This window comes from Bufo bufo, chromosome 4, assembly GCF_905171765.1.
Source record: "Bufo bufo chromosome 4, aBufBuf1.1, whole genome shotgun sequence".
NCBI lineage: Eukaryota > Metazoa > Chordata > Amphibia > Anura > Bufonidae > Bufo > Bufo bufo.
This window is the reverse complement of record NC_053392.1, coordinates 567,309,111-567,453,289: the sequence shown is the minus strand read 5'-3', so window position 1 is coordinate 567,453,289 and position 144,179 is coordinate 567,309,111. Positions and strand designations below refer to the sequence as shown.

The following is a 144,179-nucleotide window of genomic DNA, read 5'->3' as shown; positions in this document are numbered from 1 at the left end:
CTTGTAAAGCTGTGATCTAAAGGACTGTGTTACCATCTGTATGTACAAAGTTGGACTATTAAGTAAAGCAACGTTTGGTTCACTATACCACCTGTGTACCTCAATTATTCCAACTATAAATCGGTGTGCCACCGTTACAGGCACTGGCGTCACGAATCCAACAGGGACCTTGCCCCAGGCACTCAAAATACCTGTAACATCCAGGGCACCTCATCCACCATCAGGCCTGGTCCCTACATACAGAGTGTGCCCCAGAGGAACTGTGTCTACCTCTCCTTCACTGCCGCATGCCTGCCCAGGGTTCTCCAATACAGTGAGCAACCCTCGATTGCCTTTAACCGTGACCTCGCTTCGCTATACCCTGCAGGTCTGGCGTGCTGCACAATGGCCTCAGGATACAATATTTTCAACATACAATGGTCTTTTCTGACCCATCTTAAGTTGAAACCAGACTCAACATACAATGTCTCAGACTCAGACCCAACGAAACTTGTCCATTTCTCTAGTAAAATAGCTGGATTAGTAGCTAGTTATCTGCTATTCCAGACTGTTATATGTAAAGACTTGTTTTATCTGTCTTAGTTATCTGCTTATTTTTCTTAAATCTTCATTTTATCTTATCTTGGATGACATTTTGGGGCTGTGGAACCGATTACTCAACTTACAATGGTTTCAACATACAATAGTCGTCCTGGAACCAATTAATATTGTAACTTGAGGGACCACTGTACATTGCACACTAAGGTTACAAGGGGCTGCATAAAGCATCACATTGTCATCTGGAACTGCTTACTATACCAAAGATCATACACAGTGGATCACAAGGGACTTGGCACTGCACCACCAGCTTAAAGGGATTATCCCACGAAAAGTATTACTAGGCAATGAATAGAGCATTTCAAATGTATTCTTTTAATATACATGCAATAAAATATTATTTTTATGTACATTTAAAATTTCATCTCTAGTAACTCCCCTTGATATTTCTCCTTCTGGTCCACCTTCTCCTGCATGCCCAGTAGCTTCTCTGTTCTCTTCATTTTCGCAGTGCCAGCATAGTGATACCAATCTCCACTCATCTAGAGCTTAACTGACCAGCTCCTTTCAGTGAACCTCCTCCCCTGCTGCTGAAATCTCACACAGCTCGGTACAAGCTACACAGAACCGAGTTTGTCAGAGAATGAGATCGCTAGTTTTTATTGTGAAATCTGGTGACAACTCCACTTCAATGAGTCTCTGTCAGGTACTTCTGGGAGCAGTTTATCTGCAATGGGAATAAAGGTCAGGCATGTCCAATGTCAACTTGCTTGATGTTCCTTTACCCCCATAATCTATCACTAAAAGGCGCTATACACATTACATAGTTGGCAGTTTACTTAGAAGTTTTTTCGATTTTGATTTATAGTTTTTAATAGATTTGTATAACTATAGAACTGGATGAATATAAATCTGCTATCAATTTTCACGTACAAATACGAAATACCAGCATAGCAAAACAAGACGTAACCTAGCCTATATATTATTTTTATTAGATCTTTGTATAAGGCCTCCTGCACACGAACACCATGCTGCGGGCCGCAATGCACGAACACCCACCGTGGGGCAGCCGCAGCGACCCATTCACTTTAATGGGTCCGCGATCCGGGCGTTCCGCAAAAAAATAGGACATGTTCTATCTTTTACCGGAACGGTACGGGACGAAATCCCACGGAAGCACTCTGTAGTGCTTCCGTAGGGTTGCATTCCGTACTTCCATTCCGCACCTCTGGATTTGCGGACCCATTCAAGTGGAAACGGTGCCCGTGTATTGCGGATCCACAAATGCAGTCCGCAATACGGCAACGTTCGTGTGCAGGAGGCCTAGCTCTTGCTCTCTAGTTTCTGATCTATCTTTAGAACATTCATGTCCTAACCATAGAGGAACAGATAGTAAATCTCAAATAACCTTCACGCTTCATGTTCGGAGAAATATAGAAATGGGAGTGTTGTGAGTGGTAACTCCAAATATCTTTCTGGAAATATGTTCATCTTAATGGTAGTACTGATGGAAAACAGCAGAACGGATGACCATTAAAAGCAGTACGAGTGCAATTTGTGGTATAGGTCTAATGTAATATTGGTTTGATAGTGTCATACAGTATGTACCAACTTCTAATAACTATTACCGCCCTTAGAATTTTTCTGAGCACAACTGGGAAGGGTTAATGGTTAAAAAACATGCATATACAGTACAATGTCTGACAAGGCCCTTCAAGACATTTACTATCTCTTTGACAACACCATCTATTAAACTGGCTGTCCATGCCCATTACCTCACTTTTCCCGGCGGGTACGGGTGCCAAAACCCTCACCTGCTCTCTCCAGTGGTCTGGGGCTGCCAGTGTCTTGCTGGTCCTTCCTGGCAGTCCTGGCCACCAGGGCAGTGCTGCACAGTCCATTCAACACAGGTTGAGGCCTGCCTTTCGCCTGCTCTGCCTCTTACTCCCAGTAGGGTGCATGCTATCTACAGCTATTAAAGGGCCAGTGGGCACCTTAATCTTTTGCAGCCTATGGCTGGCCATGTTAAGGTATTTAAGGAACCTTGGAAAACAACGAAAAATGTCCAGCACTGAGATGAATAAAAGTCTTCAATCTTTATTCCATAAATAAAAAAAAATACATTTCTTCACAAGGACAGAGGAAACATCCCAACGCGTTTCAATCTATTCAATCTTAATCATGGTATGGGTCAAATGCAGGTATGGTACTCTTATATACCTTGGATAAAATGGTTCCACCAACAAGGTTGGAGTTGCCACTATCCCACAGGTGATTGTAATATCAGCCATTCCCTGCCTTTGAAACGCGTTGGGTGTTACCTCTGTCCATGTGAAGAAATGTATTTTTTTAGATTTTTGGAATAAAGATTGAAGACTTTTATTCATCTTAGTGCTGAACATTTTTCGTTGTTTTCCTGGATTGATTACGGACTGGACCGGGTCCTTGCACGGGAGGTAACATGGGGAGTCCTTGACTTCTATTTAAGGAACCTTCTCTTGTGGAGGAGTGCCTAAGTAATAGGTTCTAATTAGCTAGATTCCTGCAAAGGGCCTGTCCATGTACAAAGTACCAAACTCTGCCTGTTTCTATATTTGACCTTTCACTGGCTGACCTGACCTCTGCCTGTTCTTAGTTCAGACCCTGTGCTGCTCTCCCTGATCTTTGGACTGTTTACTGGATTTTTTGTACACAGCCTGGCCTGACATTGGCTTGTTTTCTGACTACACTTTTGCCTGATTGCAAGTGTCTCTTGACCCCTTGAATCCTGTGGGTCAGTCCCCACCAAACAGAGACTATTCCTAAAGGTTGCAGCCTAGTGGTTCCCCTGCAAAACCTGGGTCACTGTATAAGGTTAAAGGGCGAAGACCATGGTTCTGTCAGGATAACGCCCTTTGAAGCAGACCCAAGTCAAATCTGTTTAGTTGTACAGCATAACCACATCTTCTCCCGTGACACCACTTATTTTCTATGAAAAGTTGACATCTTTGAGAGGACCGCCGATCTAAAATCACATTTTCATTGCCTTATTGGGAATTTTTACTCAAAGGGCATTTGCCTTGTCCAAATTTGTTAGTTTTGTGCTATTCATCTTTACTGAAATAAAAGACAAAGTTAAAAGCTGGTCTTAGTGGTTAAGGTTTGGATTGCAATGGTTAGGCTAAATCCCCATTAGATCATGAATGGAGATCTATTGACCACGTCCACCAAAATTTCATAATGTGAAATGGAACAATTGGGCCCCACTATTTGGAGAACTCTGAAAATGAGGAGACATGTCACCAGATATGGTCATCAATAAAACATCTTAGTGGAAAGATAAAGTCGTGTACCTGGCAATCTCATATAGGGCTATTACATGCATTTTTTCAGCAAGTGCTAAAATGAAGTTTTCCTATTCAATACATTCAAGAATTCTAAGGGTTACATAGCATCATAAATCAATATAATGCTATGCAATTCTATCAGTGCTACGTAGGTCAGGATAAGAGCTCTCGCAGACACACAATGTGAGTTAAACGCATTGAACTCACTCGTGTGAAACTGTCACCGCCAGCTCTCTGAGAAGCTCTGGCAGACGTTCTTCTGTACCTCTTGCATGATGTTCTTTGTTTTGGTTTCACTTTGTCATCTCTTTTCCTTCTCCCAGCTGTCATCTATTTACACTGATTGCCTCCCTTTATATTCCCTCCCATACTGCCTCACTTTGCGGTTTATACTACTACCTGGATTGTGTTCACTGCTACATGCTGCAACTGCTGGTTCCTCAGATAAGTCTTTTCCTTTATTTGTGTTTCCGTGCTGGCTTGATTCTAGGTGACCGTGACTCCCTCCGTATTAAGTGCAGGGAGCCGGTGGTCGTGTCCCCTCACTATTATAGGGTTTTCAGGTGTCACACAGTCTAGGTACGAGGGCATGCAATTATCTATCATAAAGATCTTTGCATGGGCAGAGCAGTCAGGGAGAGCTCTAGGGGTTTTATAGGGCTCACCCATATGTTCCTTAGTTTGGGATAAAGTCAGTCGGATGTTTATTTATAACTTCCAGTTTTCTGCAACACCATCCGTGACAGAAACAAGCCTTAAAGCTCAGCCAAATTGTCCATTGGATTCTCTTACCAAGGCCCCTCTACCCGATTACTTAGTTTGGAGGGGTAGCCAGCTCTTGGAAGAGTCCTGATTATTCCAAACTACTTCCATTTAAGAATGATGGAGGCCTCAGGTCATCTTCTCCAGATCTGTGCCTCCAAACAATCCTGTCTCTGAGCTCTACAGGCAGTTCTTTCCTTCCCATGACTTGGTTTTTGTTCAGATTGTTTTCTTATTATGGTATACGGAGTGTAGATTCATGGGGGAAAACTTGATTTTTTTATTTTATTTTAGCACAAGGGTGCAGCATAACAAAATGTGAAAAAAAGTGAAAGGGTCTAAAGACTTTCCACAGCAAAGTCCATACCTCCTTACAAAGGTTACGGGTAAAAACCAAGGATGCCTTAAACGTTGCATCCCAGTCAATCCAGTGCAACACTAATGGCAGTCTAAGAATCCCACCCAAATTCTCCTATCCAATAAGTCATCCTATCAAAGCAATTTCCCTACTGATGCCTCCATCATGTCTCTTCTGTAACCATAAGTGCATTCATGCAAATATTGGTGCCAATAGCCAATGCCCGGTAGGAGGTGCATGCATTGCACCATAGTAATAACCCATAATCTCAGGAAAGTGAAGTTTTTTCCTGCATTTTGTTCAGTACTGTTCATTAAAGATACACAGTGTTCCAAAAACAGCATATGTTTAATACAAAAATACCTGGAATATACCGCTTTCATGACAATTTTATTATTCTACTCCTGGGGATGAAAATTGCAGTAGGAACAAAATGTCAGTCCAGGCTAAACTTCAGTCCCTATTACTGTAATTATTTGACTAATGAGGTCAGGAAAACACAAGTCTGGGGTTCCTGTCACAGCGGCTCAGATCTTGGCACTGAATGCAGCTTTCTATCATACTAATTGAGTGATGTTTTACTTATGTATCATAACGGCACCTGACAACCATTTGCAAAAAAAAAAAAAACTTGCTTGTTTAGAGGAATAAACATGCCAAATCGCACAGATGCAGAGCATTTCCTTCAGCATCTGTACAGTCTATGGCTACATTCATACGGCAGTAAAAAAAAGATTGCAATGAAAAACGGACGAATTTTCAGTTTTTTATGGCCATTTTGCATCTGTTTTTAATGGCTGTAATAAATGGCCTTTAACCCCTTCCTGAGCGCCATATGGCTATTTACATCGGCGGTCAGAAATCAAAGATGGCGTCCGCTCCTGAGTGGACCAGGCACCATAGCCGCAGGGTGCCTGCTGTTTCATACAGCAGGCACCCACAGCTAATGTCCGCGACCGGCGGTAATGCAAGTGGATGAGGTGAGTATTATTATTACACGGGTGCACTCCTTCCTAAACGGATGTTAAAAATGGGCCTATTGATTTCAAAGGGGTCCGTCTGGCCATGAAAATGAACACAAATAGGACATGTCCTATTTTTTGACGGCTGCTATTCACTGGCTGTTAAAAAAAAGGCCATATGAATAACCCCATGGACTGCAAAGAGTGTGAAAATGTTGGTAATATGGATGTAAATGGCGGATTGCTAATATGGACACGAACTTCAAATACTATATCATGGCTATATTCATACATAGTTTTCTGGGCGGAGTTCTTTTCCAACTTTTGCGCCTGTTTTTGATTTTTTTTAAAGGAGGGTTGGGTGTAAAAATTCCAGTTCCAGATGTGTAAATTAATTTTGAAATTATGGCCACACATGCGTATTTTTATGAGCTGTGTTTTTTCTATTGTGCTCCATTTTTTTAGCTTTTAAAAAAAATAATAATTCTAAAACACGGATCAAATAAATGAGTGAAGAAGCCCTATAGTGTCTGTGCACATAACTATGACTTATGCGTGGGCAGGGTTATAGTTAGGGTGGGGCCTTACTAGGCATTTTCCCTAGGTGCTGGGTGCCAGTGTGGGAACTAACAAGGCAGTTATTTCAATCCTGGGGCGGATTCACATAGCTAAATATTTACCGTAGTGAAGGAAATGCTAACGTCGACTCTGGCATGATCCCTAAAACGGCACTGGTATCCAGGGAAAGGAGGAGTGGCTTAAAGGGGTATTCCCAGATTGCATCCATTTTAAATCTGCTTTATCCGTCAGACCTATGACGGGAGACATACTTACCCGATTTGCACCGCTAGACTCCAATGCCTTCACTGTGCTTTGGTCCCTACATGTAAACTTCCAGCTAACGACTAGCCGCAGCAATCACGTGACCCCAACTGGCATATCATATCACTGCGATCATGTGCTGCTTGAGGGAAGTGTCACCGCTCCAGCCAGTCATTGGTTGCGGCAGTGGACGTGCACCATGCTAGAAGTTCACATGTGGAGACAGAAGTGCAGTGGAGACACCCAGGGAAGCCTGGGGGATCAGGTAAGTATGCCTCCCTTGATAGGTTTGGCAGGGAAGAGGGGCATTTAAAAAATAATCCTGGAATACCTCCTTAAGATGGCACATTTTACAGCAAAATTGAGACACGAAATTGTGTTGCAAAATAAGCCAACCGATAGGTGGTCTAAAAGTTACACTAGACAGCGCCAGCCACTTTGATAAGCTTGGTACATCTTTAGACCAGTAAATCTGCCTGATGTTTCCAAAGGATCGACTTGTATTGGTATGGTCAACTGACTGAAGCACATTAATCCAGTGTGCACAGGGGTGGACTGGCCATATACCCTACAGGGAAATTCCCTGGTGGGCCGATGCCCAGGGGACCCCCCAAGCCCTCCTTACGGCCGCTGGCTGGGTGCATAACGATCTGATGCCCCCAGCATTAATTAATCCTCAGAGCATCTGATACTTATGCACCTGGCCAACGGCCCCAGGGGCCCTCCTGAATTCAACTGTCACCCACTTCAGAATGGTGATAGGGCAGTATTTTATACTCCACTGTGGTATTTGGTTCTGCTGGTGCGGTATTTTGTGCCGCAGTAAAGTATTGCTGACCCCTCCCACTTCTGTTGTCCCTGCCTACTTCTGGCTTGTGTTGGCCCCTCCTACTTATGTTGCCTTCTGTCAATTTGTACTTACAACATGGGGCCACTTTTAAGTTTTTTTTTCCAGTCCACTCCCAGTCTGCTCCTGAGTGCTGCATGTGAGTGTGTGTTTGTAGGACATATTTTACTATATGCATACATTCTCCAGCCCCGCACAGAGCAGTCCATGCAAATATCTGTAGTCTAAACTTTCGTTCACATTGCATATTTAATACTGTAAAAAGTGTGTCAGTGTATAATCATATTTTTATAGAACTATGAGGGACTATTTTTGTAGAAACATAATTGTTAGACCACTTTCTCACGGTCAGTATTTGTAAGCCAAAACCAGGAGTGGCACCTACAGAGAAAAAGTATAATGGAAGGATTTGGCTCACAAATACTGATGCTACTGATATTTTGATGCCGTTTTTGATGCATTTTTTGAATCATGAATGGATTCAGAAGAAATGAGAATTATACAGTGATGATTTTAAATGTTGTATGAAACGTGTTCATCTCATGAACAAGCGTTTTCTAATTTCAGGGGTCATCCGCAGCACCTAGACATGGGGCAGTTATCAGGAACAGGCGTTCCTGGTAATTGTCCCGATACTTAGTCCATGTATAAGGGCCCTTTGTGTAATAGCTATGAGATAATTAGAAGAAAATACCCCCATATGGAACTTTAGTATAGTCATTTCTTCAACACAGTGTACACAGATTAAATTATGTATGTGCAGTACTCCAGAATAAGGTACATGCAAAGTGTTTTTTTGTTGCATAATGTTATTTAAAGAGGACCTTTCACTAGTTTAAAAACTAAAAACTAACTATATCAGTGGGCAGAGCGGCGCCCAGGGGTCCCCCTGCACTTACTACTGCCCTGTACAACAGAGGGAGCTGCATACACCGGAGCCTATACCGGGCCAAAGGAGCGGCGCCCAGACATACTAGTAAGTGCAGGGAAACCCCTGGGCGCCGCTCTGCCCACCTATCTAGTTAGTTTTTAGTTTTTAAACTAGTGAAAGGTCCTCTTTAATATGTAAATGCCTTGTAATGTACAAGCATATTTCTCTATGGAACAGTCGAGGTTAATAATCCTGACTCTGCCGTTGTAGGAACTGAGGTGTTGGACTTAGGTCTGCCCCTAGCTCAGTAAGGTATTTGTTGTTTAAGACTGATGGAGACTTTACTGCAGTGAGATGGATATTGCTAAGACGCCCTTCAAACTTGGACACTGTCTGCCCTACCATATCTCAATCCTGTACCCCTCAGCTGGTAATTACAGCCACCACTGCAAGAAAAATATTGACAGCACTAGATTTTGGAAAGATAGAGGAAGGAGTACTACAATCTCCCCCCTGGCCTATATCCATACTTTGCTGTCTGGGAAGATTTACACTCAGAATTGTTTGGAACTGTGTCCTGATACAGTTGGATGTACTACAAATCCCATTAGGTACCGTAGTAAAGAGAGACGTTTATCTTCTACAACTGGTCTGGTTACTGACTCCAGCACCATTCGCTGGCTTCTGCACCTACATCTCCTTCCTTGCACCTGCACGAAATCCACAACATTAAGGGCACCCAAAATGCCATCAGGCAGAAGCCCCAACATCAGGGTGTGCCCCAAGTAAAGAAAAGGTGCGCCCTCCTATCTCTGCCTGCCCTAGGGAGCATCAGTGTGAGGATTGCCACTGTGAATGATTATTGCAGCCAGAGCCATTACCACTCCTATCCTCCGCTCCCAATCCTCCCGGGCCATGGCATATAAAAGCTGGTGTAATGCTGATAAATATGCGTCAGTATGTGAACAGTATGTAAACGATTTAAAGGGTTTAACCAGATTAGAAAAAATATGGTTGCTTTTTCCAAGAACAGTGCCACACCTCTCTACAGGTAGTGTCTGATATTGCAGTTAGACTCCATTCTCTTCAATAGAGGTGAGCTATAATGCCAGACAGAAGCCATCTTTTTCTAATAGTCTATGTCAGAGCCAGTGGCGTAACTAGAGTTATATGGGCCCCAGGGCAAATTTTGAATTGGGGACACCCCCCCCCCCCCCCCCCCACTATAGGTTTGAATGTGTTGTAATTTTTTACCCCCTCTGTTTATATTTCATTTTTTGACCAGTATATTTCATGATTTTGCCCCCGGGGGCAGAGGGATGCACAGGGGATGGGGATGCATGGGATGCACAGGGGCTGGGGGTGCAGGCAAGTTGCGGGGTTGAGCCCCCTTCCCCTGCTGGGCCCAGTCGCGGTCGCACCCTTTGCAACCGCGAGCGTTACGCCCCTAGTCAGAGCTATAGCTAGGCTTTCCTTCATCTACAGAAAATGTTCAGTTCACTACCATATCACCAAATCTAAATTCCCTGGCCAAGGCCAAGTGGCTTAATGGCATCCCAAAACCCTTCGGCATCTGCGGCCCTGGTCTATTTTTTTTTCTATTCTACCCCTGTTTTTCTCAAGAAAAAATGTCATAACTACTGAATAACTTGAGGAACACAACCAGTCATAAGACTACTTTTTTTCATGCATGGGTTTAGCACAAATAATGTGTATTGATGGTGACCCCCTGAATGCAGTGAGGGCATTTAACCCCATTCTAGAGGGAGTTACAAAACCAGCTTGTTACATGGATCACTATGAGGTTTATAATTAAAGAGACAACTCATCGTAGAGTCTAATGGCGTTTTGTCTCAGCTGGTGTCAAGCGGATTATATTACCCAGCTAAATGATATATGCAGGTAATTTTAAACTTGACCTGATAGCGACTTGCAGATAGGCCTATTTGTCACTGTGGGATCATCTATTTGTTGCAGGAGCACTGTCATTCATGTCACTGCATTGGCACCATGCTGTAGAACATCTACTAATACACATCATGCATCCAATATCACTACAAGAAATCCTGTGCCATTAGGGTCCATTCACACATCCGTAAGTGTTTTGCAAATGCGGACCGCACATCGCCGGTACTATATTAGAAAATGCATAATCTTGTCCGCAATTGCGGACAAGAATAGGACATGTTCTTTTTTTTGCAGAAATGGAAACACGGATGAGGATGCGGAAGTGCATCGTTGATGCGGACCCATTTTGCGAACGTGTGAATGGACCCTTAATGAAAACCTTCCCTTCCCATCATAATTCTACCAGATACACAGCTTGTCCAGTCATATGCAAAAAAATCTTCATCACTGTTGAACGAAAAGCCCTGTAACTTTTTACAGTGTGTCCGTAAAAAGAATCGTTGTTCATTTTTTACAATCCCTTTTTATTTGAAGGGTCCCCTGAGAATAAGCTGCTCACATATTGTCCTGCTATGTCCTATTATCTCTGTATACACGCTAATGCAGGGAAGGCCGTCATTCACTGATAAGACGGCCCCCTGTACAACTGAGCTCAGAAAGAGCAGAGATACAAATGAATACATTACAAGTTTCTCTGACTCATTTGCCATAAAACTATATATCAATCTGCTCAGCTCCTCCTGCTCTATAACATGCTGTCTGCAGATTGCATTGCATTTTCATGGTGACAGGTTCCCTTTAAGCACATGGCCAGCTTAAGCCATAAGCAACCATTGAAGAAACAGGGAATGTTGGGAATCTAGGACTTGTGAGCAGAGCAGATTTCTCTTCTGAGGAACCCATGCAGGTCGGGATGGCTCATAGAGATCAGCGTCGCCGACAAGGGGCTTGTTTCTATTGTGGCGAGTCAGACCATTGGATAAACCAATGCTCCAAGAAACCTTTTTCCGGTAAATCTACCAAGACGGGAGAGCTTAAGAGCCAGGTATTTCCTAATGTGGTCAATAAAAAGTTATTAGTACCTATTACTGTCTCCTTGGGTATTAACAAATGTTCTGGTAATGCGTTCATTGACTCAGTATCACGACCGGCATGCCGATCACATATGTGGCGCAAAGAGAGGGAAAAGGGAAGGCCCTGCCCAAGGGAGAGGGAAAGATGGTGACCCCTAACTCACCTTGAGGCTGGCACCTGACTGCCCTGACGTCCCTAGACGGGTTTTTCACCCGTACGCCGATCACGTGCCTAAACCCTGGCTTTCCTTAAGATGAGCCCTAAGTAGTGAATAGGGCGGTGGGAACACTAGTCCGCACCACTAACACTAAAGGAAAACACCAGGGAGAGGACAGACAATACTGACGAAACATATAATCCCAGGTGGGCGACAACAGCGGACCACAAAAGACCAACAGGGATCCGGAGGGTAATGCTCTGGTACGACAACCAGGAATAACAGCTACACAGCTCCAGTGGGTCAGTATAGAAGTCCAGGCAGGAAGCTCTATATCTGGCAACCAGAGAAGTGGGAGAGGGGAATATAAGGAGGTTGGGAGTGCCGGACAAGAAACAGCTGAGGAGAAGAAGCTACGGATCCCTGAGTGAGACAAAAAAGATTGCAAGGCAAACACAGAAAGCTACCATTAAGTAACAGCGAGATCTTTAGACATAGAGCGCGCAGCCACCCGCTGCGACTTCCTGACCCCGGGTATAACGGAGTCAGATGTGGCTCTTGACACCCTCGTGACACTCAGGTTCTGCTGCCAACTTTATTGATTTGAGGTTTGCATTAAAGTTGGGTATTCTGATTTTGACACTACCCACTCCCATCCACATCATGGCTATCGATTTCACCCCCCTGGTGGGTGGTACTGTGAAGTATTCTACCCCTGAGATATCCTTGACTGTAGGGGTGTGTCACTCTGAAATGTGTTCTCTGTTGGTTCTAGAAAACTTACCAGTAGAGGTGGTACTGGGAATGCCTTGGCTCCAGTTACATAACCCCATTATTGACTGGGCCAAGGGGGAATTTGTGAAATGGGGGGTTGAATGTGACTCGTGCTTGTCTGTAGTGCAAGTGGGGGTCCCAGCAGAATCCAATACATTGCCTTTACTCTTAAAGGAATATATGGATGTGTTCTCCTCCTCGAACACCGAGTTGCTACCGCCTCATAGACCTTATGATTGCGCCATTGAATTGGTAGAGGGGGCCAGATATCCCAAGGGACGTATCTATAATCTTTCCAGACCTGAACGCAAGGCCATGGAAGATTATATTGAAGAGAGTCTCAGTAAGAGACACATTAGGCCTTCTGTGTCTCCTATGGAGGCAGGATTTTTCTTTGTCAAAAAGAAAGATGGAGGCCTCACACCTTGCATCGACTACCAGGAGTTGAATAAGATTACGATCAAGAATCAATACTCCCTTCCATTGATTCTTGATTTGTTTAATCAGATAATGGGGGCTTCCTGGTTTTCTAAAATTGATCTGAAGGGGGCATATAACTTGATTCGAATAAAGGAGGGAGACAAGTGGAAGACAGCTTTCAATACACCAGCTGGACACTTTGAATACCTTGTAATGCATTTTGGACCCAGCAATGCGCCAGCTGTGTTTCAAAACTTTATGAATTATATTTTTAGAGAATTCTTGGGTAAATTTGTAATTGTGATGTTTTGATTTTTTCCCCTGATTTTGAGAGTCATGTGTCTCATGTGAAACAAGTGTTGGAGGTCAATTGGCATCCAAATGGGAGAAATGTGTTTTTGGGGTACAAGAGATTCTGTATCTTGGGTATGTCCTCACTCCTCATGCTTTTAAAATGGATCCCAGCAAGGTATTGGCAATTTTGGACTGGGTAAGGCCATCATCCTTAAAGGCTTTACAACGTTTTTAGGATTTGCTAATTATTACCGTAGATTAATAAAGAATTTTTCAGTAATTGCTAGGCACTTGACCGACCTCACCAAAAAAGGGGCGGACCTGGAGAACTGGTCTGTTGAGGCTACTGAAGCTTTTGAGACACTTAAGAAGGCTTTCAGCTGCGCCCCAGTTTTGATTCAGCCGGATCAAGAAAGACCTTTCATTGTGGAGGTGGATGTCTCTGAGGACCGAGTGGGGGCGGTCCTCTCTCAAGGTCCCGCTAGTCGTAAAGTTCTCCAACCGAGAGAAATTATGATGTGAGAAAATGTGAATTGCTGGCCATTAAATGGGCATTTGAGGAGTGGAGAGATTTTCTTGAGGGAGCTAAGCATTGTGTTACCGTTGTTAGCAGACTCAAGAAACATCAGATTTTTGTGATCAGTAAGAGGTTGAATCCCCGTCAAGCCAGATGGGTATTGTTTTTCACACACTTTAATTTCTCCATCACTTTCAGGCCAGGAAGTAAGAATGTGAAGGCAGATGCCCTATCCCGGAGTTTCTGTGCGTTTCAGCCTACGGACGCACCGCCTGAAACCATATTACCAGCTAGTGTCTTTTTAGCAGCCGTGTCTCAAGACCTTATGGCCCTTATTGAGGCAGAACAACATCTGGCCCCGGCACTCACACCAACAGATAAGTTGTTTGTTTCTGAACAATTCCGTCTCCGGCTGTTGGGTGAGTGTCATGACTCTGTTTTGTGTGGACATCCTGGTATCAAGTGTACTAAAGAGTTGGTATCCAGGTCCTATTGGTGGCCCACCCTGTTTAGTCCTATGTGTTGGCCTGCGAGGTGTGTGCCAATGTCACGACTGTGACTGATCCAGACAGGTCTGGGAGGAGAAGGTCGCAGCGACTTGCTACTCGCGATAGCTTGTGAGTTTGCTCCGTGGTTCAGGGTATGTCATCTGGGTTTTGCCTTGTGAACCTTTTTGTCCTGACTGGGAGTTTTTAGGCATCCTTCTCAGGTGAGTCCTGTCTGCCACTCCCAGCTTCTATATTAGTTTCACTTTCACTTGCAGTCATTGCCAGATATAGTCCTTACTTCCAGTTCTATTCTGACCTTTGAAGGAGATCGTTTGATGGTGTTGCTGTGGAGCTCTTGTCCGGCGTGGACTGTTGTGATTGGGATCGCCTTCTCTGCTCGTGACTGGATAAGTCTATCTCTGATATAGTTTGTTTGTTGCTGTCTTCCCCTGCTGTTCTCCTAGACATGAGTGATGGTGACTAGTGCTCCCATCGGCCTTTCCCCACTCTAGGCCTTTTTTAGGGTGACTGAGGGTTTAGGCATCCTGCTCGCCGCACGGGTTCACACCCCGTCTAGGGTATCAGGGCAGACAGGTGCCAGCTTAGGGTTAGTCAGGGGTGGCCATACTATTCCCATCCGTAGATAAGGGTCCCCCTTCCCCTCCGTCTGGTGCGACACGACTGCTGCTGGGGTAGCGGTCGTGACAGTATATCTGGCCTTTTAAAAAAAAAAAGTGACATTTCCTTTTTTTTTTTTTTTTGCTTGCTGTTTTGCTTTGTATTTTTCTGTTCCACTATGGATCCGGTTATGGTTTTGGCGAAACAATTACAGGGATTATCCCTTGAAGTGGCAGGATTAAAAGCAACAGTGCTGCAGCAGCAGCAGCCATCCTTGGGTTCCACCGTTGCTACGGGAAACCAAGGTACTCCTGAGCCAAAAGTGGCTTTACCTGATAGGTTCTCAGGAGGGAGAGACCAATTTGTAACCTTCAGAGAAGCTTGCAAATTGTTGTTCAGGTTACGCCCTAGATCCTCCGGCGGTGAGGAACAACGGGTGGGTATTGTAATTTCTCTCCTGCAAGGAGATCCGCAGGCTTGGGCTTTCTCCCTACCATCAGACTCTCTTGCCTTACGATCAGTGGAGGAGTTTTTTGAAGCCCTGGGTCTCGTATATGATGACCCGGACAGGGTCTCACTGGCTGAGTCTAAGCTACGTAGACTTCGGCAAGAGAACCGGTCTGCTGAACTATATTGTTCCGAATTCCGTAGGTGGGCTACTGATACGTTATGGAACGACTCGGCCCTTAGGAGTCAGTTCTGCCAGGGGTTGTCTGAAAAATTAAAAGACGCGCTGGCGGTATACGAGGTCGCTGGGTCTCTGGAGGCTGCTATGTCTCTGTCCATAAGAATCGACAGACGACTCAGGGAGAGACTATTAAATTTTACGGAGGCCTCTATAGGGCAGGGATCGGTTTGTTATGATCCAGTCGAACCAATGCAAATAGGGGGCGCCACTAGACGGGTGAAGCCTCCTAAGTTCGGCTGTAGGTCAGAGGTTTGTTTTCGTTGTGGGGGGAGGGGTCATTTTGTAAAGGTTTGTCCCTCAGAACCCAAGAGACCACAAACAAAGGAGCCGCCGGAAAACTAGAGTCCCCAGATTGTGCGGAGGATAACAGTCTGGGCGTATTCGTTTCCTCCATACGCATGTCTCAGTTTTTGTTGTCCGCTACCGTTGAGGCGGGCAATAAGACTGAGATCTTTTCCGTCTTTTTGGACAGTGGGGCGGGGGTCAACTTGGTGGATTCACGGTTTGCTCAGGCTCTGGGTTTTACTCCAGAACCGATACGCAGAACTATTCCTGTTTTTGCCATCGACTCCTCCCCTCTTACTCAGAAAGAGTTAACTCAGATCATTCATAATATCCATCTGCAGGTAGGGGACCTCCATAAAGAGCATATCTCGTGTTATGTCCTGGACGGTCTTCCGGCTCCTATGGTATTGGGGCTTCCCTGGCTGGTGACTCACAATCCAGTGGTGGAGTGGCAGGCCGGGGAGATTGTGGAGTGGAGTGAACATTGTAAGGACAACTGCTTGAGTAGTAGGTGCTCTACACTCTCTGTAACATCTTTACCTGCCTTTCTGTCAGATTTTATGGATGTGTTCTCTGAGAAGGGTTGTCAGGGGTTACCACCTCATCGTCCATATGATTGCCCGATTAATCTACTACCTGGGGCCAAACTACCTAAAACCCGGTTATACAATCTTTCCGGCCCGGAGAGGAAGGCTATGAAAGATTATATTTCGGAGAGTTTGGCTAAGGGACACATCAGACCCTCTTCTTCACCTGTGGCTGCAGGGTTCTTTTTCGTTAAAAAGAAAGATGGGGGCCTACGTCCTTGCCTGGATTTCCGGGAATTAAACCGGATAACTATCCGAGATCCCTATCCTCTTCCTCTCATTCCCGACCTCTTTAATCAGGTTGCTGGTGCTAAATGGTTCTCCAAAATGGATCTCAGAGGAGCCTATAACCTGGTTCGCATCAAAGAGGGGGATGAGTGGAAGACGGCTTTTAATACTCCGGAAGGGCATTATGAAAATCTGGTCATGCCATTTGGTCTTACTAATGCGCCTGCGGTATTCCAACATTTTGTCAACGATATTTTTAGTCACCTTATCGGGAGATTTGTTGTGATATATCTTGATGACATCCTGGTCTATTCCCCGGATCTGGATACACATAAGATCCATGTGAGACAAGTGCTGCAGATATTAAGGGCCAACAAATTGTTTGCTAAGTTAGAAAAATGTGTGTTCGCCGTAAAAGAACTGCCATTTCTGGGGTATGTGTTGTCAGATTCAGGTTTCCGCATGGATCCAGAGAAAGTCCGGGCGATTATAGACTGGGATCTGCCTGAGAACCTGAAGGCATTGCAACGCTTCCTGGGGTTTGCCAATTTTTATAGAAAGTTTATAAAAAACTATTCCTTGGTGGTCAAACCACTGACGGACATGACCCGAAAGGGATCCGATTTTTCCAAATGGTCACATGCAGCCAAAACTGCCTTTGCATCTCTGAAGGAGAGATTCACCTCGGCCCCTATTCTCGTACAGCCAGATGTCTCGCTTCCTTTTATTGTAGAGGTTGACGCATCAGAGGTGGGGGTGGGAACGGTACTATCTCAGGGCCCGTCCCCTGGTGAATGGCGTCCGTGTGCTTTCTTTTCGAAGAAATTGTCTACCACATAAAGGAACTATGATATTGGCAACAGGGAACTTTTGGCTATAAAGTTGGCTTTTGAGGAGTGGCGTCATTTTTTGGAGGGGGCGGTTCATCCCGTCACGGTGATTACTGATCACAAAAACTTATTATATCTGGAGTCTGCTAAACGTCTCACCCCTAGACAGGCTCGGTGGTCGTTATTTTTTACTAGGTTTAATTTTGTAATAACCTATCGCCCGGGGGCAAAAAATACTAAGGCGGATGCATTGTCTCAAAGTTTTCCTGGAGGGGGTGATGTTGAGGTACCAGAGCCCATTTTGCAAAAGGGGGTGGTGGTCTCTGCATTACACTCAGGTTTAGAGGGGAGGGTGTTGGAAGCTCAGGGGGACACCCCGGCCTCCTGCCCCTCGGGTAAACTGTTTGTGCCAGAAAATTTACGACTGGAGATACTAAAAGAACACCATAACTCCACACTGGCAGGACACCCAGGTAGTAGGGCAACCTCTGAGTTAGTGTCTCGTCGGTTCTGGTGGCCTAAATGGCGCCAGGAGGTGTTGAATTTTGTGTCTGCATGTGCTACCTGTGCTCGTTCTAAGGTAGATCATACTCGTCCGGCAGGGCGTCTTTTACCTCTGGCCATCCCCAACAGGCCTTGGACGCACCTGTCAATGGATTTCATTACGGATCTACCAGTATCAGCGGGGAAGACTGTTATTCTTGTAGTTGTTGACAGATTCAGTAAAATGGTGCACTTTATTGCTCTTGCCGCATTGCCTAATGCTAACACACTGGCTCAGGTTTTTATTGACCACATCGTGAAGCTTCACGGGGTCCCTTCCGATATTGTTTCGGATCGTGGTACCTTAATTCGTTTCTAAATTTTGGAAAGCTTTTTGTTCTCTTTTAGGGGTTCATCTGTCGTTTTCTTCATCTTTCCATCCACAGTCCAACGGTCAGACTGAACGTACCAATCAAAACCTAGAGACATATTTGAGATGCTTTGTTTCCGAAAATCAGGAGGAATGGTCATCTTATTTACCGTTAGCCGAGTTTGCCATTAATAATCGTCGTCAAGAATCCACCGATAAGTCACCATTTTTTGGTGCGTATGGTTTCCATCCTCAGTTTTGTACGTTTAGTGAGGGGGGGCCGTCTGGGATTCCCGAGGAGGAACGATTTGCGTCTTCACTTTCTTCAGTGTGGCAGAGTGTGCAAGAAAGTTTGAAGAGAATTGGTGGTAGATACAAACGTGCGGCTGATAGGAAGCGCTCTGAAGGTCCGGACCTTGGGGTTAATGACTTGGTGTGGTTGTCTACCAGAAATATCAAGTTGAAGGTTCCCTCGTGGAAATTAGGTCCGAGATTTATTGGTCCTTATAGGGTAATTAAGATCATTAACCCGGTAGCTTTTCGTCTGGAGCTACCTCAGACTCTAAGGATCCATAATGTCTTCCACAGATCTCTAAAGAATTTTGGGTATAGTAGCTCACCCCTCCTGATATCATGAGCCGGTGCTCACACTAAGGTGTGGTTCACCCCAACCACAATATAGTATAGAGAGGATAAATATATATAGTGGGCACTCAATATCTGCAGCTGCATTCAGGGTACAACACGTTTATTATATAATATTAAATAAAATTCAATAAAACATTCAAAAACACATAGTAACACATAAGAATCAATGGCAGTTAATATGGCAATCTGATAAAAATTGTTAATTCATTAGAACCATCCTAAAAATTCCTAAAAGCCTTTCACACTAATTATGTGATTAAATCAAGTCCCAATATTTCAAGCACTTGTTGGTGCTATATCCGTGCTGTTTATAAGTTAAAATAGTCTCAAGTATAGATGATCAGGGTGGTAATGAGGGGTTAGTTTTATACAGTGTATAATTTGTACTCACTGTCTATAGTCCGCTCTTTTTCTATCACTGACTGCAGAGGCGTCCCACTACAGGTCAGCGCACTCACCCATCTTCTTCTGTCCGGCAGCGTGTGTGGATCTGCGGTTTGTCCTAGTCACAGATACCGCGTCTGTTTGGTAAGGTAGTTCCGGTTTCTTCTCAGCGTCCCACGTGTTGAAGATGTCTCACGTGATCGGAGCTTAGGGAAATTCCACGTGATCTGTGTTCTGTTCCGGAGGCGGTACCAACCCCCGTGTTGAAATATGTTAGCACAGATGTTTCCTGGAATTTTTCGCAATAATGCCGGTAATTAAGATGCTGTACAGTGTCTTCTTGGTATGGGGATCTCATCCGCTATCGCTATGAGATTAGCTTCATCAGTAGCTAATTTCTGAGATCCATCTTACTTCCTTATATAGTCATATAGGTTACACCCTTTGGTTTAATTGGAGTTCTTTATAAAATCTGGTTCGGATCTTGTAGGATTTTGGAGTCAGTTACATTCTTCATATCAGGATATATTCATGTAGTGTATTACTTATAGTATATTCATACGATTCTTTTTCTTTCTTTAATATTCTATATATCTATAGGGCTATAAATTTCATAAAACCCTAGATTTCATAAAACCATAGTCTCCATCCACAATCTGTTATCAAGATAGTGGGTATTCTCTACTCCATATGTTTTTACTATCTAGTGTTATCAATATTTTTCTACCACAATTCATAAAATTACTAATAGTTAATAATTAATACATAATAAATACAACAAATTTTTTTAAAAATTTTATAAAAATTTTAAAAAAATTTCCTAAAAATTTCATAAAATTTCATCATGTAACTTCATTTTTCTGCTATATATTTTCAGCTGTATGTTTTCTGAGGGAGTAAAGGTGAGGGGCCCCTCATCAAGAGGAAATCGGATGTCCACGATATATTAAGGACACCGATATCCCATCAACGAGGGGCACCACACCCATTTATAGGAATCCAAATATCTCGAAGTCCGCATTTAGACCTTCAGGTTGCAAGGTATTAAAATCATATATACGCCTTGCTTCCTGTCGCGACATATTCGAGATATGGTCCCCTCCTCTCCAATGTATATCAATTTTTTCAAATGCCATAAATTTTAACAAGGTAGGATCTTGATTATGAAAAATTTTAAAATGTTTAGACAGTGAGTGTTTCTCATATCCTGACCTGATTTTCGTCATATGTTCTCCTATTCTGGTTTTCAATAATCTTTTTGTGCGTCCTATATATTGTTTCCTACACGGACATTCATTTAAATACAGGACGTTAGATGTATTGCAGGATAAAAATGTATCGATTTCATATGAAAATGTACTTGTATTTGAGGAGGCTTTACTTGTTTTTTTGGGAAATTTCGTATTCTTACAATTATTGCACTTATTGCATCTATAGAATCCCTTTAGACCAAATATATTCTGTTTCGTGTTCTTCCTATTTTTTATTGTTGGTGCTACCTTTAAAGATAGATTTGGGGCCTTCGTGTATATCATTCGTGGACCACTAGTTAGATATGGTCCTATTAGTTTATCTTTCACAATATGGTGCCAATGATTTTTTATGATGGTCTCAATTTTCTTATATTGTGCGCTATAGGGTAGAATGATCCTCACTAGATCATCTGTTTTCTTATCCATTTCTTTATCTATCCCTAGGCTTTCTTTTTCTTCAAAGAATATTCCTCTGTTCATATTATATACTTCTTTCAGGGATTTATCCACCTGTTTGATGGGATACTTCTTTATAAGAAATTGTTCCTTCATATCTGCCGCCTCCCTAATGTAATCCTCGTTCTTTGTGCAATTTCGCCTCAACCTTCTAAATTGCCCCTTAGGAATATTTAGCAGCCACCTTGGTAGGTGGCAGCTGGTGTATAGAATATAGCTGTTTCTAGCCACCTCTTTCTGGTATGTGTGGCATATTAACCTTTCATTTTCCACTTTAATAGTCAAGTCTAAAAACTCTATCTGTTTCTTGCTCATACTTAGCTTGAATCTTATATTATTTTCATTCATATTTATTTCATTAAAGAACATTAATAGTTCTTCTTCTGTTCCCTGCCATATAAAAATCACATCATCTATAAATCTTCGCCAGAGCACCAGGTTCTCCCCCATCTTTGGCGTTATGTATTGATCCTCCCAATGCGCCATGAACAAATTAGCGTAACTGGGGGCGAACCTGGTGCCCATGGCGGTTCCCCTTATCTGGAGATAAAACTCAGAATCATATGAGAAGTAGTTATGGGTAAGGATATGTTCAACTCCTTCCATTATAAAACTTACTTGTTCTGATGCATATTCCCCATATACTGTTAGTTGTTGCATTAACGCTTCTAATCCTTGGTCATGTCTTATTATTGTGTACAAAGAGGTGACATCAAGAGTACCAAGGATCCACTTGGGGTTATATTTTAAATTCTCAATGGTTTGTACAATCTGAGTGGTATCTCTAATATATGAGGGTATTTTTCTGACTGCTGGCTGTAGTAATCTATCTAGGTATTGGGACAGGTTAGAGGTATAAGATCCTATACCAGAAATAATGGGTCTTCCTGGGGGATTAAGTGGGTCTTTATGTATTTTTGGTATCGTATAAAAGACAGGCATTCGTTGCGGGGTTCCCATAATGAACTTAGATTCCTGTTCATTGAGAAATCCCCTTCTGTAGCCCTGCTCTACATATGATCCCAAACTTTCACTATATTCCTTTATTGGGTCCTTTTTCAATTTCTTATACGTTTCATTATCTCCCAATTGTTCCTTACATTCACTGTCATATTTACATGTATCTAAAATAACTATGGCTCCTCCCTTATCCGCAGGGCGTATGGTTATATTGTCATTCTGTTGTAACAACTTGATTGCCTGAATTTCATGCGGTTTTAAGTTGTTAAATCTCCTATGGTCTCCTTTGATTTTTCTTATGTCCATTTCTACATTTTTCTTAAAAGTAATTAAATCATGTCCCATTTCGTGCCTTGGGTACATTTTACTTTTTAGTTTTAAATCCGTGTGTATATACAATTCCTGTTTTTCTTCTCTTGGTAATATGGGATTTCTTAGGAAATATTTTTTTAGGCAGAGTTTCCGTACAAATTTTTCAATACCAATATAGGTGTCAAATTTACTTAATTGTGTTGTGGGTGCAAATTTTAAACCCTTATTTAACAGTGTATATTGTGCTGGTGATAAAACAATTGAACTTAAATTAATTACTGAGTTCTCTTCCTCAGTTAGTGTCTCCTGGGGTTCCCCCTTTCTCTTCTTTCCCTTCCCTCTTCGTGTTGTCTTTTTTCGGTGTTCTGGTTGTGATAGTGTTTGTGCTGGTTCCCTATATATATTTCCTTGTTGAAGTGAGGCGTGTATTGATTCTTCCCTTGGTGTGTTCTCTGAGAGTGATATTCCTGATTCGGCTTCTGTATCTCGTCCCTGTGTCTCAAGTTGTAATTGTGTCCCATAACTGGTGTTGTGTAGTGATGGTCTTGTGGTGATTGTCGGGAGGATCTCGTCCGTATCCTGTGGTGTGGGGGTGTACGATCTAAAAAATGGGGGTTACTTAGTGCCTCATATCTATTTGTGGTTTGGATATTGTATTGTACTGATCTTTCTTCATTTTGCTCTATATCTTTCTCTTTTTCCCTTTGATTTGTAGTTTTGTTAGTCTGTATTCTATCCTCTTTTACATATTGTCTATCCACTGGTTTATCACTCTTCAACAGATTTTGTATTTTTCTGCTCTTTTTTGAAATAATTTCTTGTTCAACTGTCCCTAATTGTTTGCATATTCTTTCATGCCAATTTTTAAAATGCTCATTTTTAGGGAATTTATCCAGGGTTTCTCTTAATGCTTCAATTTTCCCTGATACTTCCTCCAATATTGATGTCCTTCTTTTTATTACAACCAGTTGTACAAGAACTACCGATTGTGATTTCAGTAGGTCATCCCATTCTTTGTCAAAAGTTTCACTATATAGATCCTGCGCGGGGGTCCTAGATAACCTGAGTCCTCTTGGTATAATCCCATGTTCAAGGTGGCGATTCAAAGATTTGATTTCCCACCTTTGTTTAAGTTGTTTTATTAGTAGGAACTCAAGTTCTCTAAAGACCTCCGTCATAGGTCTATCAGTCGTTTCTTCTATTGTATTAGCGTCATCAAATAGGTAATTGTCTAATCTTGATTTTTGACCCTCTATGAAGCTCCAGATATCCATGCTTATCTGGGGGGGGAGCACAGCTATTGGGTGAAAAGAGTTACAAAAGAATTTTGGGTTAGGGTTTTATACGATACCAAAAATACATAAAGACCCACTTAATCCCCCAGGAAGACCCATTATTTCTGGTATAGGATCTTATACCTCTAACCTGTCCCAATACCTAGATAGATTACTACAGCCAGCAGTCAGAAAAATACCCTCATATATTAGAGATACCACTCAGATTGTACAAACCATTGAGAATTTAAAATATAACCCCAAGTGGATCCTTGGTACTCTTGATGTCACCTCTTTGTACACAATAATAAGACATGACCAAGGATTAGAAGCGTTAATGCAACAACTAACAGTATATGGGGAATATGCATCAGAACAAGTAAGTTTTATAATGGAAGGAGTTGAACATATCCTTACCCATAACTACTTCTCATATGATTCTGAGTTTTATCTCCAGATAAGGGGAACCGCCATGGGCACCAGGTTCGCCCCCAGTTACGCTAATTTGTTCATGGCGCATTGGGAGGATCAATACATAACGCCAAAGATGGGGGAGAACCTGGTGCTCTGGCGAAGATTTATAGATGATGTGATTTTTATATGGCAGGGAACAGAAGAAGAACTATTAATGTTCTTTAATGAAATAAATATGAATGAAAATAATATAAGATTCAAGCTAAGTATGAGCAAGAAACAGATAGAGTTTTTAGACTTGACTATTAAAGTGGAAAATGAAAGGTTAATATGCCACACATACCAGAAAGAGGTGGCTAGAAACAGCTATATTCTATACACCAGCTGCCACCTACCAAGGTGGCTGCTAAATATTCCTAAGGGGCAATTTAGAAGGTTGAGGCGAAATTGCACAAAGAACGAGGATTACATTAGGGAGGCGGCAGATATGAAGGAACAATTTCTTATAAAGAAGTATCCCATCAAACAGGTGGATAAATCCCTGAAAGAAGTATATAATATGAACAGAGGAATATTCTTTGAAGAAAAAGAAAGCCTAGGGATAGATAAAGAAATGGATAAGAAAACAGATGATCTAGTGAGGATCATTCTACCCTATAGCGCACAATATAAGAAAATTGAGACCATCATAAAAAATCATTGGCACCATATTGTGAAAGATAAACTAATAGGACCATATCTAACTAGTGGTCCACGAATGATATACACGAAGGCCCCAAATCTATCTTTAAAGGTAGCACCAACAATAAAAAATAGGAAGAACACGAAACAGAATATATTTGGTCTAAAGGGATTCTATAGATGCAATAAGTGCAATAATTGTAAGAATACGAAATTTCCCAAAAAAACAAGTAAAGCCTCCTCAAATACAAGTACATTTTCATATGAAATCGATACATTTTTATCCTGCAATACATCTAACGTCCTGTATTTAATTGAATGTCCGTGTAGGAAACAATATATAGGACGCACAAAAAGATTATTGAAAACCAGAATAGGAGAACATATGACGAAAATCAGGTCAGGATATGAGAAACACTCACTGTCTAAACATTTTAAAATTTTTCATAATCAAGATCCTACCTTGTTAAAATTTATGGCATTTGAAAAAATTGATATACATTGGAGAGGAGGGGACCATATCTCGAATATGTCGCGACAGGAAGCAAGGCGTATATATGATTTTAATACCTTGCAACCTGAAGGTCTAAATGCGGACTTCGAGATATTTGGATTCCTATAAATGGGTGTGGTGCCCCTCGTTGATGGGATATCGGTGTCCTTAATATATCGTGGACATCCGATTTCCTCTTGATGAGGGGCCCCTCACCTTTACTCCCTCAGAAAACATACAGCTGAAAATATATAGCAGAAAAATGAAGTTACATGATGAAATTTTATTAAATTTTTAGGAAATTTATTTATTTTTTTTAAATTTTTATAAAAAATTTTAAAAAATTTGTTGTATTTATTATGTATTAATTATTAACTATTAGTAATTTTATGAATTGTGGTAGAAAAATATTGATAACACTAGATAGTAAAAACATATGGAGTAGAGAATACCCACTATCTTGATAACAGATTGTGGATGGAGACTATGGTTTTATGAAATCTAGGGTTTTATGAAATTTATAGCCCTATAGATATATAGAATATTAAAGAAAGAAAAAGAATCGTATGAATATACTATAAGTAATACACTACATGAATATATCCTGATATGAAGAATGTAACTGACTCCAAAATCCTACAAGATCCGAACCAGATTTTATAAAGAACTCCAATTAAACCAAAGGGTGTAACCTATATGACTATATAAGGAAGTAAGATGGATCTCAGAAATTAGCTACTGATGAAGGGGTAGGTGACCCCGAAACGCGTATAGCGATAGCGGATGAGATCCCCATACCAAGAAGACACTGTACAGCATCTTAATTACCGGCATTATTGCGAAAAATTCCAGGAAACATCTGTGCTAACATATTTCAACACGGGGGTTGGTACCGCCTCCGGAACAGAACACAGATCACGTGGAATTTCCCTAAGCTCCGATCACGTGAGACATCTTCAACACGTGGGACGCTGAGAAGAAACCGGAACTACCTTACCAAACAGACGCGGTATCTGTGACTAGGACAAACCGCAGATCCACACACGCTGCCGGACAGAAGAAGATGGGTGAGTGCGCTGACCTGTAGTGGGACGCCTCTGCAGTCAGTGATAGAAAAAGAGCGGACTATAGACAGTGAGTACAAATTATACACTGTATAAAACTAACCCCTCATTACCACCCTGATCATCTATACTTGAGACTATTTTAACTTATAAACAGCACGGATATAGCACCAACAAGTGCTTGAAATATTGGGACTTGATTTAATCACATAATTAGTGTGAAAGGCTTTTAGGAATTTTTAGGATGGTTCTAATGAATTAACAATTTTTATCAGATTGCCATATTAACTGCCATTGATTCTTATGTGTTACTATGTGTTTTTGAATGTTTTATTGAATTTTATTTAATATTATATAATAAACGTGTTGTACCCTGAATGCAGCTGCAGATATTGAGTGCCCACTATATATATTTATACTGTCACGACTGTGACTAATCCAGACAGGTCTGGGAGGAGAAGGTCGCAGCGACTTGCTACTCGCGATAGCTTGTGAGTTTGCTCCGTGGTTCAGGGTATGTCATCTGGGTTTTGCCTTGTGAACCTTTTTGTCCTGACTGGGAGTTTGTAGGCATCCTTCTCAGGTGAGTCCTGTCTGCCACTCCCAGCTTCTATATTAGTTTCACTTTCACTTGCAGTCATTGGCAAGATATAGTCCTTACTTCCAGTTCTATTCTGACCTTTGAAGGAGATCGTTTGATGGTGTTGCTGTGGAGCTCTTGTCCGGCGTGGACTGTTGTGATTGGGATCGCCTTCTCTGCTCGTGACTGGATAAGTCTATCTCTGATATAGTTTGTTTGTTGCTGTCTTCCCCTGCTGTTCTCCTAGACATGAGTGATGGTGACTAGTGCTCCCATCGGCCTTTCCCCACTCTAGGCCTTTTTTAGGGTGACTGAGGGTTTAGGCATCCTGCTCGCCGCACGGGTTCACACCCCGTCTAGGGTATCAGGGCAGACAGGTGCCAGCTTAGGGTTAGTCAGGGGTGGCCATACTATTCCCATCCGTAGATAAGGGTCCCCCTTCCCCTCCGTCTGGTGCGACACGACTGCTGCTGGGGTAGCGGTCGTGACAGCCAAGTCCAAAACCCCTAGAACTCGTCCTGCTGGTGAACTGCGACCCCTACCCATTCCCAGTAGACCCTGGTCCCATATTTCTATGGACTTCATCACAGATCTGCCACCTGCTGAGGGTAAGACTGTGGTTTTAGTAGTGGTCAACAGATTCAGTAAGATGGTACATTTTGTTCCCCTTGCTAAACTTCCGAATGCTAAGACTTTGGCCTCTGTTTTTGTGGAACAAATTGTACGTTTGCACGGTGTACCCACGAACATTGTGTCTGATAGGGGTGTCCAGTTTGTGTCGAGATTTTGGAGAGCCTTCTGTCAGAGGTGCCAAATCTCATTGTTCTTCTCGTCTACCTATCATCCTGAGAGTAACGGGCAGACAGAGCGACTTATTCAGTCTGTGGAACAATTTCTCAGGTCGTATGTCTCTGGTGATCAACAGTTGTGGGTTAAATACCTTCCTTTGGCAGAATTTGCGATTAATAACCATGCTAATTCCTCCGCTGGTGTCTCCCCATTTTTTTTTAACCACGGTTTCCATCCTCGTTTTCATTCTGGGTCATCTGTCTCCTCGTCTAACCCTGAGGTGGATAAGGTCTCATCTGAACTGTGCACCGTTTGGGCCCGGGTTCAGTCGAACCTAGAGAAGGCTCAAAATAAAAAATCTAAGCTAATAAGAGACATTCTAGGGGGATGGATTTTCAGGTTGGGGATCAGGTGTAGCTATCCACTAAGAATGTGCCTCTTAAGGTGGCCTCCAAAAAGTTTGCACCCCGGTTTATAGGTCCATACGAGATTATGGAGGTAATCAATCCAGTGTCGTTTAGATTAAGGTTACCTGATTCGTTCCACATCCATGATGTCTTCCATAAATATTTGCTGAAAAAACATGTTACTCCTGTTGTTCCTTCACAGCCCTCTCCGCCGCCAGTACTGGTTAATAATTCTGAGGAATTTATGGAGCAGGGTCCGCAACTCTTTACAGTATCTGGTACACTGGAAAGGCTATGGACCGAAGGAAAGGTCCTGGGTTCCAGCTAAGGATGTTCATGCCACCAGACTTGTTAAAAAATGTAATTTGGAACATCTTGAGAAGCTGTCGCCTGGGGCCTTGGGTCCGGTGGTCCCGCGTGAAGGGGAAGGGTACTGTCACGGTGCGCTCTGTGCGTGGTTCCAAGAGGCGGGGATGGCCGAGGCCCGCTCACGTCATCAGCGTGCCCGGCGTCTCCCGTCCCTGTGATAACCACTCTGGGGCTGAGCGCCGAGCTGATCACTCGGCGCTTGGCTGTATTGGAACTCAGGAGTCCTGAGTTCCAATACAGCCGAGCGCTGAATGATTATTGAGGTCCTTCCTGCATGATACTCTCCTGGTTTGCTTGTTCCTGCTTGGCTTCCGATTTCCTGTGCGTCTCATCCTCTGGTCTTGGCGTGCTCTCCTGGTTTTGACTTCGGCTTGTCCTGACGATTCTCTGCTTGCTCCTCCAGTACTTGTTGTTTGGCTTCCCTGCACTATCCTAGCTAAGGTTTTGTCGATCGGTTGTCCCTTGTCGCTAGGACTTGCGAGGCAAATAGGCAGGGACAGGGGTGAGGGTGGAGTCCAGTGGTCACTACCCCACCCCCTGTGTGTGTGACACTACTTTAGGCTGGCAACACACCTTCCTTTAGGAGAGGAAATTGCATCAGTTTAGTGTAGCTGTGAGTGGAGCAGCAGAGAACAACAGCTCCAGGGTATTCAGTCCTGAGGATTGAAAAGCAGTAAAGTCACAGCATATGCGCTAGCCCTTGAGGGAAAGAGTTACGGAGTTCTACAGGTTGAGTGGCCATAGAGGAGAAAAGGCAGAGAACCTGTCAGTCAATGAAGGTAACACATAATGGCCAGTTCTGGACTTCACTGCATGTTGGTGGGAGTAATCAGCTTCAAGTCCCCATCATACAAAATGAACTGGTCATCTGTTCATAGACTCTATTCTGCTGAGCATACCGCAGAGGTACCAGTATAATGAGAGTGAAAGAGAGTCAAGTTGCATCCTTTGGTTGATTTGGAAAGATTGTGCAGACTATATAGAGAGAGACTTAAAGGAAGCTTCTGTTGAGCCCACTGCCCTCCATACACTGGGAAACTGCACATGATGACTGTGAAGATTGCACTTAATGTATTCAGTGCCTGTGTGAACCATCCACTGATTGGCTGCAGTACAGTCCATCTGTTTCACTACAACCTGTCTAATTATTGTCTCCCACTACCCATTGAAGGGACCCCTGCCTTGCACCCCAAAACTCACTAACACCAGGGGCATCTCCACTACCACCAGACAGAGAGCCCCAGAACCAGAGTCTACCCTGAGGGAAAGAATGGTTGCACCCCTCCCATCACTGAACAGCCCACTGAGTAACATAGTACATAGTACATAAGGCCGAAAAAAGACATTTGTCCATCCAGTTCGGCCTGTTATCCTGCAAGTTGATCCAGAGGAAGGCCAAAAACCCTGTGAGGTAGAAGCCAATTTTCTCCACTTTAGGGGAATAAAAAATTCCTTCCCGACTCCAATCATGCAATCAGAATAACTCCCTGGATCAACGACCCCTCTCTAGTAGCTATAGCCTGTAATATTATTAAGCTCCAGAAATACATCCAGGCCCCTCTTGAATTCCTTTATTGTACTCACCTTCACCACCTCCTCAGGCAGAGAGTTCCATAGTCTCACTGTTCTTACCGTAAAGAATCCTCTTCTATGTTTGTGTACAAACCTTCTTTCCTCCAGACGCAGAGGATGTCCCCTCGTCACAGTCACAGTCCTGGGGATAAATAGCTGATGGGATAGATCTCTGTACTGACCCCTGATATATTTATACATATTAATTAGATCTCCCCTCAGTCGTCTTTTTTCTAAAGTGAATAACCCTAATTTTGATAATCTTTCAGGGTACTGTAGTTGCCCCATTCCAGTTATTACTTTAGTTGCCCTCCTCTGAACCCTCTCCAGCTCTGCTATGTCTGCCTTGCTTACAGGAGCCCAGAACTGTACACAGTACTCCATGTGTGGTCTGACTAGCGATTTGTAAAGTGGTAGGACTATGTTCCTATCACGGGAATCTATGCCCCTTCTGATGCAACCCATTATCTTGTTGGCCTTGGCAGCAGCTGCCTGACACTGGTTTTTGCTGCTTAGTTTGCTGTTTATTAAAATTCCTAGATCCTTTTCCATGTCAGTGTTACCGAGTGTTTTACCATTTAGTATGTACGGGTGAGTGTCAGAACAAGAAACACCACTGTAAGCATGACTACTCCCATCCTCTCCACTGTCCTTGAGGCCCATTGCACACCAGAGAATGATCAGGAACTAGCAGTTTATTTGAAATCATTACCCCATGTATTGGTCAACGTAAATGGACCCTTACTCAGCTTAAGGCTCACACAAGTGTAATAAAGGCATATTGCTATGCCCAAAAATTCCCGGCCTATCTGCAGGTCGATCCCAGCTTACATCATAGATTCCAACGATGCTGTTAGTTTGGGGCATCATATATGGCTACAAAACATGTGCTTGCATAATGCCCATGGGAAACTAGCCCTAGAGATACTCTGCAGATCATAATAGGGAATTGCTTTAAATGGTTTATTTCATCTTGACGACCACTTTCCATGTGCCTTATTAAGGATGTTACAAAAGGGGATCCCCTACTTGAGCCCCTCTGTATAATCCAGAACAGAGAACTAAAGACAGGCAGACTCATTCATAGATGGCCACTCATTTGAATGGCTCCATGTAATACTTCATTGGCCCTGCCATCGCTGTACAGATATTGATCAAGCTGCGAGAGATGCAGCTTAGGGCCCTTTCACACTTGCATTCTTTTCTTCCGGCATAGAGTTCCGTCGTCGGGGCTCTATGCCGGAAGAATCCTGATCAGTTTTATCCTAATGCATTCTGAATGGAGAGAAATCCGTTCAGGATGCATCAGGATGTCTTCAGTTCCGGACCGGAACGTTTTTTGGCCGGAGAAAATACCGCAGCATGCTGCGCTTTTTGCTCCGGCCAAAAATCCTGAACACTTGCCGCAAGGCCGGATCTGGAATTAATGCCCATTGAAAGGCATTAATCCGGATCCGGCCTTAAGCTAAACGTTGTTTCGGCGCATTGCCGGATCCGACTTTTAGCTTTTTCTGAATGGTTACCATGGCTGCCAGGACGCTAAAGTCCTGGTTGCCATGGTAAAGTGTAGTGGGGAGCGGGGGAGCAGTATACTTACCGTCCGTGCGGCTCCCGGGCGCTCCAGAGTGACGTCAGGGCGCCCCACGCGCATGGATGACGTGATCACATGGACACGTCATCCATGCGCATGGGGCGCTCTGACGTCATTCTGGAGCGCCCTGGGAGCCGCACGGACTGTAAGTATACTGCTCCCCCGGTCCCCACTACTACTATGGCAGCCAGGACTTTAATAGCGTCCTGGGTGCCATAGTAACACTGAACGCATTTTGAAGACGGATCCGTCTTCAAATGCTTTCAGTTCACTTGCGTTTTTCCGGATCCGGCGGGCACCTCCGGCAAATGGAGTGCACGCCGGATCCGGACAACGCAAGTGTGAAAGAGCCCTTAGTATTATGCTGAATTACACTGCCCGTCCAAAAAAAAAAGTTGCCACCAAAAATATTTAGTTGTACCGCCTTTAGCTTTGATTGCGGCACGCATTCGCTGTGGCATTGTTTCGATAAGCTTCTGCAATGTCACAAGATTTATTTCCATCCAGTGTTGCATACATTTTTCACCAAGATCTTGCAATGATGAAGGTAGAGTCTGACTGCTGCACAAAGCCTTCTCCAGCACATCCCAAAGATTGTCAATGAGATTAAGCTCTGAACATTGTGGTGGCCAATCCATGTGTGTAAATGATGTCTCATGCTCCCTGAACCACTCTTTCACAATTTGAGCCTGATGAATCCTGGCATTGTCATCTTGGAATATGCCCGTGCCATCAGGGAAGAAAAAATCCATTGATGGAATAACCTGGTCATTCAGTATGTTCAGGTAGTCAGCTGACCTCATTCTTGGAGCACATACTGTTGCTGAACCTAGACCTGACCAACTGCAGCAACCCCAGATCATAGCACTGCCCCCACAGGCTTGTTTGTACAGGAGGCACTAGGCATGATGGGTGCATCACTTCATCTGCCTCTCTTCTTACCCTGATGCGCCCATCACTCTGGGACAGTGTAAATCTGGACTCATCAGACCACATGACCATCTTGGAGCCTTTTTTTCTGGTTTGCCTCACTGATTAGTGGTTTTCTTATGGCTACACAGCTGTCCAGTCCCAAGCTCTTGAGTTCCCTTCGCATTGTGCATGTGGAAATGCTCTTACTTTCACTATTAAACATAGCCCTGATTTTTACTGTTGTTTTTCTTCGATTTGATTTCACCAAATGTTTAAGTGATCACCGATCATGATCATTCAGGATTTTTTTCCCACCACATTTATTCCTCGAATACCATGGGTCCCCACTATTCTTCCATTTTTTTTTTTTTAAATCAGATCATTTTTATTGTAAAAATGTACATCAATAAAACATATTGTATCCCTTAGTTTGATATACAAAGTTAATTCCACTGGTCAATATGATACAACAGGTATCCAAATAAATTATAATACTACCGCAACATACCCTTCCCACCCCTCCATCCCCCCAACTCCCACTTCAGCACTTTATGGACTTATCCGATTTTATTCAGTGCTAAACCTCCAGCGGCACCACAATTTTTCGTATTTTTGCGGACATCCCCTCTTCTTGAACACCATTTTCTCATAAACTAACATTGTGTTTACTTTCCTTCTAAATTCCTCAATGACTGGAGGGCATGACTGAATCCAATGTAGGGCGATCAACTTCCTTGCCACAAATGATAGTCTGCCAGCTACAATCCTATCTGTCCCAATATCTGACACATAACCCAGAACACATACTTTTGGTTCCCGAGATATCTGCAGTGAAAAGATATTTTGAATCATTGCCAACACATCCGACCAGAAGCCATCTAATTGCGAACATTGCCACAGCATATGCAATAAATCAGCTGGTTCTGCTTGGCATCGTGGACACTTTGCGTCCGTTCTGATGCCAATAAGGTGTAAAAAGACCAGAGTTTTGTAGATTCTGTGTACAATGAAAAGTTGAGACAACTTCCCACCTTCGCTTAATGATACTGTCGGTATGGCTTCTAATATAGCTTCCCACTGCTCCTGGGATATTTCCCCTATGTCTTTCTCCCAGCCCTTCATTCTGGACAGAGGGAACGCTTCCAGATATTTATCTAGTAACATTTGATATATCATTGAAATAATCCCCTTTTTATCTCCTCTCTCCACTATTAAACGTCAGGACGCGTCTTTATGTATCTTGGTATTGTCATTTTTACACATCTCATTAAATGCGTGCCTTATTTGTAAAAACTGGTAAAAGCTTTTCTTTGGTATACCATACTCCTCCTGTAGTTTAATAAATGTTTTGAGTACCCCTTTCTCCATTATATCTCCAATTTTGGTCACCCTATACTGCCATTGTTTGATAAATCCTCTGAGATGCAAGAATTCAGGTACATTGCGATTGTTCCATAAAGGTGTAAGTTCCGTGATTCCGACTGCACCCCCTCAACTGCTTGACCTTCTCCCAAACCTTCCTCATCAGACATACCAAATGTGAGCGATTGTCTACAAAGGGTGTTCCTGATCCCTCCAATATCCACAATAACTCCTTACGCCCCAATGCATGCTTCAGTATTTGACCTGTCATGTCCGTCATGTGACTATCTATCCATCCCCTAAAGTGTTGACATTGTGCCGCCAGGTAGTATAACCATGGATTGGGTAATGCCAGACCCCCTGCTGCCTTTGGATATTGTAAAGTCTCTAATTTGATTCTGGATTGGCCTTTCTTCCAGGTCTCTAATTCTTCCAGTTTTTAATAATGCATTGGACAGTTCTTAACCCAATTTTAGTAGTTTCTGCAATCTCCTTAGATGTTTTCTCTGCTTGATGCATGCCAATGATTTGACCCATCTCAAACAAACCAACATCTTTTCCACGACCACGAGATGTGTATTTCGACATGGTTGTTTAAGAAATCAGAAGCAACTCATTGCACCAGTTGGGGCTAAATAACTTATTGCCAGCTGAAAGATAATTGCCCATGCAGTAATTATCCAATAGGAGGCTCATAACTATTTGCTTAGTTAAATCCAGGTGGCGACTTTTTTTTTTGGACAGGCAGTGTACAAATGCAGTTGTGGATGACAGTGCATTAAAATGGAAGATCAGTACAAAACAGATAAAGCAAAGCTTTTGAAAAATCATTACATTTTTGGTAGAGGCTATGTAGATATATATAATGGTGTCCAAATGTGGGGTATATCCTGATTTCCCTTGGGTGCTGTCTGCAGATGATTTTTCTCTCTTTCCTCTAGTGTGAATTGAGAAGGTCTGATCCTTTTTCTTCCCCGAATAATGAGACTTGAAAATTTGTGATCACAGACGATCTCCAAGCTGACAGAGCTTGAGCTATTTTGCAAAGAATGGGCAAAAATTTCAACCTCTAGACATATAAAGCTGTTAGAGACATACCCCAAAAGACTTGCAGCAGGGAAAGGTGGTTCTACAAAGTATTGACTCGGGGGGGGGGCTGAATACAAATGCACACCACACTATCCAGATTTTTATTTATAAAATTTTTTGAAAACTGTGTCATTTTCTTTTCACTTCAAACATACTCGCTACTTTGTGTTGGTCTATCACATAAAATCCCCCCAAAAAGTTGGGTGTAATGTGAAAAAATTTGAAAAAGTTTAAGGGGTATGAATAGTTTTTCAAGGCACTGTATATTATAAAGGCCATGTCATCCATTCTTTGTCATCCTGGGCTGTCAATTCACACAAGGTCCACTTTAGGTAAGCTTAAGGTCACAGTCCTGCTCCCGCGGCTCAGTGTTGCCGGTGTTGAGACTCCACACCTGGCTTTTTCATTTCAGTTGCTGGCCACTCATTATTCTTTATTTTCCTGTTCAGCATACTATGTATTACAGCCGTGGTTGTTTTTCCTCACTGACCTTTCCTTACCCTATATAATTTTACATCTTCTTTTCACATTTGGTCTATGGGCCGATTATTGTATCTAGTATTTTCCCATGACCATTACTCATTTGTACTATGTACTTTGTGACCTGTGTGTTCTCCCAGGGTGGCGCCTGTTCTCTCCTCTTCCCTGCTCCCACCACCTTGTTCATGGCATCACCTGTATGTATTTTTAACTATGTTTTGATATAATAAAATACTTATTTATTTATTAATTATTTATTTATTAATTTATTCTTTTTGGTACCTTGAGCTTCTTTTCTCCTTCTTTGATCATTCTTTGTCATATAGCATTTTGTCACTATAGATAGAATTGCGTTGTGGTTCATTATGGTTTGCAAGGATTGGGTGACAGAGCCAGAGGACAGGGAAGCTGTACTTGTAGTATATTTATTATTTTTCATGTTTTCTATGTGCCAATGCTAAAAAATTGTATTTGGCCTACGAAATAGACATCATATCTGAACGGGAAAATAACTGGCTGTTCACACAAGGCCTCTTTTTAGCGAGGAGGAGAGGATCACTGAAGAGTGGAGAAGGTAAGTGCACTGTTGTGCACCATATTAGCACTGTATGGCGCTATTTTCTGTACATGCTTGTGAGGTTGGCTGTTCTCACCTCATTCATAGTGAATATTTATGCATTTCCAGATATATATTGAGAATAATTATAAATTTTCTCTCTGCGCTGTCTCTAACATACAGCCTGCTAGCGTGTTGGCAGCGCTGAAGTGTTTCCATTCAGTCAGTGAGATTAACCCTTCTGAGCTAAAAGGAACGGTGACATAACATATATTCACAGAATATCCACCCAGAACATTAGATGCAGTTTTTTGAGCCAAAGCCAGAATTTGATCCAGCAGGAAGGAGAAGCAGAAGTCCTTCCTCATTCCTTTTGTATTTATTTCTGTCTTTGGCAAAAAAAAAAAAAATGCTTAAAAAACTACCACTACAACTGCGGCATTTTTACAAAAAATGCTGTGTGTGAAACTCGGGCAGATTGTCGTATGACTGGACCCAGGTTCAGGAGTTGTGTCCTTGACATTGAATTGCATGTTTTGGCAGTATTAAAGAGGCTGCATTCACACAACTGTGTGATGGCTGTGTTTTGCAGACCACAAACTGCAGATCCGCCGTGTGCACTGCATTGCAGTGCGGACCTATTGATTTCAATGGGTCCACAATCCACATGTTTTTGACAAAGGTAGGACATGCCCTATCTTTTGCGGCGCTGCCGCATATACTAAGGAGCACCTGGGAAGTATGTGTTTTGAAAAATAAAAACAATGAAGTAACTTTTTTTTTTTTGCTTATAAATATCTTAAAAAAGGCTAAAAAAAAACTATATATAATTTGTATAATCACAGCCATAAAAACCTGTAGAATAAAATATCATTTTTTATCCTTTATGATGAACATTGTAAAGAAAATATAAAATATAAAAATGGCAAAACTTTTGTTTAGTGTCCATTCCACCTCCCAAAACAAAAAGTGATTACAAAAGACATTACGTACCCCAAAATAGCCTAAATGAAAACTACAACTCATCCCAAAATGAAACAAGGTGAACATGGTGCATGCCACAAAAACAAAATCCAAAAACAAAAAACTAAATCCAAAAAACAATGCGGACTTGCTGCCAAAAATCAGGTTGACAAACACGGCTAACACCTGCTCCCCTGTGCAGAAACCAAGATCCATATAGACAAGGTTTGACAAGTGGGGTGAGGAGGAACTTGAGTAGCCTTCCCAGTACCCTAACATCAACCCTATCCAACGCTCTTGGAATTAGGTAGATTGCTGATTGTGAGCCAGACCTTCTTATCCAATGTCAAGGCTTGACCACACAAATGCTCTTTTGGCTAAATGTTCCCACAAGTACACTCCAACATTTTATGGACAGGCTTCCCAGAAGAGTAGGGTTTTTAGCTCCAAAATGGGGCATAACTCCATATTTATACCCATAGTTTTAGTATGGGATGTCCGACAAGCTCATTTCCTTGCCGATAATTTCCAGCTTTTTGCATGCAGCAATCACCTCTGCTGGTAGAGTGATCGCTCATCCTCATCCTCATACACATTCACTGTTTCTGGGCAGCAGATCACTGTTTACACATCACAATCTGCTGCCCAGAAACAATGATGTAGGTGACTGCCCCAACCATGTTTTGCTTGTTCATGAGGTAATTGTAGCACCTTTACACAGGACAATTATCCTAGGAAGCCTCCTTCCCGATAATTACCCATGTATGCCTTCATACTGAGGTTCTTGGTATTAGGATTGGATTATTCATATGCATTTAGTTTCTTACAGATTAAATGCAATTAATTGGAAGGAACCATAAAAAATAACAGTAATAAAGTGAGAAATAAGGTACATACTAAAGTAAACTTTGTATGAAAGTCCTACACTGGGTTCAACCCCAGATTCTTGGTAAAGATGATTGATGATTGCGGTTTTCAGGTTAGGTTTGGGTCTAGGGTCAAGATACCAGCAAATTAGATATACCTTAAACCAAATGCTGAGAATTTTGAACTTTAGAGATTAATTTGGGTTCTAGATTGGATTTCAGGTGGACAATACATGGTTTATGATTTCCTTGTTTGGTGTTGGGTCTTCAGGTTTAGGTATGGGGTGAGGACAGGATCTACCATCATGGTTGGCTAACCAAGCAATGTAAAGGAATGTTAGGATTTAAAGATGTAATGGCACTTACCCATTCCCACTTGCCTTGAACACTGGAGACTTGAAAGGTGTTGCAACAGCTATTGTAGAAGGGAACGATGACCTCCAATATAGCGACATTTGCATGCTCACCTCATAGCATCTGCGGTGATGGCTTCCAGTAGATTTTACTTTTTACCAACATACTAACATTTTCATTTTAGCTGCTGAAATTTAAAAATATCCAATGTCTAGTCTACAGCTAATGCAAGATAATCCTGTGGGAGATATCATTCCACCTCATTTCCCCTAGATATTATCTTCCAGCCCATGGTTTAACTATTTCCATGACTAGCAGACAATGAACATTTGCTTTATATTTGAATAAGAAGCTAAAGTTAAAATACAAGTCCAAGTTTAATATTTCCTATGAAGTGATAACACCTTATTATACAGATGATATAGTTACAAGAGCACTAATATACACTCATTTAGAATATATAACAAAAGACACCAAGATCTAAGTATACCATCCCGTGGAAGCCCCTGGTAATAATACAGTTTTGTCCTATCTTCCAATTATACAGAGATAAGCTGCGCTACATGGTCCTATATGGGCCGGGCCTACAGTGGCACTATCCGGGTACAAACAATCTATTACGGATAAATCTGAGCTCTGATTGGTTGCTGTGGGCCACAAATACAGTCTTACTATTAGAGAGCTGTGATAAATGAGGCCCTATGCCAGGCACTATATGGGGGAACACTCTGGATGGCATGGTCATACACACCTCTGTTGCTGCAGAAGAAGAAGAAGAAGCATTTTTGCTGTCACGGGAATGGGAGCAAGCCATTGTGACTGACTCTGCAGAGCATTGTGGTTGACATTGGTGGCATTTTTTGGCTGCCTGAAAAAGCTGATTGATGGGGGTGCCGTTTTTTAGATCCTCAGCAATGTATACTGAGGATAGGTCCTTAATATCTGTAGCCTGGTCAACCCCTTTAAGAATATTACCCCATGGAGTTCCCCGACCTTTACAGAACCCTACCTCCATGAAACCTACAGAATTGCAGATATAATTGCACATTTGGGCCAATATGTACCCAGTAAACATTTCCTAATCTTACCTTTTGGGTAATTAATTACTTAACATAGGATTAAAAAGAATATTGACAAAATAAATTAATTGTGAAGGCTGAATCGCTGCCCTGCCATATATCACAAATCTCAAAAACAAATGAACCCATTGACAAAGATAACTGTAATGAAGCATCTCCAAACATTACACTGTGGCCCATATAGAGAATGGAGATGTTAGGTGTGAAAATGACCCCCTCTTTATCATTGCAGGAGAAGTTTGGAAGAAAAAAAAGAATTAAATAATAGTGCTATTTTAAGACTTCAGCAAATCCGTAAGCAGCAAGGTTAGTATAGATCAATTTCCTCTCGCTGCTTGTGCGCATAATTTCATTTCCGTTACTGTCCTACTGTGTATAAAGTAATTAAAATAAAAATACATCAAGTATCTCATCGCCAAAGCTGCTCTCCCTCAAGATGGAGGTTGCTCTGGTAACCCGGTAAAACAAGTCCTTCTACAGCGACATGTTATTTTAAAGGTGCAGTGTCGTAAATCCCCCTGTGACGTTTCAGTTCTGCATTACCTCCATATAAGCCATGTTTATTGGTCGATGGTGGCATACAGAAGAGAGAGGGCCACATAACCACCTTTTTATGATGCTGGTTTTTCCACCCAGGACAAAGGTGCTTGTTGTTTTTTCCCTCTTCAGGCGATTTCCATGCGATAATTCCCCAACCTGTTGTAGTTAACGCGTAGATAGAATTCAAGGTTTTCACCATGGAGTATCAAAGAGGTTTTGGCCAACTAGTGCGGGCTCTCCTCCCGCCATAGTATAGTATGCATGACTTTGGTCCCCTAGTTCTTTGTAAAGGTTGAAGGTGACATGGCTGTAACATTTCCAGATGATCAATGTGGCAACACGGTTTAAAGAGGTTGTCCAGCGTAGAAACTGACAACCCTAATTGTCATAACCTGTGGCCAACAAAAAAGATTTCACCTGTTTGCTGTGCAGAAGTTACCCTGTTCTCAGCTGCTTCCAGTCCCCACTGGGCCAGAAGTGGCTTGGTCCTGTGACTATGGTGGCCAATCACTGGTCTCAATGGTCACATATGCTAAAATGTTGTGGCCAATAATTGGCCACAGTGGTCACCAAACCACTTCCAGAACAGCAAGATTGGAAACAAGTGAGTGTTTTTTTTTTTTTTTTAATGAGGCACAGTTTACAACGATTGGAGTTTTCGGCTCCTAGGCTGAGAACCCCTATAATTGAAAATGAATTCACATAAAAAATGTGACAATTGCAATGGGAATTTTCAAATAACATTTGTTAAATGCTATGACCGTAGCAGGGCTGGTCAGTAAAGTTTCAGTCCACTCCGGTAAGCCTGGCTGACTTTCCAGGTAGCTATAAGGACTAAGGACTGGTGGTCATGCTAACGATAGGAGAGAGCTGTGTCTCCTCACACCGCCATACACATGTACGTGTTTATGTCAATGGGGAAAGATGAATAAGGTGCGGTCAGACCCCTCTGTCAGCGGTTTATCTCCCATGATCACAACATACCTGAGGGAAGCTTCTACACATATTACATTTTCATCCTGTTCTCTGGAAGGAAGGCGCCATACATGTGGGCAGACCTACCGGGGATGCAAGTATAGCAGGTTCGATGGATCCGATCAGCTAAAGGGGTTTATTTCCACTCAGATAAAATAGGCACTTCGTAATGAATATGGCTGATGGAAGGGGCTGTGGAAAATTGAATATGGCCCTATATTATTCTAATCTATAAAGCTTCATGGTTACCCCTGCTATGTGCATTATCCCTTCTCTGAAGCCTTGCTGTTTGCATTAACTCTACCGTGACATAACTGTGCACATTATTCCACTATTGTGATAGCACTATGTACCTTCACCCTCTATCGTAACATTATTTTGAGCATTATCCGTGTACTGTGACATCACTGTGTGCATTTTTTTTTCTCATTCTGTGAAATCACTTTGATAATAATACCTTTGTATTAGGGGACTTCAATAATCATAAGCTGTTTATATTTTGAAGGTGGTGAACTTATGCTAAAATGGTGCCTTTACACTTCTGCAGGTTACATTACAGAAATTTGGGCAACTGAAAATCTGTTGCAAATGAGTAAAATGACCATGTTTTTATCAGCATTTCAGAAAAGTAAAATTCACACGAACGTGTGAAGCCCGTGCTGTGGACTGCAAATTGTGGTCCGCAATGCACGGGCACCATCCGTGGGGCAGGAGCATGGGGATCGCAGACCCATTCACTTGAATGGGTCCGTGATTATTTTGTTCCGCAAAAAGATAGAGCAAGTTCTCTCTTTTTGCGGTGCGGAAGCACGGAGCAGAACCCCAGAAAGCACTCCGTAGTGTTCCGTTCCGCATCTCCGGATTTGTGGACCCTTTGAAATGAATGGGTCCACATCCGTTTTGCGGAATGACCACGGAACGGTGCCCGTGTATTGCGGATCCGCAAATGCGGTCCGCAATACAGCAACGGGCATCACACTCTGCATCTCCACTCTGGATCCATTCATTCAGTTTTTTTTTGTCATGTGCATGAGGCCTTAATAAAATTGTCTTTGTCCTCATGCAAAAATCACAACTTGGCAGAAGAGCTGATGCCATGCGATGACTCAACATTCACATATCTACTGCATGGTGCTGGCTGACATCTGAGATGACCGGTGTTCACGTGACGTAGTCAAGGTTCTGATTGCTAGCTGTGTATCACTATTACTTATAGGCCAGGGATCAGCAACCTTTGGCACTCCAGCTGTTGTGAAACTACAATTCCCAGCATGCTCCGTTCATTTCTATGAGAGTTCTTAGAAGAGCAGAGCAAGTATGCATGCTGGGAGTTGTAGTTTCACAACAGCTGGTGTGCCGGGGTTTTCCTACCCCTTATAGGCAATTAATAGGACATACGGACAGGGATTGTCCTGATGGGATATCCATATCTATAAAATGGATGTGTAGATGCAGCTGAGGGAGCAGCACGTCAACATTTAGACTGACCAAGTACATTAGGATCTGGGACAGTTGGAATTACTCGTCATATGCAGCTGTCAGCTTCACCCTGGTATATACATAGTGCCTTAACATTTTAGAGGCAGAACCCATTTAGCAGAAGGAAGCAAATCTTTAATTATGTTCTATGATTCACAATTTAAAAGTCAAATGAATTACGGAAGAAAAGGCCATGCATGCGACCCATTTTGGCAACTGTGGGTGGCTGATTCGGTAACTGTCTCGTTGGATCATACGTTCCTGGACCGGGAGTTTTCTAAAATAAGAAGAAAAAGAAAATTTGAGTTAAGTGATCCGAACAGCAGCACAAAACGCTTGAGAAAGCACAGAGATCTGGAGAACATGTGGCTCTATCCAGGCTAAATTAAGGGGCTAGAGATGAGTTTCATTAGTTCCCATGATAGAATACATTGTGTCCTGTCTGGCTTTTAACGTTTTGCTCCAGGCTGTGCGGCAATGGTCTTTGCCTTATGTGCCCTTAATTCAGAAACACCTAAGAAGCTCTACTATTATGTTATATCATTCACATTCCAGCTCTGTGGTGAGGGTTGTGCTACAGGAATACTGTATACTTTTTTTTATTTTTCAAGTGCGTCTATGTCTAATGTGTCCATCTCATAGCCAATATGTCATATACTTATTTATTACATGTTTATGGACAAAATTATTGTTATACCTACACAGTACAACTACAGGAGCTTTTCTGACATCCCTTTCTAAATCCATAGATATTAATATGGAGTTGCCCTCCACCCTTCATGCTCCTACAAGACTTTGGAGTGTGCCTCTGGGAATTTTTGCCCATTAATCCAGAAGACCATTTTTGAGGTCAGGCAGTGATGTTAGAGAAGAATAACTAGCTCACAGTCTTTGTTTCAGGTCATCCCCAAGGTGTTGGATGGGGTTAAGGTCAGGTCATGTTCTTCCACACAGAAGTCACTCAACCATGTCTTTATGAAGGTGTGTCTCAGACTATCTCAGACTTCCTGTAGGCACTACAGGTAAACTGGCGTCACAGATCAAATCTCTAAGGCTAGTTTCACACCTTAGGTGTGAATTCAGGAAGGCTGTTCCTGTAGACAATGCTGGAAATCAGCTGGACACAAACCACAGCGTGCAGCTGGGTATAATGACCTCTGACCCCATGCTGGGTATAATGACCTCTGACCCCATGCTGGGTATAATTACCAGATGTTGATTCAGTTACATATTTACTCCCAGAGTTGGAAGAACGAGTGAAACGTTTTCAAGAAATCTACAGTAAGTCCAGTTGCCTTGATTTATTCTTTACAGACACAGCGTGCAGTAGTTTGTGCCCGGCCAATTCTCTGCATTGTTTGCCAGAATGTGGCCGGATCTCCGCCGAACCCCATATATTTAATTGGGCAGGCAGTCATTCCGTTTGTATCCTGCAGTGCCAGATCCAGAGAATTCCAGCAGACTGTTCTCTGCCGGAACAGCCTGCCAGAATTAACATCACAGGTGTGAAACTGCCCTAGCCTAACTGAGCAGAGCTGAAAAGCAGCCAACGAGTAATAGCAGATACGAATGACAATAGCTATACTGATTTATATATTATAATCTGTCATGCTGACAGACCCCTTTAATTTAGGGCATCTATTAGGAGTGGACTGGGAACTTAAAGTGGCCCTGGGGAAAAAAAATGTCAGGGGCAGCATAGCAAATGAGGGGCCAGCATAGTACGGCACAAAATACTGCCCCAGTAGAGCAAAAGACCTCAGCGCAGCACAAAATACCTTATGCCCTGTGCGTACAATGATAACAGCAAATATTACAATTAAAAGTGGATGGGCACATGTTCTGTATGGATGGAGTTTATAGATTCAGAATCATTTCCTCTGGTGGGTCCAACAACAGAGATACGTGAGATAAAGTAATCTCATCCATAAAACTACAGTCTACCTCTGCATAACCTGAAACCATTGATAACAGAAAACAAAAGATTGTATCCAATCGCACAGTAAAGCCTGTATTACACCAGGAGATTGTCGGGCCAATAATCGCTAATCGTTAGTGATGATCTGCCAGTGTAATACTGCCGCCGATTACCCGATAAATGAGCAAACGATCGATCATCGGGCAATCCAAATCTTTTGAGAAGTTTAAAAATGATTGTTTGCCGGCAGCAGATTGTTGTGTCTAATCATAACTACACAGCATGGGGATGAGCAATGGTATAATGATCGCTCCTCCCCATGCTGTGGAGGAGATCGCTGCATGTAATAGCATCTGTCTCCTCCGCTAGCGAGCAGGCGATTGCCGGGAAGGAACGCTTCCTTTCCAACAATCGACTGGCAAAATTAGGCTGTCTAATACAGGGGCCTTAGGGCTCATGCACACGAACGCGCTGTGTTTTGCGGATCCGCAAAACGCGGATGCTGGCTGTATGTGTTCCGCAATTTGCGGAACTGAGAGGGCGGCCCATGATAGAAATGCCTATTCTTGTCCACAAAGTGGACAAGGATAGGACATGTTCTATTTTTTTTGCAGGGCCACGGAACAGAGCAACAGATGCAGACAGAACATTGAAGTGAATGGGTCCGCATCCGAGCCTCAAAAAATGCGGCTCTGATGCGGACCCAAACAATGGCCGTGCGCATGAACCCTTAGATGTAGAGGAGATAGACTTTAAGTACTGTGCTCATCCATATCTCAGTTTAGTTCATATAGAAAAAGCTAGCAATTCGCCATTTACAAAAAAATCTGTACATCCCCATGTACTACTGTTAACATTTTCCTGACACTTCTCCCGTGCCGAAAGTGACACATGGAGCAGTGGAACCACAGCTTGCCTTTAAGTAACTAATGATACACAGGAGAGTGAATCACCGAAGAAAGACAACTATATTTGGCTCTGTCTCTCGTTCTCCCTCAATGTACTACTATGCAATAACAACTAATACTGAGGGCAATGAATCCGCATGCTGGAAATAAATTCCCTTTGAGAAATCCAGCTTCTGCGCTGACACCGGTGGAGATGATCAGAGCTAAAATAAAAATAGCAACTTTCCTCTTCTCTTGATAATGTGATAAAGCAAGTGTGGCTACGAATGGCAGTCTGTTACGTGTTCTCTTTATATCTAATGGAACGTACAATAACGGAGTAGTTATAGCAATTTTATCTGTCCCAGCACGTCACAAAATATTAATTTGGATGTCTATAAAAAGTATTCATGTCCATTGGACTTTTATCTCTTTGCGTTATAAGTTTCTAACTATTATACAGTAAGCTGATGACAGGGTATTGAGCTGCTGGGACCATCAGTGATCAGCTGTAAGTTATGCTAGAACTGGTCGGCGAGTGTTCCGTTCTCGTGCTGTGCCACCACAGGGGGAATATAGCATTACACATTACCCACTGAACTAGCAAGTTCTAATGTTGACTGGGTGCCTGACTGACCTCCCCTTTCTGGTCTCTCTTAACATGCAGAAGATGACCACACAGACAATTACTGGCCCCAGCAGTGACCCAATATGGAACAGGAATTGGAGACCAGCAATGGAACAGTAGGTTATGGGGGAATGGGAAGGTGAGAATCCCTTGATTAATAGTATTAGGTTGATCTGAGCTGGATTTAAAAATTTGTCAGCAGCCAGACAACTCATTTAAGTCAGTAGTTTGCATATACCGTGGTGTTTGAAAGTTTGTGTATTTCTGCATAAATTTGACCTAAAGATTTTCACACAAGACCTAAAAGTAGATAAAGATAATCAAATACAATAAATGAGTCAAAATATTTGGCTTGGTCATTTATTTATTTATTGAGGAAAATGATCCAGTATCACATGTCTGTAAGTGGTAAAAGTATGTGAACCTTTAGGATTAGCAGATAATTTGAAGGTGAAACTAGAGCCAGGTGTTTTTAGTCAACGGCATGGGTGATCTGTTTTATTAAAAGAACAAAGATTGATCTTCAAAACACGTTTGTGGAAGTGTGTCTTGTCACAAACAAAGGTGCTTTCTGAGGACCTCAGAAGAAGAGTTGATGATGCTCATCGGACTGGAAAAGACTACAAAACTATCTCTAAAGAGTTTGGACGAATCCACAGCCAGAAAGATTGTATATAAATAGAGGAAATTCAAGACCATTATTACCTTCCTCAGGAGTGGTCGACCTATAGTCAGCAAGGTCACAAAGAAGCCAAAGATATTGTAATAGTATTAACACAATTGCACACCTGGTATGTGGAATCGTCAAGGTCTGGAAAGCAAGGTAGGAGTCCAGTGACAAGTCATAGTAAAATAGTCCAAGTTCTGTACACACGTGAATGGTAATAATTGTAGCATGAGACAGAAGCATAATCAGGTAATAGTCCAAGTTCGGTACACAGATGAATGGCAATAGTTGTAGTGTGAGGCAGAGGCATAGTCAAGTAATAGTCTAAGTCCTGTACACAAATAAGCACTACGTTTGTAAGAGCAGTAGCAGGACTAGAGGATGGAAGCACACTATTCTGGCAAGGAGGAAGTGGCAAGGGCTTAAATAGGAAGTCCTAGAGTGGAGTTAATTAGGCAATAAAGGCAAGACTATCAAGGGGCAGAAAACTTTCCATCAGATTCAGGAAAGGTGCGGTCTAGAATTTCCAGTAGCTCAAGTACGAAGAACTACTGCCTGGGATGCAGGAGTTTCGGGGTTCAAATCTTGACACGTATTCTCTAAGCAACTACAGGCCTTTCTCACATTAGCTAATGTGCATATGTCCACCGTCAGGAGGACACTGAACAACATGGCCGGGTTGCAAGGAGAACTACTCTGCAGAAAAAACATTGCTGCCTGTCTGCAGTTTGATAAAGATCACCTGGACAAAACAGGAGCCCATTGGAACAATGTTTGTGGACAGACAAGACCAAAATAAAACTTTTTGGTTTAAATGAGAAACCTTATTTTTGGAGAAGGAAAACACTGCTTTCCAGCATAAAATCTTCACCCCATCAGTTAAACACAGTGGTGGTAGTATCATAGTTTGGGACTGTTTTGCTGTATCTGGACCAGGATGGCTTGCCATCATTGATATGTCAATGAATTCGGAATTATACCAGAAAATTGTAAAGTTTAAATGTCAGGACATCTGTCCATAAGCTGAATCTTAAGAGAACATGGGTAGTGCAGAAAAGCAACGACTCTAAGTACACAAGTCGTTCTACCAGGAGCGTAGCTATAGGGGAAGCAGCAGCTTTGGGGCCCGACCTCAGAAGGGGGCCCCCCCCAGGAGGAGGTCTAAAATATTTTATGGTCAGGGCCCCCTCAACAGTATTATACAATGACATTATATACAGTGATAGTAAATAGAGTGACATAAAATATATTTTATACATGTAGAAAACAGATGGAGTGGCGGCCTGACCTGAGAGAGCGATCTTAACTACTCACAGGAGTGGGGGTTGCACGGAAGTAGGGGGTGCAAAGGAAGAGGGGACGTTCAAAAGTTTAGTGTGAGGCCTAGTCATTTCTAGTTACGCCACTGCGTTCTACCAAGGAATGGTTAACGAAGAATAAAGTTTTGGAATGGCCAAGTCAATGTCCTAACCTTAATCCAACAGAAATGTTACGGAATGACCTGAAGTGAGCAGTTCATGTTAGGAAACCTACCAACATAACAGAGTTAAAGCTGTTTTAGGCTACTTTCACACTTGCGTTCGGTGCGGATCCGTCTGGTATCTGCACAGGCGGATCCGCACCTATAATGCAATGCAAACGCTTGCATCCGTTCAGAACGGATCCGTCTGCATAACAGCTTTTTCAGATCTGAGTTTTCACATCGTGAAAACTCAGATCCGACAGTATATTCTAACACAGAGGCGTTCCCATGGTGATGGGGATGCTTCAAGTTAGAATATACTAAGAACTGTGTACATAACGGCCCCCTGCTGCCTGGCAGCACCCGATCTCTTACAGGGGGCTGTGATCCGCACAATTAACCCCTCAGGTGCCGCACCTGAGGAGTTAATTGTGCGTACCATAGCCCCCTGTAAGAGATCAGGTGCTGCCAAGCAGCAGAGGCCAGACCCCCCTCCCCAGTATTAAATTCATTGGTGGCCAGTGCAGCCCCCCCTCCCTCCCCAGTATTAAATTCATTGGTGGCCAGTGCGGCCCCCCTCCCTCCCAAGTATTAAATTCATTGGTGGCCAGTGCGGCTACCCCTCCCTCCCTCCCTAGTATTAAATTCTATGGTGGCCAGTGCGGCCCCCCCCTCCCTCCCTCCCCAGTATTAAATTCATTGGTGGCCAGTGCGGCCCCCCCTCTCCCCCCTAATTAAAATCACCCCCCCCCCCCCCCGCTGGGTCTCCGATCGGTTACCATGGCAGCCAGGACGCTACTGCAATCCTGGCTGCCATGGTTACTTAGCAATTTTAGAAGCATTATACTTACCTGTGCTGTCTGTGGCCGGCTGGTCGCTCCTCTTACTGGCAAGTGAAAGGTCTGTGCGGCGCATTGCTTATAGCACAGACCTGTCACTTACCAGTAGGAGGAGCGCCCGGCCGGCCACAGACAGCGCAGGTAAGTATAATGCTTCTATTTATTGCTAAGTAACCATGGCAGCCAGGACTGCAGTAGCGTCCTGGCTACCATGGTAACCGATCGGAGCCCCAGCGATTAAACTGGGACTCCGATCGGAACTCTCCGCTGCCACCAATGAGGGGAAGGGGGGGGGGATTTTAATTAGGGGGGAGAGGGGAGGCCGCACTGGCCACCAATGAATTTAAAACAGGGGAGGGAGGGGGGGCCGCACTGGCCACCAATGAATTTAATACAGGGGAGTGGGGGCCGCACTGGCCACCAATGAATTTAATACTGGGGAGGGAGGGGGGCCGCACTGGCCACCAATGAATTTAATACTGGGGAGGGAGGGAGGGGGGGGGCCGCACTGGCCACCAATGAATTTAATACTGGGGAGGGAGGGGGGCCGCACTGGCCACCAATGAATTTAATACTGGGGAGGGAGGGGGGGGGCCGCACTGGCCACCAATGAATTTAAAACTGGGGAGGGAGGGGGGTCTGGCCCCTGCTGCTTGGCAGCACCTGATCTCTTACAGGGGGCTATGGTACGCACAATTAACCCCTCAGGTGCAGCACCTGAGGAGTTAATTGTGCGAATCACAGCCCCCTGTAAGAGATCGGGTGCTGCCAGGCAGCAGGGGGCCGTTATGTACACAGTTCTTAGTATATTCTAACTTGAAGTGTCCCCATCACTATGGGAACGCCTCTGTGTTAGAATATACTGTCGGTTCTGAGTTTTCACGATCTAACTCAAATCCGATGGTATATTCTAACATAGAGGCGTTCCCATGGTGATGGGGATGCTTCAAGTTAAAATATACCATCGGATTGGTATACTCCGGTCCGATGGTATATTAATAGGGACTCCTGACTTTACATTGAAAGTCAATGGGGGATGGATCCGTTTGCAATTGCACCATATTGTGTCAACGTCAAACGGATCCGTCCACATTGACTTGCATTGTAAGTCAGGATGGATCCGTTTGGCTCCACACGGCCAGGCGGACACCAAAACGCTGCAAGCTGCGTTTTGGTGTCCGCCTCCAGAGCGGAATGGAGGCGAAACGGAGCCAAACTGATGCATTCTGAACGGATCCTTATCCATTCAGAATGCATTGGGGATGAACTGATCAGTTCGGGGCCGCTTGTGAGAGCCCTCAAACGGATCTCACAAGCGGAACCCCAAACGCAAGTGTGAAAGCCTTAACAAGCTAAAATTGCCTAATTGATCAATTATGTAAATAATTTAGTTGCAGTTATTGCTGCACAGGTTGGTCACACCAGATACTGAAAGCAAAGGTTCACATACTTTTGCCACTCATAGACATGACCATTGACCAAGTTTAATATTTTTGACTCATTTATTTGATTTGGTTATCTTTATCTACTTTTAGGACTTGAGTGAAAATCGGATGTAGTTTTAGCTTACATTTATGTAGAAATATAGAAAATTCTGAAGGGTTCACAAATGATCAAGTATCACTATATGAGAAAGGGTCCCACAGCAAAAATTATTTGGTGATAGGTTTTGCCACTTAATGACAAAACCTGTTAGCTAGTCATGAAGTGTTAGCTAGTTAGCTGTTAGCTAGTCATGAAGTTCTGCACAGGTATTTGTCACCAAAGGGCACTCCTTCAGGTTGTCCCATGCTGCAGTGTTAGACTTATAGAGTGACAACCTCCTAAATCTTCTGTCCATAGCAAATACAGTAAGACACAACCTTGTTTTATTCCAAGGAGTTCATGTACCTATACATAGCAAATGGAGATGTTTAAATAGGCAATCATGTGATGCAACCAATATGCCAACATTACACTGGGTTGTCTGAAGCAAGGTGGCTTCTGGTTGGTTTATTGGTGATGGTAGCCCTTGTCTTCATTTTGTCCATTAGATAAAAAAATAATTTTATTGTTATGATATTTGGGAAACATATATGTGTTCTGATTTTTTATTAGGGTCTATCATTGTTATTGGGTGTTCTTTTTAAGCAAGCTGCATTTATTTGTACCCTGTTCAAAAGCATAAACCTTTCTGTTTGCCCAGAAAACATGATAGTGATGTCGTTCTATTGTCAGGTTGTTCGTACATATTGCTGCTGGGTTGTTGCTAAGTTTTCAGACAGCTGAGGGATTAACATGTTGGCCTCTGCATTGCCTGAAAACCTATCTGCTAATGAGGAGGAAGGTATAACTGCTGGGCCAGACCGGCTCATTCCAGCCAGCTTGTAAGCAGAAAAATGACTTCCTTCACGGTAATGATCTGTGCAGAACATGTACTCAGACCACCATTCGAACCACTCTAGGCTATGTCTCTGTCGAGCAGGCTATTAGCTGTCTTTGTCTCAATGGACATTATCTCCAAAGGCTTTATGTTTGTTTTGTTGCTGAAGAAAACTCGATCTGCAAGTCACGTGAGTTCAACTGGTTATTTTTGCCATTGTTTTCTGCAGCAAGTAGAAGATGACTTAGTCAATGACTAAGACCTAAGGCTGACTAAGGCACAGGGTTATTACTCAGTACATTGCCCATTCAAATTTACTGAGGATTAAGACGTGGTATCTTGTCACCCACACAATGTGTTACTACATGCTATCCAAATATGTTCAGTTCATGCTTAGCAAAAGGACCTGCTCACTCCTCAGCCAACGGTAATTACACTGCATATTATCAAAGCCATGGTGATACAATGGCATATAATGTGTCCAGTGTTTTATGACCCAACAAGATAGCAACCAGTCCCGCTAACTGCAGAAAAATAATACTCTGTTTGCTCCCCTGGTAGCAATAAATAAGTACTAAGCAGGTCCTTTCCGTATCTAAGTCTTGCACAGCCATTATGACATCAGTGTGGTCTATCAGGTAAAGGTCAACTCCTTCCCCCTGACTCTAGACTCCTCTGCAATGCTTGTATGTGTTTTCAATGAGTAGAGATGAAAAAGCTGCTGTCAAATATATCTGGTGGTCTATCCCTTAGGAAATTAAAAGGATCAGGAGTTGAAACATCATCAGTCAGGGGAGAGTCAGGAGCTCTCCATGCAGTGTGCCAGCCTACAAGGGGAGGTGCGAGGAGTGGAGAGGATGGGAGTGGTGGCTGAGGCAATGAAAGTGGTTGTAGGCCTCACAGTAGCTAATCCCAGCTCCAGCGCTCTCCTGAGCTGGACGGGCACTGAATGGAGGGATGCACCCTTTGTTCCCCTCAGGTCACACCCTAGGCTTGTGGCTCTTGACTGGTGGTGGCCTTGATAGTGGATGGTTGGCAGAGTGCAAGGCAAGAGGAAAGGTGAAAACAGTCTCTTTACTGAGGATGATGGGTGTCACAGTGCAATTATAGGCAGAAGGCACAATACTCCAGTATTTCACAAAGCAATACTTTTACAGAAGGATCTGTATTAGGGATAAGCAGTATGTTGTTCCCCTCTAAGTCTCTCTCTAGAAATACCATACAATATTTTCAAATGACCAAAGGAGTGAAAATCCTTTCTCTGTATTTCTGCAGTTCCCAGCAGCGGGGTACAGTCCTAGAACAGATGGCAAGTCCATCTCAGAAGTGTGGCAGATGCTGAAACCAGTTAATCGTCACTACATGCAGTAAAGTCCAAAACTGTAAGATTGTGTTACATTTGCTGTCTTGTCCAAACAATACATTTTTGGTACTCAACCATCTGCAAAAATTCAATGCTTCTTTCTTCAGAGGTTTATCCTTAGCAGAGCTGCTTTTGTGACAGCTTTCACAGGAATAGTGTTTTCCTGGAGCAGGATTCTGTTTTGGCCCACTTTGCATGAGCACACATCAAACAGGTCTTCACTGTACCTAAATTGCTCAGAGGAACTCTCTACTACTCTAGACAGGGGAAAATGGGACAAGCCTATTACCCGTCAACTGTTACCAATACTGCCAGAATAACTTTTTCCTCCCTGGATTGCAGGATACACAGATCACAGTTAGCATAACAGTAGACATTTTAAAGTAATGAACCAAAGTATTATGGCATTAACCCTTTAGCAGTGATCTACAGCATTATAGCATTAACCTGTTAGCAGTGATCCAGTGGGTCACTGCACCCATATACTTTAGACTGTTAGCCAGACCAGCCTACAATGCCAGGTTTTGCTGACAACAGCCTATAGTGTATGAGGGCCTTTATAAAAAGGGTTTTCTCCAAATGAGGGTTTTATAACATGATAGTAGGGCTTGTCTTTGCTGAAAGTCCTAATTTTGGTCATGGCTGTCAATGTAGAGATGGCCTATTAATATTGTATTTTATTTGGTTGTGTATAACATGTAGATTTTGGCTATTTTCCATTCTCCTGCTGGTTTCTAGTACCTTTTTCTCCCAATTTATTTGCGGGGTGAGTTGGCTCTTCCTGCAACCCAAAAAGTCTCCTCCTTTCCACTCTATTCACCTCTCACCTTCCTGCTATTTCACTGAAATACTGAATGTGAAGCTGCATCTCCCTCCTCCCCCTTCCATCTTCTGTTGTACACTACACAGATTTGTTTGTGACAGGGAAGCTTTCTGAACATTTACAGAGAGACTATAAACAGGGGAAGATAGTGGTGATGATACTTTCCCAAAAATAAGATTACAAACAAATATAACTGCATATACTAATATCTTATGCATAAAATATTATCGGTATACTATCCTACGGTTTTATGAACAACAGTATGACGACAATTACTAATTTAGTGACCATAAAGTAATAACCTTTCAATTATCATTCAAAAGAGTGTTTCTTCAGGGAGGAACAAAAAATACCAAACTTCAAAAAAGCTAAATTTAGCCAACTAAGAGAGGCCATAGGCCTAACTAACTGGGACAAAGTCCTCAAAAATAAAAATACAGCCACAAAATTAGATATTTTTAAAAGCATCCTAAAATCTAATTGTAAGAGGTACATACCTTATGGGAATAAAAGGTTAAGGAACAAGAACAAACCAATGTGGATACATAGAACTGTAAAGAAGGCAATAAATAACAAAAAGAAAGCATTTAAATCATTTAAACAGGAGGGTGGTGAGGAAGCACTGAAAAACTATAAGGAAAAAATATGTAAAAAACAAATCAAAGTGGCCAAACTAGAGACCGAGAGATTAATTGCCAAAGACAGTAAAACTAACCCAAAATGTTCTTCCATTATATAAATGGTAAAGAGTATAAATCTGAAAGTGTCGTCCCTTTACAGAGTAATGAGGAGGGAGTTGCAGAGAGCGATGAGCAGAAAGCAAAGCGATTAATTATTTTTTTTCTCCACTGTATTCACTGAAGAAATTAAACTGTCAGATGAAATGCAGAATGTAAAAGTTAATTCCCCATTAAAAGTGCCCTGTCTGACCCAGGAAGAAGTACAACAGCGACTTAAAAAAATGTAAATAGACAAATCGCCAGGACCGGATGGCATTGGGTCACTGTCACTAGTGGAGTACCTCAGGGGTCAGTATTGGGCCCTATTCTCTTCAATATATTTATTAATGATCTTGTAGAAGTCTTGCACAGCAAAATATACATTTTTGCAGATGACACTAAACTGTGTAAAGTAATTTACACTGATGAGGACAGTATACTACTACAGAGGGATCTGGATAGATTGGAGGCTTGGGCAGAGAAGAGGCAGATGAGGTTTAACACTGACAAATGTAAAGTTATGCACATGGGAAGGAATAATGCAAGTCACCCGTACATACTAAATGGTAAACACTGGGTAACACTGACATGGAAAAGGACCTAGGAATTTTAGTGAACAGCAAACTAAGCAGTAAAAACCAGTGTCAGGCAGCTGCTGCCAAGGCCAATAAGATAATGGGTTGCATCAAAAGGGGCATAGATGCCCGTGATGAGAACATAGTCCTACCACTCTACAAATCATTAGTCAGACCACACATGGAGTACTGTGTACAGTTCTGGGCTCCTGTGAACAATGCAGAAATAGCCGAGCTGGAGAGGGTCCAGGGGAGGGCAACTAAAGTAATAACTGGAATGGGGCAACTACAGTACCCTGAAAGGGTTATTCACTTTAGAAAAAATACGACTGAGGGGAGATCTAATTACTATGTATAAGTATATCAGGGGTCAGAACAGAGATCTCTCCCATCATCTATTTATCCCCAGGACTGTGACTGTGACGAGGGGACATCCTCTGCGTCTGGTGGAAAGAAGGTTTGTACACAAACATAGAAGAGGATTCTTTACGGTAAGAGCAGTGAGACTATGGAACTCTCTGCCTGAGGAGGTGGTGATGGTGAGTACAATAAAGGAATTCAAGAGGGGCCTGGATGTATTTCTGGAGTGTAATAATATTACAGGATATAGTTACTAGAGAGGGGTCGTTGATCCAGGGGGTTATTCTGATGCCTGATTGGAGTCGGGAAGGAAAGTGGGGAAAATTGGCTTCTACCTCATAGTTGTTGTTTTTTTACTTCCTCTGGATCAACTTGCAGGATAACAGGCCGAACTGGACAAATTTATTTTTTAGGCCTTATATACTATGTTACTATGTTACAGCCTCAGCTCTGCTGCATCAGTATATATTACCGTGCCAGTCTTCTATTGCCAAGATCCTTCTTAATGCAATAGAAGCCCAGAGCAACCTTTCCACAGTTCTCCTTACTAGACATCCGTGCCAATAAAGACAAGCTATGATTAAAACCAAGAATCAAATTATAGATGTTTCCATTCTCCACTTTTAACGACACCTTACATGCCGCGTTATAATTAATGTTTTCACTTTGTGGTGCCGCAATAATGTAAAATGAGCCATATGCTAACTTTCATTGATTTTACAAACCAAACAACTCTATAGAAAATATGATACAATAAGCAAACGCCAGCGACAGGTTAATTAACTAGTCATTAACTCACCAAACAATAATTAACTCACAAATTACCGCTGAATGCGTTGCCTAGAGGTAATGTTTATAACTGTGGGTAATCATTTGATGTTGCACCTTTGTTTAGCCTCTATTGAATGCACTGCAGAGGGAGGAGAGGAGTAGTAGTGTGCTTACATTACTAATATTGGATAAATAAATGTATTTATACCTGAAAAGTTACAGCCCTTGTCCAAATTGCAGCTGCGCCTCTCCCTTGCTCTTTTATGACTCACGGGGTGTTGGCACGGGGTTTGTGTTTGCAGGTTGAATACTAGTATAAAATTTTAGTTATTTTTAGTCTTATCTGGATTAAATTGAGGCAGAAGCAGAGCCCAAAGGGACCTGACAGTCTTCATGAACACAGCAGAAAGCCTTTACAAGGGGACTCGGTGGCCACCATACAGCGCTCCTCAGGGGTGTATACAAACGTCTCTATACACACGTCACAATTTTTATTCTGTCAGATTTTTACATAAACTAACAGAAAAACAATATGTTAAAACAAGGCAAAAAGTAGTCTATATGACTAATTGTAAATACTTAGTAGAGAGATATGGGCACCATATTACAGCGCATGACAGCCCAGAGGTGGTACAGAGGCATAACTACCCTGGGCGAAATTACCATGGTAGCAGGTATAGCAACTGCTATGGGGCCCGACAACTAAGGGGGTCCATTCCACTCAGACATAAGGTGTAGTCAGTGGTAAAATGTATAAAAGTTGCCATGGAAATTTTAATATGACCCCATTCTGAGTTTTAAAGGGGTCGGCCCATCTCATACATTGGAGGCATATCGCTCGGATATGCCACCAATCAGTGGCATACATAGAGAAGTAAGGGCCCCATAGCAAGGATCAAACCAGGCTCCCCACACAGGACAGAAGGGTTTCTGCCTAAACCCTTTTCAATGACCCTTGGGCCATTTTTACACTGCCTTATTTGCTAAAAGTTTTTCCTTTAGAGCAGGCATGCTCAACCTGCGGCCCTCCAGCTTTTGTAAAACTACAACTCCCAAAATGCCCTGCTGTAGGATGATAGCTGTAGGCTGTTTGAGCATGCTGGGAGTTGTAGTTTTGCAACAGCTGGAGGGCCGCAGGTTGAGCATGCCTGCTTTAGAAGAGGGTAGTAGAGTCCTGACCAAGTTTTCACCCCCAGTAGAAGAGGGGATGATCCCAACTAAGACTGTGCCCCCTCTTGCCCTGGGCTCCATAGCAGTTACATGGTCTGCCGCTATGGTAGTTATGCCCCCTGCCACCAATGTCTGGTAGGTACGGGCCCCACCTCGCGGAACAGCACCTATATCTAGAACGGAGCCTGCAAAGTGAAGGAAAGTGGAACGTGCACGCACTGCCGCCCTCCGTTCATTTTTTATGGGAGCAGCACTCTCAGCTATTTTCGGAAGCTCAATAGAAGTGAATGCGAAGAGCAACACGCAAGCACGGTCACCGATCCATTCACTTCTATGGGGCTCACGGAAATAGAAAAGCAGTACTATTTATCTGATTGTTGGGGGATCGACACACCACATCAGCTGTTTGGGTGTACTCCTTGACGCCAGAAGTTGGCACTGGAACTACACAGTACTCTTTACTACAGCATTATTCCCATTGAAATCAATGGGATCAGCGTTGTAGTGACGAGCTGTGTTTACTATGCAGTTGACTGAGCTTTGTATTTCCGTTGCCGGAGCTACACCATAGTTACCAACTGTCCTAAATTTGGCGGGACTGTCTCTGATTTTCCTCATCAACATGGGTGGAGCTAATGTAAACCCCACCCATAAGCTGGCGTCCCTGAGCGGTGACTGTGCGTTCCCAGGGGCACCTAAAACGTTGGCAAGTATACTGCACCCAAACAGAGGGAATGTGAGGCGGATAGGCCATCACTTAGTAAAAGCTGGACAAGCCCTTTAAGAGTTCTTTGCTGGGTTTGTTTCTCTAACAATTATTAGTATTTTTGCTAAATAATTGATGACAAATAAGAAATATTATTACCCCCAAAAATAATAACATTAGAATGAAGTGGGAGTAAAAATAACGCATGTATAGAAACAGGCAAAAACATAACTGTGCAAGAGAATATGAGGCTGTGCGTAGCCCAGAGAAGGCCAGAAGCATTTATGAGAGTACATACATTTTTATGAGGGCATACAACTTGTTTGCTTGTCGGCAGTCAGAGGAAATGTGTAATTTGCAGCTGCTCTAATGGCTTAGCACCTGATAATAAAACAGCTGCCATTCTCCACTGCCACTAAATGGAGCGCAGCATAAAGGCCACTCCATGTAAACTAGTCCTGAAATGTTGGCGTCCTACCAACTGCACTTCCTCGCATCCAAGCGACTGCCAATCACTTCGCTATATAAGTTACCCAGTGTGATTTTAACAACGCACTGACTTCAGTGTTTCAGCCGTCCCAGAATACTTTACATAAGTAAAACCGGACATTTTACTACAACTGATAACAATGGCCATGAAGTGGCTGATGTAAAGACTATACTTCCCAGAAAGTGAGTCATCAGAACAGGCTCTGTGCAGACAATGAACAAGCAGGGAATGTTGGAAGACTTCAGGTTTTTTTTGTTTGTTTTTTAGATGCCTTCAGCACTCTTCCTTCCCCCAACGGACCAGTAAAGCTATACTTACTTGCTTACCGATCCTCCATTCGGGCCCCATGGCCCTCACTTGTAATACAATGTCCCCAAGCGGCATGTCACTGCTAGGTCACATGCCGCTTGGGGAAATGTCACCTCTGAGGCTAGTCATTGGCTGCAGAGGCGCATGTGACCACATCCATGCAGGAAGTTTACAGGTGGTACCACAAGTTTGGTGAAGTCAGCCGGAGAGCCACGAAGGTTGAACTGGGCGTCGAGGGGCACATAAGTTTAGCTGTCTTCACAGGTCTCACTAGGTTGGGGGATAACTAATAAACAATTCCCAGACAACCCCTTCAAGGGCTCATTCACACGGCCGTTGTTCGGCCGTGCCCGTATTGCGGCCCGCAATATGCGGGCACCGGCTATGTGCACCCTGCATCACAGATGCGGACCCATTCACTTAAATGGGTCCACAGTCCGGAAGGTCCGTGCGGAACGGAGGCACGGAGCCCCACAGAAGCACTATGAGGTTTCTGTCCGTGCCTCCGCACCGCAAAAAATAGAACATGTTCTATTTTTTTGCGGTGTGGACAGATCACGGACCCATTCAAGTTGAATGGGTCTGGATACGTCGCAGCAGCCACACAGATGGTGCCCGTGCATTGGAGACCGTGTGAATGAGCCCTAACCCTGCAGTATTGCTAATGCCCCTCTGCTTATACCTTATCTATATGTAGAAAAGTAATGCAATATAATTTTTCTTTTACATATTTTTAAACTTACACTGTATGAGGAGCTGAATCTGGGCACACTGGATTTAAAGCTTGATGAAATACTAGGAGAGGAGGCGCTTTTCAGATTATAGTCGCCAGGTCCTGGACCTTCTTTCTAGAAAATAAAGAAAATCCTTTGACTCTTATTGTTATGTAGCTATGACAATTAAACATTTGTAGTAACTGGTAGTAATGACCAAGTATTCTGTATAATATTATTATAATTATTTATCTTGTTCCCTTGGAGCCGGTAACCAGTTCTGGTGGAAGACTGTTCTACAGCATTACAGCTCTTGCACACAAACAGATTTTCTTTCCGTGTCCATTCTGTAACAGAAGTTACTCAAAAAAATAGAACATGTCCTATTATTAACCGCATTACGGACAAGGATAGTACTGTTCTATTAGAGGGCAGCTGTTCCGTTCCGCAAAATATGGAATGCACACGGACGTCATCCGTATTTTTTCGGATATGTTTTTTGCGGACCGCAAAATACATACGGTTGTGTGCATGAGTGTGTTTACACTGTGGATTTTGATGCTGTCAAAATCCACCGCCTATACCACTTCTGAAACTGCCACACTTTCTGCCACGGCAGTTCACTTTGGATGCAACAGATCACCTCACGCCTTAGCCCATTGAATAGAGCTAAACAGCAAGCAGACACCCTCTGCAGCTTCAAGCAACGTCTATTCTCTAGCAGTTACAATGCCCCCTGGAGTGCTCACTAGTACTTACAATGCCCCGATTATGCCCCAGTAGGTAAAGTGCCCACTGTAGTGTCCCTAATAGGTATAACTTTCCCTGCAATTACATAGGCCACTCTAGTACCTCCAGTAGTTGTAATGCCCCCTGTTGTGCCCTTAGTAGTTATAATGCCCCCTATAGTGTCCCCAGTATTTATAATGTTCCCCAGTAATGCCCCTAGTAGGTATTATGTCCCTTTGTAGTGCACCCAGTAGATGTAATGCCCCCAGTGGTGCCACAGTAGTTATAATGCTTCCTATAGTGCCCTCCATAGGTATTATGCACCCTAGAGTACCCTTAGTATGAATTATGCCCACAGGTATTATACCCCTTTTAGTGTCCCAAGTAGGTATTATGCCCTGTATAGTTCCATCAGCAGGTATACCCCCTGTATTGCCTCAGTGGGTATAATGCCCCCTATAGTGCCCCTAGTAAATATTATGCCCCTATAATGTAGCCAGTAGTTACAATAACCCCTCTGTAGGGCCCCATGTAGGTATAATGCCTCCTATAGTGTCCCCAGTAGTTAGAATGGCCCCCTGTAGAGTCTCTAGTAGTAATAATCCCTCAGTAGTGCCCCCTGTAGGTATTATATCCTCTAGAGTACCCCCAGTAAGTATAATGCTCGAAGATATTATGCCCTTTATAGTGCCCAATATAACAAAACAATAACAAACACAGGTGCACTCTGCAGAATCACTAAATCCTCAAACTGATTTTAAAATTGAGAGATTAGTCAACATGTCCTACGGTGTAGAACATGTCTAAGCCCGGACACCACGACAAGGTTTCTCAAGTAGCCCGGGACCCTACACTCTCCTACCTGAGCCGTATGGGCGATACCAGGAGCCAGTGGGCAAATTACAGGAGCATAAGGCCGACTCACAAACAACTCACCAGTTACCTCCAGCATGTGGCCATGCTTGCAATGGGAGGAGGGAGGAGTCTGTGAGTCCCACTCAAGACTTGCTGATATGTCCCAGGCCTCACAGGTGCACCTAAATGTGGCCTGTAGATGGAAAACAGGCACATTTAAATAGGAGTTTATACACCTCCAGAAATCTATACACTGCGTGCAGAATTATTAGGCAAATGAGTATTTTGACCACCTCATCCTCTTTATGCATGTTGTCTTACTCCAAGCTGTATAGGCTCAAAAGCCTACTACCAATTAAGCATATTAGGTGATGTGCATCTCTGTAATGAGAAGGGGTGTGGTCTAATGACATCAACACCCTATATTAGGTGTGCATAATTATTAGGCAACTTCCTTTCCTTTGGCAAAATGGGTCAAAAGAAGGACTTGACAGGCTCAGAAAAGTCAAAAATAGTGAGATATCTTGCAGAGGGATGCAGCACTCTTAAAATTGCAAAGCTTCTGAAGCGTGATCATCGAACAATCAAGCGTTTCATTCAAAATAGTCAACAGGGTCGCAAGAAGCGTGTGGAAAAACCAAGGCGCAAAATAACTGCCCATGAACTGAGAAAAGTCAAGCGTGCAGCTGCCAAGATGCCACTTGCCACCAGTTTGGCCATATTTCAGAGCTGCAACATCACTGAAGTGCCCAAAAGCACAAGGTGTGCAATACTCAGAGACATGGCCAAGGTAAGAAAGGCTGAAAGACGACCACCACTGAACAAGACACACAAGCTGAAACGTCAAGACTGGGCCAAGAAATATCTCAAGACTGATTTTTCTAAGGTTTTATGGACTGATGAAATGAGAGTGAGTCTTGATGGGCCAGATGGATGGGCCCGTGGATGGATTGGTAAAGGGCAGAGAGCTCCAGTCCGACTCAGACGCCAGCAAGGTGGAGGTGGAGTACTGGTTTGGGCTGGTATCATCAAAGATGAGCTTGTGGGGCCTTTTCGGGTTGAGGATGGAGTCTAGCTCAACTCCCAGTCCTACTGCCAGTTTCTGGAAGACACCTTCTTCAAGCAGTGGTACAGGAAGAAGTCTGCATCCTTCAAGAAAAACATGATTTTCATGCAGGACAATGCTCCATCACACGCGTCCAAGTACTCCACAGCGTGGCTGGCAAGAAAGGGTATAAAAGAAGAAAATCTAATGACATGGCCTCCTTGTTCACCTGATCTGAACCCCATTGAGAACCTGTGGTCCATCATCAAATGTGAGATTTACAAGGAGGGAAAACAGTACACCTCTCTGAACAGTGTCTGGGAGGCTGTGGTTGCTGCTGCACGCAATGTTGATGGTGAACAGATCAAAACACTGACAGAATCCATGGATGGCAGGCTTTTGAGTGTCCTTGCAAAGAAAGGTGGCTATATTAGTCACTGATTTGTTTTTGTTTTGTTTTTGAATGTCAGAAATGTATATTTGTGAATGTTGAGATGTTATATTGGTTTCACTGGTAAAAATAAATAATTGAAATGGGTATATATTTGTTTTTTGTTAAGTTGCCTAATAATTATGCACAGTAATAGTCACCTGCACACACAGATATCCCCCTAAAATAGCTAAAACTAAAAACTAACTAAAAACTACTTCCAAAAATATTCAGCTTTGATATTAATGAGTTTTTTGGGTTCATTGAGAACATGGTTGTTGTTCAATAATAAAATTAATCCTCAAAAATACAACTTGCCTAATAATTCTGCACTCCCTGTATATACAAACTAAGAAGATAGGTTGGCATTAGCAGGAGGTGCTTCAAACCCACATGCAGTTGTGCATATATACAGGGGAGCAAATCCTGCACTTGTGGCCCGTTGCTAATGGCAATCACCAGCAAAATGCATACAATGGAGGATGCCCGCGGCGAACCACAAGTACCACAATAGACATCCTTGTGTAGGATGTCTATTGTGGTACTTGTGGTTCGCCGCGGGCATCCTCCATTGTATGCATTTTGCTGGGGATTGTACTGGGGCACCCTATTTATAGTGCCCCTAGTACTTTTACTGCCCCAGTACTTTAACCATACCTTCCAACCAGGCTCGGACTGGCCCACAGGGGTACAGGCAGGGGCGTAACTATAGGGGAAGCAGGGGAAGCGGCTGCTTTGGGGCCCTCACCCCGAAAGGGCCCATCCATGAGGAGGAGGACTAAAAGATTTTGTCAAGGCCCCCTCAACAGTATTACACAATGACATTATATATAGTGACAGTATAGACAGTGTAGGAAACAGATGGAACAGCTGCCGGCCCTGGTCTGAGAGAGCGATCTTTACTAGACACAGGAATGGGGGCGGAATGAAAGGAAGGGGTTGCGAAAACATTACTGGGGGAGGGGGGCCCCATTCAAAAATATGCTGTGGGGCCCAGTTATTTCTAGCTATGCCACTGGGTACAGGTGAATCCTTTGGTGGGCCCCTGAGCAAGGTGGGCCCCTAGTCTCCCACCCCCTGCACAAGTGGCACATAATACAGTAGACTTCCTGCACTACATACAGATATCCAATGTACAGCTCCTCCTCCAGCCTGTGTTCATATAAAAAACTTGATTATTAAAGAAACTCCCCAGTTTATTATTATAGACACAATCAGAGCTGAGATGACTTCTAGGTATAGAAGAAAGCTGCCCGTGTCCTCCTCTTCTCCCCAGGACCTACCTTCTCAAAGTTGCTGCAGGGGTTTTAGAGGTGGGCCTAGTGTGAAATAATTTGCCACGCCACACATGTTGTCCCTCTTTGTGCTTTTCAAAAGTTGGTAAGTATACTTTTACTGCTGTCCAGTACTATCTGCCTCCAAAGTGATTATAAAAAAAAAAAAATCTCACCTGATTCCTCGCTCTCCGCTGCCGTCCGCAATGCCGGTCACAGACCTTTTTCCGCTAGCAGCCTAAGTTGCCAAGTCATTGGCTCAGACAGTCGTGATGAAGTCAATGCATGGCCAGCATCTTGGCACACGGGCATGTGATGACGTCATAGAGACACGGTGCAGGCACCGTGGAGGATTTGAACTAGTGACGACCTTGTGGAATAACCCTTCAGTGCCCTGAAATGCATGCACCCTTCCACTGTTCTGCAGCCATATTTTGTTGAGAGTAGCATACAGCGATTTTTTGTTTCTTTTTTTTTTTTCCATTATTTTTTTTGGTTGTGGATACATCTGCTATTTTCTTACTGCCAAGTTGACAGTGAGATACACATTGTACCAAATGTAATTGCTGGTAAAGAGCAACTAATTACAGAGTGACATTCAACACTTCACATCAGTGAGCTTTTTAGTAAGGAATATTTAGGAATGTTCCACACAAATTATCATTATTTTAAGCACAGAATCTCCTCTGGAAAAACCTCTATGAATATATCAGGGAGTCACTTATATCAGTAAGGACATTGGGCCTCATTTACTAATGTCAGTGCACCTAGACCTTGTCAACTGTGCAAAAAGTTTGCAACATTTTTTGGATGTAACTAGTCTTCTGTGTATAGGTCTCCAAAGGGGTGTGTCTTACTGTAAAGGCGTGACTTAGTAGGAATGGGTGTGGCCTAATATGTAAAAAAAAATCCGCCAAAATTAAGCCACAATTCTTCTGCATAATTCGAATATATTTTACTAAAAACAAACATTATATGCTTCCGTTCCTATTTCATCTGCTGCAAGCCTGATCACTGACAGCTCCACTCCACTCTATCTTCCCAGCATGTCCCTGGTTAACATTTGGAAGATAGTGAGAGGAGCAGGACTACAGCGATCAGTGCTGACAGTAAGTATACAGGAACACAGTGCCTAATGTCAGTGCTGATCGCTGCAACTCCACTCCTCTCCGGAGACATGCTGGGAAGATAGAGGGGAGCACTGCTGCCACCGATCAGCATTGGCATCAGATGAAATATGAAGCGAGGCGTGCAATTAGACTTTTAGTCTTTTTGTAAAATATGTTAGACATGTTGGGAGATAAAGATGGGGACGGAAGGCAGAAGCTGGGGCAGGGAGAGGAGAGGCAGGCTGAAAGGCCTGCCTCTGCATCTTACAGGTAGCGTTCAAAGTGCTATAGAATACTTTGTTTTCTAAAAAGTTCACATAATTCCCTAACAAAGTGTAGTTAAGAAAAACACTTTATATCACTGCCTCTAAACATGAATTAATGCAATGATCCAATTTACACTGCCTGGCTCTGTCAATCAAAGTAGAGAGAGCACAGCAGTTGCAGGGAGAGCGGAGCCTCTAGGAGTAAGGGCAAAGCTCCTGTTGCTCCTAGAGGCTCATTTGCATCTATTAAGACATCATTTTTCTCAGCAATGCGGACACATATGGACATGGGACCAACACAGATGTCTTCAGCTGCCAAGTGCACATGTAACAGGTCAGCCAGCGTCATAGGATAAGATTTCCTCTAACTCACATTACTCTAATTGGGTATTTGAAAACTAGTCTAGAATGGTTCCACACAGCTTTTTTTGTGGCATTTTTCTGTTTAGTGGAATTTTTTTTTCACAGCATTTTTGCACCACTGCTTTTTGCCACTATTTTGCAGTAAGCTGAAGGTCTATAAAAAAAATATGAAACACACAAGTGCTTTTTTGGTATTAGCGTTTTTCTTCATTAGGTGGTGTCTTTTGTCTTTTCTTTCTGTCAAAAACATAGCAGCTACAGTTCTAGGCTTTTTTTCCAGGCATTTTTACATCATCCTTTCTATAGGGGAAAAATGGATTTTTGTGCTACTGTCGTGTCGCAGTGCAACACCATAGACTAGCATTACAAAATATGTCGCGCTACACATGTTGCAGTGTAGTTGTACCCTATATGTCGCGCAACACATGTCGCCGTGTAGCCCTAGCCTTAGGCCCCTCTCACACGGGCGAGAATTGTTAGAAGGGAAAATAATAGCATTCTTAATACAGAATGCTTAGTAAAATGTGCATTGAGGGGTTAAAAAAATATATAATTAACTCACCTTATCCACTTGATCGCGCAACCGGAATCATCTTCTTTCTTCTTCTTTCAGGACCTGCAAAAGGACCGTGGTGAGCGCGGTGACATCAGCGCAGGTCCTTCTGAATGATAGAAAATCCTTCTATCTTCATTCAGCAGGACCTGCGCCGACGTCACCACGCTCACCATGTGGTGAGCGCGATTACATCATCAAAGGTCCTTTTGTAGGTCCTGAAAGAAGAAGAAAGAAGACGATGCCGGCTGCGCGAACAAGAGGATGAGGTGAGTTATGTTTTTATTATGTTTTAACCCTCAATTGACATTATGCTTAGCATTCTGTATTAAAGAATGCTATTATTTTCCATTATAACCATGTTATAATGGAAAATAATAAAATCTACAGGATACCAAACCCGAATTTCAGTGAAGAAGTCCAGGTTCAGGTCTGGGTACCACATAAAAAAAATTTCTCACGTGCGTGCAAAATGCATTGACTGCAATTGCGTGCGTACTCGCGCGGGTTTCCCGCAATGCACCCTGAACGCATCCGGCCCTCACCCGCGACGCCCGTGTGAAGGAGGCCTTAGGCTGCTTTCACACGGGTGTTGCGGGAAAGGTGCGGGTGCGTCGCGATTTTTCAGCGCGAGTGCAAAACATTGTAATGCGTTTTGCACGCGCGTGAGAAAAATCGGCATGTTTGGTACCCAAACCCGAACTTCTTCACAGAAGTTCGGGTTTGGGTTAGGTGTTCTGTAGATTGTATTATTTTCCCTTATAACATGGTTATAAGGGAAAATAATAGCATTCTTAATACAGAATGCATAGTACAATAGGGCTGGAGGGCTTAACTTTTTTTTAAAAATAATTTAACTCACCTTAATCCACTTGTTCGCACAGCCCGGCTTCTCTTCTGTCTTCTTTCTTCAGGACCTGGGTAAAGGACCTGTGGTGACATCACTGCGTTCATCACATGATTCATCACCATGGTGATGGATCATGTGAGGGACCATGTTATGAGCACAGTGACGTCACCACAGGTCCTTTTCCTCACAGATGAAGGCAGAAGAGAAGCCGGGCTGCGCGAACAAGTGGATTAAGGTGAGTTAAATAATTATTTATTTATTTTTTAACCCCTCCAGCCCTATTGTACTATGCATTCTGTATTAAGAATGCCATTATTTTCCCTTATAACCATGTTATAAGGGAAAATAATAATGATCGGGTCCCCATCCCGATCGTCTCCTAGCAACCATGCGTGAAAATCGCACCGCATCCGTACTTGCTTGTGGATGCTTGCGATTTTCACGCAGCCCCATTCACTTCTATGGTGTCACGGCGGACGGGATCTCAGATACACAGATAAACCAACAAACCAGTTTCTAGGGGAGAAGCAGGGGAAGGGTCACCTCCTAGCAAATCCCTGACTTATCTCCCTACACTGCTAAGCCCACATTCAGACCTTGATGGTAGGAATAATGTGTCCTCGTGCCTGGGCTAAAATACCCTAGAATCCCTGAGATGGTAAAAAGGGGAATAGGAGCAGCCTGCTCCCTCAGAACCGGGAGGGGACAGATGACACACAAACAACCTAGACAGCAAACAACAAAAACAGAAACCACACTTATCTTATCTGAGCTGGAACAGACAATCCTTCCTTCCTTGCTTCCAAGGCCAGACTGATTTCTATAACCCGCACAGAACACTGGGATTGAGTGAGATTTAAACCAATGACCCCACCCAGTGCACCTGAAGGGAGGTGGATCCAGCACGACTCCAACACAAAACAAAAAACTAAACACGTGCTGCTTTTCTGGCGACCTCCGCACATAGTCAGAGCAGGGCATGACATATGGGGCCTGCGTTGCGCGAAAAACGCACAAAATAGAACATGCTGCGATTTTCACGCAACGCACAAGTGATGCGTGAAAATCACCGCTCATGTGAACAGCCCCATAGAAATTAATGGGTCCGGATTCAGTGCGGGTGCAATGCGTTCACCTCACGCATTGCACCCGTGCAGAAATCTCGCCCGTGTGAAAGAGGCCTTAGGCCTCTTTCACACGAGCGTATCCGGATAAGGTCCAGATGCGTTGCGGCAAACCCGCGCGAGTAGGTACGCAATTGCAGTCAGTTTTCACTGCGATTGCGTTCCGTTGTTCAGTTTTTATCGCGCGGGTGCAATGTGTTTTGCACGCGCGTGATAAAAAACTGAATGTGGTACCCAGACCCGAACTTTTCACTGAAGTTCAGGTTTGGGTTCAAGGTTGTGTAGATTGTATTATTTCTCCTTATAACATGGTTATAAGGGAAAATAATAGCATTCTGAATACAGAATGCATAGTACAATAGGGCTGGAGGGGTTAAAAAAAAATTTGAAATAATTTAAATCACCTTTATCCACTTCTTCTTTGAGGAATAGGACCTTTGATGACGTCACTGCGCTCATCACATGGTCCAGCACATGATCTTTTACCATGGTGATGTATCATGTGACGGACCATGTGAGGAGCATAGTGACGTCATCAAAGGTCCTATTCCTCAAAGAAGAAGACAGAAGAGATGCCAGCTGCGCGAACAAGTGGATTAAGGTGAGTTAAAAAAAAAATTAACCCCTCCAGCCCTATTGTACTATGCATCCTGTATTCAGAATGCTATTATTTTCCATTATAACCATGTTATAAGGGAAAATAATAAAGATCGGGTCCCCATCCCGATTGTCTCCTAGCAACCGTGCGTGAAAATCGCACCGCATCCCCACTTGCTTGCGGATGCTTGTGATTTTCACGTAGCCCCATTCACTTCTATGCTGCGATTTTCACGCAACGCAAAAGTGATGCGTGAAAATCACCGCTCATGTGCACAGCCCCATAGAAATGGATGGGTCCGGATTCAGTGTGGGTGCAATGCGTTCACCTCACGCATTGCACCCGCGTGGAAATCTCGCCCATGTGAAAGAGGCCTTAGGCTACTTTCACACTGCCAACAGGAACTCCAACAGGCTGTTCTGGCAGAGAACAGCCTGTTGGAGCTCTCTGGATCCGGCATTACCGGACGGTACTGGAATGCCCGCCAGTCTCATTGACTATAATGGGGTCCAGAGGCGATCCGGCTCCAGGATTCGGCTGGACAAATACCGCTGCACCCAGACACCCGGCCGCAGGTGTGAAAGAAGCCCAAGATTAGTAAATCTGGGCCACTGAGTGCAAAAAATGCCAGAAAAACTGTCCCAAAAAACTTGGTAAAAACCGCAATGTGACAAAAAAAAACTGGTAAACACCATAGCCAAACTGTGTGGGGACCCTTAGGTTGCTTTTACACATAGGGGGACATTTATCAAATGTGTTATGTCTTTTTTGGCAGACATTTGTTTAAAGCTTCTTTTTGTGCGAAATCTTGTGGCATTTGGTATCCTGCGCCATTTTCAAAAGTGATGTGGAATTAAGATCATGCTTGTTGTATAGAACAGTTTAATATCTACTATATCTAGCGCAACAATTTTAAATGTAGCACTGCCACGCCAGCCTCCCCCCTGGTGTAATTACATATGCCTAGCGCACAGAACATTAACCATGCGTTACTATTCCGATGCGTTGAATCATAAATTTGGCACACAAACAGTCTTAAAACTGTCCCCGGATAGACTGAAAATGATAAATAATAAAGTTGAGGTTTAAGAAAAAAAAAAATATATATATATATATATTAAAAAAAACAGCTTGCTAAAGGCCTATAGGAAATATGATACTCAGGACGCACAGGCGCTTTTTTGCTACTGGCGTTTCTTGGTTCATTTTATAAAAATCTGTAACACATCTGTAGGTCTGTAATACCTCTCTGTAAACTAATGAACTGTCAGCTCATAATAGTTTGACCTGTTTATACTAGCCGCCTTAATAAGTGCAAAGTCCTCCCCGTGTACATAGTACCCAGCTTGTAACCATACTCCCTGTGCCAGATAATGCCGAGATTCTGGGTTGTCGCTGAGCAACAATTCAGGACGGAACTAATTCCATTATGTGTCGGAGCATCTGAGAAAACAGAGCTGGCGATCAGTCAGTGTATAGCTATAACATATGGCAATATATCGATTTATTACAATTTATTAAAAATGAAAATGTATATATATGACAAGTTCAGCGGAGCTGAATATGTCATTTGTATTTAGTCATTCAAATTCCTGCCCACTCTAGGCTTAAGCCTGTTCCACATATGCGGTAATGAGATCCTGCAGGCGGATCCCTCTGCATTCCAGCATTGCCGGAAGCAACCGCATCACCGCCCGTCCCCATTCAATATGATGGGGACTGGCCATAACCTGCCAAATATGCTGAGAAGCGGCCAAATACCGCTGCGCGCAGCTGTATTTGTCTGGCCCATTCTCAGCATGTTTGCCAGGTTGCAGCCGGATCACTGCCGGTCCCCATTATAGTGAATTGGCTGATCGGTAACTTCCGGAAGTGCCGAATCCAGACATCTCTGTCAGGCTGCTCCCCTGCTGGAACAGCCTGCCAGAGATGTAAGACGCTAGTGTGCAACTACCCTATTTAGATGTCCAGTGTGTGATCTTATCGCTGATTGACAGCCTTCCCTCAATAAGTGTGCACAGAGAGAGCTGTCAATCAGTGGTAGGACCGCCCACATGACTCCTAAGCCTAGAGTGAACAGAAATTTAAATGAACGAATTACACGTTTTACTTAATCTTTGCCCATAAAACTATATATCAGTCTGCTCTGCTCCTCCTGCTCTAACATGCTGCCCTAGATTGGACTACATGTTCAGTGTGACAGTATTCATGCCCACATTGCGCCCTTTTTACAGTAGTTATGCCCAAATTACAGTAGTGCCCCTTTCACAGTAGTTATGCCTATATTGTGCCCGTTTCACAGTGGTTATAGCCCCTTTACAGCAGTAAGCCATTACAGGAGTTATGCCCACATTGTGCCCCCTCACAGTAGTTATGCCCACATGGTGTCTCCTCAAAGTAGTTATGTCCACATTGTGCCCTCATACAGTACTTATGCCCCCTTAGTCCCTTTAGTGCTCCCACACAAAAGTTATGCTCACATTGTGCCTCCTCATAGTAGTTATGCCTATGTTGTGCCGCTTTCGCAGCAGTTATGCCCCACATGGTGCCCCCCCACAGTAGTTATGCATACATTGTGCACCCTCATAGTAGTTATGCCCATGTTGTGCCCCTTTCATAGTTGTTATGCCCATATGGTGTCTCCTCACAGTAGTTATGTCCACATTGTGCACCCACACAGTACTTATGCCACCTTAGTCCCTTTAGTGCCCCCACACAGAAGTTATGCCCACATTGTGCCCCCTCACAGTAGTTATACCCATGTTGTGCATCCTTCACAGTAGTTATGCACACATTGTGCTTCTTCATAATAGTTTTGCCCCCCTTCAGTAGTGCTCCTTTCAGCAATAAATGCATAATTGTCGGTTTAATGCTGCATCATGTAATGTGTTATAGGAAAGAGGACCCAGGAGGGATGCTCATTAGGGTGTCCTTTTAGCTCTTTCCTTTCCAGGCTCAAAGGCTGCCCAAGATTAGAAACAAGTGATCGTGTTTTCTCCCTAGAAACAGAATGACTCTTGTCCATAGACTGGTTTCTGGGGGAAAACTGCATGTTTTTCTGGATATGTTGAACTTTTATTTTGTCTGTACGCAAATGTTGACGCGAATGTTGACGGTTGTATAATGATTTTCTTATCTCTTCTATCTGCTCTTTACTCCCCGCAAACTGTAAGCTCTTTGGACGAGGATCTCTCTACCAATTAATTTGGCTTATCCTAAATTTACATTTGACTTGTTATTATAGGTTATGCCAAAAATCCACTTTACCTCTTTCGTTCACCAAACCATGCAGTAGAGAAGGCCTGCTAATCCTGAGTATGCTTCAGCCCCCTTTAGGTATCACTTATCATTCCATATTTGCTATAAAATGAATTTCAAAAAGCAAGTCTACATCTGAATGAGAAACCAAACTAAAGGAACACTGCAGGTGACACCCATACAGTGGTATGCCCAGTCCAGGACCCTGGGGGTGTCAGATAATCTCTGTAGGTCGTTATTATTACAGAGTACCAGTACTTTTTTTTAAATTGATACATCATAGTATATCCATTAATTATATGGTGGTATTATTGATTATATATAAGGTGCTATTAGTCAGTAAATGTATGAAGGTATTATTTATTAGCTATATGGTGGTATTATTCACTATCTGTATGGTGGTATTATTTATTAGCTATATGGTGGTATAATTTGTTAATTGTATGGTGATATTCACTATCTGTAGGGTGGTATTATTCATTATCTGTATGGTGATATTATTGAGTAGCTGTATGGTGGTATTATTCAGTAGCGAGCGGTATGTTGGTATTATTCATTAGCTGTATGGTAATAGTATTTATTAGGATACTTTCACACTGGCGTTTATGGGTCCGCCTGTGAGATCCGTTTCAGGGTTCTCACAAGCGGTCCAAAACAAATCAGTTCAGCCCCAATGCATTCTGAATGGATAAGGATCCGCTCAGAACGCATCAGTTTGGCTGCGTTTGGTCTCCGTTGCATTTTTTAGACGGTCACTAAGACGCAGCTTGCAGCGTTTTGGTGACCGTCTTACTATGCGGAGCCTAACGGATCCGTCCTGACTTACAATGTAAGTCAATGGGGACGGATCCGTATTTAACTGACACAATATGGTGCAATTGAAAACGGATCCGTCCCCCATTGACTTTTAATGTAAGTCAAGACGGATCAGTTTTGACTTAGACTTTTTTTTTAATGAATAATGCAAACGGATCCGTTATTAACGGATACAAGCGTTTGCATTATTGGTGCGGATCCGTCTGTGCAGATATAAGACGGATCGGCACAAAACACGAGTGTGAAAGTAGCCTTAGTTGTATGGTGCTATTATTCATTAGCTATATAGAGATATTATTCAGTAGCGAGCGGTATGTTGGTATTATTCATTAGCTGTATGGTGGTAGTGTTTATTAGCTGTATGGTGATAGTATTTATTAGTTGTATGGTGCTATTATTCATTAGCTATATGGAGATATTATTCAGTAGCTGTATGGTGGTATTATTCTTTAGCATGGTACACAACATCTCTAATTACCTGAGACAGGATTAAATATTTGTCTCATTTTTCTGTGACCCCTGGAATGATTCTCCAGACTATCTACATACTAACAATGTGGATGTGGAATGTAGAGAGGAGGTTCCTACCAAGTAATATAAGTGATAAAACCAACCTTGACTGGATCCTTGCCCTACAGGGGCACCTTAGCAACCACATAGGCTGCCCCTATGCTACACACATGCTTGCCCATTGTTAGTCTACATATGAGCCTTGCCTAACGCCTAACTTTACTGCACTTTACAATGTTCCTAATTAAAGCGTAACATTAGATTTACTGTATATTCCCATATTGCTTTCCTATTTTCTGTATTTCATGTAAATAGATTCTAGGAATATCTACAAGGTATAAAACCAAAAGTTACTGTAAATTTGCAATCCAGGTCTTTTGGGAAAGGTCTGTCTCGGCATCCCATTACAGCATGTAGTAGATTTACAACAGGGGATCGCACTAAGTAGGGCTTAGCTAAATAATAGGTTGTATGACTCATCTTACTGCATTATGTGGACTTTTGTCTCTTAACATGACTGCTGCTGGGAATTTATGGAATTAATACAATGTACTGCTTAAGCACAACAGCCTTTAGGCTAAGTTCTATGGCTTATTACAAAGTCAAAGGTCGCTATGATCAATACCGTAGTTAAGTCTCACGTGATGCTTATGTGAAACCTTTACAATTAGATTACAGACGGCTTTACCACTCTCACTATCAATTATGCGGATATCCACTTTAGTCAATTAATATGCTTGTCATATACTTTTATATTGGATAATATAAAACTTAACGCTGAATTTATTTATATTTCCCATTGAAATTATAATAATAATAATAATAATAATATTAATAATCTTTATTTATATAGAGCCACTATATTCTGCAGCCCTTTACAATTCAGAGGGTTCACGTACAAAACAAAAGACATCACAAAGTTACTGACTAATATACAACTGAAACATTAGGAGTGAGGGCCCTGCTTGCAAGAGCTTACAATCTATGAGGAAGTGGGGGTGACACAAAAGTTGGTGATTGTTATATTAAGTAATCCAGCCACCTCTGTACTCAGAGTGGTGAAGCCGATCTGCGAGTGCTAGTGCTTTTGGTGTGGGTGGGTGGGGGGGTTACTGTATAAGAGTGTCACGGATGGTGTTGCAGAAAGCTGGAACTTATAAATAAACATCCGACTGGTTTGATCCCAAACTAAGGAGCATATGGGTGAGCCCTATAAAACCCCTAGAGCTCTCCCTGACTACTATGCCCATGCAAAGATCTTTATGGTAGACGATTGCATGCCCTCGTACCTTATACTATGTGACACCTGAAAACCCTATAATAGTGAGGGGACACGACCACCGGCTCCCTGCACTTAATACGGACGGAGTCAGGGTCACCTACAATCAAGACAGCAAGAAACACAAATAAAGGAAACAGACTTATCTGAGGAATCAGGAGAAGCAGCCCCCAGCAGTGAACACAATCCAGGAAGAAGTATAAACCGCAAAGTGAGGCAGTATGGGAGGGAATATAAAGGGAGACAATCAGTGCAAATAGATGACAGCTGGGAGAAGGAAAGGAGATGAGAAAGTGAAACCAAAACAAAGAACATCATACAACAGGTAGAGAAGAACGTCTGCCAGATCTTCTCACAGAGCTGGCGGTCACAAAGAGTCAGTTTATGAAGAATGATGAAAATATGTTTAAGGCAGATTTGAAGACAGGGAAGTTGAGAATTGACCCGATATTCTAGAGCCGATTATTCCACAGAGTTGGTGCAGTTCGAGAAAAGTCTTGAAGACGGGAGTGAGAGGTAAGAATTATGGAAGATGTTAGTCTTAGATCCATGGCAGAATGGAGAGCACGAGTAGGGTGGTAGACAGAAATGAGGGAGGAGATGTATGGAGGTGCAGCATTGTGGAGAGCTTTGTGGGTTAGGATGAGACGTTTGAACTGTATTCTGTGGTGGATGGGCAACCAATGAAGTGACTGGCACAGGCTAGGGGCATCGGTATAGCGGATGGACAGATAAATGAGCCTGCCTGCAGCATTTAGGACAGATTGAAGGAGGGAGAGTGAGAGGGAGACCGATTAGTAATGAATTACACTAGTCAAGACGAGAATGAATTAAGGCAACAACAAGAGTTTTGGCCGTGTCCACCAGCTGATTCTGGAGATGTTCTTGAGGTGCAGACGACAAAAGAGAGCAAGTGATTGGATATAGGGAACAAAGGAAAGATCTGAGTCAAACATGACCCCAAGACAGCGGGTGTGCTGCCCAGGAGTTATGATAGTACCACAGACTGAAATTGAAATATCAAGTTTAGGTGGATTAGTAGATGGGGGAAAGACAAGAAGTTCAGTTTTTGAGAGGTTCAGTTTTAGATACAGAGAGGACATGACATTAGAGACAGCTGCCAGACAATCACTGGTGTTTTGGAGTAAAACAGGGGTGATGTCAGCAGATGAAGTGTATAGTTGGGTGTCGTCAGCATAGACATGGTACTGAAAGCCAAATCGACTAATAGTCTGTCCAATGGGGACTGTGTAGAGAGAGAATAGTAGAAGACCTAGGACTGAACCCCTACATCAAGAGGAGGAGGAGAAGAAGTAGTGCCAGAGAATGATACACTAAAGGTGCGGCCAGAGAGATAGGCAGAGAACCAGGAGAGCAGTGTACTTAAGGCCAATTGAGTGGAGCATGGTGAGGAGGGGCTTGTGGTCTACCGTACCAAACGCTGCAGAGAGATCCAGTGGAATCAGTAGAGAATAGTCGCCATTCCTTTTTGCTGTCAGGAGATCGTTAGACCCTTTAGTAAGGGCAGTTTCTGTAGAGTTAAGAGGGCGAAAGGCAGATTGTAAGGGATCATGAAGAGAGTTTTCAGAAAGATTGCTTATTAAGCAAGAGTAGACGAGACGTTCTAGGAGTTTAGAGATGAAGGAGAGGTTAGAGACAGGTCGATAGTTGGCAACATAGGTTGGGTAAAGTGATGTTTTTTTTAGTAGTGGGTTAGAACAGAATGTTTGAAACAGGACGGAAAAATACCAGAAGAGACAGAGGTTAAATATGACAGTAAGGTGAGTAGTGACAGCCGGGGTGAGGGACTGGAGGTATAAAGGCCTTGTCCCACGAAAAATATTCGACACTTTTGTAATTGCATATAATTAAAGATTTAGGGGCATATATATTAAGACTGGCATTTTAGGCGCTGGTCTAAATAAAGCCTCATAGCTGGCGGAGGATCCACTGAAGTTATGAAGTGCCGCCAGCCTCTCCATAACTTCAGCGCATCCAGCACCAGTTCTAAATGTAAGACAGCTTCCAAGCTGTCTTACATTTAGACCTTTTTCTACCGGCCCGTCCCCTTCCCTGCCCAGGCCACGCCCACAATTTTAGATCTGGCGTGAGCAGGGCGAAGTCACAGATAGCGGCACAACAGTTAATTTAGGCGTATTTCAGTATAATAAATCCCCTTAGTATAGCCAGTTATTCAATAAAATGAATCTGTACTGTGCCACCTGCTGTTTGTTCTTTTCCTTATTCATCTGTCCACCTAAGTAACATCTCTGAGGTGAACACACCTCCTCAGTTCCATCCTTCAACTGAACCAATATCCAAAAGCCACATAAACCCTGTTTTTGACCTGTTTCCTAAAATGTAACTTTAATTAGATTTAATAAAATGTTTTGCCCTGAATAATGTGATTTAAAAAATACAATCCCTCTCAGTTAATTTCTCATAGTAATCAGTAGTATAGTAGTGACTGATCTATAATACTCCAGGAGAGTGTTAAGCATTATCCGGTTGGAACACCTGCTACAATCTACCACTGGCAGAGTTATACCTGCCACCCATATTATAGATCAGTCACTATTGATTACTATAGTATCGGCATTTCTCCCGTGCATCCCCCATACTCTGGAACTCGCTACCCCAACTTATCAGACTCTCACCTACATTGGAATCCTTCAAAAGAAACCTGAAAACCCACCTCTTCAGACAAGCCTACAACCAGTGACCCTGCTGCCTCTATACCGCCATGACCAACTTAACTCGCACCTACTGTGTCCTTCTCCCTTACCATGTAGATTGTAAGCCCTCACGGGCAGGGCCCTATCTCCTTCTGTACCAGTTTGTAACTTGTCTTGTTTATGATTAGTGCAATTGTCTGTATTATGTATGTGCACCGCTTATCATATGTACAGCGCTATGGAATGAATGTATGAATAATATAAGAAATTAACTTCAAGGCATTGTATTTTTTAAATAACATTATTCAGGGCAAAACGTTTTATTGAATCTAATAAAAGTTACGTTTTAGGAAACTGGTCAAAAACAGGGTTTATACAGCTTACCTATTGGTTCCTTTGACATCGAATATACCCTGGGCCAAATACTGGGTCTATATATATTTTTCTTTGTCAATCCTTCAACTGCAAGCAGCCATATCAACTGTTAGAAGCTATGACAGTTACAGGGAGAGAGCTTCAGCAGAAAGGATATGCCCCCTAAGAAAAGGTCCCCCCCCCCCCCTTACCTAGCTGCCAGCTAGATACACAACACAGAAGGGTACTCCCTAGTATAATATCTCTGGTGACAAACAGTAGGCCCCTGCAATAGTGAGCTCCCTGACAGAGGGTGTTGCGCAATCCCGGGCGCAACACCAGAAGAGAGTGAAGTTCCTTTTCATTTGTTTACACTAATCATGGAATAACCCCTTTAAAAGTCATCAAATTAAATAGTGACAGAAATGCTGATGTCAGCGGTGTGTCACTCATGAGCTAAAAGTAAGTGGTTACTGAGAACCACCATCATAATCATTGCAGCCCAGGCCTCGAATAGAGTCACATCTACCTGAGAAGAGTCCTGGTTATTCCTAATCTCCTGCTCTCCCCCCATCTGCTGATGATTGGCAGTTCTCTCCTAGAGAGAAAGGGAGAAAACTAGGTAGAAGACTGTCAGTCATCAGCAGGTGGCAGGAGAGCAGGACTTCATGAATAACCAGGACTCTTCTCAGGTGGCCGGGACTCTTCTCCAGGCCCAGTCTGCAATGATTGTGATGTTGGTTCTCAGCAACCACTTACTTTTAACTTTTAAATGACAGACCGCCGAAATCAACTCACCTGTCTCTACTTTATGCTGCCGTTAGTATGGGCAGCATAAAGGTGATGACAGGTTCCCTTTAAAGTCGCTGTCGGCTTTATTTATATTGATGACCTATCCTCAGGATAGGTCATCAATATGAGATCGGAGGGAGCCTGACTCCTGGCACCCCCGGATCAGCTGATTGAGGAAGCAGCAGGGCTCACCAGAGCTCTAGTGAGCACTGCGGCCTCCTGACAGTATACCAAGCACAGTGCCACGGACGTCCATTGGATAGCGGCGGTGCTTGGTATTGCAACTCAGCCCCGTTCACTTGAATGGGATTCAGCAGTGCATAAATATCAAAATCCACTTTTTACGTAGAGATGACCATAAAATATATGATAGCTGTTGATCAAAAAGCTATTTACTGCTTAATTCCCCTATAATGGAAATATTCGAAGAGAGGATAAGTTGCTCCCAGACATGTATGCCACCACTTTTCTTAGTGATAATCAATATGTAAATAAGCAGTTAAGTGTACTGAGAACAAATCCAAGTCATTCTGTGCACCATTCATCCTCCTGCTTCGTCTGCCAGCCCCTCCTTCTTCTTATTGAAGGACATGGCCAGGTTCCTGGATAGTCTTCTTGCCTGCCCCTGGGGCTGACAGAGATAGCCCCTCTGGGACCCTCACCTATCTCTAAAATGGGGCCCCCAAAACGGACGAGGGAGCAGAACGCAGCCACCCTTCTTTCACTTCTATGGGAATGCCGAAAATAACTGAGAACTGGCTCAGCTATTTCCAGAACTCCCATAGAGGTGAATGGAGAGGTGGCCATGTTTGAGGGGTGTGCTCTCTATTCACTTCTATGGGAGTTCTCGAAATAGCTGAGCATGCTTGTTCAGCTCTTTTCGGAACTCCCGGAGAAGTGAATGGAAAGCATGCTGCACATGCTCATTGCTCCTTCGCTTTGGGAGCCCCGTTCTAGAGGTGGGACCCACTTCTATCTGACATTGGTGGCATATGCTACAGATATGTCACCAATGTGTGAGACGGCTAACCCCATATGCCAGGGCCTCTCACACACAATGTACTTACCTCGTTCCCCGGCACCGGCCGCTGCTGCATGTCCCCGTCATGCGGATGAAAACATCCGTCGTTGGGGGGGGGGGGGGGGGAATTGGGCAGGCGGTGACAAGAACGAGCCTCCCTTGCACCGCGGTGACGCTAAGGAGGCTCGTCCCTGTCACCGCCTTTTATAGGTTGCCCCCCCCCTCCGACGCTGGATGGAGCGACGGCCGTGTGGGCTTCAGAAGCAACGCGGATGCCGGGGAGTGAGGTAAGTACATTATGTGTGAGGGGTCCGGGCATATGGGGGGGCATTTCAGGGGTTGGATAACCCCTTTAATATATCTCCAATATTTTAAGTAAAACAGACATGTCGGACGACGATACTCTGTAATGCATAATTTGCTGCATTGTTTTTTCTTGCTTTATTCTTACAATAGAAGTTTCTATGAGGAAAGGGTAGTAGATGGTTGGACTACATTTTACTAGATTAGACGGAGGCCTTGATGTTTATCTCTCTGCGATAAAATCCAGTTATACATAAAGGCGATAGAAAACTAAAATGACAAGCCACAGATTTAAATAAACTTTTCTTTCCTGAAAAGTTTGCATTTCTAATCACTTTATGATATCACTTGGTTAAATGTCAGCACTGATTAGAATATGTGATCTGAAGTACAAAAAATGAAAACCGTCTCCCGCCCAAGTAAGGACGGGAATTTTTTTTTATTTCTAAGACATCACTGAAGGGAATAGAGGAAGCTTTGTACCTTGAATGCAGGAATAAATTGTGAGAGAAGCAATATTCCAGAAGAGATTTGTGTTCTACTTGAATAAAGAGCATCATTTGCTGATGGTTAAAAGTTACAGGAGATTGTGCTGCACGGGTATTAGCGGCAGAAACTCATTATCATATATCCTGAGCCACCAGAGACATAATATCATATTACGGGCACTTTATACCATATAAATAACAACTTACAGAAATAAAAGAGATGCAGACATAGACTACCATTAGAGTTGAAGAAAATGTCACTGGCATCAGTTATAAAACCTAATACAGGCTGAAAAATAGGGAATGGAGGGGGGCACCAAAACCAAAATGGTTCACCTCACATGGTGCAGATTTGCTCCTTTAGGCCGTTCTTCTTTAGGAAAAATCCAGCCAACACCGATACACTGCATTATGGTTAGATTGGAAGATTGATGCTGCTCTACGCTTTTTAATGGTCTGGGATGATTTGCCACGCAAGTATTGGGAACAAATTAAACATTCCTGATAATTGCCTGATTTTGCATTTACATGCAGCAATCATCTCCTCTGTATGGGACAAGTGATCGTTACTGACAACAGCCCAGAAATGGTGATCTTGGCTGCCGGATGAAAGATATGATCACATTATGAATGACCGTTTGCTTGTTCATTGGGTAATCACCAGCACCTTTACAGAGAGCAATTATCGGGAAGAGTTTGTGCAAATACTTATCGCCAATAATTGACGCAATAATTGGTCCATGTAAAAGGACCTTAAAGGGGTTCTCCGGGCTCTTAATATTAATGACCTATCCTCAGGATAGGTCACCAATATCAGATCGGCGGGGGTGACACCCGGCACCCCTGACGATCAGCTGTTTGAAGAGGAGGCGCGCGATCGCTCCCATACACTTGTATAGGAGCGATCCGTCTCATTGAAATGAATGGGACGGCTTAGGTGTAATTACACCTGCTCACCGCTGCAGAGACGACGGCGAGAAGGTAAACAGTGAAGAGGAGGCAGCGCTGGCACGGCGCAGGCCTCCTCTTCAAACAGCTGATCGGTGGGGGTGCCAGGTGTCGGAACCCCACCGATCTGATCAACAATATTAAAAGCCCAGAGAACCCATTTAAGGCTTTATTCACACGTCCAGTGGCGTGCCTAGAAGGAAGGGAGGGGGGGGGGGGGGTCCGCCCCGGGTGTCAAGCTGTAAGCTATACAGGAGGGTGCGGCCTGAGCAGCAGCGCCCGGCCCAATGTCTCTGCAAGGAAGGATGACATCATCACCATTTGACCAGTAACATATTGATATTACTGGTCACATGGCTATGAGGTAATAATTTATAAAATGTCCTTTCTCTCTATCAGGAGTGTTGCTGCAGGAGAAGTTTGCCATAATTGTGGAGGTTTTTGTGAAGATTACATCAGCAAAAGGTGACAGCGGCTGTTATGCTATTATACTGTAAGCTACTGTATAGTGTGGGGTGCTGTATACTGTGCTGTATATTGTGGAGTGCTAAACTGCTCTGCTGTATACTGTGGGGTGCTGCATACTGTATACTGTGGGGTGCTGTATACTGTATACTGTGGGGTGCTGTATACTGTATACTGTGGGGTGCTGTATACTGTAGGGTGCTCTATACTGTGGGGTACGGTATACTGTGGGTACTGTATACTATGGGGTGCTATACTGTATGCTATAGGATGCTATACTGCATACTGTGGGGTGCTATACTATGTATTGCATACTGTGGGGTACTATATACTGTCGGGCGTTGTATACTGTGGGGTGCTGTATACTGTGGGGTGCTATACTATATATTGCATACTGTGGGGCACTTGATACTACACTGCGTGCAGAATTATTAGGCAAATGAGTATTTTGACCACATCATCCTCTTTATGCATGTTGTCTTACTCCAAGCTGTATAGGCTGGAAAGCCTACTACCAATTAAGCATATTAGGTGATGTGCATCTCTGTAATGAGAAGGGGTGTGGTCTAATGACATCAACACCCTATATTAGGTGTGCATAATTATTAGGCAACTTCCTTTCCTTTGGCAAAATGGGTCAAAAGAAGGACTTGACAGGCTCAGAAAAGTCAAAAATAGTGAGATATCTTGCAGAGGGATGCAGCACTCTTAAAATTGCAAAGCTTCTGAAGCGTGATCATCGAACAATCAAGCGTTTCATTCAAAATAGTCAACAGGGTCGCAAGAAGCGTGTGGAAAAACCAAGGCGCAAAATAACTGCCCATGAACTGAGAAAAGTCAAGCGTGCAGCTGCCAAGATGCCACTTGCCACCAGTTTGGCCATATTTCAGAGCTGCAACATCACTGGAGTGCCCAAAAGGACAAGGTGTGCAATACTCAGAGACATGGCCAAGGTAAGAAAGGCTGAAAGACGACCACCACTGAACAAGACACACAAGCTGAAACGTCAAGGTTTTATGGACTGATGAAATGAGAGGGAGTCTTGATGGGCCAGATGGATGGGCCCGTGGCTGGATTGGTAAAGGGCAGAGAGCTCCAGTCCGACTCAGACGCCAGCAAGGTGGAGGTGGAGTACTGGTTTGGGCTGGTATCATCAAAGATGAGCTTGTGGGGCCTTTTCGGGTTGAGGATGGAGTCAAGCTCAACTCCCAGTCCTACTGCCAGTTTCTGGAAGACACCTTCTTCAAGCAGTGGTACAGGAAGAAGTCTGCATCCTTCAAGAAAAACATGATTTTCATGCAGGACAATGCTCCATCACACGCGTCCAAGTACTCCACAGCGTGGCTGGCAAGAAAGGGTATAAAAGAAGAAAATCTAATGACATGGCCTCCTTGTTCACCTGATCTGAACCCCATTGAGAACCCGTGGTCCATCATCAAATGTGAGATTTACAAGGAGGGAAAACAGTACACCTCTCTGAACAGTGTCTGGGAGGCTGTGGTTGCTGCTGCACGCAATGTTAATGGTGAACAGATCAAAACACTGACAGAATCCATGGATGGCAGGCTTTTGAGTGTCCTTGCAAAGAAAGGTGGCTATATTGGTCACTGATTTGTTTTTGTTTTGTTTTTGAATGTCAGAAATGTATATTTGTGAATGTTGAGATGTTATATTGGTTTCACTGGTAAAAATAAATAATTGAAATGGGTATATATTTGTGTTTTGTTAAGTTGCCTAATAATTATGCACAGTAATAGTCACCTGCACACACAGATATCCCCCTAAAATAGCTAAAACTAAAAACAAACTAAAAACTACTTCCAAAAATATTCAGCTTTGATATTAATGAGTTTTTTGGGTTCATTGAGAACATGGTTGTTGTTCAATAATAAAATTAATCCTCAAAAATACAACTTGCCTAATAATTCTGCACTCCCTGTATAGGGTGCTATACTGCATACTGTGGGGTGCTATACTATATATTGCATACTGAGGGGTACTTTATACTATAGGGTGATTTACAGCATACTGTGGGGTGCTGTATACTGTAGGGTGCTGTATACTGTGGGGTGCTATACTGTATGCTATAGAATGCTATACTGCATACTGTGGGGTGTTATACTATGTATTGAATACTGTGGAGTACTATATACTGTGGGGCATTGTATACTGTGGGGTGCTTTATACTGTGGGGTGCTATACTATACATTGCATACTGTGGGGTACTGTATACTATAGGGTGCTTTACTGCATACTGTGGGGTGCTGTATACTGTAGGGTGCTTTACTGCATACTGTGGGGTGCTGTATACTGTGGGGTACTGCATACTATAGGGTGCTGTATACTGCATGCTGTGGGGTGCTGTATACTGTTGGGTGCTATACTGTATGCTATAGAGTGCTTTACTGCATACTGTGGGTGCTGTATACTATAGGGTGCTTTACTGCATACTGTGGGGTGCTGTATACTATAGGGTGCTATACTGCATACTGTGGGGTACTGTATACTATAGGGTGCTATACTGCATACTGTAGGGTACTGTATACTATAGGGTACTTTACTACATACTGTGCGGTGCTGTATACTATAGGGTGCTGTATACTGTGTATTGCATACTATGGGGTACTGTATACTGGGCGATATTATATACTGTATAATGTGGGGTATTACACTGTATACTGAGGAGTGTTGTACGCTATACACTATGAGGGGCTGGGGGTGTTATACAATAGACGTCAATTCAACAAATCAGACCTAGATAATTGAAGGGTATTAGGTTCTCCTAAATAAGAACTGGCCCCCCTACGGCTGATAGCCCTCAATTTACATTTATCCTATAATCTGTAATAATAATTCCACTCTATTTCATTAAAAGTCCTCTGACCACTAAACACCGGCGAGCTATTGTAGTGTATTATTCTGTGTTCACTCCTGCACCAGGGATGTGGTTCTGTGCATTGTCACCACTCGTCCCTCTATTGCTTCCTTTTCATTGATTAATCGCATTGATCATATGGTTTAGGGCCAGCACCGACGATAGCTGTCCTCTAAAATCGCTTCATACGCTGTCCCCAAAATGTTTGCCAGATCCCTGGCATCCTTAGGGGTAATGGGCAATGACACTATATACGTGGCATAGTTTTCTTTAATATTTACCAGAAAAAAATATGGGGCACAATGCGAAAGAGGGGACGGTCTTGGCAAATGGACAGAGGAGGCCCAAGATGGGTAAACAGCCCCCGGGACTATGATATACTTAATCCGCCCCTGGTGCCCGCTCTGATAAGCCAGGGAGCGCGCTCACGCCTATCTCACTTGTATGCTCGCTGCCGGCCGCCGCTCACCTTCCAGGTGGGAAAACCTCCCATCTTCCTTGTAACCGCTTGCTCCAGTGCTCCTGAGCAAGAAAACGGCTGTGCTGTGCGGCCTGTGCCTTCTAGTGAAGTGACCACCTCACCAGTGTTGTGTGTGTCTGCAGATACACTGCCGCCAAGCTGAGCCTGCAAAAAGCACTGCGGTGTGTGGCAGTTAGGAGTGGTGCAGACAGTCACAGTGGCACTGTAGTGTGCGGCAGTTAGGAGTGGTGCAGACAGTGGCACTGTGGTGTGTGAACTTGAATCCAGCCAACACTCGCTGTGTTACCTGACGTTGCAACAGAAAGGAGCGTCGCTCCACGTAGGCCAGTGAAAAAATTACAGCAAACCGCCAATATGTTGCAAAATGTTATTCTTCTTTATTTCATTACTCAATTAATTGTTTCATATAACGCGTTTTGGCACATAGCCTTTATCAATGATAAAGGCTATATGCCGAAACGCGTTATATGAAACAATTAATTGAGTCATGAAATAAAGAAGAATAACATTTTGCAACATATTGGCGGTTTGCTGGAATTTTTTCACTGGCACTGTGGTGTGTGGCAGTTAGGAGTGGTGCAGACAGTGGCACTGTGGTGTGTGGCAGTTAGGAGTGGTGCAGACAGTGGCACTGTGGTGTGTGGCAGTTAGGAGTGGTGCAGACAGTCACAGTGGCACTTTGGTGTGTGGCAGTTAGGAGTGGTGCAGACAGTCACAGTGGCAGAACAGTGTGCAGACTAGAGAGGTATTTTTTCAGTTAAAGGCCTTGCTGCCTTGAATTTTCAATGGGGGAGGGGGGTAAGGTGTTGAGGAGTCACAAGGCTGCTGCCAGCCAGTGCCAGTGCAGAAATTTACAAGGGGCCCAAATATGGATGGGAAAGGACCAGGCTTATTAACCTGTAGGATACCAGTGCCGTACCTGTAGGGCACTGCAGGACGTGACTTGAGTCCTAATGCTTTACAGGTATGGCAGGCTGATCGGGCAGGTGCAGGAGCTGTGCCCGTCCGATCAGCGGCACGGGTCCGACTGTCACTGACAGCTTAACCCCTGCTATCAGGGCAGGGTGCACCGACATGAGTGAAAACTCGAGCCCGCTCTATAAAATATAACATGATCCATCCCGTCAGGTGAACCTGTAAAAAAAAAAAATATATAAAAGCTGTGCAGCCGTTTTTTCTTCACCATCCTTCACAAAATGTGTAATACCAAGCTTACATTGTATTTTCATGGTGACCGATCCCCTTAAAATTTTCCTTTACCAGCAATTTTCTATTTACTAGCGATAAAAAATGTTATTTCAAACTAAATAAATATTTCAGTATATTTAAATGTAAAAATAAAGTTTCTTATGGTTTCGGCGGGGGGAAGGGGGGTGCCAGAGAAAGTACCCGCCCCGGGTGCCAAATACCCTAGGCACGCCACTGCACATGTCAATGTTTTTGTCAGTGATTTTCATCAGTGGTTGTGAGTCAAAACCAGGTGCAGCTCTAAACACAGAACAGGTGTAGACCTTTCCCTTATACTTTATCTTTGTGGCCTAGTCCTGGTTTTGGCTCACAAACACTGACTGTGTGAATAAGACCTTAGGCCTCCGTCTGGATTCTTAATGGCTGTGAAAGAACACAGTCTACATCAGATCGGGAACAACAAGGGCCAGCCTAAAAACCTGGAGTGATACATGGATAAATGTGTACCTACTGGGGGTCATTAACTAAGACTGGCTTAGAATTTCCCCTTCGCTGCAATAAGATTCGGCTAATTTATGGCAAAGTGTGCGTCAAGGTGTTGGCGGAAAAGTACTCCAGCCGGGGGCTGGTCCAGTATTTCCGCCACATGATTAGGCACACACCTCGTCATAAATTAGGCCTGTCTTCTGCCAGTAAAGGCAGCACAAAAAGAGAAACAAAGACTTAAAAAAGCCTGTCTTTGTAAATGTGGTGTTTGAAGACCGTTTCCTCCGGTTTGTGCCCCCTTTATATTTTTGTGATTCACTGCATGCTCTGGGTGTGGCTTTTTTTAAAGATGTTTTCTCGTAGACATACAGTACAGACCAAAAGTTTCACACCCAAAAAAATGTAAAATAAAAAACTAAACCTCAAAAATATGCAGATGATACTAAGCACACTACTGATCGGTGCTCTGCAGCATGCACGCACACAGATCGTGCGTGTGTGCAAAAACTGTAGTATAAAAATTCACTACAGTGCTCTGCAAAATGCACGCACGCAGATGGTGTATTCGTGCAAAAACCTAAGCTGAAACTAACTGAAATTTATATATATACAGTACAGACCAAAAGTTTGGACACACCTTCTCATTCAAAGAGTTTTCTTTATTTTCATGACTATGAAGGCATCAAAACTATGAATTAACACATGTGGAATTATATACATAACAAACAAGTGTGAAACAACTGAAAATATGTCATATTCTAGGTTCTTCAAAGTAGCCACATTTTGCTTTGATTACTGCTTTGCACACTCTTGGCATTCTCTTGATGAGCTTCAAGAGGTAGTCACCTGAAATGGTCTTCCAACAGTCTTGAAGGAGTTCCCAGAGATGCTTAGCACTTGTTGGCCCTTTTGCCTTCACTCTGCGGTCCAGCTCACCCCAAACCATCTCGATTGGGTTCAGGTCCGGTGACTGTGGAGGCCAGGTCATCTGGCGCAGCACCCCATCACTCTCCTTCATGGTCAAATAGCCCTTACTTTCAAAGTTTTCCCAATTTTTCGGCTGACTGACTGACCTTCATTTCTTAAAGTAATGATGGCCACTCGTTTTTCTTTACTTAGCTGCTTTTTTCAAGCCATAATACAAATTCTAACAGTCTATTCAGTAGGACTATCAGCTGTGTATCCACCTGACTTCTCCTCAACGCAACTGATGGTCCCAACCCCATTTATAAGGCAAGAAATCCCACTTATTAAACCTGACAGGGCACACCTGTGAAGTGAAAACCATTTCAGGGTACTACCTCTTGAAGCTCATCAAGAGAATGCCAAGAGTGTGCAAAGCAGTAATCAAAGCAAAAGGTGGCTACTTTGAAGAACCTAGAATATGACATATTTACCTAGAATATGACATATTTTCAGTTGTTTCACACTTGTTTGTTATGTATATAATTCCACATGTGTTAATTCATAGTTTTGATGCCTTCATAGTCATGAACATAAAGAAAACTCTTTGAATGAGAAGGTGTGTCCAAACTTTTGGTCTGTACTGTATATAGGAAAAGAAAATGTGAAAAAACAAAACAAAAAAAACACCCCAAAAAACGCTTGTAAAAACCTCAAGAATTTCATAATGTTTTTTACAAGCCCAAAAAAAGGCAAGAAAAGACAGGGTATCGCATCACAAGAACTGTTGATTTAGAAGGAGAATTACTAGTCAATTATACTTGTATTTTCTGTGATACGAGCCATAGCTGTAGTAAGGCACGGCATTTATTTTCCATAGAACATCACTGTAATGGGATTTCTCTGTTTCTTAGCTTTTCTAAATGTGCTGCTGATTATAAATAATACTCGACTGCTATACCATTGACTTTTCCATCTGATCTGGTTAAAGTGCTGATAATAGGGACTCCCAGACCTAATCCTCCCCAAGCTCACAAACAACAGGTTGTGGAAAAGGGAGCCATGGAAACACTGCGCCCGTATCAAGCGGATGTAACCTAAACCGTGTAAGGCAAACAAATCTAAAATTTCAATGCATTATTTACCTAATCCCTAAGTGTGCGAGGCATGAATGGGCTTGGCAGCAGGGGCGTTGCTAGGATCTCAAAAGATCCGGGGCCCAAGCCCCAATGAATATTGCCTAATTCTCTAAGTCAACCAATTGCCCCCCCCCCCCCTCCTGCAAACACTAGCACTGAAGACATTTTACTGTACTTGCTAAACAGCTATACAGCAGCACGTACCTTTAACATCCAGGGCCTCCCAGGTGACGTCTCCTCTGATGTAGATCTTCTCTGTCATCATCTTCTCCATTCGGTCCGGACAACTTCTGTCAGCCGCCTCGTCTCTGCAGAGTGTGAAACACAGACATCTTAGCTTCCTCACTTTTCTCTACCCCCAAATACTATCCTGAAGAAAAATAAGTGCCCCCCTTATTAATAGTACTCCTCATAGTCCCAACAATAGTAATTCCCTTCTAGAATGCCCTCATTAGTAATACTGCCCCCTACAGTGCCCCCAACAGGGATAGTGCTCCCCAAGAGTGCCTCCATTAGTAGAAGAGCCCTCCGGTATTAATAATGTGCTTACAGAGCTCCTAGTAGAAATAAGGCCCCCCTATTGTTATCCCAGTGGTAATAAAGCTCTCTACAGACCCCTCAGTAGTAATAAGGCCCCCCATAGTGCTCTTAGTAGAAATAATGCAGATCTATAAGTCCCTCCTATAGAGCCCCCAGTAGTAATAAGAACGCTTGATGTATCCTAGATTTAAAATGTCCTCGCAGTGCCTCCAGTATTTATAATACCCCCTACTGTTATAATGCTCACCCTGAAGTGCCACAGTATTTATATCGCCCCCTATTGTTATAATGCCCACACAGTGCCCCCAGTATTTATATTGCCCCCTACTGTTACCCCCTGTAGTTATATTCCTCTGTTTACTGTCCTCAGAAATTATAATTCCTCAGCCCCTCCACCATACAGTCCCATGTAAATAACATTATTTCCCTCCTCTGCCATAGAGTCCCATGTAAATACCATCACACCATCTCTCCAGCACCCTCCAATATACAGTCCCATGTAAATAACATCACTCCACCCCACAGTCCAATGTAAATAACATCCCTCCCTTCAGCCCTAACATACAGTCCCAGTTAAATAATTACAACTGCCAACATTGCTCTGCCTCTCACACTGAGTAATCTACCCCTTCACTTACCTCTCCTCATGTAGCAGACCTCACAACAGCTTCTTACCAGGACTTCTCTTCACTGCTGAGCTGTCCTCTCTGCACTGGTCACATGATGGTGACATCATCACAGGTCCTTTTCAGCTACTGCATTTAGAACTGATCACATGGACTGTGATGTCATCACAGGTCCTTCAGCTCTCGCAGGGCATTAGATTCAATTGTATTGCCGTCCTGAGGATGGCAACACAGTTGGATCTATCTGGCAGGCAGTACATTCGGGGCCTGGGACAAAACATTAGGGGCCCAGGCCCTGAATGTTTTAACCTAGAAACGCCCCTGCTTGGCAGTATACAAAAAGTGTGCTTACAACACTACTGCATGCATATTATGTAGGTCTGACCGTATGTGTCTATATATATATAAAAAGGAAAAAAGTATGGCAGCACCGTCCTTGATGTAAACAGATGAAGGGTGCACCGGCCCAATATGGATATAAGCCAATCCAGATAGACAAAAAATGTTGAATGTTTTGTCAAGCTTGAGGAAGGCTCCTGTATAGAGCCGAAACGTCACATGACCTTTGTAAGTAAATAAAGTATTTTTCTATTTTTTATCCTTTGGAGTGCTGCCCGTTTTTACATTTTATATATATATATATATATATATATATATATATATATATATATATGCAATAAAACCCTTAAAGCGGTTGTTCGGCCTTTGGGGACTGGCAACCGCAGTCAGTTGTACCTGTTAAAAAAATCATACTTGTCTGTTCCCAGTAAGTCCATTCCAGCTCCCTGGTCCCCTTCATCAGTCTTTCAGCCCTGTAAACTTGCAAATTGATGAAGTCATGTGCACTGCTGCAGCCAATGAGTGGCCTCAGCAGTGACGAGTCTCCAAGCAGCACGTGATCCAGCAGTGACATGCCATTTGGGGACATGTCAGCGCTGAGGGCAGTCATTGGCTACTGCAAAGCACATGGCCCCGCCCCCGTCCGTCCAGAGTTTTACAAGACAGAGACCAGAAGACCACAGGGAGCCAGGAGGCGGAAAAGGGAGTCAGGGAGCATGAGAATGATTTTACAACAGGTACAACATGATGGGGTTTTGTCAAAAAAGTACAAAAAGCTAGACAAAAGCTCATGATTAATGTACAAAATGAAAATCATACATAATCTAGTGCATGACTGCCTCTTTCTAACAAACTCAGAACCAGTCCTGTACGTCACATGGATCCTGAGATCTCCCCATTCATTGCTCCAATTGTTCTGCTAGATTTATATCAAGCTGGCAGCTTAGGGAGCGTGTCCTTTCTCAGGGGATGTGTCCTTTCTCTTGCAGCTGGTGGCAGTTGAAGGATGGAACTGAGCACGTATGTCAATTTCTATGAGCTGGACAGAGAATTTAAAAAAAGAGCAAACAGCAGGTGGCGCTGTACAGATAGAGTTCAGTGAATAACTCAGTGGCTATAAAAAAAAAAAATAATTACATGCAATTATAAGAATATTCAGTTCCAGGTGCTGGTTTGAAAAATATAGAATATTTTTTTGTAGGACAACCCCTTTAAAGGGAACCTGTCACCGGGATTTTGTGTAAAGAGCTGAGGACATGGGCTGCTAGATGGCCGATAGCACATCCGCAATACCCAGTCCCCATAGCTCTGTGTGCTTTTATTGTGTAAAAAAAAACTATTTGATAAATATGTAAATATTAGGAATCTGCTCCGATGCTGCACCGGACTACATACAGTTCCTAGGTTCACCCTGTGACCACTATAAATTAATAAATTAAAAATAAAATAAATGTATAATATAGCATCACCATTGGTTTCTGAGAAACCAGTCTTGTAAAACCAAATGGATTCTACGTCTATGCGGAGGCGAGTTGTAAACCAGATCTGAGTCCGGCTAGGTCCTAGATGTATATTATGGGGCTTATTTATGAAACTGGTGTAAAGTAGAACTGGCTTAGTTGTCCATAGCAACCAATCAGATTCCACCTTTCATTTTCCAAAGGAGCTGTGAAAAATGAAAAGTGGAATCCGATTGGTTGCTATGGGCAACTAAGCCAATTCTATTTTACACCAGTTTGATAAATGACCCTCTATATCTATGGTGGTGCCACAGGGTTCAGTGATTCACTGATTTCCAATATATCTATCAGTCTGTCAATATGTGTAGATGATATATAGCTCTGTAGAGTAACTCACGTAGATAGATTGTAAAAGGGATTAAGAGGATTTGGGGGATCGAACTGAAAAGAGCCAAATTCATTCCATGTAGAAAAAGGTACGGTATGGGTTTACGCAGGCTCAGACTGGCCCACAGGAGTACAAGTCAATCCCCCAGTGGGCCCCTGAACAAGGTGGGCCCCTAGTCTCCCACCCCCTGGACAAGTGGCACATAACACAGTAGACTTACTGCACTACATACATGTATTCTTGTACAGCTCCTCAACCAGCCTATGTTCATATAAAAAAAAACTTGATAGATTACCCCCATATTCAATCATCTGGTAGCATCTTGCTGCTATGTGAGCAGGTAATATTTGAATGTATCTGTACGGTGGGCCCCCAAAATAAATATTACCGGTGGCCCAAGGCACCCCAGTCCGACACTGGGTTTACGATGAGAAATCCTATTTACCAATTACAAATTAAATAGTAAAACACTCGGTAAAACTGACACTGTAAGGGAATGGGAGATATTTATATAGCTGCCAACTGTCCTAAATTTGGCAGGCATGTCCCTGATTATCAGAGGCAGTCCCGGCAAATTTGTGCCGTCCTGGTCCAAAAATAGGCGGAGCTAACATAATTTTTACCCGATTTTACCAAGTGAAATGTTTATTTGTAGACCTGGCATCAGCAACCTCCAGCACACCAGCTGTTCGGAAACTACAACCCCCAGAATACTCCATTCAATTCTATGGGAGTTACAAGAACAGCCAAGCAAGTGTGCATGCTGGCGTGCTGCTGACCTTTGTTGTAGATGTAGACATTCGACTTAACTTTAGCAACCAGTGCCAGACAGCCGCTGCCAAGGCAAATAACACTGCGCCGTACCAAGTAGCCCTAACCATCTGGAGAATTTGGTTTATTACAAGGAATGTACTGTATCATCAGAAAATTACATGTTATTCCAATCATGTTTTTGGGTTAAATATATTTTTTATGTAAAAAAAACTGAACTGTTCCTGTTGTCACACTGAAGGGATTTTGCTACTCAAAGTTTACAGCAACTATAAGGCGCATTTAGGCCACTCCCATTCCTATGAAGGCATGCAAACCCTGACGGACAAGGCGCAAAAAAGCTTTAGAAAGTGTGTCAAACAGTTGGTAAATGAGTGGACGTTGACGTAAAAGAAGCTGACACTTCGTGTTTTATGCATTTTCTGTGGCTCTCTTTTCAGCTTTGCTGTGTAGACTATGTCAGGGTCGCCAGAGTCATCACATTATTATTAAGAAGGAGGAGTCAGGTCTTTGGTATGGTTGGAAGCCTATCTGAAGAAGAATAGGAACGCTATGCACACAGCTTCTCTGCCACTCATTAGTCTCCAGGGACAGCATCAACACCATCACGTCCTGGAGTCTTCTGACCATTAGCTCTCAGTTATTGCAACTGCCATAAACCACACACACCCTGCTACACCGTCTATACACACAATGCAGGAAACTTGTTTCAACTTTCAATGTGACCACCCCTGGGAAGGTAGCTTTACTACTGAATATGAGCAATTGTTGGTGCAACACATTTACCAACTGTTTGACACACTTTCTAAAGCTTTTTGCGCCTGGTCCGACAAGGGGAGCATGCCTTCATAGGAATGGGTGTGGCCTAAATGTGCCAAAATTTTGGAGTATTTTGGGGGCAAAGCTACACCAACTTATAGTTGATGTAAACTTCGAGTAGCAGAATTTTTGGCACACAGACAGAATTTTTGCCACCACTCTGTCCATCTAGCGTAAATCTGGTCCATGGACAGAATTTTTGGGTGAAATCTGTCCTTCTAGCATAAATCTGGTGCAAGATTTACAATATTCCACATTTTTAAAGGTCCATGCACTATAATAGTAAATTTGTCTAATATGAAGACATTAATTCATATCTTTAGACAGTCCAAAGTGCAACACTATTAGTAAATCAGCCCCAGTTTTGTTTTTGCAATTTGCGGAAAGGAAGGGGCGGCCCATTGTAGAAATGCCTATTCTTGTCCGCAAAACGGACAAGAATAGGACATGTGCTATTTCTTTTGCGGGGCTACAGAACGGAGCAACGGATGCGGACAGCACACAGAGTGCTGTCCGCATCATTTGCGGCCCCATTGAAGTGAATGAGTCCGCATCCGAGCCGCAAAAACTGCGGCTCGGATGCGGACCAAAACAACGGTCGTGTGCATGAGGCCTAAGACTGTGATTCGTATTGTTAGACAGTGTAAAGTGCGACAATACTAGTAAATATCACCTATTACATTTTATGTAATCAATAATAATGATACATATTCCTTTTTATAAGCAGGGCATTTTGTAATGGAACAATAGCAAAACGATCCAAAACTCGGTAAAATTGCAAATCTTCTCTTTATTTCAATTCATCTTGATGGGGCAATTGTAATATGGAAGTTTAGATGTACTGAAACAAAGAGAAGATTTGCAATTTTACCAAGTGCTGGATCGTTTTACTAGTCTTCAACAAGCATCCCGCACGACAAGTCAAATGAGGCAAAAGTGAATGTGCCATTATATCTCATGAAAGGTGTTTGGGAAATATATTTATAATAAAGTAATATTTAAGTATTTTCATTTTCTTAATTCGTGGAGAACATCTTTAAGGTACTGCACAGGATTTCCTTGAATTTGGCAGTGCAGATAGTGAAGAACTGGCCCAAAAATAATGAAAGGAGGAGGGCAAACGTGCAACCAGGCCTACTGTCCCAAAGAATGTGAAGACATGACTAGAACCAGAAAGATAGGGACATGTATTCTGTAGGACCCCCTTTCCTAGCAGCACCTCCTGATTGGCATTGTTAACATATTGGCACTAAACAGTCATGCATCTCTGCAGGTTGTTACACCTACTGGTAATGGTTTTACTACTTACAGGAATAAAGTAAACTGTGGGGAATCTCTGTGCTGCGGATCGAAACATAAAATGCCTGCAGAGATAAAACAGAAAATGCTGGCTTAATATTATTACAGCACACACAGGTGCAGCACACAGACAATGGCTATTCACATACCTAACAGGTCAATAGTCTTTTAATGCATTTTCATACCATACCCTACATTTCTCTCTTTGAAAAAACCTGTTTAATTTGGGGCTACCAGGTGGTCACTGTTATAGCAACTGCACAAACAGATTTTGTCATTGAGTTATTTCAGGACTTTATGCAGGAAAGGTTGCTCATATTAATGCGGGTGATACCAGTGTATAGAAATATCCCCAAATTGTGCCCTTTGTAGCGTCTCAGCTGTGACCTATAGATAAAGGTCTCGATTGGGAGACTCCTCTATATTAAATCAGAATGCTTTAATAGGGTATTTGAACCACTTTCTGTTGTAAACAGTTCAAGCTTCATTTTCTTTCAAAAGCAATAATGTTTTCTTTTTCTATTCACTTAAGGTACTTTGACACTTGCAGCAGAGGATTCCGGCAGGCAGTTCCGTCGCCGGAACTACCTGCCAGATCCGTCAAAACGTATGTAAACTGATGGCATTTGTCAGACGGATCAGGATCCTGATCCGTATGACAAATGCATTGAAGTGCTGGATCCGTTTCTCCGGTGTCACCCGGAAAAACGGATCCAGCATTTATTTTTTTTCCACATTTTTTGCAGTCTGGGCATGCGCAGACCGCAATGCCGGATCCGTTTTGCCGGAACACTCGGGCCGGATCTGGCATTAATGCATTTCAATGGGAATAAATGTTCCGGAATTTTGGACGGAGATAAAACCGCAGCATGCTGTGGTATTATCTCCGTCCTGAAAAGTCAAAAAGACTGAACTGAAGACATCCTGAGGCATCCTGAATGGATTACTCTTCATTCAGAATGCATTAGGATAAAACTGATCAGTTCTTTTCTGGTATTGAGCCCCTGTGACGGAACTCAATACCGGAAAAGAATAACGCTAGTGTGAAAGTACTCTTAGACGTATGAGGTTTTTTTTTTGTTTTTTTGTGGGACAAGTTATACATTCTAATGACACCATTTATATTCCATATGTTGTATTAGAAAGCTGCAAACATTTATTTATGTAGTACAATTGGAGAGAAAAAATGCGATCGCACCATTGTTTTACGGGTTTTGGTGGTCATTTATTATACTGAAAAATGCCTATATTAGGCGTATTTCATGCCTTTATTAGGCATATTTCAAGCTATCTGAGACTTCTCCCCATTCACTCCAGGTCCTCATTCCACCAAAGACATAATTTGCATATTAGGAACAGAGCCTCAGGAACAGAGCCTCAGGAACAGAGCCTCAGATCAACAAAAGACAAACAGCGTTTTAATCAGGAGAACCACAGCTAACAGGTGGATAGGGAGGCAATTGGTGACAGATTCCCTTTAAACCTACCACTTTGGTCTAGAAATGTTACTCCAGTTTTCTAAACTATCACCCCTATTGCAGTATTCGGCAGTCCTGTGGGCAAAAATGCCTTGTGGATGCTAGAGGTCAGAGGAGAATGGGCCGTCTGATTCAAGCTGATAGAAGAGCAACGTTGACTGAAATAACCACTTGTTACAACCGAGGTATGCAGCAAAGCATTTGTGAAGCCACAACACGCACAACCTTGAGGCGGATGGGCTACAACAGCAGAAGACCCCACCGGGTACCACTCATCTCCACTACAAATAGGAAAAAGAGGCTACAATTTGCACGAGCTCACCAAAATTGGACTGTTGAAGACTGGAAAAATGTTGCCTGGTCTGATGAGTCTCGATTTCTGTTGAGACATTCAAATGGTAGAGTCCGAATTTGGCGTAAACAGAATGAGAACATGTATTAATACAGAACAAGAAAATCGGACTGCACTCCAGATGAATCTTCAGAAAAGTGTATATTTATTCTCCCATATGGTGGCAAAAGCGACGTTTCGGCTCGTACATGAGCTCATGTACGAGCCGAAACGTCGCTTTTGCCACCATATGGCTGAATAAATATACACTTTTCTGAAGATTCATCTGAAGTGCAGTCCGATTTTCTTGTTCTATATATACACTCACCTAAAGAATTATTAGGAACACCATACTAATACGGTGTTGGACCCCCTTTTGCCTTCAGAACTGCCTTAATTCTACGTGGCATTGATTCAACAAGGTGCTGATAGCATTCTTTAGAAATGTTGGCCCATATTGATAGGATAGCATCTTGCAGTTGATGGAGATTTGAGGGATGCACATCCAGGGCACGAAGCTCCCGTTCCACAACATCCCAAAGATGCTCTATTGGGTTGAGATCTGGTGACTGTGGGGGCCATTTTAGTACGGTGAACTCATTGTCATGTTCAAGAAACCAATTTGAAATGATTTGAGCTTTGTGACATGGTGCATTATCCTGCTGGAAGTAGCCATCAGAGGATGGATACATGTTCTCATTCTGTTTACGCCAAATTTGGACTCTACCATTTGAATGTCTCAACAGAAATCGAGACTCATCAGACCAGGCAACATTTTTCCAGTCTTCAACAGTCCAATTTTGGTGAGCTCGTGCAAATTGTAGCCTCTTTATCCTATTTGTAGTGGAGATGAGTGGTACCCGGTGGGGTCTTCTGCTGTTGTAGCCCATCCGCCTCAAGGTTGTGCGTGTTGTGGCTTCACAAATGCTTTGCTGCATACCTCGGTTGTAACGAGTGGTTATTTCAGTCAACGTTGCTCTTCGATCAGCTTGAATCAGTCGGCCATTCTCCTCTGACCTCTAGCATCCACAAGGCATTTTCGCCCACAGGACTGCCGCATACTGGATGTTTTTCCCTTTTCACACCATTCTTTGTAAACCCTAGAAATGGTTGTGCGTGAAAATCCCAGTAACTGAGCAGATTGTGAAATACTCAGACCGGCCCGTCTGGCACCAACAACCATGCCACGCTCAAAATTGCTTAAATCACCTTTCTTTCCCATTCTGACATTCAGTTTGGAGTTCAGGAGATTGTCTTGACCAGGACCACCCCCCTAAATGCATTGAAGCAACTGCCATGTGATTGGTTGACTAGATAATTGCATTAATGAGAAATAGAACAGGTGTTCCTAATAATTCTTTAGGTGAGTGTATATATATATATATATATATATATATATACACACACACATATATATATATATATATATATATATATATATTATTTTTTTTCCTAGTTTTATTTTCCCCTAACTAAGGGCAACATCAACTAGTGACCCTGAGTATTGAACAGCTCCAGCTCTGGAATGATTATAGCAAAATCAACAAACAAAACAAACCAATAAGAGAACACACATATAAAATATATGTAATTTATTGAAACATAATCAATTAACATAGAATATAACACAAGGCACAAAGGTAGAGGAGGGTGAGACGCCCCATGTGGCGGGATCATAAACCAACACCCTCACAAATACCCGACTAACAGGGAAAAGGGTCACAGCCCTGGGTGTAAAGCCGCATGAATATGGGAAAACTGTAAGTTCACCCAAAGTAACATATAAACATATGTATGCTGCATGCAAGTGAGGAGTGAATATGGTCACACATAGCAGAGTTGCCCACCCTGAGTGGCACGGATGGCCGTCTGGAAAATGCAGATAGCCAAATATAAAGTGCATAAGGCAAGGCAAGAGTGCTATGTGTAAACAGTAACACTGAGGTAACAAACTAACCAAGCATAACAACGAAACATAAATTACCCATGGTATGCTGGAAGCCAGAGTCTGTGACCGAAGCTGTACCTCGACGCACGTTTCGCCTGGAAAGGCTTCGTCAGGAGCGAAACGTGCGTCGAGGTGCAGCTCCAGTCACAGACTCTGGTGGTACTTGACTAGATTATTTTGGTGGAAAGTATCATAATTTTGCAGCTCACAGTAAATACACAATTAAAGGGGTTGTACAAGATTCGAAAAACATGGCAGCTTTCTTCCAGAAACTGTGTTTCATTTACTGTAAGTGAATCGGGCTGGGCTGCAATGTCATACACAACCTCGGGGCAGGTGTGACGCTGTTTTCGGAAGAGAACAGTCATGTTTTCATAATTATATGCAACTATGTTAAGTTTTGGAAGTAATTATTCAGTTGGGGGAGATTTATTATAACTAAGGCTACATGCACACGACCGTTGTGTGTTTTGCAGTCTGCAAATCGCGGATCCGCAAAACACGGATGGCGTCCATGTGCGTTCCTTTAAGGCTGCGTTCACACGAGCGTGTCCGGATTAGTTCCGGATGCGTCCCGGTGTGTTGCGGCAAACCCGCGCGAGTAGGAATGCAATTGCAGTCAGTTTTGACTGCGATTGCGTTCCGATGTTCAGTTTTTATCGTGCGTGTGCAATGTGTTTTGCACGCGCGTGATAAAAAACCGACTGTGGTACCCAGACCCGAACTTCTTCACAGAAGTTCAGGTTTGGGTTCGGTGTTGTGTAGATTGTATTATTTTCCCTTATAACATGGTTATAAGGGAAAATAATAGCATTCTGAAAACAGAATGCTTAGTAGGTGATCAGTTGAGGGTTAAAAAAAATAAAAAAAATTAACTCACCTTCTCCTGTTGTTCGCGTAGTTCTCCCGGTCTTTAGTTCTTTAAAAGATAAACTATGGGCTAAAGGACCTTTGGTGACGTCAGATCACATGCTCCAATCACATGGTCCATCACCGCGGTGATGGACCATGTGATTGGAGCATGTGATCTTACGTCACCAAAGGTCCTTTGGCCCATAGTTCATCTTTTGAGAAGTAAAGAAGAGACCGGGACTTACGCGAACAAACGGAGAAGGTGAGTTAATTTTTTTAATTTTTTTTAACCCTCAACTGATCACTTACTATGCATTCTGTTTTCAGAATGCTATTATTTTCCCTTATAACCATGTTATAAGGGAAAATAATATAGTGAATAGACTGTCACCTAGCAACCATGCGTGAAAATCTCACAGCATCCGCACTTGCTTGCGGATGCTTGCGATTTTCACGCAACCCCATTCACTTCTATGGGGCCTGCGTTGCGTGAAAAACGCAGAATATAGAGCATGCTGCGATTTTCACGCAACGCATAAGTGATGCGTGAAAATCATCGCTCATCTGAACAGCCCCATTGAAATGAATGGGTCCAGATTCAGTGCGGGTGCAATGCGTTCACCTACCGCATTGCACCCGCGCGGAAATCTCGCCCGTGTGAACGCAGCCTAATAGTGCCTATTCCTGTCGGCAAAGCGCGGATAAGAATAGGACATGTTATATTTTTTTTGCGGGGCCACGGAACGGAGCAACATATGCGGACAGCACACGGAGTGCTGTTCAGCATCTTTTGCGGCCCCATTGAAGTGAATTGGTCCGCATCCGAGCCACCAAAACTGCGGCTCGGATGCGGACCAAAACAAAGGCCATGTGCATGAGGCCTAAGGCCTCTTTCACACGAACGATACGGATTGTATCAGGATGCGTTCAGGATCCGTTCAGTGAAACTCGCACCATTTCACAAGCAAATTCAGTCAGTTTTGTCTGCAATTGTGTTCAGTTTTTCAGTTTTTTCCGAGTGGGTGCAATCAGTTTTGATGTGTTTTTCACGCGGGTGAAAAAAAACTGAAGGTTTACAAGCAACATCTCCTAGCAACCATCAGTGAAAAACACATTACATCCGGACTGCATATGAATTTTATCCGGATGCAATGCATTTTTCACTGAAGCCCCATTCACTTCTATGGGGCCAGGACAGCGTGAAAAACGCAGAATATAGAACATGCTGCGTGAAAAAAAATGCTCATGTACACAGCCACATTGAAATGGATGGGTCAGGATTCAGTGCGGGTGCTATGCATATACTTCACGCATCGCACCCGCATGGAAAAATCGCTCTTGTGAAAGGGGCCTAATACAATGCAAAAATATGACAGTTTTCTATTACAGCAATCAGGTCTTAGCTTTATAAAAAAATGTAAAAAAAAAATTAAAATGAAAACTCTGAAACTGACACCATTAATCTGATTTGTTGCCAAAGACCTGAAATAAATTTCCTTAAATACCTTAAAAGGGATTGTATATAATGAGAAAAGCATAGCGTGTTTTCTTCCATAACCGTCAGCACATTGGGATTGAACTGCAATACCATACACAACCTGTGGCCAGGTATGGCGCTTTTCTACTCCCGTCCCGTACAACCCCTTTAACTTTAAAAGAAAGAGATTCCTGGTTTTCTTTATTGCTATAGCATGATAATTTATTTAAACTTTATTTTTGTAGCTGGAAACTTCAGTCAAATGGTTTAGCGGAGGCCGGCGACAGCTGGAGAACGGCAGGATGCCGCAATCACCTCTACGGTGTTTCATTATATTTTAGGACTTGAGCTGCATTGCTGTATAAAACTTTACAGCATAAATTAGCAGCTTGTTAATGAAGAGTGTGGGGTCTGGAAGCAGGTGCACCAGATTGAATATTTTCTTTTTGTACACAGCAGCTCTACAGCATAAAGCACCCCAGCGGACGGCTCCTCATATCTCAGCTGCCTGGCCGTGCCCGTATTTGGGCCTTCAAACAGCGGGTCTGCAATATCCGGGCCCCGGTCTTGTGCACCCTGTGTCACGGATGCGGACCCATTCACTTGAATGGATCTGCAATCCGGAAGGGCGGTGCTAGGGATTAGCGAATCGACTTCGGATGAAACATCCAAAGTCGATTTGCATAATACTTCGTTTGAATACTGTAATGTACCACTTGGAACCGTACCCGAGTTCGGGAAATGTTTTTTACAGTAGAAATTAATTTCTGAAGTTATTATGCAAAGTTTCGCGAGACTAACGTAATAACTTTGGCTCATTGGAGCCAATACATTCTAATACTGTACAGTATTCAAACAAAGTATTATGCGAATTGACTTCGGATGTTTCATCCAAAGTTGATTCGCTCATCTCTAGTCGGTGCAGAACGGAGGCACGAACCCCACAGAAGCACTACGGAGTGGTCTCGATCCATCTGTGGAATTCGCACAGATGTTGCCTGTGCATTGGGGACCGCAAATTGCGGTTCCCAATGCACGGAACAGTTGATCAACGGCCGTGTGCATGAGCCCTGACAGGGATATTGAAGCTAACTGCAGTAAAACCAGGATTTGATTCGGAATGTTGTTAGGTTTGTCCTCCATTGCCACATCAGGAAATTAGAATCCGTCACCCTAAGGGGTCATGCACTGTATATATTTTGCGGTCCGCAAAACACGGATCTGCAAAAAAAACGGATGACATCTGTGTGACATCCATTTTGCATCCGTTCTTTTTGCAGATCCATTGTAACAATGCCTGTCCTCGTCCGCAAAAAGACAAGAATAGGATATGTTCTATTTTTTTTGCAGAACGGACATGCAGACACGGGATACACACGGAGTCATATCCTTTTTTTCAAGTCCCATTGAAGTGAATAGCTCCGCATACGGACCTGTAAAAAAACGGAACGTAAAAAGAATACGTTCGTGTGCATGAGCCATAAGGAGATCCATATACTGTACCTCCATAGAGATGCTCCGCTATCATCAGAGTGGTGTATATCTTAAAGGGAACCTGTCATCAACTTTATGCTGACTTCACTGAGAGCAGCATAAAATAGTGACAGAAATGCTGATGTCAGCGGTGTGTTACTCATGAGCTAAAAGTAAGTGGTTGCTGAGAACCAGCATCATAATCATTACAGCCCAGGCCTGGAAAAGAGTCACATCTACCTGAGAAGAGTCCTGGTTATACATAATCTCCTGCTCTCCTCACCCATCTGCTGATGATTGGCAGTTCTCTCCTAGAGAGGGAGAAAACTCAGTAGGAGACTGTCAGTCATCAGCAGGTGGCAGGAGAGCAGGAATTCATGAATAACCAGGACTCTTCTCAGGTGGCCATGACTCTTCTCCAGGCCCAGTCTGCAATGATTGTAATGTTGGTTCTCGGCAACCACTTACTTTTAACTTATAAATAACAGACCGCTGAAATCAACTCACCTGTCTCTACTTTATGCTGCATTAGTATCGGCAGCATAAAGTTGATGACAGGTTCCCTTTAATAGCTACATAGAGAGAGGGACAATTTATGGTCCATATGGCGTAATTGTCGACATGTAAATTGTTAACTCGCCTGCCCCAAATAAGCTTAGTTAGTAATACCCTATCTAGCAAAGTGTCATATTCAAACTCAGCGTTTAACCTGTTGGGGACACATGACGTACCGGTACGTCATGATGTCCCGGTACTTAAGGACACATGACATATCGGTACGTCATGTGCATTTCCGATCACCGCCGTGCGGCAGGCGGTGATCGGAATTTGGTGCCTGCTGAAATCAATCAGCAGGCACCCTGGGACAATGCCGAGGGGGTCCTATGGCTCCCCCATATCGGCCATCGCTGCAGTGCTGTTGGAAGTTTCTAATCCCCGCGGTCCGTGACCGCGGGGATCAGAAACTTCAAAATTACCTAAATATTCATTTTTAACCCCCCGGGCGGTGCTGGGGGGGCGGGCGCGTGATTATCCCGCCCGCCCCCTCCCATTTTTTAGGATGGCCGAGCGGTTATCAAGCTTGAAACGGCTGACATCTGTGCTGTGATGTCAGCGGTTTAACCCCTTCCATGCCCTCTCCCATCGGGGGCTGCTGTGCCTTTTCAGCCCCCGATTCTTGACGGGATCACAGAGGGAGGGGGCCCACCCTCCCCATCACCCACTGCTCTGTTGTGGCAGCGAGTGATGGTTAATTAAAAAAAATGGTTTAAAAAAGCAAAAAGTGTAATAGCAAGCGATGAAAAAGTCATACGCACCCCAAAATAGTGCTAATCAAACCATCGTCTCATCCCGCAAAAATCATACCCTACCCAAGATAATCGCCCAAAGACTGAAAAAACTATGGCTCTCGGACTATGGAGACACTAAAAGTAGACATATTAGGTATTGCCGCGTCCGTAATAACCTGCTCTATAAAAATACCACATGATCTAACCTGTCAGATGAATGTTGTAAATAACTAAAAATAAAAACGGTGCCAAAACAGCTATTTCTTGTTACCTTGCCTCACAAAAAGTGTAATATAGAGCAACCAAAAATCATATGTACCCTAAAATAGTACCAACAAAACTGCCACCCTATCCCGTAGTTTCCAAAATGGGGTAACTTTTTTTGGAGTTTCTACTCTAGGGGTGCATTAGGGGGGCTTCAAATGGGACATGGTGTCAAAAAACCAGTCCAGCAAAATTTGCCTTCCAAAAACTATGGCATTCCTTTCCTTCTGCGTAAACTACAGAATCAGGGACATAAATATTGAGTTTTGTTTGGCTGTTAACCCTTGCTTTGTAACTGAAAGAAAAAAATATTAAAATAGAAAATCTGTAAAAAAAAAGTGAAATTTTGAAATTTTATCTCTATTTTCCATTCATTCTTGTGGAACACCTAAAGGGTTAACAAAGTTTGTAAAATCAGTTTTGAATACCTTTAGGGGTGTAGTTTGTAAAATGGAGTAATTTTTGGGTGGTTTCTATTATGTAAGCTTTACAAAGTGACTTCAGACCTGAACTGGTCCTGAAAAAGTGTGTTTTAGAAATTTTCTGAAAAATTTCAAGATTTGCTTCTAAACTTCTAAGCCTTGTAACGTCCCAAAAAAATAAAATGGCATTCCCAAAATGATCCAAACATAAAGTAGACATATGGGGAATGTAAATTAATAACTATTTTTGGAGGTATTACTATGTATTATAGAAATAGAGAAATTGAAACTTGGAAATTTGCTAATTTTTCCATATTTTTGGTAAATTTGGTATATTTTTATAAATAAAAATTATTTTTTTTTTTACTCCATTGTACCAGTGTCATGAAGTACAATATGTGATGAAATAACATTCTCAGAATGGCCTGGATAAGTAAAAGCGTTTTAAAGTTATTCACACATAAAGTGACACTGGTCAGATTTGCAAAAAATGGCCTGGTCCTTAAGGTGAAATATGGCCGTGTCCTTAAAGGGTTAAAGGGAGTTCCAAGTAAGCATGAAAGGCTGGTGCTCTGTATCATAATAGCACCTTTCTTTGTAAATATGTTCCTCCAATGATGTGAAAGTCGTCTTCTTACTTTTATGCAAATAAGGGTTCAAGTGCATCATAAGCGGTGCTGCACCAATTGTTGCACCATGGCTCTACCACTATGGCTGCCCAGTGGCTTCCCCTCTGGTTTGATTGATAGGGCCAGTTTTTCTGTACGTAAACTCCTGACTCTAAAATTGTTACAGGTTCTTTAAAATTCAGCCCATGCACATTGCAAACAATAGAGGCCAGGTACGAGAGCTGTTCTGTGCGTGCAGTGGGCACAGGCATGAGATTTCACAGGGAGGAGCAATGATGCAGGAGAAACCTGGCACCCTCAATCAAACCAGAGGGGTACATGCTGGGCAGTGATAGTGACAGTGCACCAAATAACGCGGAGCACCTACAGTGCACTTGAACCCTCATTTGCATAAAGATAAAAAGGACCACAAAGGTAGTGCAAGGAACTTAAAGGTATTGTTTTCCGAAATACTGCCTGCACCACGAGCCGCACAAGAAAGGCAGTGGGAAATTAGGGAGGTTAACAAGTGGGTCAAGAACTGGTGTAGGAAGGAGGGGTTTTGGTTCCTGGAGAACTGGTCCGACTTCTCTATCGGCTACAGGCTCTATCGTAGGGACGGGCTGCACCTCAATGGGGAAGGGGCAGCTGTGCTGGGGAGAGAAGATGGCTAGAAGGTTGGAGGAGTGTTTAAACCAGGGACTGGGGGGGAGGGTAATTACGTTATAGGAGTGGATGATAGTGCAGATAGAGACCGGGGCAAGGTAATGGGACTGGGGGAGGAATAGAAGGAGGGACTAGAACAGTTCAGAAGGAAAGGTGTAGGGTAAAAAATATACATAAACCTCTTAATTGTATGTATACTAATGCCAGAAGCCTGACTAATAAAACTGGAGAAATGGAATTAGTGATGTGTGAGGAGAACTATGACATAGTGGGAATAACTGAGACATGGCTGGATGATAGCTATGACTGGGCGGTTAATGTACAAGGTTACAGTCTGTTTAGAAAGGATCACCAAAACCGGAGAGGAGGAAGGGTCTGCCTTTATGTAAATTCCTGTCTAAAGCCCACAGGCAGGGAAGATATAAGGGAGGGACATGAACATGTGGAGTCACTGTGGGTAGAGATATATAGAGCTAAAAACAACAATACATTACTAATAGGAGTTTATTACTCCTATTACTTACCACAGAGTCCACAGAAAATCTACTACTAAACGAGATAGACGAGGCGGCAAATCATAATGAGGTGGTTATTATGGAGGACTTCATCTACCCAGATATAGAATGGGAAACTGAATCTTGTATATCTCATAAAGGAAACAGGTTCTTGGCAATAACAAAGACAATTACCTCTCCCAACTGGTTCAGGACCCGACTAGAGGGACGGCCATACTGGACTTAGTATTAACCAATAGACCTGACAGAACAACAGATGTGCAGGTCGGGGGACACCTGGGAAATAGTGACCATAAAGTAATAACCTTCCAATTGTCATTCAAAAGAATGTTTCTTCAGGGAGGAACAAAAATACCAAACTTCAAAAAAGCTAAATTTAGCCAACTAAGAGAGGCCATAGGCCTAACTAACTGGGACAAAGTCCTCAAAAATAAAAATACAGCCACAAAATGGGATATTTTTAAAAGCATCCTAAAATCTAATTGTGAGAGGTACATAACTTATGGGAGTAAAAGGTTAAGGAACAAAAAAAAAACAATGTGGATAAATAGAACTGTAAAGAAAGCAATAAATGACAAAAAGAAAGCATTTAAATCATTAAAACAGGAGGGTAGCGAGGAAGCACTGAAAAACTATAAGGAAAAATATAGAATATGTAAAAATCAAATAAAAGCAGCTAAACTAGAGACCGAGAGATTAATTGCCAAAGAGAGCAAAACTAACCCTAAAATGTTCTTCAATTATATAAATGGTAAAAAGTATAAATCTGAAGGTGTCGGCCCTGTACAGAGTAATGAGGGGAGAGTTGCAGAGAGCGATGAGGAGAAAGCAAAGCTATTAAATATTTTTTTTCTCCACTGTATTCACTGAGGAAAATAAACTGTCAGATGAAATGCAGAATGTAAAAGTAAATTTCCCATTAAAAGTGCCCTGTCTGACCCAGGAAGAAGTACATCGATGTCTTAAAAAGATTAAAATAGACAAATCTCCAGGACCAGATGGCCTACACCCCCGTATCCTAAGAGAATTAAGCAATGTCATAGCCAGACCCTTATTTCTGATATTTAAAGACTCAATACTGACAAGGAGTATTCCACAGGATTGGCGCATAGCAAATGTGGTGCCAATATTCAAAAAGGGTCCAAAAACAGAGCCCGGAAACTATAGGCCGGTAAGTTTAACATCTGTCGTGGGTAAACTGTTTGAAGGTTTTCTAAGAGATGTTTCTAAGAAATAACGCCGTATCAGCATGGCTTCATGAGGAATTGGTCATGTCAAACTAATTTAATCAGTTTCTATGAGGAGGTAAGTTCTAGACTTGACAGCGGCGAATCAATGGATGTCGTATATCTGGACTTCTCCAAAGCATTAGACACTGTACCGCATGAAAGGTTAGTATATAAAACAAGAATGCTTGGACTGGGAGAAAATGTCTGTATGTGGGTAAGTAACTGGCTCAATGATAGAAAACAGAGGGTGGTTATTAATGGTACATACTCAGATTGGGTCACTGTCACTAGTGGAGTACCTCAGGGGTCAGTATTGGGCCCTATTCTCTTCAATATATTTATTAATGATCTTGTAGAAGGCTTGCACAGTATAATATCAGTATACTGCTACAGAGGGATCTGGATAGATTGGAGGTTTGGGCAGAGAAGTGGCAGATGAAGTTTAACACTGACAAATGGAGGGTTATGCACATGGGAAGAAATAATACAAGTCACCCGTACTAACTAAATAGTAAAACATTGGGTAATACTGGCATGGAAAAGGACATAGGAATTTTAGTGAACAGCAAACTAAGCTGTAGAAACCAGTGTCAGGCAGCTGCTGCCAAGGCCAATACGATTATGTTTTGCATCAATAGGGGCATAGTTGCCCGTGATCAGAACATAGTCCTGCCACTTTACAAATCACTAATCAGACCACACATGGAGTACTGTGAACAGTTCTGGGCTCCCGTGAACAAGGCAGACATAACAGAGCTGGAGAGGGTTCAGAGGAGGGCAACTAAAGTAATAACTGGAATGGGGGACTACAGTACCCTGAAAGATTATCAAAATTAGGGTTATTCACTTTAGAAAAAAGACAACTCAGGAGAGATCTAATAACTATGTATAAATATATCAGGGGTCAGTAGAGATCTCTCCCATTATCTATTTATCCCCAGGACTGTGACTGTGACGAGGGGACATCCTCTGCGTCTGGAGGAAAGAAGGTTTGTACACAAACATAGAAGAGGATTCTTTACGGTAAGAGCAGTGAGATTATGGAACTCTCTGCCTGAGGAGGTGGTGATGGTGAGTTCACTAAGGCCCCTTTCACACGAACGATGTTTCTGCGCGGGTGCAATGCGTGATGCAAACGCATTGCATCTGCGCGGAATCCGGACCCATTTATTTCAATGAGTCTGTGTACATGAGTGTTGTTTTTCACGCATCTCTTGTACATTGCGTGAAAATCGCAGCATCTTCTATATTCTGTGTTTTTCACACAACACTGGCCCCATAGAAGTGAATGGGGATGCGTGAATAACGCATCCCATCTGCAAGCAAGTGCGGATGCAATGCGTTTTTCACTAATGGTTGCTGACATGTTGTTTGTAAACATTCAGTTCTTTATGACGCTCGTGAAAAATGTGTCAATGCGCATTTCACCCACGCAATGAAAACTGAACCACTGAACGCAATTGCTGGCGAAATGGTACGAGTTTTCCTGAACGCATCCGGACCTAATCCGTATCATTCGTCTGCAAGGGGCCTAAAAGAGTCCAAGCGGGGCCTGGATGTATTTCTGGAGTGTAATAATATTACAGGTTAAAGTTACTAGAGAGGGGTCGTTAATCCAGGGAGTTATTCTGATTGCCTGATTGGAGTCAGGAAGGAATTTTTTCCCCCTTAAGTGGGGAAAATTGGCTTCTACCTCACAGGGGTTTTTGCCTTCCTCTGGATCAACTTGCAGGATAACAGGCCGAACTGGATGGACAAATGTCTTTTTTCGGCCTTATGTTCTATGTTACTATGTTAATTTCTCATCATTACAGAAACTAATTTTACAAACAAAGGTGTTATTATGTACTGGGCACCAACCCTACAAGGTGTTTGGCTGGGATCTGATTTGGGAGCTAACAGACTTTACCTACTCCCTGGTACTTTTGCAACCATCTGTGTACATTTATGTCATATATTATTATATAACATAAGGTCATCAATATCAGATCGGGGGGTCTGACACCCAGCACTCCCGCCGATCAGCTGTTTGAGGAGACAGCGTGCACACTTCCTGTCCGCTGCTGTATGTCTATCAAACATACAACTGATCGGCGGGGGTGCCAGGTGTCGGACCCCCGCCGATCTGATATTGATGACCTATCCTGAGGATAGGTCATCAATATTAAAAAGCCCGGACAACCCCTTTAATACTCCCTGCCTAATATTGTGTAGGATCCTCCACTCAGCGACCCCTGGCAGTCCCATGGAGAAAGAAGGGAGCAGAAATATGTATGCTCGATCTGCTGCTCCATTCATACTGCCATAAGGGAATCCCATTGTCGTGATCGGTGTAGTTTCCAGTAGGGATCGACCGATTATCGGTTTGGCCGATATTGAGGATTTTGAACGTTATCGGTATCGGCATCTATTTTGCCGATATACCGATAACGTATGGGGAACACAGAACGCGCTGCTCTCAGCGCGTTCTGTGTTCCCTCCGCAGCACAGGGGAGAAGGAAGCCGTGTCTCCTCCCCCTGTGCTGCTGCTGCCGCTGCCGCCAATTACAGGAGAGAAGACAAGAGGAGGGAAGGGGCTGTGGCCAGCGCTCCACCAATGAAGATAAGCCTTTCATTCATTCATATACAGGAGGCGGGAGCTGCAGAATCACATAGCCGGCTCCCGGCCTCTATGAGCGATAGCTGCGATCCGCGGTAGTTAACTCCTCAGGTGCCGCGGATCGCAGCTACCGCTCATAGAGGTCGGGAGCCGGCTATGTGATTCTGCAGCCAGCTCCCGCCTCCTGTAGATGAATGATTGAGAGACTTATCTTCATTGGTGGCACAGTGCGCCCCCCCCCCCAAGCCCCCCAGTATTAATCATTGGTGGCGCAGTGCGCCCCCACCCCAATCCCGGCCAATAGTAAAAACATTGCTGGCGCAGTGCGCCCCCCCCCCCCACCCAGTATTACTCATTGGTGGCAGTGGCCACAGGATCCCCTCTCCCCTGCTCCTCCGATCGGAGCCCCAGCTGTGTAAGGCTGGGGCTCCGATCGGTTACCATGGCAGCCAGGACGCTACTGAAGCCCTGGCTGCCATGTTCAGCTCCATGCTGCTGTGTGCACAAAGCACAGGGCAGCAGGGACAGTGTGAGATCCTATTCACCCTGATAGAGATCTATCAGGGGGAATAGGACAAGGGTTCTAGTCCCTAAGGGGGCTAAAAGTTAGTAAAAAAAAAAACACAAAAATATTAAGTATAAATGAAAAAGACTTATAAAAAAAAATACACATTAACAATAAACAAAAAAATACACATTAACAATAAACATATTAATTTTCAGCAGATTTGTGTAGGAATTTTTATTTTTTTCTCAAAAATGAAAATTCCCAGAATATCGGTATAAATTATCGGCTATCGGCCTGAAAGTTCACAAATTATCGGTATCGGTATCGGCCCTAAAAAATCAATATCGGTCGATCCCTAGTTTCCAGTGGTCAGACCCCCACTAATCAAATGTTGTGGCACAACGCTTTTAAAGGGTTTCTCCGGGATTTACAGGATAGGTCATCTATATGAAATGACTCCTAGAACCCCCCACCTATCAGTTGTTTGAGGTAGCCATGGTACTCACCATAAGAATAGATCACAGAATATTTTCGGACAGCCATCACAGAGAACTCCAGGTTTTCCCCTCTCCTCCTCAGACACAAAGTTTCAGAGGACAAGCCCCCTTTATCATGTGCAAGAAATGTTTTGTCAGAGGAAGAGAGTAGAAAACTTGGCATTCTCTGTGATGGCTACCAGAAAATATGCTGTGATCTTTGGAAAGCTGGGAAAGCTGACTCACTATATTATACCGCTAGGACTTGTGGGCTGTATTGTATATTTTGATTAAGTGAGCTGTGTCTGATCTGGGTGTGGTGGAACTCCTACCCCAGTGCAGGAAAAACTGAAATCTATTGAATTGTATGTGCTACTACAGGGATCCTCCTGTGTACACGTGGTTATCAGTAGGTATGCTGCTACTTACTTGCACTGATGATGGTCTACAGGTGGAGTGCTGAGATCATACTGACCGGGATCTGTGTTTACGTCCTGAAAATGAGACATGAAATAGGGATTATGAGTGAGATAGAAGATCATACGGGTTCCTTACCAATAGAATTCAGTTGTATAACGTCGTAGTATAGTACTCATAGACTTCTTCTTCACGTCCCTATGCCTTTTATTGCATATGGAAGCATACTGGGGGCGTTCCTGTGGAATTGTATATAAATTCGACAGAAAAATAAAAAGTGTTGTCATGTTCAAAAGTGTTGCCTCTATAATATTGTAATGTATGGTGGCACACCAGAGCAGGACGGGCTCCGTGCACTTGACTGCTGTATGCATCAAGACCTTATGATGCTGAATTTTGCAGAAACTTGTCATACTTCATTAACGCTGGGTTCACACCAGAGCGTACTGAACGTACGCTCTGTATGCGCGATTGTACGGGCGTTTACAATCGCGCATACAGAGACAAGCGAGCGCCCAGTGTCGCACGTTCCCGGAAGTCTATGTACGGGAACGCGCGACACTACGCCCCAAAGAAGCTCCTGAACTTCTTGGGGCGTCGGGCGTTTTACAGCGCGATCGTACGCACTGTAAAACGCCCAGGTGAGAACCATGCCGATAGGGAAGCATTGGTTTCTCCTTGTTGAGCGTTTTACAGCTCGTAGGAACGCGCTGTAAAACGCTCAGGTCTGAACCGGCTGTAAATGTAATATTTCATTTCATTAACCTCAAAGTGTGATGTGATAATGGGTATACCCAAACTTTTGCATATGACTGTACAGGGAGTGCAGAATTATTAGGCAAGTTGTATTTTTGAGGATTAATTTTATTATTGAACAACAACCATGTTCTCAATGAACCCAAAAAACTCATTAATATCAAAGCTGAATATTTTTGGAAGTAGTTTTTAGTTTGTTTTTAGTTTTAGCTATTTTAGGGGGATATCTGTGTGTGCAGGTGACTATTACTGTGCATAATTATTAGGCAACTTAACAAAAAACAAATATATACCCATTTCAATTATTTATTTTTACCAGTGAAACCAATATAACATCTCAACATTCACAAATATACATTTCTGACATTCAAAAACAAAACAAAAACAAATCAGTGACCAATATAGCCACCTTTCTTTGCAAGGACACTCAAAAGCCTGCCATCCATGGATTCTGTCAGTGTTTTGATCTGTTCACCATCAACATTGCGTGCAGCAGCAACCACAGCCTCCCAGACACTGTTCAGAGAGGTGTACTGTTTTCCCTCCTTGTAAATCTCACATTTGATGATGGACCACAGGTTCTCAATGGGGTTCAGATCAGGTGAACAAGGAGGCCATGTCATTAGATTTTCTTCTTTTATATCCTTTTTTGCCAGCCACGCTGTGGAGTACTTGGACGCGTGTGATGGAGCATTGTCCTGCATGAAAATCATGTTTTTCTTGAAGGATGCAGACTTCTTCCTGTACCACTGCTTGAAGAAGGTGTCTTCCAGAAACTGGCAGTAGGACTGGGAGTTGAGCTTGACTCCATCCTCAACCCGAAAAGGCCCCACAAGCTCATCTTTGATGATACCAGCCCAAACCAGTACTCCACCTCCACCTTGCTGGCGTCTGAGTCGGACTGGAGCTCTCTGCCCTTTACCAATCCAGCCACGGGCCCATCCATCTGGCCCATCAAGACTCACTCTCATTTCATCAGTCCATAAAACCTTAGAAAAATCAGTCTTGAGATATTTCTTGGCCCAGTCTTGACGTTTCAGCTTGTGTGTCTTGTTCAGTGGTGGTCGTCTTTCAGCCTTTCTTACCTTGGCCATGTCTCTGAGTATTGCACACCTTGTGCTTTTGGGCACTCCAGTGATGTTGCAGCTCTGAAATATGGCCAAACTGGTGGCAAGTGGCATCTTGGCAGCTGCACGCTTGACTTTTCTCAGTTCATGGGCAGTTATTTTGCGCTTTGGTTTTTCCACACGCTTCTTGCGACCCTGTTGACTATTTTGAATGAAACGCTTGATTGTTCGATGATCACGCTTCAGAAGCTTTGCAATTTTAAGAGTGCTGCATCCCTCTGCAAGATATCTCACAATTTTTGACTTTTCTGAGCCTGTCAAGTCCTTCTTTTGACCCATTTTGCCAAAGGAAAGGAAGTTGCCTAATAATTATGCACATCTAATATAGGGTGTTGATGTCATTAGACCACACCCCTTCTCATTACAGAGATGCACATCACCTAATATGCTTAATTGGTAGTAGGCTTTCGAGCCTATACAGCTTGGAGTAAGACAACATGCATAAAGAGGATGATGTGGTCAAAATACTAATTTGCCTAATAATTCTGCACGCAGTGTATAGCCTTGTATGGGTATATATATGTTTCCTATATAGTTTTGATGTTTATAACTAACTAACTAACCAGGGCTGGACATATCGCCTGTGGGGGAATTGGAGGGGGGGGGGGGGGGGGGTGATTAGCACTTACTGTGAGTCTGCTGCCCGTTCTGCCTATACTCCATAGCTGAAGGACCTGCGATGACATCATAGTCATGTGATATTTTTAACACTGGAAGTGGTGGTAGGACCTGTGATGAGGTCACCATCATGTGACCCTGGGCAGAAAAAGGCAGCGCACAGCAGTGGAGACCTGTGATGCCATTGAATGAATGTGAGTGCCAGAAAAATGCTGGGAGATGTGGTTCTCCCCTATTACACCTCTTCCCCTATTTAACTGGGACTGTATGATGGATTGGCTGAAGGGAGGGGTGTTATTTACAAGGGACTGTATGTTATAGAAGATTGCAGGGAGATAACTGGTGTTATTTACATGGGACTGGATATTTTAGAGGACTGGAGGGTAAAGAGTAATGTTACTTACATGGAACTATGTGTTGGAGGGGCTGAAGGAGGGGGTTTAAGTTATTTACATGGGACTGTATGTCACAGAAGACTGTAAGGAAGAGATGTTATTTACTTGGGACTGTATCAAAAAGAAGACTGGTGGGAGAGGACTGGTGTTATTTACATGGGACTGTATTGTATAGAAGACTGTAGGGAGAGGACATGCATTATAATGTATGGGGGCACTACAGAGATGATTATACCTCCAGGCGTATGGCAGGAAGTATTATAATTACAGGGGGCACTGCAGGGAACATTATAAATATTGTGGGCAGTGGTGGCGGGCATTACTACTGTGGGCTCCATAGGAGTGCCTTATAGAGTGGCCTTATTTCTATTAGGGGTGCCTTATTAGTACTGAGGGCAGTACTTATTTAATTATTATTATTTTTAACCCCACTAGGAGACATCGCTTTTATAATGCACTGGTATACAGTAACTTGTATGCAAATGCATTATAGTCTATTAATGTAACAGTGACAGGCAGTCTATTAGGCTGTATCTTTGGCCCAGTCTAATAGGCATACAGTCATGGTAGTGGCCCCCAGCTCCCATGGCAGTGCATCGGTACATTGGGGCTGATGGTGACAGGGAGTCCATTAACTACTTAGATGCTGAGGTCAATATTGTCCATGGCATCTAGGGAGTTACATGGTCGGGAATGGCGTTATCTCCCTTCTGGCCATTACAGCGGGAGTCCGGGTACAGTCAGTGCTGGACTCCTGCAATGATCCAGAGCTTTGTCTCAGTGCAGCCTGTGTGGGATCTCATCAATCCCTGCCTCCTGCCCCAGGGTTAATGGCACAGGATTGGATACACTACACAGCTTGCGCTGATACAGTGCTCCAGACAGGGGAGGACACAGACAGCAGAGGGCCCCTGTGCAAAGAATGTGCCTGGGCCCCCCCCAAAGCCTGCTGGGAGTTGTAGTTCTCGCCTGCTATACATCTCTCCTTGTAATGTCCACTGATGCATAATAACAGTCTGGTCATGCTGGGAGTTGTAGTTTTGTCCTCTTATATTCCAACCATATATTGTCCACTGGTGTCCTATAATAACACTCTGGTCATACTGGGAGTGGTAGTTGTCTACTCTTATACTCCTCTTCATGTAATGTCGACTAATGTCCCATAACAACAGTCTGGACATGCTGGGAGTTGTAGTTTTCTCCTCTTTTACCCCCTCCATGTATTGCCCTCTAATTTTCAAAAATAACAGCCTGGTCATGATGAGTACTATTGTCACTAAGATGTTCTGCAGTATCTGAGATGTATACTAGGCTTTGTTCACATCTGCGCTAGTAAGTTTTGCTGTTCTGCTTTGTCATAGGAGCACAACAATGAAAATCAGGGTAGTGCCAGGTTTGGCACATCACAGATGACAACATCTGATGGAACTTTTTGACTGTGATAAGATATGATGGGTGCCATGGCTGCTATCCATGGGGCCATGGAGTCTGGCATGCTACAAAATTTTGTTCAGAATTTATGACCTGATCTGCAGTGAAGGCTCCTCACACAGATGTGATCAAAGCCTGTCTTCTGTAGCATTGGATTATAATGTTCTGCAGCAGAGTAGGTGGGTCTTATGAGGTTCTGCAGCAGCTGAAGTATGTATTATGAGGTTCTGCAGCAGCTGAGGTGTGTATTCTGAGGTTCTGCAACAGCCGATGTGCGCATTATGATGTTCTGCAGCAGTTAAGGTGTGTATTATGATGTTCTGCAGAAGCTGAGGTGTGCATTATGAGGTTCAGCAGCTGAGGTGTGCATTATGTTGCTCTGCAGCAGCTGAGGTGTGTATTATGGGGTTCTGCAGCAGCTGAGGTGTGTATTATGGGGTTCTGCAGCAGCTGAGGTGTGTATTAGGCCTCATGCACACGGACGTTTTTTTTTGCGGTCCGCAAAAACGGTTTCCGTTGTTCCGTGATTCGTGTCCGTTTTTTCATCCGTGGGTCTTCCTTGATTTTTGGAGGATACACGGACATGAAAAGTAAAAAAAAAAAAAAAAAAAAAAGTCAAGTTTGCATTGAAAATGATAGGAAAAACGGACACGGATCACGGACACGGATAACGGACGCGGATGACTATCTTGTGTGCATCCGTGATTTTTCACGGACCCATTGACTTGAATGGGTCCGTGAACCGTTGTTCGTGAAAAAAATAGGACAGGTCATATTTTTTTCACGGACTGGAAAAACGGATCACGGACGCGGAAGCCAAAAGGTGCATTTTCCGATTTTTCCACAGACCCATTGAAAGTCAATGGGTCCGCGAAAAAAAAAGCTGAAAACGGAACAACGGCCACGGATGCACACAACGGTCGTGTGCATGAGGCCTTATGAGGTTCTGCAGCAGCTGAGGTGTGTATTATGTTGTTATGCAGCAACTGAGGTGTGTATTATTGGGTTCTGCAGCAGCTGAGGTGTGTATTATGTTGTTATGCAGCAACTGAGGTGTGTATTATGAGGTTCTGCAGCAGCTGAGATGTGTATTATAAGGTTCTAGAGCACCTGTGGGTTGTATTATGATGTTCTGCAGCATCTGAAGTGTGTATTATGATGTTCTGCTGTGAAAACCGCTGACAGAACATCAGTGGCACACAGACACGCGGACCAAACACGGATGGATTTCCCCAGGATGTCAAATGGACTTGGAAATATGAAGGAGGCCTTAGGCAAAGAATCTGCATATGTCTCATGTACACAGAGCACTACGAGAGAGAACTATGCTGAGAGTCTGCTCCTTTCCTAGACTGCATTAATAGAGATTTCTTTGAACTAAAATCCTCCTGAGATATACCTCTTACAAAAACTGCAAATGCGGTGTGAATGGACCCAAATGGCAATGTTTGCCTTACCTTATCTCTCACCCCGTGGACAGCAGCACTTCTTGAGGTGCTGCGGAAAGAAGAGAGACGTGGGAGTTGTTCCACCAAATCACTGAATTCTGGAATCTTGTAGCAGCCGGGTAATAAAGCTTCCCCAGATCCAGCAGTGCTCAAGGGTTTTTTCCGTCCTTGCCCTTTGAAGCTGTATGTTTGCCTAACAGGATTAAGTTGTGCATCTTGGAGAAAATCACGGACATTATAGGTCCCTGGACGAGGGGATTCCTGATAATAGAAAAACAGAGTTTTCATGACTCTGATGTCCTATGACACTGCGACTATATAAGGCTGGTTTCACACATCGCATTTTTAGAATTAACACTGCGTTTTTGTTTTGTTTTTTACTTTTTTTGAGCGCTGTGTTTTTTTCATTATTCTTTTCTAAAATAATTCTGTGGTCAGAAGTTAGCTGAAAACCTACAGTGTAATATAAAACACACTACAAATAATTGGGCAGATTTACTAATCCTGTATATGGTGTAAGCTTAGACCGGCCGTCTAGACCTGCACCAGATTTATCACAGGGGCTCAGGCTGGATGATACATGTGCTGCAGGGAAAGACACTTGTCTAACTCTATACCATTGGTTGGCTTATTTTGCGACAGTTGCGTCTTGCGCCACACCCTTTCCATAAAATCAGGCTCTCTTCTGTAAAGCCAAGACCCTTTTGGGCTGGACTCAGATCAATTCTCTAAACCTAGATACTTCAAATTGCGCCACATCTTGGCTAAAGGTACCTCTGTCTAATAGCTGTGCTTTGGCAACCGTGGCTGTCGTGTCCAATATTTGGAGGATGCATAGGGTGTCTTAACATGTTATCCCTTTTGCAGCAGCAGGGTCTGGAATGCATCAAGGTTACCTTGCTGATTCAGATGCTGTGGCCATGCAAATCCTTCAAAACTTCCCATTTTTCATCTTCTGGGTCTCTTGGTGATGTAAAAAACTCCAGGGCTTGAAGCTGGAGTCTGGAGGAGAGGAGCACATTATGTCTGCCCCCTACCTCCACCCTTCTCACAAGTACTTTAGGCCCCATTCACATGTCCGCAATTTCGTTCTGCATTTTGCGGAACGGAATTGCGGACCCATTCATTTCTATGGGGCAGCACGATGTTCTGCCTGGATACGGAATTGCGGACCCGCACTTCCGGGTTCCCGAAAAAAATAGAACATGTCTTATTCTTGTCCACAATTGCGGACAAGAATAGGCATATTCTATTAGTGCCGGCGATGTGCGGTCCGCAAAATGCGGAACGCACATTGCCGTGTCCGTGTTTTGCGGATCCACGGATCCGCAAAACACGTTACGGACGTGTGAATGGTGCCTTAACTGGAATCTTCTGGAACCAGGGGGAGGCGCGAGCCCCACTCTAAGCTCCAATGAGGGCTGGGCTAGGATTGTTAGTTCTGGCCAAGCCTAGATCATGCTGAAACATACTGAGTCCAAGTATTAAATTCCCCAAGTATTAAAGAAGCACTCCCACAAAAATGTTGATTCTCTAACCTGTTAAAAAGGTACATGATGCAACCTGTAGTGAAGGTAATTTACTTACGGGTGACTGTAATTGTGAGTTATAACCTCCCTACTGATCCTCAGCTGTGTCATGTGACCAACATTCTGACTTTTCAAATAACACAGCATCTTATGTGTGGACAGGGAGCCAGTTTCTCTATGTATTCCTATTGGAGCCTCAATGTCATTTTCATAGGAATGAATAGAGAAGTAAATTGCTTCCTGCCCTGTGTCCGTACGTCCCAACTTTTGAATAAAAGGAAGAGGGGCACTATGTGTGGCGCTCTACGTTTCCCACAGGAAATTTTTTTCTGCACTAGGCCACGTCTCTAACTCCGTCCAAAACATAACTATACACCTAATCCCACCCAGTCCCCTAAATGCTCCCACATAGTAATGATTCCCCCTTTATGCCACCACACAGTATTTATGCCCACATTGTGCCCCTTCACAGATTATGCCCAGATATGTGTCCCCTCACAGTCGTGATGCCCAGATATGTGCCCCTTTATAGTAGTTATGCCCAGATATGTTCCTCATTACAGTAATATGCCCAGTTATGTGCCCCCTCACAGTAATATTCCCAGTTATATTCCCCCCTCACAGTAATATGCACTGATATGTGCCCCCTCACAGTAATATGCCCTGATATGTGCCCCCTCACAGTAATATGCCCTGATATGTGCCCCCGCACAGTAATATGCCCTGATATGTGCCTCCTTACAGTAATATGCCCTGATATGTGCCTCCTTACAGTAATATTCCCAGTTATATTCCCCCCTCACAGTAATATGCCCTGATATGTGCCCCCTCACAGTAATATGCCCTGATATGTGCCCCCGCACAGTAATATGCCCTGATATGTGCCTCCTTACAGTAATATGCCCTGATATGTGCCCCCGCACAGTAATATGCCCTGATATGTGCCCCCTCACAGTAATATGCCCTGATATGTGCCCCCACACAGTAATATGCCCTGATATGTGCCCCCTCACAGTAATATTCCCAGTTATATTCCCCCCTCACAGTAATATGCCCTGATATGTGCCTCCTTACAGTAATATGCCCTGATATGTGCCCCCGCACAGTAATATGCCCTGATATGTGCCCCCTCACAGTAATATGCCCTGATATGTGCCTCCTTACAGTAATATGCACAGTTATGTGCCCCCTCACAGTAATATTCCCAGTTATATTCCCCCCTCACAGTAATATGCCCTGATATGTGCCCCCGCACAGTAATATGCCTGATATGTGCCTCCTTACAGTAATATGCCCAGATACTGCATATATGATTGTAACTACAGAATAGGGGTAGGTCTGGGCCTAGCCATCCATAACACCATGTACCACTCCAATATACAATGTATACATATGCATGCTCACCCTGAATGAATATAGCCACCATGCATCCCTCTCCGTATACAGCTTCTCCTGTTCGCTCTCTGGAGCCTGTTAACAACAACATGTACCCAATGAGCTGCAATAAATCATTTATATTACCACAGATAACAGCACATGAGCTAAACTATATACACGTCAGTACATCAGTAATAGGATCCATAGTTCCTATAATACATGTCAGCAGTGACTACATAGGCCACTGGGGGAAAGCTGCCCGTAGCAACCAATCACAGCGTGGCTATCATTTCAGATTCTGCTCTTGAGAAATGAAAGCCGTGCTGTGATTGGTTGCTATGGTTCTTTTTGTCCCATTGAATACATTTGTTTGCTCCACAACAATCACACCCAGAGCTGCAAATACTTTACACATAAACACCTAGCCACTGATGCAAGTAGAAATGTCACAGTTCCTGGTGACGTCTTATGTACAGAGATCACAGAGGCATGTAATGTTCTTTATAACATAGCAGTAGCATATTATAACATACATTCCAGCTGCTGCAGAACTTCTTTTGGAGAGTAAAGAGGTATTTTAGGTATTTCCTATTCACTCCTGAAGCATCTGAGTTCTACGTTAAAGGGGTTGTCTTGTCTGAGACAATGGGGGCATATCGCCAGGATAAGCCCCCATTGTCTGATAGGTGTAAGTTCCACTGCTGGGACCTGCACCTATCTCCTAAACGGAGCCCCAAAAGTGGTGGAGGACGCACTGAGCATTCACAGCCGCCCTCCATTCATTTCTATGGGGCTGCAGAAAATAGCCGAATGCTGGCTATTTCCGTTGGGCCCATAGAAGTGAATGAAAGCGGTGGCGGTAATGCGCGGTGCGCTTCCATTCACTTCTATGAGGAGAGCGCTTGGTGGTGGTGGAACCGGAGTCCTCCAGCCACCGCTTTATCGTTTCCGTTCTCAATATACAGTACAGACCAAAAGTTTGGACACACCTTCTCATTCAAGAGTTTTCTTTATTTTCATGACTATGAAAATTGTAGATTCACACTGAAGACATCAAAACTATGAATTAACACATGTGGAATTATATACATAACAAACAAGTGTGAAACAACTGAAATTATGTAATATTCTAGGTTCTTCAAAGTAGCCACCTTTTGCTTTGATTACTGCTTTGCACACTCTTGGCATTCTCTTGATGAGCTTCAAGAGGTAGTCCCCTGAAATGGTTTTCATTTCACAGATGTGCCCTGTCAGGTTTAATAAGTGGGATTTCTTGCCTTATAAATGGGGTTGGGACCATTAGTGGCGTTGAGGAGAAGTCAGGTGGATACACAGCTGATAGTCCTACTGACTAGACTGTTAGAATTTGTATTATGGCAAGAAAAAAGCAGCTAAGTAAAGAAAAACGAGTGGCCATCATTACTTTAAGAAATGAAGGTCAGCCAGTCAGCCGAAAAATTGGGAAAACTTTGAAAGTAAGGGCTATTTGACCATGAAGGAGAGTGATGGGGTGCTGCGCCAGATGACCTGCCCTCCACAGTCACCGGACCTGAACCCAATCGAGATGGTTTGAGGTGAGCTGGACCGCAGAGTGAAGGCAAAAGGGCCAACAAGTGCTAAGCATCTCTGGGAACTCCTTCAAGACTGTTGGAAGACCATTTCAGGGGACTACCTCTTGAAGCTCATCAAGAGAAAGCCAAGAGTGTGCAAAGCAGTAATCAAAGCAAAAGGTGGCTACTTTGAAGAACCTAGAATATGACATATTTTCAGTTGTTTCACACTTGTTTGTTATGTATATAATTCCACATGTGTTAATTCATAGTTTTGATGCCTTCATAGTCATGAAAATAAAGAAAACTCTTTGAATGAGAAGGTGTGTCCAAACTTTTGGTCTGTACTGTAGGTGCGGGCCCCAGCGGTGGAACTTACACCTATCAGACAATGGGGGTATATCCTAGCGATATGCCCCCATTGTCTCAGATGAGACAACCCCTTTAAGTCTGGCAGAGAGCTTATAAGGCCTCATGCACACAACCATATTTTTGTTCTGTGTGACATCTGCATTTTCTTGCGTATAGCACGCTGACCCAGTCATTTCTATGGGGCCGTGCACACATCCATATTTCGCGGATCCATGTGACCGTTCTGCCAAACATGTCCTATTCTGGACCACATTGTGGATGAGAATAGTCATTTAGACCTCTTACACAAGGATCCACAAAATACAAATGCGGTCCGTGAGCATCCTGCAAAAAAAAGAAAAACTACCAAATGGACAATAATAGAACAGGTTCTATCATTTGTGGCCCGACCACATGAATGCGGATGATGAGAGTGAGAAAAAATACAGGATGCGCATAGAAGGTGTCCGTATTATGTGGATTTGTGGTTTAGGGGCTGAACTACGGATACGGTCATGTGCATGAAGCCTAATGCTCACTGCAGCTACTGAAGAACCTCTTATTTAAATTGAGAAGGAGCACTACATGAGAAGAAATAACTTCCTAAGGCTCCCTACACACATGAATTTGCACTTGCTTTTTTTTTACCACTAAAAAAAGCATCATAGAAGCCACTTGTGTTTTTTCCAACCACAGAAAAAACAGAAATCGAAAAAATAAAAATTGAGTATAGAATAATTGAATATGATATTTATTGAACAATCTAGGAATTGTGCCCCCCTTTTGTATGGGGCCTAATCTCCACGTGCAACCAATTTGCAGAACAAATATTTACTGTTTTAGATTACCTAACCTCTCTTCCTAGCTATTTTTTACTTATTTTTCACATATCTTTTGGATTATTATATTTTTTGTTTGATATATTTTTTGGATTAATATATTAGTGTATTTTATCGCAGATTTGTTCATTGGAAAGTGGATTCAGTATGTGCCAATTATATTAAGTTGGACACATGTCTATATGAATATATATATTTTTAGAGTTTTATATTATAGTTTTGTAGATATACATATGGTTTTACGCTTTTTTCGTAAAAAAGCAATGTCGCAGGATTATTTCCTTCACTACATAGCTTAATCGCAACAAGAAGGAGACAATATGGAAAAAACGCACATGTACCGGAAAAACCACATCAAAAATGCAACGATGCCGCAAGAATCTAAAATTCGATTCCAGTCCGGGGTTTTGACCACACTGAGTGGACTATAAAAGGAAGTGATGCTATAATGGGGGTAGAGCCACTGAGGAAGGGGAGAGACGTCCCCGAAACGCGTCTGGCGGAGTTCACCCCCATAAAGAAAGATCCAGATCAATTACGAAAGACAATATATTCAGAAAATATTCAGAATACTGGAGCGCTCCATTGACTTTCGATTTGAAAATACCCCAAAGAGAAACAGGATCGAACAGACCAAATAGGCTATTCCCGCGAGACAACCAGGTACGGAAGTCTCGGACGAGGACGCCAAACAGCGAAGGGAGACGGCGGCGCAGTGTGGTGAGTAGCGGCTTGAGAGAGACATTCTCCAACTACCGGCCCTGACTTATACGGGTAAGATACATGCTTATGCCTTACTCGCCACCTGTAGCCTTGTATCAACATTAGCTGGAATATTAGGTCTTCTCCTTGGGACTGAACTGTCACACGGCCATAGTGCCGATACCCGGAGGATTGATTGCCCTGAATGAGGGGAACACTTTAAGGAGGATACGACCAGATACGAAAAAGTGACTGTTCCAAATAACCTCCCTGTGGACGATACATCATAGATATATATCTACCCTGATAGAACTAAGGGACACCACTAGTCCATCTCTGATTCCAAGAGACGGCACCATCAGTGTGCGTGTATCCTGCGTTTTTTTTCTTTTTCTTCTCTTTTTCTTTATTGATTTTTTAAATTTATCTTTTTATTGGATGAGAATGTATTTTATTGTATCTCCCTTTTATCTGGGATTATGCTGATTTTAATATAAGTTTCTTAATAAATTGCCACTTTTCATATGAACCACATATTTGAGTGCCAGCCTTATATTACCTCATTTTATTATCCACTTTACTGATTGGGTGATCAGTTTTTAGGCTAGAGCACCAGTTCCAGCCTGGAGAGGTGGTGAGCTATCCACTACAGTATTACTATATAAATTACTGGTTTTAGGACACTTATCTGATCACGCTGGGATGCTACCCTTCACTAGGTATATGATGATTAGGGTGTTAATGGGTGGTAGTCACGTGGCTGTCACACCCAACCCCGAGACACCCTGTTGGACCAGTTTTCCCACCAAGCTCAACAAATATTGCAAAGCAGCCCTATCTTTCCATGTCTGCGTTCATCGCTATAGTTAAATCTGACTCCCTATTTATTTTGTATCACTCATCGGGACGAATTTACATTAACTAAACACGGTGAGCACAGCAGCTGGACTAGGGAAGTTCTCTGTGTGCCAATAATTACAGAGAGCAATGGCGGGACCTCATCTCCTGTGTTCTCCATTCATTCTTGTACATTCTTGCATGTAATGTCATCTGGACTATTTTCCTGTCTGGATTTCATACATTTTGGATAGATTGGTGGATGCTCCCGCTGGAGGGACTCAGTGGCGTAGCTAGAAATGACTGGGCCCCACAGCAAATTTTTGAATGGGGCCCCCTCCCCCAGTCATTTTTTCACAACCCCTTCCTTTCATGCCACCCCCATTCCTGTAGCTAGTAAAGATCGCTCTCTCAGACCAGGCCCGGCAGCTGTACCATCCGTTTTCTACACTGTCTATACTGTCACTGTATATAATTTCATTGTGTAATACTGTTGAGGGGGCCCTGACAAAATCTTTTAGTCCTCCTCCTCCTGGATGGGCCCCTTTTGGGTCAGGGCCCCAAAGCAGCCGCTTCCCCTGCTTCCCCTATAGCTACACCCCTGGTGGGACTGATGCCGAAACAAAACCAATACCCAGGTTTTTTCTCAACAAATTTCTGTTCAGCAAATAGTGAGTTGGATCTGTCACAATTATTAAAAGGCGCACATCTCGAACATAATTTAGGCACAACTGAGCAGGTCCATGCTCCAAAATGAAAGTCCACACCAGCAAGGCAGCTTTTGTAGATTTCCGCTATAATCTACACTAGATTCCTGGCATAAATTATAATAAATGTAACAGTCTGGCTATAGCAGCCCCTGGCATTACCTACTCCTGACCCACTTTTTTTTTGGGCAAAGTGGCAAGCTCTACACTCCCAAAAAGTCACATAAATGTATGCAACTTTGACAATTTTTCTGGTGCACAGGGGATAATTGGATAATGCCCAGCCCCCCCTCCTGCCCACATGTTTGTTTCCCTCTCCATTCCCTTTACATGACATCAAGGTCATTTCCCTGCCCTCTTATTTAATAAAAAGGCAGATCTTTTGGTCTTGCCTCCTAGGTTGTGACCAACCAGAGATGGCCCCCTCTTTCCAAGGGCTTATTATCTATATTGCACAAAAGAGAATGACTCCCAACATTATTAGGATGTGCAGCAGATTTGTTGCAGACCTTTATGTAAATCTGTTCCATACATCTGAATGTGCAGGCGTCAGTTCCTGAAGGTCAAAAGAAACCTCCAATCTCACCCATTTAACCCCTTAGATGTGCTCAATAGAAACTGCAGCATCTAAGGAGTTTGACAAACTCATCATTTGGACCTGAGGGCCCAAAATAGGGTGCGGTCCTTAAAGGGGATCATCCACAAAAGACTTAATCACCTATCAACAGAATAACAGATGAATAAATGATTACTGGGGATCCGACCATCAGGTCTGCCATGATCATGAGAATCGGGGATCTGTGTCCCTGGTTTCAAAGTATCGGTGCCCACACATGCATAATACTGATCCTGTGGATACGTGATAAATCTCTTTCATGTGCCAACCCTTGTAGAGGGACATTTCTATCAAATTATATTATGACATACTGTGCACTCAGAAAGTCTTCAAAACTTTTCACTTTTTTCACGCTTTATATTGTGGCTTTGTGCTAAAAAAATATAAAAAAATCAACTCTCCTATCAATCTACACTCAATAACCCAAATTTTAAAAATTGTGAACATAATTTTAGAAATGTATTAAGTCTTTGCTATGACACATGAAATTTAGTTCTGGGGGGCCTCCCATTTCTCTTAATCATCTCTGAGATGTTTCTACACCTTGATTGTTCCACCTATCGTAAATTTCAGTTGATTGAACATGATTTGGAAAGACTTACCACCCCATCAATATAAGGTCTCACAGCTGACAATGCATGTCAGAGCAAAAGCCAAGCCATTAGTAGGAAAGAACTGCCTATAGAGCTCAGAGACGGGGTTGTGTGGAGGCACATATCTGGAGAAGGGCACAGAAACATTTCTTGTGCTTTGAAAGTTCCAAAGAACACAGTGGCCTCACTAATTGTTCAATCAAAGAAGTTATGGACAACCAAGACTCTTCCTAGAGCTGGCCTCCCCACCAAACTAAGTAGTTGGGGGAAAGGGGCCTTGGTAAGAGAGGTGACCTAGAATCCAATGGTCACTCTGGTTGAGCTACAGATGGGAGAAACTTCCAGCAGGTCAACCATCACTGCAACACTTCAGCAATCTGGGCTTTATGGCAGAATAGCCAGAAAGAAGACTCTCCTCAGTAAAAGACACCTGAAAGCTGCCTGGAGTTTGCAAAAAAGCACCTAAAGGACTCTCAGACTATGAGAAACAAGATCCTCTGGTCTGATGGAGCCAAAATTGAACTTTTTGGTGTGAATTGTAAGCATTATGTCTGGAGTAAACTATACTTTGCTCGTTACCTGCCCAATAGCATCCCTACACTGAAGCATGGTGGTGGCAGCATCACACTGTAGGATTGTTTTTCAGTGGCTGGGACAGGGAGACTGGTCAGGGAGGAGGGAACGCACAAAGTACAAAGATATTCTTAATGAAAACCTGACCCCGAGTGCTCTGGACCTCAAGCTGGGCCAAAGATTCACCTTCCAACAAAACAATGACAATGCTTTCACTTTTGTCATCATGGGGTATTGAGTGCAGAATAATGCAAAATTATTTAGGACAAGGCTGCAACATAACAAAAAGTGAAAAAAGTGAAATGGCCAGAAGACTTTGTGTGAATATGTAATGTTTTTGTTTTGTTTTTACAAAGAAAGATGGTTTTCTGGATATACTTTTTTGAAGTCACTCCATGTATTCTACTCCCTGTCTAGGATTTTCTTTGTTTGGACTTTTAGAAGAGCAGACAGTGTCAATTGACTCATTAGGGCCAAAAGGGAGGGGGTAACCCAATAACCAGCAAAACGGTGTAGCTATTAGCAATGAACAGCAAATAAACAATTAGGTTCTAATTACTTTTTTTGTGGATCCATGTTTTGCGGACCACAAAATACATACGGTCATGCGCATGAGCGCTCATACTGAGCAGAGTGCTAAGAGTCCTCAGCTATCCCTGTGCATAAAGAGGAGGCTGTCAATCAGTGCATAAGACTACCCACTGGACGCCAAAGCATATAATGTGTTATTTCACTAGTAAAATACAAGTTATACTGAATCCTTTCCCACAAAACTTTATCTCAATCTGTTCAGTTCCTCCTGCTCTAGAACATGCTGCTTGAAGCTCAGACACCATGTTCAATGTGACAGCTTCACTTGAAGTGTTTTCTGGAATATTTAAGCATTGTTGCTACAGTGTCAACTACACTATCAAAAAGGCAAAAGAAAAACGACAAAATGAAAAATGAAACTTGCACTCATTCCTATGTCTTCAGGATAAAAATTGTAATCTGAGCATTTACAAAAACTCTAAGAATGTTGTATTTTTGTTAGACCAACAAGTTTCATGTTGGGTTTAAATCGATCACTCGATCAGAAGGTTTAAATAAAATCCCAAAAATTCACATTGTACACATGAATCTACTATTGCAATTGTCTTCAATATTGAAGAGTAGCTTCAAAATCTGCAAAATGTTCCCAGTACTGGTGCGGCCATGTGTATCTTCCAGTTTCGCCTGAACCTTCTGTCATCTTCGTCCCTCAAAAGCCCATACTTATTCCAAAGTTGACATCATAGATATAAACTACCACCATCCATGAAAGATAAAGGATATGTGTTACCTTCGTATTTCTCTTGATCTGTTGATTGCTCCTTCTTATCTTCAGTGCAGACATTTTACTACTCTGGTACTCTACTTTAGTAACTACAGCAATGGGTTCTAAACTTACCTACAATATGTTGACATGTGGACCAACCGGACAGCCAAGACAATGGCCCCCAGCAGCTTCCACATACCAATCATGCTAGAGTTTGCCATGACACCCAGCTGCAGGCTATACAGAGGAGCTCGACCACAATGCACAGTGTAGTCAAACCCGTAATATGTAAGGTAATAATATAACATGATACATCACATGAAATATTCTTGTAGTCCAGGGGTCAGCAACCTACGGCACTCCAGGTGTGGTGAAACTGCAACTCCCAGCATGCACACTTGCTTGGCTGTTCTCAGAACTCCCATAGAAGTAAGTGGAGCATGCTGGGAGCTGTAGTTTCACAACAGCTGGAGTGCAGGAGGTTGCTGATCCCTGTTGTAGGCATTAGTAGTATTTTTCAGGATATACTTAATATTTAGTCCTTAGTATAGGCTATTGATGTACAGTTGTGTTCAAAATTATTCAACCCCCACTGAAATTGAGTGTTTTGGCCAGTTTGACATTGATATTGATCATTTCAGTCATCTTGTTTACAATTAAATCAAAGAGGCACTTGTAAGTCAGACAAATATAACATAACATTTATAATGAAATAACCACAAATGTCTTTTCTGTGCTCACATCATTATCAGTTTTATTCAACCCCCAAGTGACATTCAATCTTAGTACTTAGTACAACATCCTTTTCCAGTTATAACAGCTTTTAAACGTGAAGCATATCTTGACACAAGTGTCTTGCAGCGATCTACGGGTATCTTCGCCCATTCTTCATGGGCAAAAGCCTCCAGTTCAGTCACATTCTTAGGCTTGCGCGCTGCAACTGCTTTCTTTAAGTCCCACCAGAGGTTCTCAATCGGATTTAAGTCTGGTGACTGCGATGGCCACTTCAAAATGTTCCAGCCTTTAATCTGCAACCATGCTCTAGTGGACTTGGAGGTATGCTTGGGATCATTGTCCTGTTGAAATGTCCAACGTCTCCCAAGCCTCAGGTTTGTGACGGACTGCATCACATTTTCATCCAATATCTCCTGGTACTGAAGAGAATTCATGGTACCTTGCACACGCTGAAGCTTCCCTGTACCCAGGGGCGTAACGATCGCGGTCGCAGAGAGTGCGACTGCGACCGGGCCCGGCGGGAGGGGGGCCCGCTGCAGAGTGCTTGCGGCGGCAGGCGGGCCCTGCGAAACTGATCTGTGCTTGATTCACCTGCGCTGCCTGTGTGCACCGTTCTCCCTCACTCAGCTGCTGCCGCTCCTCCGCCGGGCCCTCCCTCAAGCTACACACGCCCACAATACGCCCACAATACACCCACATGACCACGGCCGCGTGACCCGTCCCTCCGCTCACGCGAGATGAGAGTCTCTGACGTCAGGACTCAGGAGAGTAGACTCTAGGCGCACAGGCGCAGCAAAAGCCCGCCAGAGCAGATTTAAAAGAGGCAGAGCCCCGCCCCCCAGCAGTGTGTGCCTGTGCCAGCACAGATTAGAGGGCTCAGGGCGCGATTCTCCGAGGAAGAAAGAAGAGGACCGACCGACCAACCGACCGACAGACAGACACCAAGGGCGAGCGCTGGGCATTGCAGCAGAAGTACTGCACTCCAGGACCATCTTCTCCTGCCTCACTGCCTGCTGGACTGGTCTATAGACTGGTAGGTAGTGTATTAGTAATGCAATGATTCATCCATGTTGTCCCCTGACCCTGATCATCCATCCATCCGCCACACCCCCTGAATTCAGACATTATTATCGTCTGAAATCAGGGCTGGAGTGGGGCCGATGGATGGATCATCAGTGGACGGTAATAATTATCCGTACCCACTGTATATCATGAAAAATACCCATTTAAAAGAAATGGGTATTTTGACACTTGAGGCCACAAGGAGACACGTTATACTGTATGAATGCTGCCACTGACTCGGGGACTGCTCTGGAGTGGCACCTGGCAACTACCTGCAGCCAAGCCTATCCTCACCATCAGAGGCTCTAGTGAAGACCAGGTAGTTGCTTAGTCACGCCCCTCCAGAGTATAGCCAGTCAGTGGCGCAGTGGGTCCACACCCGCTGATCTGTAACAGTAACTGAGGCACTCCTGTTATTGTCTTGTACGTCTGTTACCTTGTATTAAAATTCCCTGGCCCTTGATCCATTTCGCCTGTTTTCTTTATGCCTGATGTCACAAAGGTGCGCTTAGGTCTCCGGCATGTGACGGGTCTGTAGGCTCAGTTCGGCTCAGGTTTGTAACAAATCTGTCCTTTTCGTTCTTCTGTACCAATAATGGAGTAGTGTCTCCCCAACAATTGGGGTGTGCCTCACTAGTGAGTTCTGTATTTCAGTTGGAAAAGAACTGTTTTATGCCATTGTTGCCGTTTTTTCAATCTCAAAGTCTTTAAAACTCAGGCAATTTTCATATTTAATTTGCAGATTAAATAAATTTGTGTCGCAGCAACTAACCTAATCCACCATAATGTCGTCTTACCATCATATGAGTGGCTCACAAAAACGCAAAAGAAAAAGGGAAGATGAGAAAAAAACTCAGAAACTCCCAAAAATAAGCAGCTATTTTTCACAGGCTGCTGGTGCTTCTGGTGGTTCTGCAACTACTGAGACCATAACTGGTCAGTGTGAGGACATAAGTGAGACTGAGAGACCTTCTACTAGTACAGTTATTGAAAGCTCTCAATCGTTGATGGAGGAGGATAGTATCCACAGTGAAACATGTAGCTTCAGTCCTAGCATTGAAGAAGTGGAGCCGCATACAAGTGCCAGTATATCTAAAGTACAAGAAAGTTTAGAAAGTGAAGATGCTGGCACTGTCTGTATAGAACGTACTTTACTTGGAGAAAAGTATGTTACAGATAGGGGACATTTTCCCATTACAATAAAAGACCCCAACATAAAAAAATTTATTCTTTCTAATGGCCCCTGCAGACCTAACGGGCCATTTCCCAGAGATAACGATAACAGGTGTTTCTCTGAGAAGTACTATGACAGAATTACAAAAGCAGGCCATAAGATTCCTGTCATGTGGTTATGCTACTCTCCAAAGCTAAACGTTGCTTATTGCGAGCCATGCTGGTTATTTGGTGATCGTAAAAGATTAGGCTTTGAACCTGCATGGGCTAAAGGAATAAAAAAATGGCAAAGGCTCTCAGCAAAAATACAGATTCATGAAGCTTCCCAAGCTCACATGGACGCTTGTATTGTGTATGATCAATGGAGGAGAAAAAAAAACATAGATGCAGAGACTGAAAGACAAATTTTAAAAGAGAAAAACTTTTGGCGACAAGTCCTTCATCGAATAACCAATGTGACCTTAACCATGGCAATGTCTAATCTAGCTTTCCGTGGTCATGTCGAAAAAATAGGCGAGAGTAATAATGGCAACTTTCTCTCTATTGTAGAGCTGCTCGCAGAATATGACCATGTTTTGAAGGAGCTACTCCAGTTACCGCAGGGGACAGCTAAATACCTAAGCCCCAAAATACAAAATGAAATAATAGATATCCTTTCAAAAAAAGTAGAAGAAGGCATTGTGAGTGAAATTAAAGCCTCCAATTTTTATTCAATAATTATGGACACAACACAAGATGTTTCTAAAGTTGACCAATTAAGTCAAATATTCCGATATGTGACTGTAAGCAGAGACAAAACCCAAAGGGCAACTGCTATAGCTATACAAGAAGCATTTTTAGGTTTTCATGTCGTAGAAGACCCTAGTGCTGCAGGACTTGAAAATGACATTATAAAATGTATAGAAAGTAGAGGTTTACAGCTATCAAAATGTCGGGGGCAGGGTTATGATGGTGCTGCCACCATGAGTGGAGTATACTCGGGTGTTCAAACTCGCATTCAAAAGAAAGAAAGAAATGCTTTGTACATTCACTGTGCAGCCCACAACCTTAATTTAGTTCTACAAGATGCCGTGAGCCACGTACCTGAGGTGTCAAGATTTTTTGAGGTGATACAGAGTTTGTATGTTTTTTTTGGAGAAAGTATCACCCGATGGTCTGTTCTTCAGTCACTAACCACTGAATCCTCTGTGACCCTAAAAAGACTGTGCCCAACACGATGGTCATCCCGTTATGACTCGCTGCTTGCCCTACGCTTTCGGTTTGTTGATGTCCTTAAAGCACTGTCTAAATTAATATTGACTTCGACCAAAAGTAAAGAGAGGGAAGAGGCCAGGGTCCTTAGGAATAAAATTGAATCTTTTGAGTTTGTCTTCCTACTTGTTCTACAGAGTAAAGTTCTGGAGCATATAAATGCAATATCAAAGGTTCTGCAGTCAGAACATATGGATCTGTGCAATGCAGCCCATTTAATTCATAATGCCATTGAAGCTCTTAGCAGCTACAGGAAGCAATTTGAAGATGCTAAAACAACAGCTATCAAACTTGCTGAGAAGTGGGGAATTCCTGCAATGTTTGTAATTAAAAGAGTGCCCAAAGTAAAGCGCCATAGTGGGGAGCTATGTTTGGACGAAAGACTGCAAGACCCAGAGAAGAGATTTAAAACTACTATTTTTTATGCTACTTTAGATGTAATAACATCCCAGTTATCAAGCAGATTTGGTAGCATGAACACTGTAGTTGAAAGATTTCGGATCATTCAGCCACGTGTGCTGGCGACTGAATCAGAGGATAACTTGTTTCAAGCTGCACTGCAATTTTAGCATTATTACCAAGATGACATATCTTCCGATTTCGCAGGGCAATTGGTTAGTTTTCGGAGCGCACTGCAAAATGAGATCTCTGAGCTCCACACAGTTAAAGATTTGGCACACCTGCTTATAATTGACAATGCTGCTTTGTCATCTACCCTACCGGATGTATGTACAGCTTTAATACTTTTCCTCACATTACCAGTGACGGTGGCATCTGCAGAAAGATCATTTTCCAAATTATCTCTGATTAAAAATTACTTGAGAAACAGCATGTCACAACAATGGCTTTCTGGCCTTGCCCTTCTAAGCATTGAGAATGAAAGAGCAAGAAAACTGGACATTCCAGCTATTGTTGACAAATTTGCTGAGTCTAAAGCGAGACGGCGCAACTTCTAGTAATATGTATTTTGCGTAAGTGAGCAGTTTGTTGGGTACAGGGAGTTATATTATCAAAGTTCATACTAACCCAGTTCAATTTATTCAACTTTGGTTGTACTAAACAGTTAACTAGTTTGGTTCTATTTTAGCTGCCTTCTTTTTGGTAACAATGATGCAGATTAATAAACAATTCTGATGTTGTTAGACTCTAAAACACAACGACCGCCTTTGAACTATTTGAATACAGCACTGGTTTCTGCACAACAAAAGCTTAATATCAAAAAGAAGGCAGATGTTACCAACATCAAAAATACTTAACATAATTACTAAATGCTACCATCTCCTTTCCTACAGTGAGAACAAATTGGTTCCTTTCTACTTGATGCCTCCTCGTTGGACCTGGCTGGTTAATTTTGATGTTTCATTTGGATTTCTGTTCTGGTTGAGAAGCACAACTCGTGCTTATTCACAATCAAATTTTGGTAAGTAAAAAATTTATATAATTTTATATTTAACATATCTAATTATGCAACTTAATAAATGCTACCATCTCCTTTCCTACAGTGAGAACAAATTGGTTCCTTTCTACTTGATGCCTCCTCGTTGGACCTGGCTGGTTAATTTTGATGTTTCATTTGGATTTCTGTTCTGGTTAAGAAGCATGACTCGTTCCTTTTCACATTCAAATTTTGGTAAGTAAAAAAATGTATATAATTTTATATTTAACATATCTAATTATGTCACTTAATAAATGCTACCATCTCCTTTCTTACAGTGAGAACAAATTGGTTCCTTTCTACTTGATGCCTCCTCGTTGGACCTGGCTGGTTAATTTTGATGTTTTATTTGGATTTCTGTTCTTGTTAAGAAGCACAACTCGTACTTATTCACAATCAAATTTCAGTAAGTAAAAAAATTTATTATATTTGAAATTCTTATCTAATTAGGCACCAAACTGACAGCCAATATTCTGTGATTATTATATTTTTTAATTGTAGGTGATTTACCAAGATATGGGTCAAGAAGCTTTATGCCTTATGTGGAGAATCTTTGTTCTGGAACGCTTTTAACATTTTTTTCTATATTTTATATGGTAACATTAAAAAAAAAAAAATTAAAACCCCTATCTCCTTCTATTTAATATTCAACTACAACACTTTCAAACCGGGAGGGGGTGGAGTCTTGGCGGGGGTGGAGTCTTGGCGGGGGTGGAGTCTTGGCGGGGGGGCCCCAATTTAAAGTTTGCCCTGGGGCCCATAGAACTCTAGTTACGCCACTGCCTGTACCTGTAGAAGCAAAACAGCCCCAAAGCATGATTGACCCCCCGCCATGCTTCACAGTAGGCAAGGTGTTCTTTTCTTCATAGGCCTTGTTCTTCCTCTTCCAAACATAGCGTTGATCCATCGGCCCAAACAGTTCTAATTCTGTTTCATCAGTCCACAGAACACTATCCCAAAACTTTTGTGGTTTGTCCACATGACTTTTGGCATACTGCAGTGGACTCTTCTTATTCTTTGGAGACAGCAAGGGGGTGCACCTGGGAGTTCTGGCATGAAGGCCTTCATTACGCAGTGTGCGCCTTATTGTCTGAGCTGAAACTTCAGTACCCACATCTGACAAATCTTTTTTCAGTTCCTCAGCAGTCACACGGGGACTTTTCTCCACTTTGCGCTTCAGGTAGCGCACAGCAGTCGAAGTCAGCATCTTCTTTCTGCCACGACCAGGTAGCGTTTCAACAGTGCCCTTTGCCTTGAATTTGCGAATGATGCTTCCTATTGTGTCTCTTGGTATGTTTAACATCTTTGCAATCTTCTTATAGCCATTGCCCTTCCTGTGAAGAGAAATCACCTCTTCTCTTGTCTTCCTGGACCACTCTCTTGACTTCACCATGTTTGTAAACACACCAGTAAATGTCTAGAAGGAGCTGAGTATCAGTCCTTTTAAATCTGCCTAATTGGTGCTTATTATGCTTGATTGCTGCTCCTTGACATCCACAGGTGTTTTCAATACCTGATCGAAAACACTTGAATGAACCTCTGTTCTTAAGAGTGGTAGTCTTTAAGGGGTTGAATAATTGTGGCAATGAAGAAATCACAAAAAAAAACACATTTAATACTGTATTACAACAACAATTGATGTCATTTTAGTTGCATTTGGTTCTTTAAAAAGTCCTTGTAAGATTTCATTCTGAACACAATTACAAATGTACACTAAATTCCCTAAAACCCTTTACAGCATTGGGGGTTGAATAATTTTGAACACAACTGTATGATTGGCAAGGATTCCACTCCTAGGACCCCTCACTGAGTACCAGAACTAAGGAGCAGCATTCCTTGCTGGAGCACCTTCACCGCAGTACCCGACACACAATGTTAATATAAGTGTGGCATTGCATGTTGCTACTGGTCAGGCCATTCATGTGAATGGGACTGAAATGAGTTGAACTGCAGTACCAGGCACTGCCATACTTATATTATTTTAGCCTGTTGGAAGCTCAGGATATATGCACTTTGAACTTGAACGTCGTGAGGTTTTCTTCTTTGTTTAGTAGTTTACTTCTTTGCTATGTTATCCGTCCTGAAAATTACAAATGCAATAACTAAAGCTCATCTGCCTTAACACGGGACAACAGAGCAGCAGATTTTAGGGAAGGAAGCGTTCCTTCCCGACAATCTACTGCTCACTGATTAAGGAGGCCGCTGCCTTTACAGGAGACAGTATGGGAAGGAGCAATCACTAACGTCATCGCTCTTCCCCATACTGTCATTTGCCGGCAGCAGATTTTGTTTACACAGCACAGTCTGCTGCCGACGATTTTTGTGTGTAAACAAACGGTCGGATTACCTGATGAATGAGCGTTTCCCTCGTTCATCGGCAGTACATTTACACCGCCAGATAATCGCTAATTCCTATGGACCTTCTTCAGCGATTATCTTTAGGGTTCTTGGCCCATTCAAATGGCCTTTTAAAAGGGTTGTCCAGGATTTTACTGCTGATGGCCTTTTCTCAGGATAGACCACAATGTGTTATCAGCGGGCATCCAGCACCCTGCTCCTTCGCCAACCAGCTGTTAACTTGTAGCTCCATCCATTGTGAAATGGACGGTTACCAGCCTTATCCACTACACTATGCACAGAGCTGTGTAGCGTCCAGGGGCATTGCTAGATTAAAACGTTCGGGGCCTGGGCAATACAGTTGTATCGAGCTGGCAGGCAGGACATTCGGGGCCTGGGACAAAACATCAGGGGCCCAGGCCCCGAATGAGCTGCCTGCCAACTAGATACAACTGTATTGCCCTCCTCAGGACAGCAATACAATTGAATCTAATGCAGTGGAAGAGCTGAAGGACCTGTGGTGACATCACAGGTTATGTGACCAGTAAAACAGGCAGTGGTTGAGAAGGACCTGCAATGATGTCACCATCATGTGACCAGTGCAGGAGAGGACTGCAGTGAAGAGGAGAAGACCTGGGGGGAAGCTGTGGTGAGATCTGCTACATGAGGAGAGGTAAATGAAGGGAGAGGCAGAGCAATGCTGGGAGTTGTGGTTATTTAACTGACACTGTATGTTAAGGCTGAAGAGAGGGATGATATTTACATGGGACAGAATGTTGGAGGGGGCTGGGGTAGGGAGTGATGTTATTTACATGGGACTGTATGTTGATTGCGGCTGTGGGAGGGAGGGATGTTATTTACATGGGACTGTATGTTGAAGGAGGCTATGGGAGGGGATTATGTTATTTACATGGGACTGTATGTTGGAGGCGGCTGTGGGAGGGAGTGATGTTATTCACATGGGACTGTATGTTATTGGCGGCTGTGGGAGGGAGTGATGTTATTTACATGGGACTGAATGCTAAAGGGGTCTGAGGGAGGGAGGGAGTGATTTTACTTACATGGGACTGAATGTTGAGGGGGTAATGTTATTTACATGGGACTATGTTGAGGGGGTGATGTTTACATGGGATTGCATGTTGGAGGTGGCTGGGGAGGGGGTGATATTTACTTGGGACTGTATTTTGGAGGGGGCTGTAGATAGAGAGGGATGTTATTTACATGGGACTGTATATAGGAGGGGGCTGGAGAGATGGTGTGATGTTATTTACATGGGACTCTATGGTGGAGAGAGAGAAATAGTGTTATTTACATGGGACTGTATGTTGATTGCGGCTGTGGGAGGGATGTTATTTACATGGGACTGAATGTTGGACGGGGCAGGGTGATGGTATTTACATGGGACTGTATGTTGAAGGCGGCTATGGGAGGGGATTATGTTATTTACATGGGACTGTATGTTGGAGGCGGCTGTGGGAGGGAGTGATGTTATTCACATGGGACTGTATGTTACTGGCGGCTGTGGGAGGGAGTGATGTTATTTACATGGGACTGAATGTTAAAGGGGTCTGAGGGAGGGAGTGATTTTACTTACATGGGACTGAATGTTGAGGGGGTAATGTTATTTACATGGGACTGTATTTTGGAGGGGGCTGGAGAGATGGTGTGATGTTATTTACATGGGACTCTATGATGGAGAGAGGGAAATAGTGTTATTGACATGGGACTGTATGTTGGAGGGGCTGAAGGCAGGGGAGTGATGTTATTTACATAGGACTGTATTTTGGAGGGGGCAGGAGAGATGGCGTGATGTTATTTACATGGGACTGTATAGTGGAGGGAGGAATATAACTACAGGGGGCCCTGCAAATCCAGGGGACATTAAGCGTTCTTATTACTACTGAGGGCTCTATAGGAGTGACTTATAGATCCACCTTATTTCTATATTTCTACTAAGAGCACTATGGGGGCCTTATTACTACTGAGGGGTCTGTAGAGAGCTTTATTACCACTGGGGGAACAATAGTAGGGCCTTATTACTACTGAGGGCTTTGTGAGGGTATTATTAATACTGGAGGGCTCTTCTACTAATTGGTGGCACTCTTGGGGAGCATTATCATGGTGGGGGGGGGGGGGGCAGTATTACTATCTTTATGGTACTATTTTTTCTTCAGGATAGTATTTAGGGGTATTGGGGAGCACAGCGAGCAGCTGGATAACACTGTGGGGACTCCAGGTTGGGAGATGATGATAGAAATATGAGGAAACTAAGATGTCTGTGTTTCACACTCTGCAGAGACGAGGCGGCTGAAAGAAGTTGTACGGACCAAATGGAGAAGATGATGACAGAGAAGATCTACATCAGAGGAGACGTCACCTGGAGGCACTGGATGTGACAGGTATGTGCTTATGTATAGCAAAATGTGGGGGGAGGGGGGTGGCGACTGGGCCATATTCATTGGGGCTTGGGCCCCGGATCTTTTGAGACCCTATCAACCCCCCCTGGTAGCGTCCACTCCGATGCTACCCCAAAACAGCTGGCAGGGATGTGGGCTGTTGGAAGACCATTGGTCAGGTATTAATGACCTATCTTGAGGATAGGCATGAGTGGTAAAATCCTAGACCACCCCTTTAATGTACATATGACAACACCTGATTTAGTAGTTTAACTTTATTATTTGTGGTCCTGGCTACGGCGCGAAGCCTGATGAGTGTGACTGAACCTAACTAGCTAAAGTGGCTGGTGGTGTGCCTGTTGCCACGTGATGAGGGTAGGCCAAATAAAGGGGGCATACCCTGGGAGATGTAAGGAGAAGGGCCGGGAGGGAGGGGCGAGAGAGGACGTGCACCCGGAGAGCTGGGCGGCGGAGCTTAAGAAGCCCCCTACGCCCCTCCCACAAAAGCAGGCTGGATTCAGCCTGCTGAATTTGTGGTCCTGGCTACGGCGCGAAGCCTGATGAGTGTGACTGAACCTAACTAGCTAAAGTGGCTGGTGGTGTGCCTGTTGCCACGTGATGAGGGTAGGCCAAATAAAGGGGGCAAAAATACGAGTAGGAAAGGTTTAGGAAACGACTCTTTATTGTGGAAGATGGAATTACAGAACCAAGTCAGAGAAAGCTGCGGCGATTTCGGCTTTTGGCTGCGGGATGTATTGTGAGAAACAAGAGGACTTCCAGCGACCCATTTTGCGTATGATGTGGGCCGGTACCCCATGTTTGGATGCGGCGGAGGCGGCTCCGATCCTGAACGAATGGCCCGTGATGGCCTGGGGGTTGAACCCTAGCCCTGACGCGAGGCTGCGAATGTGTTTGACGAACTGCGAGGAGGTGAGTGGCTGTGACGGGAAAGGAAGGAGAGGGCTGGCGGGAGCCCGGTTGCCCAGGGTGATTAGCAACCTGTTGAGGACGGCCACGGGACACCAGGAGTTGGAGGTAGGGAAGTATTCTATGCGCACTGGGGGCCCGATTTGTGAAGTTTTGGAGACTGGCAAGGTGAAAGTGAAATGTTCGTGACTACGGATGAGTTGGTTTAGAGTGGGGCCTATGTTGTGAGGAGAGGTGCCGGTGAATTCCCCGGGCCGGAGAAAGCCGTAAAAGCTTAGGTAGAGGGCGGCCTTGAGAATGCAGCTTCTGAAAGGGCCAAAAGGACTGCCGTCTAGGGAGGAGGAGAGTTTCCTGAACAGGTCCCCTGACACAGGTTGCCTGGAGGGAATGGGTTTGTGAGAGCTTTTTTGAATACCCCGCAGTGTGGCTTTGATGGCGTGGGAAGAAAAGACTGAGTTGCTGTCTGGATGACTGATCATGAGGTGATGTTGGACCCCTGACAGATATGATCTGATGGTGCTGAAAGAGAGGTGTAGGTCCTTGTGGCAGTATGCCAGGAAGGCCATGATGAAAGTGGTTTCGCTTACGTTGCCCCTGGGGTGAAGGCGACGAAAAACCTGGAAAGTTTTCCAACCTGACTGGTAATTCCTGGTGGAGTTTTCGGACAAGGACTTGCGGATGAGATTTTGAGCCATGGATAGGTGTCTGTCTAGTCCAGGATCAGGGAGCCGAAGTCCGGGGGGGGAATCCCGATTCTCTCGGCTTGCGGCATGACCTGGAAGAAGAGAGTTAGATTTAGGCGAGACAAGGCATCCGCTGCGACGTTTCTGATGCCCTGGATGTGGGTGCAAGAAACATGAAAATTGTGTTTGAGGGCAAGCCAGGTGAGTTTGCGTAGGAAGCGCATGACTTTGGGTGAGCTGGATCTGCCTTTAGTGATGATGTCGACGACCGTGTGGTTGTCGGTGATGAACCGAACTGGCATGTTACTCCATTCTTCGCCCCAGACTTGTGCGGCTGCCACGATGGGGTACAACTCAAGGAGCGGAGAGGACTGAATGGCTTGAGGGTCTGAGTGGATTTGAGAGGGCCAGGAACCGGCGAACCACTGGTGGCCGAATAAGGCGCCGAACCCGACGGACGCGGCCGCATCGGAGTACACGGTCGGACAGGTGGGACTCCAGCGAGGGACAAACATGGAGATGCCATTCCATGCTGCCAGAAAGACCCTCCACATGTCTAGGTCGGCCAGGGCTTCACGGTCCAGTTGAATCAGCGAGTCCTGGGTAGTGGCTGTTGGTAATAATTGGAGGAGTCTTGCTGTGAAGGATCGTCCTTGTGGCATGATGCGGGTTGCGAAGTTGAGAGAACCCAGAAGTGACTGCAGGTCGCCCTTGGTCATGGTTCTGGATCCTATGTGAGCGGAAATGGATGATTGGAGTCTCACTAGTTTGTCCTCTGGGAGTCTGGCTTCCATTCTGCAGGTATCTAGCGTGATACCCAAGAAGGTGAGGGCCGTATTAGGGCCATCGACCTTTGATGGCGCCACTGGGACCTGTAAGGCGGAGAAAATGCTAAGGAGACTTTCCAATCGGTCGGGCACGTGGTTGGGGTGCTCGATCAGCAAGAAATCGTCCAGGTAGTGTATGACTCTGGGACAATTACCGTGGTTTACCAGGATCCAATGGAGGGCCTGGGCGAACTGATCAAAGAGCCAGGGGCTGCTCTTTGACCCGAACGTGAGGCGGGTGGCGAAGAAGTACTGGTCCCTCCATTTGATCCCGTGAAACCCCCAGAGGTGTGGTTGGATTGGCAGGAGCTTGAAAGCGTCCGAAATGTCCGCTTTTGAGAGCCAAGCGCCCACCCCAACCTGTAGGATGAGTTGGATGGCTTCATCCAGGGAAGAGTAGTGCATGGAGTATTCTTCCGATGGTATCAGGGAGTTGAGACTCGGGACGTCAGATGCATGAGGCGCAGACAAGTCGTAGATTAAGCGTTTTTTATTGGTATTCTTCTTGCAGACCAGCCCGATAGGGCTCACCCTGTAGACCTGGAAGGGAGGGGTGGGAAAAGGGCCTATGATGAAACCCTTCTGCAGCTCGACCTGCAAAAGAGAATCCACCGAGGCCGGGTCCTCTATGGCCGACATGAGATTGGGGGTCTCCCAGGAATCACGGGGCAGAGTGACAAGACCGGTGTGGAAACCTGTTGAAAAACCGGAACGCAGGAAATCGACGAAGGCGGGATCGTGATGGGTATTGAGGAGGGAGACGAGAAGGGGGACATTAATGTCGGCTAGTCAGCTTTTTGCCGAGCGCTGGGAGCAGGAGGACTGGGGATGGGCCCGGAAGCAGGTGGAACAAATGTGGAGCGCCTTACATTTGCTGTAATTGCAGAAACTGGAATTAAAGTTGTTGCACAACTGGTTTTTACCCAGGAACACAATTGGGCGACCTAATTTGTCCAGGAGCGGACCCGGTTTCTGGGGGGCAGAAGTGCTGGGCAACTGTTTGGGCTGGGATGGGGCGTGGGCGTTTGGGCACCAGTCGGATGCATGCAGAACTGACTGGCAGTTGGAGCAAAAAGGTGACCTGAGACCTGCAAAGTGTCTGCAGAATAGCTCCATGTCCAGAGAGGCCCAATTGGTGATATGCCGGAACTGGGCGAGGGCTGCGGCTGCCTTCGCCGAAAACGACCGGTGATAGTCGTAGAAAGAGCAACCTCCGTATTTGTGTCCGAGCTCCGTGACCCGGTATAAGTAAGCGTCCAGCTCCTCTCTTCTAGCGGGATGTGCCGAGCAGATGATGTCGCGGTAGAGGCTGAACGCGAGCACGAACTCCGGGATGGAGAGTTTTTTATTCAGGCGGGAGTCCTTGGCCTTCAGAACTACGGACACGTCCCCGCATGCGATGGTCCGATTTTCCACCGTGTCGTGCGTGGAGATGAGGACCGCTGCCAGGTTCACGTCCTTGCCTGCGAGTATGTCTCTGCGCAGGTTTTCGGGGACGAAAAAGGAAGGAGCTATTTCGGGAGCCCCGGACGACCTACCTGGGGACGACGGCTGAGAAGTGGAAGGACCAGGGGCGGGACTGGAGGGAGCAGCAGGCGAAGCGTCCCTGCTTTCGACTGCCTGGAGTCTGGTGTTGAAGTCGCCCATGTCGCTGGACATGTTATTGATCGCGGCGTGAAGTTGTGTCAGTGACAACTGTATGGTTGACATGGACACCTGCTCCGTGGACTCTGTGGATGGCTCAGGAAACAATAGACGATATAATTCGGCCTTTCGGGCCGTGGCCGAGTGGCGGATTCCTCGCTTGTTGAGCTCGGCGATCATCTTGGGAATGGTCCATATCCGATAAGAAGAGCGACTTGCTCGCTCCGATACCGCGGACTCCACGGTTGATAGAGCGTCCTCGAGATCGGAAACGTGGGACATGTTTAGAGCTGAAAAACGAAGAGGGAGAAGACGAAAAGCTGGAGGGGGAGCGAGAGCGTCTGGAGGCGGCCGTAGGACGCGTGATCCCCTTGGCGGGCGTGAATTGTCAACTTACCTTAAGTCACAGGAGCCGTCTATGCCGCGAAAAAACGGGGACGGGAAAACAGGGGAAGCCGAGAATGTCACTGCTTTGCCTACAAAGAACGGTGTATGATGCAACGATTGGCTATGCCGGGTGGCCAGAATAGCGAATCGTGTCTGCTACTTACCTGGAAGATCGAAATAGATTTTTAAGGGAGCACTTCGCGGAGTAGCTTAGCCACCTGAAAGAACAAAACTGGACGTGTTGATTTTTGGGAAAACCATGGCTGGTGCGTGACCAGCGGTTTCCCTGGGATATGACCGGGCCGGTGCCGGGAATGCCGCGTGTGACTGCTGCAGCGGCAAGCAAAGGGGTGGGAAGCGCGCCATGGGTGGGAATGCATCCCGGCGAAACTGATAAAGTATGCAAAAAGGGTCAGAGAGTGAAATGCGTGCCAGGGCGATCCTGGGTGGACGAGGTAAGGAGCGGTTCAGGGCGTACCTTTGGAGAAGAGGGACAAGGTAGGGCCTGGGCGTACCAGGCCCAGGGTAGGTGTGTGAAAGCGAGGTGGGCGCACCACCTTGAAGACACATGGGTTGCGTGACCCGAGCGAAAAACAAAGAGAGAGATGGACACAAACAGGTGATGCCGGATGGACGGAGGGAAACGGGTGTGGACAAGTGACCAGAGAGAGGAAAGATCAGAGAGAGAGGAAAGAAAAGAGAAGAGAACAGGGCGTTCCTGCTGACAGAAAGGTAGTGGAGGATGGACGGGTTTGGAGACAAAATTTTCCTTTTTTTTTTTTTTTTTTTTTTTTTTAATACCCGGACGGGACTACTTGAAGAAGGATGGCGCTGGTCACCTGGCGGGTGCTTGAATGGAGGCCACCAGCCGGACCCGGGAGGAGAAAAGGTAGGGGTTGCACTCGGCGGGAGGGGGGGACGGACGGACCACCGGACCGGCACCGGGGAGGACAAGCCCGCGCAGAGAAGTGCACCATGGGATGGTGGGTGAGAGAACCAGTGTTGGGGGGGAAAAGTGGGAGGGCCAGGCCGGACAAGAAGGCCGCATTGTCCCTCCCCCGATGCTGGTGTGCGGGTGTCTGGGTGACTGCAGGTTGCCAGGTGTCGGGGGTGGTGTGTGGGAACGGAGATGGCCGCAGCCATGTTTGTTTAAATGTCTGGGCAGGGCGGCTAGAGAAAGCGGTGGGCGGCCGGGGACTGAGGGGGAGAAAGGTATGTCTATGATATAGTAATCACCAGGAATTCTAAGTTTGTGCCCAGACAATTTCCTGGGTTAAATGAAAATGTTTGGTCAAAGTTTGCCAAAAGCATCATAGGATTCGGAAATAAATCCCATCACTGTTACCAAACTACTGCGCATCCCTGGCAACCATGGCTCACAGAGCCCAGTCCAGCGAAGAGCAAACCATATATTCCTAACATTAATATTCATTTCTGTGCATGAGGATGACTTGACATATTTATTTGGTGAGCAGTGGTGGAGCCCGACGCAGGTTGTAGGCTCACCCCGCCGACCTCTGACCTGCTGGGCAGCGCGATGCGCTCCACGCTGGAGCGCATGGCGGTGGGTGGAAGGCGCGGGAGTGGGCGGGTCGGGCGGGGGAAACAGCTTGCGGTGGAGCCGGTCGGGGCAAGCGCGGTCCTGTGGCAGGTGAGATGGCATGGTGGGAGGGGGAGCTGTGGGGACCCGGAGGACCGGTCTGCGCTGGCTCCGAGTACAGGGAGCATGGGATCA

General features: G+C 43.7%; 1 protein-coding gene and 1 long non-coding RNA gene across 3 annotated transcripts; one reads left to right on the top strand and one right to left on the bottom strand.

Moving 5' to 3' along the window:
• Window positions 1-42,247: 42,247 nt before the first annotated feature.
• STPG4 (sperm-tail PG-rich repeat containing 4) lies at window positions 42,248-127,665 on the bottom strand. Its single transcript, XM_040430184.1, is given in 7 exon segments — window positions 42,248-42,385; window positions 58,901-59,005; window positions 94,300-94,354; window positions 110,854-110,918; window positions 116,626-116,877; window positions 119,550-119,615; window positions 127,612-127,665. Coding segments are annotated over 7 exon segments (735 nt in total).
• Window positions 127,666-129,255: 1,590 nt separating this feature from the next.
• LOC120999428 lies at window positions 129,256-133,848 on the top strand. Of its 2 annotated transcripts, XR_005778526.1 has the most exons (5): window positions 129,256-129,355; window positions 133,101-133,228; window positions 133,311-133,438; window positions 133,522-133,649; window positions 133,745-133,848. It is a non-coding gene; the product is annotated as an uncharacterized LOC120999428 (long non-coding RNA). The 2 variants fall into 2 exon arrangements; XR_005778525.1 differs by lacking the exon at window positions 129,256-129,355 and having other exon boundaries at window positions 132,757-133,228.
• Window positions 133,849-144,179: the final 10,331 nt, after the last annotated feature.